This window comes from Pteropus medius, unplaced genomic scaffold (genome assembly GCF_902729225.1).
Source record: "Pteropus medius unplaced genomic scaffold, Ma_sr-lr_union100, whole genome shotgun sequence".
Classification (NCBI taxonomy): domain Eukaryota; kingdom Metazoa; phylum Chordata; class Mammalia; order Chiroptera; family Pteropodidae; genus Pteropus; species Pteropus medius.
The window spans coordinates 4114698-4258876 of record NW_024354886.1 but is presented as its reverse complement, the minus strand read 5'-3'; the positions used below and the strand labels follow the sequence as shown (position 1 = coordinate 4258876).

The following is a 144179-nucleotide window of genomic DNA, read 5'->3' as shown; positions in this document are numbered from 1 at the left end:
GATGGGACAGGTGAGGTGGGGCAGACATCGTTCTGGCCGAGGCCCTGTTTATTTTTCTTATCCTTCCTGGGTTCACCTCCCAGTGTGGCCAAAGTTGCCCAAAGTGCCCCAATTCGATAGCCTTGGTTGGACTGGCCTGCCCAGCAGGAAAGAACAATCTCTTAGAGGCCCTAAGGAAAGATGGACTCAGTCTCAGTCTCTGAAAACTGAAAGAGACACATGGAAGGGGAGTGGGAACAAGAATTCACTTCAACTCCTCCAACAGTGTCCTACAAAACAGATACCTTCCCCATGGGAGGTCCTGCCCTAGGATGGAAAGGTCACAAAATGAGGGAAGATCCGTCTGTTCTGTGGAGATCTAGGTAACAACATTCAACGGATCCCCAAAGACTGTGGGGCCTCAGGGGACAGCATTTGAATTAGGTCATAAACGATTGGGAGAATGTCAGAAAAAGGAACTGGGAGGTAAGGGGGCATTCCAGAGAGCAGAAACAGTCTGAGCAAAGGCACCCAGGCAGTAAAATGCTGGGTACACTGGAGAAAGAGCTAAAGGAACTTTTAAAGCTCTTCTTTAAGGAGGCAGCCTTCCTCATATACATGGAAGAAAAACTGAGGGGCAGAGAGAGAAAGTGCTTCTAAAACCTAGAAGCAGAAATGAAGTCCCCTGACATCCAGGTCAGTGCTCTCTCGGCTACTCCAGAAAGTCTGTGAGGCAGAAGGCCAAGCTGTCAGGCTATTGATTTTGCTTCCTGTGCTTTCTTATCTCCAGCTAGGGAGGGCTGAGTCAAGGGTCCCTGTTCTTTGCCTCTGTCTGCCTGCAGCTAGCTATGTGATACTGAACAAGTCACTTTACCTCTCTGAAATCCTCATCTAGATTGTGAAGGGGGTATAACCTCACCTGAGAATGCTACCTTTGACTTTCTAGAGAGCTAAACTTTGTTTTAGTCATCTTCCTATACCTCACACCTAACAGGAGATACAGAACAGTGTGGGTGCTCAAATAAATGTTTTAAATGAAGAAAAGAAGAAATGATGGGCTCCATGACTCTTTTACCACCCTACTTTGAGAGCCTCTGCCTCTCCCCTCCCCAGACCTCACAAGGTGAAGGAGGCCCAGAATCATGAAGACCTTGAAAGGGAAGGCGGGAAAGATAAATAACCTAATTGTGCAGAGGCTCCAACCTCTCCCTTTCTCTGGGCAGATGCCCTTGAGAATGTCCTTCCGTGCATCCTTGGCCTTGCTGAAAACTGCCAAGGTGAGGGGGTTGGAGGAGGGGCATGGGCCTCTAGCAGAACATGAGGGTAGCTGGACCCAGGAGGAGCCCTGGCAGGCCTCTCCTTTTCACTCACTGCTTCTTTGCTCTAAGAATGTTCCAACCCGTCCTGTCCCAATCCTGAGGGGTCAGGTGGGCGCTGGAACCTCCTGTTTCTCAAGCCAATGATTCCTTAGTTTTTTTTTTTTTTTTAATTTGAATGACCTCCTTTTTTGAGGCCCCCTTGTCATGTGAAAAATGTTATTGCCCACTTCCCTCTTCCATGACAGAAGCTGTATTTCTTTTAACTTTGTAACACGCATGAATCTAATCTATGGTGATAGAAATCAGATCGTGGTAACTTTTGGGGTGGGGACTGACTTGGGGGAGGGGGCACGAGGGAACTTAGGGGTGCTGAAAATGTTCAAAATCTTGATTTAGGTGATTGTTATGTGGGTATACACCCGTGTAAAACTGCAGCAAGCTATACACTTAAGGTTTGCCCGTGTGTAAATTATACCTCCATGAAGTACTGCTAGCATCTGAAAGACACACATACAGAGAAATACACAGACCAGACCTGCTTAGCCTGCGTAAATAAACCCAGAATGCCTGGTGCCCCAGAGTCCACAGTGTTGGCTGTAACCAAGCAGCTCCCCTTGGACCCCAATACCACAGACCGGGTATCCTGGATACCGGGCAGACTCCAGACACCATGCTCCTCTTGCTCCCCGGATTTATGGGGATACAGAGACCAGGGATGGGGTGGAGCCCATGGAACCTAGATTTCCCATCAGTGCTTGACTGCAACTCCTGTTCTGGTGAGTTGAAGGAACAGAAAACACACCCGTTTCCCCTTTCTGGGAGGGGGGTTTCCGTACTGGCCTCTCCAGGCCAAGTCTTGGCTGGGGGGTGGGGGATGTCCCCAGTGAAAGTCCAGGAGTAATGTGCCTTCCCTGCATCCCTGCTAAAAATAACCCTAGGCAGAGCTGCTGCCACTGAACAGCAGGAAGGACAGAATGGTGTTTTGCTTTAAACCTAGAAGCAGCTCAGCAGTTGGGGGCGAGGGAGGGGTGGGAGAGGGAGGCTAGGGATCTGAGAACCCTGGCAGGACTCTCCCCACCCCCACACCCCAGCTGCAGCTGGTCCTCTCAGGGATGCCTGGGAGGGGTGAGTAAGTGTGTGTGTGGTGACAGGGCGTCAGCAGGAAGCTGGGAAGGTTGGGGATGGGTGGGGAGGGGTCTCTGTTCTGCTAGCTGGAGTGTACAGGCTGGAAGGGCAGGAGTCACGTACTCCACGGGGTCCACACCTCCTCTGAGAAGTGCTCTGTCCCAGCAGCCCACGCCAGGCTCCCTCTGCGGTCCCTGCCCTCCTGCAGTATGGCCGCCTGCCCTTGGGGGCTCCTGGCACACACAATGCTGAGGATTGTCACCTCACAGCTCTGTCGATCTGGCTTCTGCTCTGCCCAAAGATGGGGGCGGGGGCGGTCCAGCGGTGAGGAATTTCCCTGGAAATGGGAAGTACAAGATGTGTCAGTGTGAGATCCCAGCACCAGGAGTGAATGGTTGAGTGAAGGGAAGAGGCCCTCCTAGCCGCCCTCTCCTGTTCTCTCTCCTCCCACAGCTCCCCTCCCTGTCTCATGCATCAGAGGCCTCACATGGGGGCAGGATCATTCAGCAGTGGCCCTCAGCTTTCTGAAGTAACAATAAAGAACTACCATGAATTGAATGTGTGCCATGTTCCAGGCACCCTACTGACCCTTACGTGGATTACCTCACTTAATCCTCTCAGCAAGCTCATGATATTGGGATTATTACTCTTCTTATTTACAGATGACAAAACTGAGGCTTATAGTGATGAAGTGTTCATCCTAGGATCCCACTGGTAGTACATGACAGAGACAGGGTTTGGCATGATTTGGAACAAAGAGAATGTCCAGGATGACTGTCCAGAGAACAATGAGGCTGAATTTGGGAAACTGGACTTTCTTTAATAGTTTAGGATACATGGTTGCTATACTTGATACTTTGGTAGAAAAAGGGGCAGTGGCTTTAGAGCTCACATTTGTAATATTAGCTATAATTTTGGCCAAGGAACTTAAACCATCCTGAGCCTCGGTTTCCATCTCTTCAAAATGGGTACAATAATCCTTGCATAGCATTGCTGGGGATTAATGAATTTGAACCCAACATTTTCCCTAAACTTAGAAAACACTAAGCTCCTTCCTGCATCAGAGCCTTTTCACGTGCAGTTTCCTGTGCCTGAAACCCTAAGCCCCCACATATTCACATACTGATTTGTTCTTGTCATCTAGGTTTCAGCTCAAACATAACTTTCCTTAGAGCAGGCTCTCCTGAGCACCCAGCCCACCCCATTACTCTCATTGCATCACTCTGTTTTATTTTCTTCGCACTTAGCACCATCTGAATTTATCCTGCTAATTTATTTGTTTTGTTTCTTTGTTTATAACCTATCCTTCCTCCCCAGCTGCCAAGGATGCAAGTTTCTTGAGAGCCAGGACCTCTGTGGGTTTCAATGACCCACTCCTGGTGCTCACAGCAGCACCTGGCAAACAACATCAGAGCTTGCCAACAATTAAGAATGAATGAATGATTGTATCTTGGAAACAACATTATATTTAAGTGTCTGACTCTCCCACGGTCCTCACTGAGCCCAAGGGCGGTAAATACAGCAGGTTAATCGGGGCTTGAGAAAGAGCTTTGGGCCTGGCCTAAGCCCAGCCCTGAAGCTCCAGGCTGTAGGGAGCCATGAGGCCCTTTTGGCTTCTGGCTGCTCCAGGATAAAGGTCAACCCTTTTGCTGGAACATGAGGTTCTGCACCATCTGGGCCTTCCCGCTTCTGGCCTCATCTCCCTGGACTCCTCAACCTGTAGGCTATGTCCAGGCCAGACCAAACAACTCACGAAGTGCCCACTGGAGAACATGGGATGGCTTCATGCCTGTGTGCCTTTATACACACTGTTCCTTCTACCTGGAATGCCCTGCACCCTTGCTCTGCCTGGCTAGCTCCTTAGTCAGAGCTGAAGGCTGGCTTCTTCAGAGAAGCCTTCCCTGACCCCTCTAGCCACACCCAGTCCCCAACTTCCCAGGACATTATAATGATCTGTTTTTGTGCATCTTCCCGAGTAATTTAGCAATCTCTTGAAGGCAACGACCAGCTTTTGTACTCCCAGTTTGAAGCACAATGCCTAATGCACACAGTAGGCGCTTAATAGATGCTCCAGCACAGCGTTTGGACTTTGGGTTCCCAGGCATTAACACAATTCCTGGAGCACACAGTAGATGCTCATTAAGTGCCCACTGAACGCATGAACCTTAGCAAGCTGACTTTGGCAGAAGCCGGAGGTGAACTGAGGAGTGGGGGTGGGGTATGAATGGAAGATGCTTCTTGGGAAACAAGACAATGTCAGAGGGAAGAAGGCAGAAGGGACCTTAAGAAATGTCCCAGGAGATATACAAAAAGCCAAAATAAAAAGCAAACACGGATGGAAGCATATAAACAGGGCTCTCATTGAGCAAGGAGAGAGAGAGAAGGAAGAATAAAAGAGGAAGCGAGAACTGGGCTCAGAGAGGACAAAATGTGCCCATGAGAGTCACAGAGGACAGGAAGCCAGAGACTAGGACAGACCAACTACCTACAGGATGTCTGGTGCCCTTGTTTCAGCCCCTGAGGGTAGATAAGGGTGGCATGGGCAGTGTAGTGCTATGGTCCCTTCCTAGATTGATAAGGCTGGGTGAAAGGCCACATGTCACCGGGTTTTGGGACATCTTGGGAAACTCTTCCTCTCTTAGGTCAGGAGAGGCCCTGTGTTATGAAATAAAGCGCCCCAGATATCAGTCACAAACCTAGTTTCTTGCCTTTGAGTGAATAACTTAGCTGCTCTTGCCTCAATTTCCCCATCAGGAAAGTGGGTAATATTCTCCTTCCTTTAGAGAAACATCAAAATCATACTGAGGTAGGACATGTAAGTGAAATGTACACAGCCCAATACAAACGCCAGGGGTTGACATGTGATGATTTCTCCCAAAGCCCTGCTATGAATGGGTCTTAAGAGAGGCCATGCCACCATGTCACTGGTGCCACAGACAGATCTGAGTTCAGAGGCCAGGAACCCAGGCTCAGCCCCTGGTTTTTAGATCCCAGTGCCAGATCAATACAATGAGGCAAAGTTTATTCCCCAGTGATGGGGTGAGTGGCAGCAGGCATGCCAGCTGGCCAAGAGATAACTGAAGCTATCCATAGCCAGCAGACCTGACTATCTAACTCCACTACTGAGTGTCCTTTGGAGCCTCCTCATTTCAGCCCATTAAAAAGGGCCGAAAACACTTTTCTGGCTAATCACACTTCAAGGTATGCATGGGCTCCAAGGAGGAGACAGAGTTCCTGGAATCATCTTGGAAAAGGAAATGAGACTCCAAGGCTTGAGAAATGGAAGATTTACAATTTAGGTACATGATCTAAGCAAGCTACCGATTATTTAGAACTGCCGGCTTAGATATTAGACTTAAATGCGAACTCCAGCTCTGCCGCTTCACTGAGACTCAGTTTCCTTAACTGTCGAAGGGGGATAACAATAGTACCCAATTCCCAGGGTTCTTACGATGCATAAATGAGCTCATTTATATAAAACCCTCAGCTCAATGCTTGGATCCTAGTAGGTGATCAATATTAGCTATTATGTGAATAATATCACACGCTCCTGGGGAGGAAGGCCAGACCTCTGACTATCTAAGCCACTCTGAGGAGATTAAACTTGTCACGACTCATTAAGTTACCAAATGTCAAATTCCATTTTGCAGTATCTATCAGGAACGTGTGAATCCTGGGCTGGGGGGATGGTATCCCCCCATCGCCCACCTCTGCTGTGTTCTCTGTGACTGATGGGGGGAAGATCATGGATTAGCAGGTCTGCCAAACTTGGGGGGGGCAATTTAAATAGATCCTTGAGCTTGCTAGTCTATCTGGACTCAAGAATATTGCTGAAGTGCTCTGGTAGCAAGGAGTGGGGGATCAACCTCAAAGGCTCAGAGAAACTTCAGACCAACTTGGAGAGTCCAAGATATTGGAGGCAGTTTTCAGGGCTGGGTGCTGGGAGAGAGAAAGAGGACCAAAGGCTGCACCCTTTCAGGTCCAACTTCTCTCCTCCAGGGCTCTCTCTACACCCCACCTGCACCTCCTATAAGAGTTTCGAACCCCAACACGACCCATGGTGGGTGGGAGGGGGGCAGGTGAGAGGTGAGCAGACAAGAGCAGGGGTGACTGAGAGCAGGATGCCACAGCTGAAGAAGTAAGTATAAATATAAAGCAGCCAGTGTAGGACTGGACAGAGGCCATATGAAACACACGGTACATTCCAGACCCAGCAACAAACTGTACCAGCCTTTTGGAGAGCTGGGAGTGCTGAGGAGGGGAGGGAAGAGAGCAGAGGTTCCTTCGAGGTTGGCCCTGCCTCCTCCTCCCCCAGTTCTCCCAGAGCTCGGGCACCACCGGGAAAGTCCCAATGTTCCTTTTGCAACCACAGGAAACCTACTATCCCTGCTCACATTCTGTACCCAGTGTTCTCAGCAGCTCCCGACTGGGAGGGAGCGATGAGCGTGTGTGTGGGGGAGGGGATGGCGGGGCAGGCAGCCACAGCAGCCCAGGTAACATCAGGGGAGGTGGCAAGCATCACTGGAACACTGACTTATAAAGTCACAGCCTGTAAGTGCTGCAATAGAGGTACAGATGACAGCAAGGTGTAGGTAAGGAAGTGCCTTGCCCAAGGTCACACAGCCAGTTGTTCAGCAGGGCGGGACCAGAGTGCATCCAGAACTGGGCAGTGCTGGGCAGCCCTATTGGGTGTAGTGGATTAGGAGTGGCAAGCCAGGGAACAGGAAGTGCCCGGGGAATGAGGGTGAGGAGACCAGACTAAGGCTGCCTCTATGCTCTGGTTGGCTCTGGGAAGGTCTGGCTTAGGCACGGTCCCCTCTACTCCTCCCAAACCTCGCCCCCCCAACCCCGCTCCTTAAATATTAGAGATCATGAATGTAAAGCGCCAAGCACCGAGGCTGGTTTGTCAGCCAGCATGAGTCACCTCAACGCCCCCACCCTCCTCCTCCACACACAGATCAAGGCCTAGAACCCCTTGGGATCTTTTCCCCACATCACCACCTCCTTTCTACTGAGTCCCTATAGCTCTTACACATATTTGGTACTTACCACCTGCTGGCTTGGGTTATTATTTAACCTCAACGCTATGTGTTTGTCTCTTTGACTTGCCTGCAAACTGACCAAGGGCAGGAAATTATTTCAATACACCCAACATTTATTGTACATCAACTCTAGGGCCAAGCTTAGCCTGCGGAGGATGAGCTGGAGGGATGGGGGAGGCCTCAAAGAAGCACTTTGTTTTTGCCTCAAGGGCTTTTTAATCTGGTTAGAACAGGATTAGTAAGCAGATCACTAGAGTATGAGACAGGCCACACGCTGTGCCGTGAGAAAGGTACAAACTCAGTGTGTGGGGCGTTCAGAGGCGAGAGGAATCAGGTTTGGCTGGCACTGTTGCAAGCAGGCTTTATGAGCTGGAGCTTGAAAGATGGGTAGATATGGAGTACCGGCTCTCTCGGCATGGCAAATGGCACAACCAACTGTGGAAGTGGGAAGGAGGGAGCAGAAAGGGCTTTAGGAATTGTGCATTTAACAATTTTAATTTAATTTAATTTAATTTTTTTTTAAATTTAAATTTTAATGGCAACCTTAGCAGGACCCAACAGAGCCTTCCATACAGTGGTAGGCGCTCAGTCTAAGTCCTTTGTCCCCTCCTTGGTTTGGAGACTGAAGAACCTTCAGGACCAGCACTCAGCAATATCTTTCTGCAGAAGGATGGGTAAGAAGAAAACGTGGCTCTGAATAAATCCTTCGGGCTGGACAAAGGGAGGGGCCAGGTTCCAGTTTGGGGTCGTCTTCCTCCACCCCGCTATCCGCTCCCACCCGTTAGTGTCCGGGCTCTTCCTACTCCTGACGTCCTGCCAGGGGGTTCCCAAGCGATCCAAAAGGGCTGGACTTGGTTTGCCAGCCCCTGGAAGTCCCTGGAGTCTCCGGGCTGGTGTGAAGAAAGGATCAGGGAAGAGAGACGAGGAGCCGGGAGGCTCCTCCGGGGATCGCTTGAATTGGCCCCCTCTACCCGGCTTCCGTTGTCACGTGACTGAATCCCAGGTCTCCCAAGTCAGGGACTGGCGCGCTCCCAGCTATCCTCCTCCAGACTCCTGGGCCGAGCTCTGGTGGGGCTTCGGCGGCAGGCTGGGCGGCTCCTCTCTCTCGTGGAGCTACACCGCCTGCCCCCATACCCCGCCAACTGTGCTACTCCAGGTCCCACACACTCCTGGGGTTCCACGCAAGGGCTCAGGTCGGGGATCGACAGGTCTGGGTGCTGTAAGGCCCGGGCACGCGCCCTCGAAGTTGCACAGGCGACCCCGGAGGTCCCTGGGGCCGCCTGGTCGGGGACCCAGCGCGCACACTCGCAGGCGGCTGCGGCGGCAGCGGCGGTGGTGGGGAAGCTGCGCGCCGAGCGCAAGCCGCGAGCACAAACAGGGCGAGGAGGCTGGTGTGAGCGCCTGGGCCCGGTGCCAGCGCGCCGGGGCTGGAACACAATGTCCCGAGCGGGCGGGCGAGCGGGGAACGAGAACAGCCTGACTCAGCAGCTGGGTAAGTGGGTGTGCTCGCTCACCAGATTAACCGCTCTTGCAGCCTGCGGTCAGCTACGACCGACTCTCGGAGGCTCCCTCGAGCGGGAGGGGCGAGCTCACTGCCGGCTCCTGGGCTCCCGCCCCTGCCTGCGGCTGGCTCAGGACCTCCACGTGGCCGGTTGGCGTATCCCTCTGCCTTCTCGCCCTTTCACTAAAGCGTCTCACAGCCCCCAGCCTGAGCAGAGTGGTCTCTACCCACTTAGGAGGTGCATTCTTTTCACCCAACCCGGCAGGTGTGGCGGGGCATACGGCTGCTGGATACATGTCACATTTCCTCCAAACCCCACCACTCTGGAAGGCCTCTGGAGGATATAATTCTTCGTTCCTGACGGAGGTAGAATTTTGTTCTAGGGTGGTGGGCAGCAGAGGAAGAGGATGCTGGGAGAAATGGGATATAGGGCAAGATCTCCCCTATCTCTGTCCTCAGCTGACCCAGAGTTCAGAGACTCTTCCTGTCCCCTCCCCTCAAAACCACTAGGCCCCTGAAGGTTTCCTCAGAGGGAGAGAGAAGCAGGTGGGGAGGTGCTTTGAAGCCTGAGACCCTGCTTTTCTGCCTTACCCACCCTCCTACCCAAAGCCACAACAAAGACTCATAAATTCTGCCACCCAGCCACAAAGCTTCTCCTTCCTCCTCTGTGTCTGCTGTCCCCTGTAGTCTGGTGGGGCCAGTGTGAGGCTGAAAGCTCCAGAGCGGGGAGCTCAGATGGCAGCCCAGAGCAGGACTCTTCCTGGTGGGTGGGGACCTATCTCATGCCCTAGGCAACTTGGGTGTCTGCAAGGTACCCCAGGGGACATGCTGTGCCTGGAGTGTGCCAGGGCAGGCAGGGAGGGGCTCCATCCCCTGCCGAGTTCCAGGAAGGGCCCTGGCAGTCAGCACAGGCCTGGGCTCCAGGGCCTTCCAGGGTGGGGCTAGGGGAGGGACCCCAGGCTGCTAAAGTGCCTCACCTGGGCCTCACATCCCAGGGCCCAGCTGATGGCATCTCTGGCACCTTCTGTGTGAGGAGATGGATGCCAACACAGGCCTGGGCCATGGACCACCTTCCCACACATATAGGCGTGCTGCCCACAAGTGTTTACCCAGCCAACACTCACAGACTCTGTCAGCAAGCACCTTCACTGCCATCAATTCCAAACTTCTACCTGATGTATGAAATCTGTCCATGATATCCCAGGTCAGTGACTGTTCTGAAACTGTTTGCACACCTGTAGTGACAGGGACACTCTCTCACAATGCAGCCCACTGTCCTTCTGGACTTACCTATCTCCAAGCCTAGTTACCTACAGGACACCTGGACTCACATGGCCTGAAAGTGACTGAACTTATCCTCATGTCCTTCACACCAGCTCTTCCCCATTGCCCACTGTGACCCTCCCATCCCCCAAACTCACCATGATGGTGGATTTTTAACTATCTTTTTCCTTCACCATTCTATATCTGACCTATTACCAAATTCTTACCTTTGTTGTTTTCATTACAAGATGCGTTGTTTATTTTTCTCATTCACCCCTTCCTCTCCAACCCCACAGATTCCACCTTTGGCCCAAATTCCCACTGCAGCTGCTACACTGTCCTTTCTAGCCCAGCATTTTCCTTCCTCCTATACACCCTGCTAGAATAATCTTTATCAAATACTGTTTATTGTGTGTGTTATCAACTTCAGAGTTTTCAACCAAGCCCACTGGGTACACCAGCTGCTAACCTGTGTGTTCCATATGAAGGGATCTGGATTCATTCATGGCGTGCCCAGACCACAGAGTCCAGCACAGGGCTGGTGCAGAGCAGGAGGGCCGCAAAGTGACTGATCCATTTGGTGGCTCCTTTCTCATCCAGTTCTCTCTTCTGACTTGGTCTCCCCATTCCCATCAAGCCTGTTGGCTTCATTATGCTGACTCGGGCCCTTTTGTTTGGAGGAGCCACTACTTTTCGTTTTCCAGAATCTTCAGAGAGGGGTGGGGAAGGGAGAAGCTGACATCCAAGTTAACGTCAGTTGGAGCCAAATATCAACTGCATAAACCTTGACTGCAGAGTGGAATGAGTGCAGCAGCCTGCTGGAGGTCTCTGCTCCAGTAAGAAACAATACTACTGGGGAGGGTGGAAGGTAGAGAGTGCATACCCAATCAATGGCTTTGGGGTGTTCATAGGGATCTTCTCACCATTGGAGATTCCAACCTGCCTAGCTCTGGGTCCCTAGTCTGATGCCCTTGGTTTCTTTCTTGGCACCACATCATACACACACAGGCACATGCACACATACACGCACCCATATACACCCCAATCACAACCTCATAACCCAGCTCAAAATCTGCCTCCTGCAGGAAGGCTCTGATAATCTCCACCTTACTGATTATTTTGTCATCGACTTCACTCTGAGCCTTATGAGCTGCCCTTAATCTTTTCAAAATTAATGGTTTAGTTATTACCAGTAGTTTTTTCAACTCTATTAATTATAAGCTCCTTCATGGCAGGGACAGTGTCTTTTATTTAATATCATCTATTTATTTTAAGAAGGAAGCAAAGATAGGGCACTCAGAGGCCACATAGACCTGAGTCTGGATTCTGGTTCCAACACTTAAGCTGGTTGGCTTTGGGCAAATCTGAGCCAGTTTCTTCATCTTTAAAGGTAGTGATACTTACCTTTGCAGAATGAGGGGCAACGACAGAGAAGACAAAGTGCCAAGAAAGTGCCTGTTGAGTGCACAGTGAGTAGACAATAGCTTGTCTTCTCTGCAGGGTCGGAGGCTTTCATGGATTGGAGGACAAGGTTCCTTAACTACGCCTCATATTGAGATACTTTTAAGCTTGAAAAGGGACATTATTAATAATTACATCGATTCTACAGACAACCCCAGGACATATAGCCACCCTGCCCTAACTCAGTCACAAGTGAGAGCAGGGTTCGGATCGAGCGCCGCGGTCACCCAGTGTCTAAGCACAGCGCGAAGCATAGTTCAAGCTCAATGAACGTCTGTTGAACGAACCAGCGAACAGAAACTGTCCTCTCAGTTTCTTGGCGCACCAGCGAGTCAAGAAAAGATCGAAAAGCCCGCCCCCACCGCCTCCCCACCCCCACCCGGATCCCAAAGCCTCCCGCAGCCTTCTTTCTCGAAGGTCTCCCCTTCCCCAGCGCGCTTCCGCCGTCCCCGGTTGCCTTGGCAACAGTGACGTGCCGTGAGGGGCGTCACCTCCATCCTCTGCTTGAACCCGGGGCCCCTTCTCATCCCAACTATGGAGAGAATGAGGTTAAGGTCTCTACCTTCCTGCCCCACTGTAGGGCCTGGAGCTAACTGCACCTACCTGGCCGGCCCCCCCTTGTGCGCGTGGCTCGGTCTAGTGCGGGTACCCATCCCCAGCCCCTTCCGCAGCGCTGACCTGGCAGGGACTGAGAAGATGCTGGCCTCAGGCCGGGGGCTCTCCCTCCATCCCTTCGCCCCGGATGAGCCAGTGAATCCCGAGAACCCTGGCCCAGCGCTCAACCCAGGCCCGCCCCTCCGCGGGCAGCCCTCGGGCTCCCGGGGGGCGGGAAGGATGGGACTCTTGGGGGCAGCAGGGCGCCGCAGGCGCGGAGAAAAGGATTTAAGCTAGAGGCCGGCCCCGAGCGAGGGGGTGGGAGGGGGAAGGCAGGGAGCATGAGGGGGCGATTAATAACGGGAGCGAAAGAACATCCTGTGCCCGCCGCCGGATGCGCGCTGGGGGGAGGTAGACCGGGAAGGGAGGGCAAGACAGGGGAGGCCCGGGGCGGGGAAAGGCGCGGCCTCCACCCCCTGCCTCCCCTCCTTCTCTGGGGGCGCCGCCTCTCCGCTCCCAGTTGCGTTCGCCGCGTTTATCCTTGTCCCCACGCCTTCGCAGAAGTAACGAGCTACCGAGAGGCCCTTGAATCTGGTTCCTGGGCGGGGGTGAGCGCTAGCTGGGGAGGGGACGGTCTCGGAGAGTGGGATCCGCAGCAGGGCACGGGCAGCCCCCATCCCTCTGCCTTTCATCACTACACTTCTGGCTTTCTGCGAGGGAAGCTCGCACGTGTCGAACGTCTTCTGTGCACCGAGAGTCATAACACTCTCATTTCTGACAGCAGCACTTCCCGGTAGTAGGTAGGTATTAATAGATCCGTGTTCCGGAGGAGGAAATTGAGACTCAGATTATGGAATTTGCCCAAACCCAAGGCGGTCGGGCTCCGACAGGCTTTTCGTTAGATATAGAGTAAGCTAATTTTCCTTTAGCTTCTCCTGTGCATTCAAGCTCTGGGATGCTTCGAGTCACCCTCCTTAATGGTCTTGCACAGTAGGTTTCTCAAATTTTTCTAATTCGAAATTATTCAAGGTAGTTAAGTGGGTTACAGGAATTGAGAGTGATTAGCCTGAAGACCAGGGTAGGACGGGTAGAGGGTGAGTGGAAGAGGCTGAATGATGTATCTTTTAGGCCTCATTGAGGCCCACCGCTTGTATGCTCACTGCCTTCTAACGTTTTTTTCCAGGCGGAACCTCCTTATGATAGTAATTACTTCAGTCAACATCTAGTGACCTCTGTTCTGGGCACTGTTTCAAGTAGTTAATCCCCAAAACCCCATGAGGTCGGTATTATTATTCCCATTTTACAGGTAGAGAAAATGAGGCAAGAAGAAATCTCAAAGCTAAGTCAGTGACTGAACTGCTTTTGAACCTAGCAGTCTCGCTAGAGCTCATACTCTCAACTAAACTTCATCTAACATGATGGAAACATCACCCTCGAAGGTAGAAAGCTGGTGCGGATGGCAGAGAGAAGTATGTGCTAGGACAGCCCACTTCCTTTTGCCTTGGTGAGGGTAGGTAAGAAACTTGGGGCTGGCTGTGTGTATATGACTCTCTAGCCAATGTTTCCAGATTTCTGGATTTGACAGCAAACAAAAACCAAAACAAGAAAACAAAAGCCAAATTCCCACGAAGAGTTGCAGCTTTAATTTGTGCTCTCTAAGAACATTAAAAAACACATCTACCGCCTATTATCACCATCATTTCATAAAAGTATATTTTAATTCTCTTCAAACTGACATCATCTGAATCAAAAGCAGTCATTCCCAAGAAAGAACAGTCATTGATTTTACACCAACAAATAAGACATTTCTCTCTTTATTTTTTTGTCGTGCTGTAGACTGATGAAAATATACTGGGAATGCCTCTGCCTCTAATCCATTTGAGGGTAGAACCAAATGAAACGGGCTTTCGGTGTAGCAGGAAGGAGTTAGGTTAGAGCCAAGAAAGCTCTCCTTTGGAGGTCTTTAAAGAACATGTGAGCACTGTGTTTGCTTAGGATGTGAGGGTTGCAGAGTCAACTCCTTGGATTGGCGAGACCAGTAACTCTGGGTCACACCCCAGAGAAGGGCAGGAACCTTGTTCTGAGGATCTATGCTCAGATCCACCAGGGGAGCCTTGGAACCCCAAATGGTCCTCATCAGGCAACTGTTTTCATCCTGGAGTTCAGGGGTGGTGATTGGTGGTCCCATGGTAGAGAGGAGGCCTCTGGGGGTCTCTACTCACAACATGCAGGGAGTCCATGTAGTTACGCAGTTTGGGGCTGGGTAGAGTGCTAGGACTGACCCTTGAGGACCAAGGATGGAAAAAAGGAAAGGAAAAGAATGGCCACTTAGGAATGTTGCCTGCAGCCCCAGTGTGGTGGGTGAAGCCTCCTTTAAGCCCAAGTGCAGTCCAGGACCCAGAACCTTCCAACAGGAGCTAACAGGCAGGTAGGGCCCTGTTCTGGTACAACCGTGCTCAGTGCTGGCTTTGGGTCTGAGCCTGGCTTGGGGCTTGTTACCTCCTTGTTCTGTACCAGAAGGTGATACCAGCAGTATGGGGATACTGGGGGGTGGGGAAAGGGAAAGGAGGGGGAAGGGTCTAGACGGTCTCACCTGCTCCATTCTGGTGGTGAAGATCAAGGCCTCCAAAGTTGAGCTTTTGTTCTCCAGGGTAGTGGCATCTTCTGACTACAGAGGCCTCAAGCCTCTTTCTGTCCTCTGTGTGTGTATGTGTGTGCACGTGCGCGCGTGTGTGTGTGTGTGGTGGTGGGGAGACTGGGGTGTGGTACTCACAGATTTAGATCCCCATGGTTTAAAGGCACAGACCTACCCAAATTTTAATCTTCAAGTTTTAGAATGGTAAATCTGGATCTCCTTAGGTTACAAACGCAGAAACTGAGACCCAGGCAAGGGCAGCCCCTCCTCTAGGGTCACACTGGTTAAATGGGCCTGGAGCCCCGGTATCCAGATTCTATATCACTGTTCTGCCCTCAAGTCCTCAAAGAATGGTAGAAGTCATGGCTTAAACACCTGTTAAGTGCAGGACTCTGTGGTGAATGTTGCAGATGCAGACAAGTGCCCTCAAGCGCTTTTGGTCACACAAGTAAAAATATACACTACAGTAGACATGCAGATGCTGGAAGATGATAAATATACCTCAAAACTGTAAAACTTTATAAGGTGCTCCCCTCTCCTCAGGGGGGCTGTACTTGCAGAAGCACCTGAGGCCCAGCAGTAGATCTATGGGGAAGTGAGGGGAAACAGGGCTGCTAGTGGCCACACCCCAAATATCCCTCCCAGAAACATCCAATGGCGGTTGCCGGGAAATTGGGTCTCTGCTGTCCACTAACGGAGGAAATGTAGCCTCTGGCGCCGCCTGCTGGGGCCCCACCAACCTGACTCCCCTAAAGAAAAGGAGACCTGAAGGACCTTTCTGTCCCAGACTTTATTCCTATAGAGTCTGGACCCTCGTTTCCTACAGCCTCTGAACTAAACTACTCCTTCCAAGCACCCCTGGCTGCCCCCGGTTTCCTTTGTTGCCCAGGTTCTGATTCTAGTACCCTGGGTTCCTGGCCCTGCCAGAGTTCTGGTTCCAGAAGGTCCTTGCTGGGTGCCTCGGGCCTAGCTCCCACCTGGGTGCAAGAAGACATGGGCAAGAGTGTCCCCCAGGACCTGGGACAGCTAGACATCCGCAAAAGTGTAGTGGGCCTGGCCATGGGCGCTGGGGCCATCTACCTGCTCTACAAGGCCATCAAGACCGGCATAAAATGCCAACCACCCCTCTGCAGCACCTCACCCATCTGTATCGCCCGTGAGTGTCCGGGCCCTGGGGAGAGGGCTCTGTCCCAGGAGGCACCTGCTTTCGAGGCCTCCAGTGTGGGAGGGCCCAAAGGTGACTCTTTTAAGTTCCTTTTCTTCCTCTTTCTTTTCTGCATCTTCCTCAAACCTGTCCTAGAGATGCTACCTCAGGGTCCCTAGGTAGTGGATGGCACTGTAGGGGATCCTGAGGACTCATCTGGCAGATCTTTAAATTCTCATTCACCCTAGCTTCCAGGATGCCACCGAGTGGAAATTTGGCATCAGCAGTTCTCCCCAAGGGAAAATTGGGGGCCTGCATGCCCAGAGCCTCCACTAGTTCATATGATGACTTCGCGCATATGCCAGGAAATGGTTACGGTAAACATTAAAAACTGTGATGTTTACAGTATGAATAATACAGCATTAGATATGTGCCCTTGTGCAGTACACATCCTATTCAACTGTACGTGGGGGTCCTACATATAGCAAGAAAGATTCTCTTCAGAAAAAGCAAGGCAGCTTTGTCCCCAGGTCTTTCTCCCTCACCCCAACCCCATTCTTTCATTACTTCTGAGTCCACAGCCTAAACTGGGTTGGGGTGGCTGTCTAGGCCTGGCAATCGAGCGAGAGCGGCATGGGAGGGACTCAGGTGAACTCCGGAGGCTTCTCAACTCTTTGGAGTGCAAACAGGATGAATACACCAAGAGCATGATCCTGCACAGTATCACGCGCTGTGTGTACTTGCTGGAGGCTGAGGTGAGGGAAGGGAAGCAGGAGGTTCCTCCCAGTCAGCCTGGCCCCTGGAGGCTACAGCAGATCCTTTCCCCCTCGACTGGTCAGACTGTCCTGGGACCTGTCTCTCCATCTGATGGTGGGAGGGGTTGTGCTGAGGGGTCTTGGTGATATGGCGGGGCTGCGGGGGAACCGTGGGCCCAGGACACCCGCTTCTCCTGCCTCTTCTGTCTCTCCTGGCACACACTAGGCCTCCGCTTGTACTACTGATGACATCATGTTGGTGGGCTCCATGCTGGATGACAAGGACAACAGTGTTAAAATCCAAGCTCTGAACACACTTAAAGCTTTCTCTGGCATCAGAAAATTCCGGCTCAAAATCCAGGTGAGCCCAGGGCAAGTGGTAGGGCAGAGCGCACAGTATATCCCTAGTCTGTGGGTCCTTTAATGGGCAGGATAAATGGTCATGTTCCAGAAGTTTGTTTAGGTCTGAGTTTATAATCTAGAAATGTGTTTTTCCTTGGAAATATGTGGGGAAATGGTGGTCAGCTTCCCAGCAGAGTCAAAAGCCTTTGACTCTCAGGATGAAACTGAACTAGGGCACTGGGCGTATCTCTGAACCCCGGACAGCAGAACCGGCCCCCCCTGAAGTTCTCTCTGACACCAACCGGTGTTTTACAATTCAGTTCAATCTGACACTACCTGGAGTTAGCACAGACTCCACAGGTTAAGGGCTTAGTCCGATAAGACTGACTACCCCCCCCTTCAGCTGCTAGTCACAAGTCCCAGTACTTCTTACTGACTGAGCTATAAATTTGGAGGTTCCCACGACTCTCCTTTCGGGTTTGATAATTCAGTAGAACAGCTCTCACAACTCAGGAAAACTACTTATGTTTCCCAGTTTGTTATAAAAGGTGCAACTGAGGAGACAGCCCAATGAAAGAAATGCATACGGCAAAGCATGGGAGAAGGTGAGGTGCAGATCTTCCATGACTTCTCTTAGCACACGATCCTCCCAGCACTTCGATGTGTTCACCAACTTAGAAGTTCTCTGAACCCTGTCATTTGGAAGTATTTATGGAGGTTTCATTATGTAGGCATGATTGATTAATCATTGGCCATTGGTGTTTGAACTAAATCTCTACTCCCTTTTTTCTCCCCAGAGGTCAGGATAGGGCTAAAAGTCTCAACCTTCTAATCATGGCTTGGTCTTTCTGGCCACCATCTCCTATCTAGAAGCTATCCAGGGGTAAGCCATGAGTCACTTCATTAGTATAAACCCAGGAGTGATGGCAAGGGCCTCATTATGACTAACAAAAGACCCTCCAGTCAGGAAAACATTTTAGGAGCTCTGGTCCTGGAACCAGGGACAAAGACCAGATGTATTATCATACCACAACCCCCATACTGTGCTGGTCAGAGGCTGGTAGCTGGGCCACTAATGCCTTCTCTACCGCCTTGTAAAGAAAATATAATCCACCAAAAGTCAGTTCCTCCAGCTTCCTGCTGTCAAGCTCTCAGCCTTACCTCTTTCCACACATCCTTTTCCTGCTTTCCTGCTGATGCCATGAAAAAATGGCTTTCTTCCTGTCTGTGGTCAATGTTAGCCTCTGTCGTGGATCCCATCCTCCTCTTTGAGAGCCTCTCTGATGCGGCCTTTCCTGCTCTTTCCCATTTGTATTCAACAAGCTCTATTCCCTCACACCTTAAAAAGCAAAACTAAAAAAAAGTCCCCCCTTGACCTCTAAACATCTCTGTAGCAAATGGTCCATCCCCCAAATTAAAAGTAAGCAAAGTATTTAAAACTTACAAACATTTTATGTGTGTATGGTAGAAAGAATAACAATAAAAACAAAACACGTATAACCGAAACCCAGGCTGAGAAATAGTACATAACCAATAGATTGGATGCCCACAGATGCCCCGCCCTAATCCTGGCCTCTTCTCCTACTAATGACTAATCATTTTCCTGAATTTTGTTTATCAGTTCCTTGATTTTCTTTGTATTTTACCATGTATGCATGCATCATCTTATATTGTAGCAGAGCAAGGCAGACGATAAATGAATAGGTAACATATAGTTTGGAATGTTTTTAAGCTTCAGGTATCTGGAAGTATGCAGTATGTATTCTGTGGTTCGTCTTTTCCCTCTCAACATTGAAAGATTCATCCATATTGATGTGCATAGCTGTTTCCTTCTTTTCCACTGCTTAGAGTGTTCTACTTCATGAATACCTACAATTTATTTATCCATTTGCCTGCCCATGGGTAGGCATTTGAGTTGTTTGCACATTGTGCTGTGAACATTCTTGTACACATCTCCCTTGCAGACGTGGGAGACTTTCTCCAGGTTATGTATGCAGGAGTCAAATGGCTGGGTGAAAGGGTAGGCTCAACTTTTCAAGGAAGGTTGTATCAATTTACACCCTCCACCAGGCTTGTACAAGTGTTCCTGTGGCATTATTTTCTCTCCAACCTTTGGTATTCTCACACTTAAATTTTTTTTGCATTAAACTTTTTTTGGGGGAGAAAAGTTCTCTAGGTCTTCTGCCTCTGTCTTGCTGCCTCTGCTTCATCCCTTGGCCCTCTCAGTTTCCCAACGGCTGATTCTCAAGGGTATCAGAATTCCCTGGAGGGCTGGTTGAAATGAAGGTCTCGGGGCCCCACACCCAAAAAGCCCAGTGCAATGAGGAAGCTGTGTTTTTCACAAGCTCCCAGGAGATTCTGTTGGAGCTGGCCACTGTTTCTTCTTTCTCTTGAGGTCTGTATCCTGTGAGGACCTGTACTCTGTTCTCTCTCTGCGTGAAAGCAGCCACTCTCTGGCCTCGGTTTCTATATAGATGTGCTGTCCTGGTCTCTGTCCACAGCCTGGGGGCTCCCCTGACTTCCAGACCTGTGACCAGCAGCTCCACTTAACAGCCTAGCAGCCCTTTAACCACACATCCAAAATGGAGCTTGTTCCTATTCTCTAAGTTAGACCACCCTCTCCAGAGGGATCTGATCCCATCCACCTCCTGCTTTGTCTTCCTTAAGGCTCTCAGGATACACTGCACTATCAGCTCCACCCCAATCCCAGCCATTTACATTGTATGTTTCATGCTCTCCCACTCTCTAGGCTTTGACCTGCTGTTCACTGCCTGAAATCCCTTTTTAGACTTGCTAACTCCTGCCTGTCCTTCCGGTCTCAGCAGATAGTAAGGGGTGGGGACAGGGAAGAACTAGGGTCTAATGGGAATACTGTGGCCCTCACTCCAGGATTCTTGCCTCCCTCTTATGTGGCTCACAAAGATACAGCTTGTGAGATAACCTATCTTTGGTAATACTTCTTGGTCCAAGAATCTGGCATTTCAGAAGCCAAGATCCTTTTATTCATTCAATAAATATATATTGAGCACTTACTTTGTACCAAGGCTAGGCATTGGAGATATAGCAATGAACAGAACAGAAAAGATCTCTGATCCAGTGGAAATTCTATTCTAGCAGGGCAAGCCAGGCAGTATACAAATAAGTGAAGTATGTAGTGTGTTTCATGTGACAAATGCCATGGAGAAAATTAAATAAAAGGTTGGTAAGGAAGGCTGATACAGAGATGGTGTTGCAGCTTCAAAGGAGAAAATCTAAAAGATAAAAAAAAAAACAAAAAAGAAAATCTTTGGGACCTAGGGCTTGATGATGAATCTGTAGAAATGACACCAAAAGCATGATTTATGAAAGAAAAAATTGACAAATTGGGCTTAATTAATGAAAAACATTTGCTTTATGAAAGACCCTGTTAAGATGAAGAAAAGATAGGCTGCAGACTAGGAGAAAATATTTGCAAACCACATATCTGACAACTCACATCTAGATTATATAAATAGCTTTCAAAAATGAATATTAAAAAAATCCAATGAGAAAGCGGGCAAAAGGCATGGAGATATTTCATTAGAGAAGATATACAAATTGCAGATAAGTACATGAAAAGATGTTTAACATCAGTAGTCATTAGGGAAATATAAATTAAGACCACAATAAGATATAACCATACACCTATTAGATGATCTAAACTCAAAATTAGTGACAATACCAAATACTGTTGAAGATGTAGAGAAACTGGGTCTCTCATAAGTTGCTGATGGGAATGTAAAATGGTTGTGACAGCCACTCTGGAAAAACAATTTGGCAGTTTCTTGAAAAAAACTATACATTTACCACGCAAACCAACAGTTGCACTCCCAGGCATTTAGAGAAATGAAAACTTAAATTTGCACAAGAACCTGTATACAATTGTTCATAGGAGTTTCATTTATAAAAGTCAAAAATTAAATAACCAAAACATCTCTCAAGAGATAATGGTTAGACAAACTGGTAATCCATATCATGGAACACTACTCAGTAATAAAAGGGAGTGAACTATTGTTACACGTAATAATTTGGATGGAGTTCAAGGGCATTATACTGAATGAAAAAACTCAAGACTATCACAAAGCATGATACCATTTACATAACATTCTCCAAGTGACATAATTATGAGATGAAAAGCAGATTAGTGGTTGCCAGTGGTTAGGGGCAAGTGTGACTATAGGGAATCTCACAAGGGGGATCTTTGTGGTGATGAGACAATTCTGATGGAATAATCTGTTGATTGCTGTGGTGTTTACATGAATCTACACATGTGATAAAATGACACAGAACTACATGCACACATTGTACCAATACCAATTTCCTAGTTTTGATACTGTAATTATGTAAGTTGTAACCATTGAGGGAAACTGGGTGAAGAGCACTCGAGACCTCTCTGTACTATTTTTGGAACTTCCTGTGCATTTATAATGATTTGAAAATAAATTTTTTAAAAGTGTGTTGCATGTGACATGCTATAGAGAAAAATGAAATAAGGGTGGGGTTAAGAAAGGCTAGTATGGAAGTGGTATGGCAGTTTTAAAGAAGGAGGTGGTCAGGGAAGACCTCACTGAGGTGACAATAAAGCAAAGTCTTGAAGGAAGTAAGAGCGAGCTATGAATATCTTGAGGAAGAACATTGTAAGTGGAGGGAATGGAATAGCTTATGCAAATACCCTAAAATAGGTGTGTACCTGGCATGTTCAAGGAATATCTAAGAGGCCATTGTGATGGGGACTGTGGAAGCAACTGTAAGGACTTTAGCATTTGCCCTCCATGAACTAGGGACTCCTGAGCTGAGGAGTGACATGTCTAACATGTCTGCTCTTCCAAAAATAGATTTGGAGGTGGGGGATGGTTGGGTGGAAGCAGGGAGACAGGAGGCTATTGCAGAAATCAGATGAGAGATAATGACTTGGAACAGAGTGCTAGAAAGGGGATGGTGAGAAGGGGCTTGATTGTTGATAGTTTTGAAAGTAAAGCCAATGGGATTTTCTGAAGGACTGGAAAAGGGATAGGAGAGAGAGAAAGTCAAGCCATAGATTTTTGGCTTGAGTATCTGGAAGGAAGACAAAGCCGACAGTTGAGACAGGGAAGGTGGTGGAAGGAGCAAGTTTGTGGGCCAGGAGCATGTTAACTCTGAGAGGTCTATTAAACATTCTGGAAAAGAAGTGGAATTGGCACCTGAATATATGACTCCGGAGTTCAGGGAGAGGTCTGAGGTGGAGACAAACTTGAGGAGGTTGGTCTGAAAAATCAGGAAAGAAGTCTATGAAAGAGAAGCAAAGAGAAGAAAGAATTTTGAGGATGTGGGCGTGGTTAACTAGGTCAAATAATGTTGAGAGTTTACGTTAGAGGGAATTGTCTCTTGAGTTTGGCTCAGGCATCATGGGTAGGGGCAGTGAAGAGTGAAACCAGAGGCTGAGACAGTGTTGGGGATCCTTGAATAAAAGCAGATTCTTCTCTCTCCCCTCCCCCAAAGGAACACTCCATCAAGGTACTAGAACTGATATCCACCATCTGGGACTCCGAGCTGCACATTGCAAGCCTCAGACTCCTCAACAACCTTCCACTACCTGACTTTGCACATCCACAGCTACGAAGGGTGATGCCTGCCTTGATGGAGATTCTTCAGTCAAACTATATCCTGGCACAGGTGCCTCAAGACCATGGCCCAGGCCTTGCCCACCTGACCAGCCCTAGAACAGCATCTAGGGGAAAGAGAAAAGATTTGTGTCTTCTCTGCTCAGGCCTAGACTCACCTGCCTTCTCACACTTTACTATTTCCTTTATTCAGGTGCAAGCCATACGATTGCTGAGCTCCCTGGCACAGAAGAATGATCTTCTCTATGATATTCTCAACTGCCAGGTAAGAAAGGAACTGAAGAGGGGCTGATGGATTCCAGCTCAGATATTGGGGAAGGAAGAATCATGGATTCTCCAGATAGACTTAGACCCAACAAGATTGTCTTGTTCCTCTTCCTGCCTCTGCACTAGATACGTTGAAAACCATTCCCTCTTCTATTATCCCAATAGAGTCAGAATCCATTTTGTTGGGAGGGGAATCTCCTTTGAGTGGTTATCTAAACTCTGAGAAACAGGAACACAGGTGACAAAAGTTAATGTAGGTATTTTGATATTAGGTAAAAATTCTAACCATTTTTAAGAATAGATAAAGTCACTTCATAATAATTAATGGTCCAGAAAGATAAAGCAACTCTAAACTTATATGATCCTAGTAACAATCTCAAAATATATAGAATATACTTGATAGAATATAATTGGAATGCAAGGATTTTTTTTTTCAGTTTTATTGAGGTATAATTGACATAAAATTGTAAGATATTTAAAGTATACATTTTGGTGATTTGATATAATTATATGTTGTGAAGGATTCCCATCACCTAGTTAACACATCCATCACCTCACATCTTTTTTGGGGGGCGGGAGCGGAGAAGATAAGAACATTTATGTCCTAATCTCTTAGCGCATTTCAGTGATATAATACAGTGTCATCAACTATAGTCACCATATGTTACATTAGAGCCTCAGACCTTATTCATCTTATAGCTGAAAGTCTGTACCCTTTTATCAGCCTCTCCCTATTCCCCCCTGCTCCCAGCTCTTGGCAACCAGTTTTCTCTGTTTCTATGAGTTTGACTTTTCTTTTTTTAGATTCCACATAAAAATAAAAGTGATATCATGTAGTATTTTCTCTGTCTGGCTTATCTCACTTAGCATAATGTCCTCAGGGTCCATTCATGTTGTTACAAATGGCAGGATTTCCTTCTTTCTCATGACTGAATAATTATAAAGAAAAATTAACACATCCACCACCACAGTGGAAGATATGAAAAATTTATCTACTCTTTTCAGTAGTTAATAGATAAAAACCTAAAACTAATAAGGGTATACTTGCTGTGAACAACACAAATACGCTTCAGCCATTAGATACACCCAGAACACTCTAATTAGAAGATGCTCATTCCTCTCAAGCACATAAAATATTTATAAAAATTAAACACACATTAAACTTTAAAGTTTGTCATATTTCACAGAATCAGTATTATTATCAGGTCACTCGTGTGTTGTGACCGCAGTGTAATTATGTTAGAGGATGATAACAAAAGGAAAAATTTAAAAATTCTACAGTTGAATCTGAAACTTAGATATATGGGGGAGTCAAGACTATAGGAAGATGGAAGAACGTTAAAACTAGTCTTGGATTCCATTTCCATCCTCTTTGCATCCCATCACAGGTACACTCCAACTTCCTGAACCTGTTCCAAGCCACACAACCGGGGAGTCTGCTGTTTGAGGTGCTGCTGTTTGCCGAGCGGCTGAGTGAGGGCCGGAATACACCCCACTACCGTGCTGTGAAATGGCATTACAATGAAAAGTCTCTGCATGAAGCTCTCTTTGGGGACGAGTCACGACTGGCAGACCGACTGCTTGCCCTGGTCATCCACCCAGAGGAGGAAGTTCAGATCCAGGCCTGCAAGGTCATAGTCAGCCTGCAGTGCCCCCAGGACATGCAAGTGCGGCCCTCCTTCTGCCAAGCCAGTCATTCCTACTTTAATGGGGAATAAAATTAAGGAGAGCCAATAAAAATGAGGATGGGAGAGAAGCTTGAGGGGCAGTGTCTGTCCAGGGCTTTTCAGGGCTGGGTAGAGATTTCATCTAGCATATCCCCTACCCTAGAATATGACAAAGCATGGGCATATCTCGCAAAACACTTCCCCACTTCCTTGTTTAGGGGACAGAGTTCCTTCTTTTGCTGCTTTTCAAATTGGAACGTGGAGCCAGTGCTTTCAGGGAGCTTCAAGGAGAAGGCAGGTTTGGGGACTGAGGCCAAAGATCATCAACAGCAGACAGTATAGCATTGGGTTACTCAGGATGTGCAAGGCTATGCCACAGTAACGAACAACCTCCAAATCTTAGCAGCTTAAAAATGATCAAGGTCATTATTCACACTACATGCCCATCCGGTGGGGGTGGTGATGGAAGGGCAGACGTTTGTTCCACATTGTCTTCTCTCAGGGACCCAGGCTGAGGGTGACACTTCATTGTGTTTCTGTGACTTCTAGAGAAGGAAAAGGAAATGTGACAGTCATCACTGGCTCTTAAAAGTTCCACCAGAAATGACACTCACCACTTCTGCTCACATTTCACTGGCCAAAGGGGCTAGGGGATAACAATTTTACCATGTGTCCAAGGGAGAATCGCAAATATTCGGTGCCAGCATTAATGACAGAGAACCACAGGCATATTGGAATCAGACTCTCTGGTGTAAATCCCACCTCTGTCACTAGCTGTGTGACCTTGAACAACCTATTTACCGGAGGCTCAGTCCCCTCATCTGTAAAAATGAAGTAATAATAGCATTTACCTTATGAGGCTGTTGGGAGGATTCTAAGCGGATTAAATTCTAAGGGGATTAATGAAGGTAAGGCACGATGTTCTGCCAGAAGAGGGTATTCTTTAAAGATTGGCTCTGAGGAGCTAGGAAATCATTGAGAAAATGAAATATTAGCACCGGAAATGTCATTGGAAAGCACTGAGTTCCTCTCATCTCAGGGTTACAGGCACTAGCACCCTGAAATGCCACTAGAACTTAGCTTTAGAAACCAGAGTGACTGTGTAATGTAAAACCATAACTAGAATCTGTGGCAGTTGAGAAAACATCTCAAAGTTTCTGGCTTTTAGTGGCCGGTTTAGGACTGAACTACTTGAGATCTGTCCCTGACCCAGGACCTCATCGCTTGGGTGGGTAGGGGTGGGCTAGGAGGATGGTTATTGATGAGAGACAGCCAGTTCCTAATAAGGGACCGTCCTTGTCATCATCTCCCAAAGTCTGACTTGTCACCTCTGAGTGACAAGTCAGCTCTCATCTCTCTCTTGAGTTCAGGCCTGAAGCTGCTCCTTCCTGCTACTTGTGTACACTGCAGTCACCCCAATGAAAGCTGTCAAAAGCCAACCTCACCCTACCCACCTCTCAACCAGTGCCCTTGTGTTCCGATGTCACCAGCTAGGTATTGGGCAACGCCTTCAACTGTTCCTGCCCACCACCTCCAGCCAGCCATCTGAACGTCTCACTTCTACCCAGTTCTCCAGTTTCTGCTGCTACCTATCCCCTACATCAGAACTTTTGCATAGTCGTTTTCCTACTCTCGTTTCCATCCTTTCCGGCCCTACACACTCCAGAATAATCTTAGTACCATACATCACATCATCCTTGAGAACCTTTAAGGGCTCCTCATTGCCTTAGTGAACTCTTCCTTAGCCCCCAAGCTAAGTCACATGATCTGACAAGTATAAATGTACTTATAGCAAAAGCAGGTTGAGTTTTGTTCTCAGAGATGGTCCCTGGACCCTTTTTGTCATGATTGTGTCAAATGAAGTAGCTTTACATTTAAGGCCATTCACAGTATGGCCATCTTGCCTTCTACTAACCTACCATGTCAAATCTCATCTCCAGCCAAACTGGAGTGAGCCAGTCTTGCCTCTGAGCTTTTGGTACAAACTTTTCCCTACCTACAATGCTCTTCTCTCTCCTTTGCACTGGGCTGTGTCCTATAGTATCATCTATTGCAGCCTGGAGCTTCCTTCAGTTATGCCAGCCTTTGGTGGTTGCTGTGGCACTTCTCAGCTAAACCTCTCACTTGGCATTTGGCAAATAATTAAAACTTGGATCTTATAAGCTTTGTTCTTCCTTTTGCAGTGGGTCATACATATCTGACTGTGTAGAAGCCTTGAAGGAAGAGCCTTCTCTGGGTAGGCGCGGATAACGGTTAGCTGGTGGAAATAGTTGGATGTGGGTAATGAGATGGAGAAAGTTATATACTGGTTATTTGTCACTGTGTAACAAATTATGAAAAACTTAGTATATCAATCTGGGTCCAAGCAAGAGAAACCACACAGTAATTTGAACAGGGAAATTTTGCAACAGGGGATTGGAATATAATGAAATGATTAGTAGGGAGTAAAGAGAACTCTAAAGAATACACAAAAAGCAGACATGGGATCAGCCCCTAACCCCAGGACTGAGGCTGAGGATAGGGCACCCAAGAAAGAGATACTCCACCCCCCAAGGCTGAAATCTAGACTTTGTTGAGGAGAACACAGCCTGTGGCTCACCAAATGGCAGAAAAGTCACCATGGTGTCATGCCAGTGGAACTTACTGGAAATATGCCCTCTAGGATGCCCTCTAGGATGCTCTTTATGGGAGGTGTCATAACAAAGCCACTCTACAATGAAACTCAGTGGGGAAGTGGCTACCAGCTGGGAGCTGCTGGCCTCCATGTACTGCAGGACCCTGGTGCTAAAGAACCTGTGAGTGCTGGAGGAATCTCATGCTGCAGAAGCCACGTGTACAGCAGTTACTGGAAGCTGGAGAAGCGGCAAAAGCTGCAGGAGGTAGAGGCACTTTTCTTACACTACTGCCCAAGGAGGGCAGTGCCAGGAGAAGCAGCTAGCCAGTGGGAGTTACTGGCCACTCCAGGAACTGGACACTGGTGAAGCTGTTTGTACTGCCAGAGCTTACCAATTGAGCACGCTAGAACCAGGAAGCAAAAACCTTTTCGTCTTGCAGTGTCCCTCCAGCTCCCTCCCTCTTAGCCATTTAAAATATCAATAAACATTTGTTATCTCTCACAGGAATTCAGGGGCCTATTGGCTGGGTGGTTCCGATTCAGTCGAGCTGTGGTTGCAGTCAAGTTTTTGGCCAGGACTGCAGTCATCTGAAGGCTTGACTGGGGCTGGAGGATCCATTTCCAAGATGGGTCACTTACACGTGGCTGATAAGTTGGTCCTGGCTGTTGGCAGGAGGCCTCATTTTCTCTGCATATGAACATCTCCATGGGAATGCTTGAGAGTCTTCATGACTTAGCAGCTGGCTTCCCCATGAGTTAATCGTCCAAGAGAGAACAAGGCAAAAGCTGCGATTCCTTTTCTGACCTAACTTTGGAAATTTGGTTACATTATCACTCCACCAAATTCTATTCATTAGAAATGATTCTCCAGAGAAGAGAGGAGAGAGGCAGGGACAGCCTTCCAGGGTAGGAATCCGCTTGACCTTTACCAAAAGAGAAACAGACCAATCAGAGTTTCCCTCTGATGGGATTATGGTAGAAGCTGGGGTGTTGGTAGATGGTATTTTGCCATCCAGACTGCTAATTACTCCTGCAACTGAAGAAGAAAGTGTGAGATGGAGACTCCAAGCACCACCAGACAGCCTCTAAGAGGACCCCGACACACACACACACACACACACACACATAGAGCAGAGACTGCTAGACTGTGGCCCATGCCTGATTTTTATCTGGGCACATGGCTGCCTAAAATAGACAATACATATCCCAGCTTTTCTTGCAGCTAGGTAAGGCCATGAGACTATGGCTGGCCGATGGAATGGAAGAGTCCTTAAATGGAGAAGTCAGGCTCTTTCTTTCCCCATCCTCCATTCCACTGTGTAATATGAACAGGTTGGTAAGCAATCTTGGACTATGCTGATGAAGGCAATACTGATAGATGTCAGAGCAATGAAATTAAAGCAGCCTGGACGGCTGAGGCTGTGGAGCTGCCATTTCCACGCTGCACTGTGTATGCATGGACTGTTAAATGAAAGAGAAATAAACTACCTTATATGAAGCCATTTATTCTGTGGTTTTACTGCAGCCACATCTATTTGTATATCCTACAGCCCTGTCTTGGTAAAAGAGATTCCACTATTAGTAATTCACTTGTTTTATAATTTATTTATCGAAGAAATATTTATTGAGCTTTGAGTACTCATTGTATCCTCTTAAATAGGAGCTGGCAGATAAGCACAGAGCTGGGTACTAGGAAAGGGAGCAAGTTTGGTTCATCAAAAGATACAGAGAGGGGAGGTGAGTTTATCTAACTGCCTTGTCCCTCCCAGGAACATCTCTTGCCTTGGTTTCCACAGAGGGCATTTATCATCTTCTGTCTGTGAAGCAACTGTTTTTAGGGAGGGAGACTATGATTACCATGGAAGTCTAGAAGGGGATGAGCAAGTTCAAGTTACCAGTGACTGAAGGAGGATAGAACTCTGAATCAGCACTTCCTGGTCCCTGGACATTTGTTCAGCAAAGACTGACAATGATACAGAGCAGAGGGAGCATTCTTTCTTGGTTATTGCTAGAAAAAAGTGACAAAAGAGTGGGTAAGTGGAAGCTCACCTTCCAGAGAGTGGGCCAGGGTGGATACATAACTGCAGTGCAGTTGATAAGGGGGAAGGTTGTAGTGGAGATTTCTCCATCAAATTCCCACAGGAGGGGAAAAACCCTGACCACTGGAAATGTGATTTAAAAAACCCCCAAACCCAACATGTTAAATATACATGAAAGAGAAGCATAGAAATAAGAAGTATAGGTTGGCTTTCAAAGTGATCTGCCGCTGTGAAAAAGTTTTCAGACAGGAGATAGAAATTTCTCTTCGCCTCATTCAGATAACCCATGCACTTTCAGACATTTTGTCTCTGTGGTGCCTACTGTAGATGACTTGTTCAGTGTTGGTTCCACCTTCTCCTTGTGTGCCTTCTGTGCAGCAGGGCAGGAAAGCTGAACACTAGACTTTTGCACAGAGGGTTCCAGATGTGGTTTAGGTATTGCTGGTCACACGCGCTGCCTAAGACCTAACATGAATGGAGTTAAGGGGGGCAGAGGCATTTGTGTGGGAGGTTTCTCCCTCCCTCCCTCCTCTCCTCCTCCTCCTCCTTCTCCCTCCCTTTTCCTCCTCCCCCCTCCTCCTCCCTCCCTTCCCTTCCTTCCTTCCTTCCTTCCTTCCTTCTTCCTTCCTTCTCTCTCTCTGTCTCTCTGTCTCTCTGTCTCTCTCTCTCTCCTTTCCCAGGGCAGATATAACAAACACAGGAAATAATTTTGGATGGCAGCTTCTTGATCCCGAGGTCACAGCTAAGGTGTGGTCCTGGAGCCAACAATTGCAATGATGGCCTCCTGACTCCCACCTTCCCAACGGTGGCAGAGGTAGTAGATTCCCTGACAGCTCAGTTCTGCAGTGAGTTTTAGATTTCTTTCCTAGAGGCTCAGTCTGATTCCCATCTCTCCAGCCCTTTGAATGACTTTGTAAGTTCCCAATTATCTGGATTTCATCCCTTTCTGCTTAAAATAGATACAGTGGTGTCTGTTACCTGCAACTGAACCTTGTCGATAAAGTGCCTGATATGGAATAGGTGTCACTAAATGTTTGTTGAATGAATGAATGAATTAATGAATGGGTGGATGGCAAGTGGAGATTGCCGAGATGTCCACAGTGAGTTGGACAGTCATACCAATTGGACTCAATACAGTAGTAAAGCAGCTGACATACTGTAAGCGGGTAGTGAAATCAATTTGGTGGATTCTAACTAACATTTTTAAAAGATGAAATAGAATAGAAAATCTCAGAGTAGATCACATGTAGTAATGTGAGTATTGTTTTGTGAAACTTTAGTTACACACACACACACACACACACACAATTTATAGTGGCAATTATCCAAATACTCAACAACCAGCATGACGTAGATATCAACTGATAGGGATGGATGCCAACATATCTGCTGGTTGTCTGAATATAAAATATATCTTTTGTAATAATAAAAAAAAGTGATTGAAATCCATTGGTCTATGGAACATAGCTCAAGGCTTTTGTGGGGTAAGTGACAGCTAAGGGAACATGTCCATAATTCATTCCTGTCTCTGGAGCATTTCCTGAATCCAGAGCAACTCTCAGTGTGCTGCAACTTGGGATATTCTAGACACCCATGTTTCTGCCTGCTGGTATCTATTCCCATGGGGAACCAGCATTCCCTCATCTCTCTTGCCCCTGAGAGTCTGCTAATACCAGTCCCTGGCCCCCTGGTCACAGTGATTGGCCCAAATTGAGCCAATCAAAGTTTTCTAGGGCTTCACATATGGGTGCTGAAGGGAAGTGCTGGGGCTTTAAACAGCTTTGCCCTCCCCACTTCCACTGTCCACAGGAAGGCAGTCTCCTTTCTGGAGAGGGAGAGAATGAGGCCAGTGCAAAGGCTGAAGCCAAGGAGAAAGACATCTGAGGTCAGCAGGTGTGTCTCTCTGGACCCCTGAAGCCAGCCTCGCACAGCTACTGACCCAGTACTGTTCCTTTGGTTTTTATTTTTAAAATAACTTAGTCCATCTTGGGTTTCTTTCACTTGCAGCTAAAGGAGCGGTGATTACCTCATGGCTCCTTGAAGCAGGCAAGGACTGAGTGACTGAGTACTAATTGCCAAAGTGACTGAGTACTAATGTGGCTCAGAAATTCATTGAGTGAGAGAAGAATGAGATTCTGATCATCTGGTGCCAGTGAGTCTACACATGTACCCTACACTTACGCAGTGTGGGCAGGATGCCAGGAGGGAGCATCCCCTGTCACACTTCAAAGCTGCATGGAGCCCTCTGAAATCTGTCTCTTGCATGAACATCTCACCTGAATATATAGGGTTTGTGGGGAGCCCTCCACGGCCCCTCTGAGGAAGGCCTGGGGAAGCTCGGTCCACTTCCATGGGTGGAGGGCAATGGCCACCAGGTATGATTGCCCACTTCTGTCCTCCAGGTAGGAGCTGCAGAGTCTGATGGCTGGGTAGGTCTGGAAGAGGCTGCTGGTCAGTCAGCTCTGTCTTCTCCCTCTAGGCCTTTCCCTGCAACTGAGCCGATAGCCCCTGGGAAGAAATAAGATGAGAACTGTGTGTTCTGAGCCCTGCCCCTGGGTGTGCAGGTGTGTGTGTGTGGGCGGGGGGGGGCGGGGAGAGACAGACAGACAAAGACAGAGACAGACAGAGAGAGAAATAGAGAAATCCTGAGGTTGGGCAGGTGTCGATCTTCCTCAGGACATGCTGTACCTCTCCCTTTCTCAGAAGTCCCTCCTGTCCTCACAGAGAGAGCAGGGCAGCCTCCCTCATCCTTGTACTCCTGGCTCCCAGGCAAGGTCTGAGTCTCCCAGCCCTGACTCCAGCACTGCCATCGCTAGCCCAAACTGTCCACTGAAGAGCCATTTCAGCTGAGGTTACTTTCATGGTCCCCAAAGTTCCCTGGGGGCACAGACTGCCCTGACTCCACTCTGCATCCTTCCACAAGCGGACAGCCCATCCTCACTGTGCTCTGCCTGCACTACTCATTCTCACCTCTAAATCTTTGTTCACTCTAGATCACTGCCTGGAAGGCTTGCCCAAATCCTAGTCAACCTTCACGCTTTGCAAAAGAGCCCAGGGCTGTCCTGGGCATTCTACATAGGACTTTGGGACCTCTACCTCTTCATCTCCAAACACGTTCCACTGAGGTCTTCTTCTTCAAGAAGCCTTTGCTGCACTGTCTCCACATGTCAAACTCTTTCAGGAGCCTACTTGTTCATCATTCTTCCCAGATTATCTTTCGAGTTCCTTCAGAAATGAAGTGAGTAACAAAGTTTTCACTAGGTCACTTTTCTCCAAAATTTTATTTTGGATATTGCAGACCGTTAAAACTTTCAAAAAATTTTGGAGACCAACAGAATTTGTGTATATATATTTAAAAACATATAAAACAACCAAGGAACAAAACGACCATTGTGTTCTTGCCACTGTTTCATAAAAACACGGAACACCAAAAAAGTAGGAAGGATATGATCTCAAAATAAAAAGTCATTCTTTAAATTACATTTATATTTAACCAAAAAAACCAGACTACTCTTTTTTTTTTTCATTTTGCTGTAGACCAGTGAGAACATTATCATGGAAACCACCAGAAAGATAAAGGAAAGAAAAAGAGACACGGGAGAATGTCAGAGGAGGGAAGGAGAAAGGACAAGGAATGAGGAGGGTGGGCGGACAGAGGTCCACCAGTGAGGGGATGCTCTGCCCTGAGCTGATCCCCCTTCTCCTTATACAAGACTGGGGTGGCCAGACTTGGGTCCTGACCAACAGGCAGAGCTGCGGCCATGCTCATAGGTCAGGCTGCTCAGTGACCACCCCACTGGCCCTAGAGATCCTGGAGATCTGGCTTCCACCCTTTCCCAGTGCAGAGGTGTTCTGGACTTGTGCTCGTGTCCAGTGCCAGCTAGATTTGGGAGACAGGCCATCGGTACAGGACAAAAAGTACAGGACTTGGAATCAGGAGCCTGAGGTATAGGCCTGGCTCTGCTGAGTCATTTTGAAAAGCCCCTTCCTTCTCTGGGCCTCAGTTTCCTCCACTTAAAATGAAGATTCTGAACCAGTCTTGAGTCATTTCTGAGGAAAACTGAAGCCCTCTGTCAAAAATAATTTTTTAAAAGCCCTGAACAAAATATTTTGCATAGAATTTCAGGGGCTCCACTAACTCCTCAAGGCCTTCAATTCCCAAGGGCCTCTGGACCCCAAACCAAGAATCCCAACCTGCCAATCTGGACACATAGCTGCTGGCCTCTTGCCTTCAAATATTCCCCTTTACTGAGCAGTCGGCAATATTTTCCGATCATCACAATGGCAGGGCCAAACACCTCAGGGAAGGTGGTAACTCTATACAAAGAATTATTAGCCCCTGGGGCTCCTTGCCGGTTCACAGTGGAGCTGTGAAACACAATGAACTTCATGGATGGAGACACGGCCTAAAGAGAGTTTCAGATTGTGACTCCTGGAGGGAGAGAACACAGTGATGACAGGAATCCCCTTACTGGGGACAAAGCCTTCTGGACACCTGACAAAGTGTAGGGCAGTGGGAAAAGCTTAGGCTCAGTAGCTAGAATGCCCTGGGGTTAGATCTGGCTCTGCAAATTAATTATGTTATTTGGGCAAGTTATTTTACCTTGAACCTTCTGGTTCTTCATCTGTAAAATGGGGATAAGAATTATGCAGCAGAAATGATATAATACTCTAAATATTTCTGGATTCCTTTAATTTCCCAGCCTCCCTTGCAGAAGGTTGAAGTTATGTGACTAGTTCTGGCTAATGGTCTGTGAATAGAAGAACCATGTGTCACACCTGGTTGAGGCACTGGAGTGTCCATGTGCTTCCTCTATCTCTCTCTTCCATCTTCCATAATGACCCCAGAGGCCAGTCTTGCAGATGGCGTGGCTACAAGGTGGAAGAAAGGTCTCTTGTCCCATATCAGACTTCACATGAGTGGCAAATAAAGTATTATTATGCCACTGAAATTTCGGGAGTTCTTGGTTGTGACAGCTAGTGTTAATTACAGGGAGGGCTAATTGAGATAATAGACACAAAACCCTGAGTACAGCGGGGGCTGTTATTTTTAGAAAAAAATACCTAAGCCCCCCATATTAGTCCGCTCAGCTGTCATAACAAAATACCATAGACTGGTGGCTTAAATGACAGAAGTTTATTTCTCACAGTTCTGGAAGCTAGAAGTCCAAGATCAGGGTGTCAGATTGGTTGGGCTCTTTCTGGTTTGCAGGTGGCTGCCTTCTCATGGTGTCTTCACAGGACAGAGAGAGTGACCGTACCTTCCAAAGGCCCTATCTCCAAATATCATCACACTGGGGGTAGGGCTTCCACATGGATTTGGGAGTACACAATTCAGTCTATGGCACACCCCTCTCAAGACCAGCCTCCTCAGATCTCCCCCGACTCCCCTGCACCAGACCTTTTTTTTTTTTTTTTTTTTAAGAGCACATTTTTAAATGCAGAAGCAGGCAAAAGTGGGGTGAGGTGGGAGTTTCATCCAAGGGAAACCGTGAGGAAGGCCTGCCTCCTCCCATTTCCCCTGATCACTACAGGCACTCTCCTTTCATCCTCTTTTTCCTTTTGAGTCTTCCTCCCTCCTCCCATCCATTTTTCCACACCCTGACTTTCATACAATTCACAGATAACTTCTTAGCCAATTATTCGACTCATTAGGACCGAAAGACTCATCTCGTCTTACCTCTTGATCCTTACAGATGACAAGACCGGGCCTGGAGAGGGTTTGAGAAGCACCAGAGGTCTGGGCTGGTTTATTCAAAAGATAAGAAGTTGCGGGGGGCGGGGCGCAATTTGGTGAAGCAGGGGCAGCGAGTCAGACTATCAAGAAGGGAGCTATTTTCATTTCGGTATACGAGTTTTGCATATTTTTTTCAAAATAAAGTTTTATTTTACAGTTTTAAGTTTTTATTTGGAAGTAATACATATGGAGGACCCCAGGTCCCCATAAATCCATAAAATTCGGCCTGTCCAAGGCTTGAATCAGGGTCTCACGGGAACGCCTTCCCTTACTCCATCCCTTTCCCGAGCGCTAGAAAAGGGCTTCTGCCGCGTTTTTGTCTCCGCTCTGAGACAGCCAGTGACCATTAACTTTCTCACCCTCCTCTTCCAGCCTAGGGCGGGCCCGGGGGAGCCGGGTCACGTGTTAGGGAAGGGGGTTTATCCAGGCGGCCCCTCTGGAGCTCCACCTGACCTCTGCCGCCTAAGCCCATGGCCACAGCCTTCGCGCTCATCGCGGGGGTCCTGCTCCCCGGCTGGGGAGAGTTCTCCCAGTTTAAAAAGGTAAGTTAATGAATGTGAGCCAAAGGGAATTTAGAACTTTCTACGTTGGTAGAGGGTGGTAGCGGAGGCAGCATAGTGTAGCCAGAAGGCTCCGGTTGGGTTTGTAGAGAGATGACTGGTGGGAGTGGGAACCACTCCAAAGTGGGGATTTGTTTCCAGGCTGGAAGCTTGATGTGTTCTCAAATGGACGTCAATGCTCTGTTTCATCCCTCTGGTGGTCTGGAGGTGAAAGAAGGTGGGCTTATGACCAGCAGTACCCCCTTACCCCACCACCCAGCACCCACTCCGACCCTCTTAGTCCCAGGCCCCCCAGGCATACCTGCCTGCTCTGGTTTCTCCTCCTCTCCTCATACCTCCAGGCACAATGACTCTTCCCTTCTCCATCTTCCCCTGCCACTTTCTGCCACACTCCTACTAAAAGTATGATCTGGAAGTATCTGTGCTCCCCCTCCGCCCCCCGCCTCCCCACACCCAGCACAGGTTACCCTTTTGGACTCACAGAATTGAGGGGGGCCTGGTAAAGGAGAGACAGAGGGAAAAACATTAAATCTCCACTCTTCCTCTCCCCTGCTCCTCTGAGTGCTGCTGTGTGGGGTAAAGGGCAAGGGTAGGAGGTGGAGAACGTGGGGTGATATTTCTCTTCTCTGGCAATGTCGAGAACCCTCCCCACCATCCCACAGAGAAGTATTCAGGGCTTGTCCTCAATAGGTGAATAAGGTTCATCGCCTGAGTGCTTCAGTGACTGGGTTTGTTGACTTGGACCAGGGTGGTACCTTCTGTGCCCCTGGGCTGCAGAATACTACGGCATGCTACTCCAGGTGTGATGAGGCAGGCAGCCCTTCTGGCAAGTAGGGTGGGGAAGGTTAAAAAAAAAACCCCACATGACTGCACCTGCTGTTTCACCCTCTGTTTGAGGTACCCTTTCTCCCTTCTCATGGAACACTCCTGTTCGTCCTGCAATACAACTCCAGCCACCCATACATCTGAGAAGCCCCATACATCTCCGTGGAATTCCCACACTCTAGGCTCATACCCTCCACAGAACGTGGATCTCCCTGATTTGCTATGCCTTCTGTCTGCCTCTTCAAGGTCAGGATTGCAGCACATTCATCTTTGAACCCCCTACCCCTCAGCTTAGTGCTCACACATAGTAGGTGCTCAACAAATGTTTGTTGAATGAATGAATAACTACCCTAACAACACTGAGGCAAAGTAGGTGGGAAAAGATCTTCTCCCTAGTAAGCCCCACCTCCCTGCCACAATGGCCTTACTTCTAGAGATGAGCATGGCACTGCAGTGGCTGGACCACAGCTTTAGAGCTGGACCTGAGAGTAAATCCTGTTTTTTCCACCCCTTGTCTTTATGACCTCAGACAGGTCACTTCTCTTCTCTGAGCATTAGTTTCCTCATCTGCAAAGTAGGACTAAAGTACCTACCCCTCCAAGTTGTTGGGAAGAGTATGTGATCCTAGCAATGACAGTGATCAACTGAGCGTGGTTGTTATTAGCTGATGGAGATGCAGGAAGCAGAAAGCACAGTACGTCTGGTTCCTGCTCATCTTCTCTCACCTGGCCCTGTGCCCAAACCTTTCTAGGGAGGATGAGCTCGGCTTTCATGTTCCTTGTCAGGGGAGCTGCCAGTGCCCTTAGGACCTGGCCTGAGCTGAAGTGGCCAGAGGATCTTTTCATTATTAGTATTTAGTCTACTTTATTTCATTTAATCTTCACGATAACCTAGGAGGTGGGTTGCTATTGTTATCCCCATTTGACAGATGAGGAAACTGAGACAAAGAAGCTCGTTAACTTGCCTAAGGTCAGGAAGTTATAAGCTGTAGAGCTGACAGACCCCAGATCTGTCTCTCTCCATTACTTGTGCTTTTGTTCTTGCTCCCCAAGAAATTTAAACCCTCTTCCCTGCACCTTGGTGACCCCCAACTCTCATACTCATTTCTCACAGACCAAAGGAGCCATCAACATCATATGCCCCTGCCAAATGGGCTTGCGTTGCAAATCCAAGGACGTGATCTGTCCCCGCCGGTGCTATTTGTTTTAGAGGAGGATGCAGGATTGTCATTACCATCTTCCTCCCCTTCCTGGAGCCAGAGGCCTTGGGACCCTCCATCTGGCTAAAAATCCAGCTCCTGAAACATTAAAGTCACTTCCTGGCTCTGGTCTCTGTCTGTACTTCCTGGGAGAAGGAACCTAATAGGGATTGTTCCAGTTTGGGGGTGGGTGAAAGGGGAGACTGGAGGCATGAAAGAGCTTCCCATGGGGTTTGGCCCTGCCTAGAGGTCTGGTGGCCTCAGGGCAGAACCGCGGAAGGGAAAGGGGGTAATGGAGTGTGGATGAGAGAATGCTGGGTCCCGGAAGGGCCAAGTCTTGGGATGGAGGGCTGTATTGGAGGGACAGGGTTGAGGAATGTGCCTGAAGAGTGTATGTTGAGGTGCCCACAGATGGGTGTGCAGTAGGAGGGACTGAGAGGGGCCAAGAAAATGCTTTTCAAGAGAGGCAAGAGGGTGGAAGTCATTGAGAGATTATTTATGAGAGTATAAATGTAAAACAAGTATAAATGCAAAAATGCTCATGCCTGTGGTTGGAAAGGGGCACTGATGTCTCCACTCTCTCAGATATTATCAGTTCCATTTTATGGATAAAGAAACAGGCTCGGAGAGCTACATGACTTGTCCAAGGTCATACAGTGGGAATATCAATGAGGACTCTTTCTGTTGTAAGTATCAAACAAACCAACCAACCAAACCAAACAAACAAACCAACCAAACCAAACAACAACAACAACAAATTGATCTAGATAATGAGGGAATTCACTGGTGGTCAGAACTAGAAATCCAGAGGCAGGTGTGGCCGAATCTATGGCCCTCAGGCTGCATTCCTTCCCAGTAGCCACAAAAGTTCCAGGTGCCACCTAATAAAAACAGCTAGGGTTGAGGAATGTGCCTGGAGAATGTATGTTGAGATACTCACAGATGGGTTTTACTGAGCACTTACTATGTCCCATGCACTGTGCAAGGTGCTTTATAATATGTATTAACTCATTGTTATAGCAAGGTTATAGTAGGCACTATAATTGTCTTTATTTTACAAATAAGGAGTTAAAGCTCAAAATGTCCCTCTCAAAGATTCACAGAACGGGGTGGGACTTAGATTTGAACCCAAGCTGTCTTGCTCCAGAGGGCAGGCTCTTAACCACAAATCTATCTCACATATGCATATTGTACCTTCCAGAGAAAAGAAACATCTCTGTCCCAGGATTCTTAGCAAATATCCTAAGACTGATTTTGATTGGATTGACTTAGTCTGCAGACTCACCCCTGAACCAGTCATTGTGGTGTAATTTGCTGACTGGTGATTGGCTTAGGCTGGGTTATATATGGGGGTGGAGTCAGCCTCCCTGGCATGGTTCTGATAGGGGTGGGTGCACAACCATGGCACCCACCTGGCATCCCTGAGGCCAAGAGGGCACAAATGTAGTCTGGACTTGGAACTCTACCCGCTCTCCTGGCCAGATCCTGATGAAGATCCTGGCCTCAGCTCTGATGTCTGGACCCACTCTCCTAGATTAGTCCGGAAACTTGAGACTCTATCCCAGGTTTAGTCTTTCCTAGGGGACATCCTGTCCTGGACCCATTCACAACTCCCCATTTGACATAACCACAGTGCAGCTCAGAGATCCTTTGCTTCACACAGAAATTATGTCTTGATCGTTTCCCCCATGTTACCAAAATGTTTTTAAAAGCACTAATTACTGCTTAATTTTTTGTATATGTGGACCATGTTTTGCTTAACTAATTCCCTCTGGGTAGACAAACCATCTATGTTCTTTAGGATACAAGTTTATAGCTGCAGAAACAGAAACCACTGCTTACCGATGGCTTACAAAGTAGATCTTTCTCTCACTCTGTAGAAGGAGGAGGGTTGAATGGGGGTGGTCCATCCATGGCATTTGTCTCCCTGCCCCCACTTCCTTTTATCTTCTTCTTCCCTGCTCAGCCATCTGCTCTGATTTTTTTTTTTTTCACTTTTTTTTTAACGGCACAGTACACATAGAAACATGGTATCTGTAAATCACCTTAGGGTAAAAATAGAAGGGCTTCGGGGCCCTAAAGTGGCTCTTCTGAGGGCAGACGGGATCGTTACCTGTAGACACACTAGTCGGGAAGCTCTGCCCTAGGACCTTTTGTTCCTTCGCATAGCTGAAGATGGCTCATCACCATATCTGCTTGCTCCACATTCCAGTTAGAAGAAAGGGGAAGAAGGACAGCAAATGCTCATGCTTTCTAAAAGGGCATGGACAAGAGCCAGCATGAACTATTTTCAGTTATATCCCACTAAGTAAAACTTAGTCAGTTGACAGTAGCTAGCTGCAAGGGAGACTGGTAAGTGTGGTTTTCATCTGGGTATCTATGTGTCTAGCTAAAGATTGAGGTTCTAAAGGACAGAGGGAGAACCTACAGTGGCAACAACGTGCCACCACAAAACCCTTTATTATTATTTTACTATGTAAGGGGAGCTTGGATCCCATGACCTAGAACTAATGGTGTACTGCTAGGCAGCTCTTTCTTTAGTTGTGTACGCTGGCTTGACCAGAGCGTGGTAGTGGATGGGGAACACATGACCCTGAACTTCTCAGCAAGCCTTGTGGTAAAGCTCGGTTGAATCATTGTTGGAAACATGGCTGACTCATCGACAGTACTCAGGAGAGTAGCTATCTATATCTACATCTATATCTGTGATCAAGTCATGCTTTCTTTTCTGCAAGAGGTAAACATGGCAAAATTTTTATGATGATTGAAGATCTTTAAAAAAGGAAAAATTTGAGGTTTCTATCACAGAGTAACATATCTTCCTACCCCAAACATTGACATCATGCTATCCCTAGGCTTGAGTTTTGTGGCCGATGTTACTCCTCCTCTCCAAGTCCCCCTACAAGTAAAACACCCTGAAGCCAGACTTGAGCGTTGGGAGAGGGACAGAGTGGCGAAAATACATAAGCACACTGACTCCTCCCGGCCTGGTGTACTTGGAAGGAAGGTGTGCCAAGCATTTGCCCGTTTCCTACCCTCCTGCTCTGTTCTTTATCCCTGGGAACTACATTTCCCAGTCTCTTTTGTCTTCTGGCTTCTAAGACTGGCTGAAGATCAGGGGACAGGAAGGTAGGAGATGGGGTACTTGCCTTCTCCCGCACCCTTTGCCTTCCAGATTCAGGTGATGTCACCAGCAGTCCTCTTGTCTCCTTTAGGATAGCCCCTTTCCTGCAGCCCCCAGGGACTCCAGTCATAAGGCATTATCATATTGTTTCTCCAGCCATAGGAGGCATTGATGTCTTCCTGCTATTGTTAACCTCCCTGTTGCTTTGACATCCTGTTTGATTTCTCTGCTTCTCCATCACGTGTGTGACCATTTCCATATATTAAATTTTCTCTGTTTCAAACACCTGGAGGAATTTCTGTCTTTCTGACTGGACTTTGACTGGTAGAGAAGGAAACCTTCCAAATGGAGGCAAAGCTGATTCTGGAATGCTAGATCCTCCTTAAATGAGTAGAATTCACTCGAAACACAATTGCTTTGGAAAGAGAGCTGAGAACGGTAGTGACTTATGAAAAGTCTTATAAATACTTTTGTTACCGTTGGGGCCGATGGGAGTTTGGTGTGGCCCCAGTGGCAGCAGGGAGGGAGAGGGATAATGGCTTCGCAGACGTGTAGTTAGCATTTTCCCTCGGTTCCTCCTCAATTGACTCAGTGAAGAATCACAGGTCATTGAGATTTAGGAAAGATTTATTAAAAATATATTTTAGAAAGATAAAGAATGCCCCAAGAAGACACATGGAGAAAGACAAAGTATTCCCCAAGGAGGCACATGGTCCCAGTGCTGTAACCAACACAAGGGGTCCCAAAAAAGGCCACAAAAAGAGGAGCCAGAAGTAGGAATGTTATAACCACAAGTCCATTGTCCATGATGGGTGGTTCCAAAGGTGTTCGTAGGTGATTGGCAAGTGAGGTCATTTTGATTGACACCTGGCTGCTATATATCTCCTTGCCTAGTGCACATGTGCTTACTCAGAATTCAATCTGTTATAATTAGGTTCATGAACTTCCAGGCATAAACATAGATTATAATGAAGCTTAAATTGTAGGCAAATTAGGGTAGTGCCTTCTGCACAGGCATCTGTAGCCAGATTAGGCCAGCTAAGACTATGAGTCTCCTGTCCTTTGTCTCTGGGGATACAGGAGGGATTCTCTAACTACCAGTAGGGTGTTCTTTGAGCGGTCTCTGGGCTGGGCCCCTATTCCTTTACTCCTCCTGTTACTCATGTGTGACTAGCTACCTAACACATTTACTTTGAAAAACTTTAAAACCATTAAAGACAATACACTAAATAAAAGTTATGTCAATGACATTTTGTGTTGCTTTAAATTAGGCATAATGGGTGGTTTCTTATAAATTCCCATTTGCCATACCTAAGGAACATGTACTGACTTTACCTGCCAGAGATTCATTATTCCCTTTCGCTTGGTGACTCTGAATTTCCTGGAAGGAAGCCACCCCTTCCATTCTCAGTCCATGAGGTTGAGTGGGGCTTCATCCACATCAGAACACTGAATCCTCTAGACAGAGACTGATTCAATGGGTGGCTGTGAAGCTTGTTCTGTTGCCCTGGCTTTAGGGAAAGGTTTGGAGATGGGCACATGACCCAGTTTGCCGAGGATTTGTATGAGTTAGTAAGATAAAATACTTTCTCTTTCACTGGACATAAGCATGGGAGAGAGTAGGTCTGTGGTTATTGGCAGCCATCTTAGCATTATGTGGACTCAGAATCAAGCCATCACAGAGGAGAGTGGAGCCAGGTTATAATGTCTTCATTTTAGCCCCCGGAACAAGCTGTGCCTTAAACCAGATAGCTCTGCCACTGGACTTTTAAGTTACATAACCCAGTAAATTCACTTTTTTCCTTAATCATTTTGGGTTGGGTTCTGTCGCTTGTAACCAAGTAAGTCCTGACTGATTCTCTGTCCCTTGAAGATGAGGAGCTTTTCAGAATCTCCCTTTCTTGCTATAGTAATAAACACTTGTTTTCGTTTGTTGCATTATGGTAGTTAACACGCCGATTCAGAGGTGCAGTTTTTCTGCATCTGGACATTCAAATGTTAATATGTTCCTCACTTGGAATTTTAGAGAAATAAACGACGCTGAGAAGGCAAAAGCTCCAGGTCACTGGAAAGATTTAACCAAATCTTTCTTTTCCAATTCTAACAGCTCTATCTCTGTCCAAACACAGTCTCAGTCCCTCTCAGAAGCCTTATTGCTAAGGTGAGTTCTCCACTTCTTTAGCTTTCTTTTCTTTTTTTCTAATACAGAGCAGAGACAATGCTATGAATTTATTAAGTTCCACTTTATCCTCTTCTTCCTCAGCACCAGAAAGACTGCCTTCCTGCAGGTAGCTTGGGTTGTGTGAATATTTCTGGCCAGTAAAGTAACAGGTGCAACTTCTGGGCTAAGGCAGAGAAGAGCACGTGTGATATAGTAAAAAGAAAGACTCCATGTTTGATGATTGGCCAATGACGGCTTTCAAGCCCCCACTGCTCCTCTTTTGCCCCATATCTCGGCAAGTCAATAAGAAAAACACACGCTCCTTCCCTTGGCAGTGGTGGGAAGTACAAACCACACAAACCTCAGCCTGCTCACGAGAACTTCACTTTGACCCCATTTCCTAGCCACAGAGAAAGTTAAAGCCATGTACTCCTTCGTTCATGCCACTCACACCTCTTTTTTCTTTTAAATTTATTTTTATTTATTTATTTTTTTATGGTGACATTGGTTAACGAAATCCAATAAGGTTCAGCTGTACATTTTAACAGTAAGGCGTATACATATTTACATTGTGTGTTCACCTCCTATAGTTAGATTTCTTTCTGTCACCACATATTTGACCCCCTTTCCCTGTCTACCTCCTCGCTCCCTCCTATCCTCTGATAACCACGAGTCTATTGTCCATGTCCACGAGTCTCTGTTTGTCCTGTTGATTTTTTTTTAATGCCTATAGCACCTGGTATTCCAAGGTGGTCTCCCATCCAAGTGCTAACAAGGCCCTACTTTGCTTAGCTTCCGAGATCAGATGAGATGGGGCACATTCGGGGTGGCATGGCCATAGACAGTCCTGTCCATTTGTTGTTTTTATGTTTATATCCCACATATAAGTGATATCACATGATTTTCAACTTTTTCTGTCTGACTTATTTTGCTTAGCATGATTATCTCGAGGTCCATCCATGCTGTCGCAAATGACAGTATTTCATCTCTTCTTATGGCTGAGGAATATTCCATTGTATATATGGACCACAGCTTCTTTTTTTAACTTGCATATTTTATTTTGTTTACTTTTTTTAAAAATTAAGTTTATTGGGGTAACTTTGGTTAATACAATTATATAATTTTCAGGTGTACATTATCATTTGACATTTATATATTCTATTGTGTATTTACCACCCAAAGTCCACTTTCCTTCAGCTACCATATTTGACCCCATTTACCCACTTCATCCTCTCCTTAAACCCTATATTTGACCCCCTTTACCCCGTATACCACCCCTCTACTCCCTTACCCTACTAGTAACCAACTAGTCTATAGTCCTCTGGTAACCATTAGCCTACAGTCCATGTCCATGAGTCTCTGTTTGTTCTGCTCATTTGTTGCTTTTAGGTTTATATTCCACATATAAGTGACATCATGTGATTTTCAACTTTTTCTGTCTGGCTTATTTCGCTTAGCATGATTATCTCGAGGTCCATCCATGTTGTCGCAAATGACAGTATTTCATCTCTTCTTATGGCTGAGTAATATTCCATCGTATATATGTACCACAACTTCTTTATCCAATCATCTATCATAAGACACTTCGGTTGCTTCTATGTCCTGGCCACTGTGAATAATGCTGCTATGAACATTGGTGTGCAAATATTTTTTTGGATATGCGTTTTCAAATCTTTGGCGTAAACACCCAGTAGAGAGATTGCCGGATCACATGGTAGATCAACTCTTAGGTTTTTGGGGAACCTCCATTCTGTTTTCAATAGTGGCTGTACCAACTTGCAGTCCTACTAGCAGTGTAAGAGGATTCCTTTTTCTCCACATCCTCTCCAACATTTGTTATTACTTGTCCTGTTGATTATAGCTATTGTAACAGGTGTGAGCTGGTATCTAATTGTTACTCACGTCTTTGGATCTGTCCTGCTATCCCCAGAAAATTCTGTTACTTGAGTAATAAACCTTTTCTTATTGTCTTGGTATGTGTGACATCATCAGCCTGAACATCCAAACCAGTTATGGGTGGGGGTTGATTTCACCTTCAGCATGACACCCAGAAAGCTTGCGAGTTCTACAATTTTCTTTTTTTAAAAAAATTATTATTATTATTATTATTTATGCCTATAGCATTTGGTTTTCTTAGGTGGTCTCCCATACAAGTACTAACAAGGCCCGACCCTGCTTAGCTTCCGAGATCAGACATCAGGCTTGTTGAGGGTGGCATGGCTGTAGACCATGGACTGTGGCTCCACTGGGGCGTGAACCCAGGACCTTCTGCGTGTAAAGCAGATGTGCTAACTACTACACTATAGAACTATGACCTACAATATTCTTTATTTGTCTGGGCGTGAACCCAGGACCTTCTGCGTGTAAAGCAGATGTGTAACCACTACACTATAGAACTATGTCCTACAATATTCTTTCCTTGTCATGGCCAGGTGGTATGGGACAAGAGACACCTAGTTCACTAAGTCACCACATAGAGGACAGCTGCCCTGGAGAGTCCCCTGGCCCACAGCAGACTTTGCATGAGCAAGAAATCCACTTTTGCTGTGTGAAGACTCTGTCACTTCTGGGTAGTTTGTTCCCACAGCAGTACCTGGCCTGTCCTAACAAATGTATATAAACATGTCTCTTGCTGCTCTGCCCTCTGCATTACCACCTATTCCCACTCCTAAGACTCAGTCACTTTGTTCTAATATCTGACATGATAAGCCACTCACGGCTTGTATGTTTTGGGCTTGTAATTCTTGTGCTTTGTAATTCTTGTGCTTTGTAATTCTTGTGCTTGCCAAAAAAGCCTACAGATGTGCATCCAGGCATACTGGGTTTTCTCAAGAAATGCAGTTATTGAAATTCTAATTGAAGGCCTCTAGGGGAAGGGTGTACAAAGATGAAAACTAGAGTCTAATCTGTCACTTGATAGCTTAGTAACTTTGGGGAAGTTTGGCAACCTCTTTGGGCCTTAGTTACCTCATCTGAGAGACAAAATGTTCATAATGCTGTTTGTTAATAATAACATACAATCGGATGAGAGAATCTTTTGAAATCCCTCTAACACTGAGATCTTCTCATTCTAAAGATAATAACAGCTTTGGTTTATCGAATACCTTCTCTATGTGAAGCACAATTCCTGCTTTTTAATTTAAGCATTGCATCATCCCCATGATGTACTATTATTATTCACCATTTTGCAGACGGGAAAACTGAGGTTCAAAGAAGTTATGAAGTCTGCCCAAGATCTCATGGCCAGTAAGCAGCCAAGCTGGAGTTGAACCCAGATCTTGCCAGAGCCTAAGCACACAGACTAGACTATTCTGCTGGCAGCAAGATGAACACAGCAAACGGTCCAGGATGCAGCGGTGGTTCTTGGGGAACTTCCATTTTACTCCCATTGCTGGTTCCTGTATTTCTTTGGTCTGGAAGCCAGTCCAGCAGTGCAAAGCCTCTTCTGTCAATGCTAGGACTAGACAGTCACACTTCATTACCTACCCTCCAGGCCTTTGTCACATGGCAGATGTGGGGTATTTAGCTGGACCTTAGAAATGCCACCACCAGTGACCTCTGAGCCGTGATTTGGAGACTTCTGCTCCCGGTCTTCCTCCTCTCTGTTTCCTTCCTTCTCACCACTGGCTCATTTTTCCATGCACAACAATCTAAAAATTGGCAAAGAAACTAGAGGGTACATACAGTCACCTTCTCTGCCACCATCCTAAGACCTGTACTGTTTGGGGAGTGTGGGTGGGCACAGCGGCTGATGTGGTTAAAAGACAGAAGTGGCGGGCAGCAGGGAGTGTTTGGTGGAAGGTGTCCGGGATGAAAAAGAAACTCATCTTAGTCATGGGAGCTGTGCCGAGGTAGAGCCAGATGCTGCCACCACAGAGGCGAATATGACACTGCTCTCCCTTCTACCTCCAGGCTCACACCTGGTAAGAGAGATATTCATTCATTCATTTACTCATTCATTCATTGAGCACCTATTATATGTAAATTATTTTTCTAGGTGCTAGAGCTGGGACTGTGAGCGAGACACAGTCCTTGCCCTTGTAGGGCCAACATTTCTCTGGAGGAAACAAATAAATAAAATATTAATGCATCCCAGGTGATAAACATCTGAGGACAAAGAAAATAAGGGAGGGGTTTCAGGAGTGGTGATAGGAGGAGAGGTTGCAGTTTTAAACAGGGTGGTCAGGAAAGACCAAGGTAATTGGGTGCATTTAGAGTCCCAGAGGTGGCTTGGCAGAGTGGGGGAGCTGCAGCAAGAAATCTAGTGATAGGTGGCAAGCCCTGGAATGAGTAGCCTTGCAGATCCCATAAAGAGTTCATATTTAAATGCCCTAGGAAGCCCTTGGAGGTTTATCACACCCTTGTAGGGTGTGATGAGATTTACCTTTTGGAGAAGATTCTGCTGGCTGTTCTGGGAAAACCTGATGAAGGGGAGAGGGTCTGGGGGAGGGGAAGGGGAAGGTGAGAGGGCCCGAGGTAGGGGGACTGGGGTGGGTTACTGGCAAGAGTAGAATCAGGGAGACCAGGAAGAGGCTATTACCAATCCAGTCCTTTCTTGCTTTATTTTCTTTATAGCATTTAATCATACATAATAGATGTGATTATATATAATATAAATCATAATTATTAATTAATAACACCTAACATATATATGTTAGGTTAAAATTACATATAGGACAATGCCCAAATCTTGATTTATATTAAAAGCGGTGGATTTTAAACCTATGCAAACACCCTTATAACCATCACTCAGATCAATGTACGGATCATTTCCAGCACCACAGAAGCCTCCCTCACGCTTGCTGCCAATCAACAGTCCCAAGGGTAACACTCTCCTGACCTCTATTGTTGTAGATTAGTGTTGCCTATTTTTGAACTTCATATAATGGAATCGCAGTATTGATCTGGGCCATCATTTACAAAATGTACTTACAGAACTTTTAATTTTTTTTTTTTAAGTATACACAGTTTAGTCTTTTTCTTTTCTCTTTTCTTTGGGGGAAGAGGCCCTAGCCTTCAAATTCAGATAATTACCCTCTGGCTATTGATATGGATCATTGGAACTCAGAGTTCTTCTTGGTCCTTTGTAGGCAGAAATGGCTTTAGGCCAGGCAAGGTCCTTAGAGTCCTAGAGAGTGGGGACCTTTAACTCAAGGTTTTTTTTTTTTTCCTTTAAGAAATATATTAACCAAGCCTGTTTTCCTTTACTCACTTAATAGGCAAATCAATAATAGAGACATAACTAGATATATGATTTAAATAATAAGTATGTATCTTTTTAAATAATAAGTATGTATCTTTTTTTTTCCTTGCCTAGTGGCATTTCGGCGGGATACAAAAGACTCTGTTTTGACTGAGACAGAGAGGGAAAGAGCTCCATGAAACCCCAGTAGGCAGGGACTATGACCCTCCTCAGCAGGAAGCAGATACAGAAGAAGAGATCTCCCTTCCCTCAACATCCATACTAACGAGAAGCGGTTCATAGCTCTTAGAAAAAAGTTTAGGCAGGAAAGTTAGATAGGGGGTTTCGGGTCTGCCTGCAAAATACTGAGGTCATCCTATTCTAGAAAGGGTCCACCCCAGTCTGCCCACAATTAAGCAAGCTAAAAGGCATTTCTGGGCTAAAAGTAACTCATACAAGGAAGCAAGCAAGCAGAAAATTGGATACTAGTTTAAGCCAGTCACTCGCACCTGCACAATGAAGACCCCAATGACCTTTTAGTCACCTGAACCTCATTATACCATCATTATAATATAATGCATAGGCCTGGAAGTTCATTAATAGCATTATAACAGATTGAATTCTGGGAACGAACGTGCGCAGAAAGCAAATGATGAGTCACTGAGTCCTGTCAATCTTAGTTGTCAATCAAGAAAGCCCACTCCTCTAAGAAAAGTAACCAATAGCAAATAGGGATAAAAACCCCGAAGACTTTGTTCCTAGGCCTTTGAGCCACCCTTCTCCTGTTCAGGCCTGCTTCCACGTCTGGAAGTGTACTGTTGCTTTACTTTTCCTTCCAATAAAGCTATTCTTTTCTGCTATAGTTTGGTGTCTTGCTCAAGTCTTTGTTTGAGACATCAAGAGCTTAATGGATGTGTCGAGAGGGGAACCCCACTCTCTGGTAACAGTATTTTTTTAAAAAATAAATCTGGCTTCTTTCGCTTAACATTTTTGTCTGTGGTACCCTATTTACAATTTGTCTTCTCCCTTTGAGCTGCGCTATCCAATAGTGTAGTCACTAGTCAGATGCAGTTTCTTAAGTGAAAATTAATTAAAATGAAACAAAATTTAAAATTCGACTCCTCAGTCACACTCACCATATTTCAATAGCCATATGTGGCTAGTGACTACCAAATTGGACCTTGCAGATGTTCCTCATTGCAGAAAGTTCTATTGGACAGCTACTCTGGAATGTGAGCTCCAGGAGGGCAGGCATTTCTGTTTATTTTGTTCCCAGCTGTGTCTCCCGTGGGAGAATAGTGCCCAGACACAGTGGATGCTCAGCATTTGCTTGTTGAATGACTACTGAAATTATCCAACAGAGAGGCATTGGGTGGCTGTGAGAGAACAAATGCCATAAGCCCCAACATTGGGGGTCATTGATGTGTGTGAGTGTGTGTGTGTGGTGGGGGAGGAGACATTTCAGCTCAAGTGAAAGGGTAAGTAGGAGTTTGCAGGAGATGAGTTTGTGCTGAGGAAGGAACTGCATGAGCCAAGACAGGAAGGTCTGGATAATCTTGGTGTGTGCTAGAGAAGTCACCTATTTTGGGGATACTAAGGAAAAATCTTTGAAAACTGTTTAGCCCCTCCAGGCACAAGTCAGGTCCCGCTAGGGCCCTCTTTCCCTGCTTTCTACCACACAGATGTCCCCCAGTCTCCAGCTAGAGATGACCCAGACTGGTGGCAGTGGGAGTGGTGGTGAGGGTGCTCTGTTGGCGGAGCCAACAGAGAGAAAGCCCCTGGCGGGTAGGCTGTGGGCTGTGGTGGAGCAGGGAGGGCAGTGTCCTCTCCCTACAGGACAATGAGAGATGTGCATCCAGAGCAAGATATGCAAGAGTGGATGCTGCTGTTCAGAGTCCTACAACTGCAAGTCACAGTGAGCCATAAAGGAAATTGAGAGCAGCTTGTGTCACACACAGGTGGGTGTAGGCATGGAGCCCCAGTTTGGGGGTGGTTGAAGGGAGAGGGACACTCAGAAAGGGAGAGACAGGGTGTACCCAGAGCCCAGGGGAAGGAGGGAAGGGTAAGTGGGTGGAAAAGACCCAGAGCTGGGAATTCTCTGCTGCTACTGCATCTCCAGGCCTCCTGGGGCCAGGGGAGACTTGATGACAGACCCAAGGTGGGTCCCCATCCAAAGGGCTTGGAATCCTGGATGAGGTTATGAGGTGCGGCAATGCTTTCCTTTCTAACAAGGTTCCTCTTCTCCACGGGTCATCTCAGCAGACCCCGAAAGTAGCACAGTAAATGGGCACAGCTAGATGGTCTGGCCCTAACCATAGCTCTACTCTGCCTCAGACTTCCCCCTCTCCTCCAGCCCCTGGTTCTGCTGTGGCCCAGGTGTTCCTGGTGGGAAGCGGGCTGAGGCAGCCTCTGAGCTGGGTGTGCAGGAGATGGGGGTTGATTTGCTCAAAAAAGGATTTAGGGGAAGAGATAGGAGGGTACTGACTAAACTTAGGGGTCAGCCTGGAGGAGGCAACCAAAGACACAGGCTCTGACAGTTGGATAAGGGGTTCCTTTGTGCTCTGGCTCCTCTGCTGTGCATAAGCAGATGGGCTCCAGAGCTGGGTTGGGGTGAAAATGAGGGCTGCACCCCAGGGCTGAGGGCAGAGCAGCTGCCAAGGTCAGTGTCAAAGTCCTGGCTTTCCTAGACATTCTTGGCCCTGTATAATTAGTGTCCCTGTCAGCCGGACTTGACTTGTGTGTTTCTGAAGGTTGAGAAATCATTTAAAATTGTCTATGGCCGTTGTAAGAAAATTGAAGAAAAGAGGCCAGCTAAGAGGTTTTTTCTAATGCTCCCTCTTCCTTGCCTCCTGCCCCTCCTCCAGCCACTCCTGGGTCTACCCAGAACTGTGTGGTCCTGCCCCTGACCCCTACCAACAGGGGAGGGGCAGGGAAGAAGGGATGATGTACCACCATTGCAATAAACAGCTTTCAACGTTTGCTGCCTTGGAGCTGAGAGCTGGGTGGACCTTCCTGGGCTGGGCATGGAACAAGTTCCTGGGGCAGTGAGGAGATACTGAGGGGGTGAGGGAGGAAACAGAAAGAGATTCTCTTGGGCTTGGGGTTAGCGACAAAAGTTTGTAGCCACCAATCCACTATCAGCAGGAGTCCTGAATCTGGGGTGTGTAAAAGGAGAAACTTCACTCAGATGAACAGTTTGCAAACTAGGGAGATGCAGCCTCCAGAGGAAACCAAAAGTGTGCTTTGCTGAAATAGAGGGGAGGCCTGCTTTTATGAAGAAAGTTCCCGACCCTGTCCCTGATAGATCTATTTCTATGCAATTAAGAATCCAAATTTGCTATCTTATTGGTCCAAATAATACTGTCCTGATTGGTTGGAATCATGCATTTTGAGTGGTCATTATGGAATTGTTCTGATTGGTCAGTAAAGATGCAAATGAGGATATTGGACAGGGAGGGTTGCAGCCCATTGGTTGAAAGACAATTCCAGGAGCTTCTTTAAAAGGATTGGCTCAGGATTTGGTGTAACCTCAGGCTTATGATGCAAGTGCCCAACAGTTGAGATAGAAGTTGTGGTTGTACTTAGAGTGCTCCCCTGTAAATCGTAGCCAAGTGTAAACTATACCTTGCTAGAATATGTTATCCTGTACTAAATGTATCAGACAGACATACAGTGTTACATATTACATCGGATAGATATATATTGTTGTAGTCCATTGTTACATGAGCTCTCCCCATTTAGAGAAAATCTATTAAACAACCTTAAAAGGAGAGGTTGCAGGCTGGAAACCCAGCCTCCAAGGGTATCCAATATCTTAGAAGTTAGAAGGGGAGCGAGGAAAAAAAATGTTACTGATATGATTAAACTGGTTCTAAGTATTGGGAAGGAAAAACTTTTCCTCTATCCTCTTAGGTTCCATGTTTTGGGATCTTCAAATTAAACTGACAAAAGACAGATTAGCAAAAGAAAAGACAGATTTTTATTCACATATGCAGAAAGTTCACAGAAAAACGTGACTCAATGAGGCAGTTAGAATTTGGGGCTTATATACCATTTAAATTGGGGTAGGGCGAGGGAGAAGGAAATTTTGGAAAAATGACTTCTTAAAAGGGAAAGGGAGGGAGAAATGGGGCATTTATTTGAAAACAATGACTTTTAGGAAAGATAAATGGGCCCTTAGGAGAGTAGATGGGAGATATGATAGTTTTGTGACAATGTCCATTTAAGATTGATGCAAATGTCTTCTCTCCAGTGATGAGTAAATCTTCTCTGGTTATAAGAAATTCCCCAGGAGGGAATTTATGGCAGTTGAGTTCTTTTGGGAGGCTCTGCTTATAGATAAGATACGGGAGTTCAGAAAAAAAGCCTATTCTCACATGTCTTTGGCTCAAAATAATTTTTATGCCACTGTGGCATATTCTGGCCCCTTCACAATCCATGGATATTCAGTTGCCCCTGCGGGAAAAGTGGTCATTGGTAGGTAGAGGCCACTGATGTCAGAATGTAGAGAAATTGTGGGGAGAAAGTACTTTGACGTGTAAGATTATGCTTCTGCTATGGTGAAGAGTCAATTCTCTGGTGCTGAAAAGCAGCAGAAATCAAGCATCTGCAGCAGCACTGTCCGATGAAAATAAAATGTGGTCTATAGATATCATCTTGAATTTTCTAATAGCCATATTAAAAAGTAAAGAGAAACAGATGAAATCAATTTTCATAAGATATTTTATTTATAATCCAATCAAAAATTGTAAAAATTATTTGAGATTTTATTTTTTTATAATAGGTCTTCGAAATCTAGTTTGTATTTTGTACTTTTCTCATTTCAGATGAACCACATGTCAAGTACTGAACATGTGGATAGCTACCATATTAGACCACATAGGTCTCCAGGGGCCAGCATTAGGAATTTGTTATGGATTCAAGGCTGCAAATATTCCTGCTTCTATAGCTGAATATCTAACAGGTCTAGAAAAAAGTTACAGCTAGATGGGGAGTTCTTGAAAGTAGTCTATTAGGGTGGAAAATGTCAATGGAAAGGCTACAGCTTCTAGGACATTTTTATGTGAATTAGAAAATGGTGACTCCTCTGGGCTCAGTGAGAAGAAGTGCATTTAAACAACAGCGACAACAATAAAGTGCTCCCTTCATCCAGCCGTCTTGTATGAGTCAAGTTCAGTGTAGAAAAACAAGTACCACTTCAGTTATTTCAAACGGATAAGATTTAATAAAGGGGAACAGAAGTCTTGGCCACTTGCTTCTGCAGAGCCCAACTCCCTACTCTTGGAAACTAGAGATATGTCCCCCACAGTGTGTAACACAGTGCCGGGCACTGTAGTTATTCAGTGGATGTATAAAGAAGCGAATGAATGCAGAGTTCCCCCAGGGCTGAATCTGGGCACCAAGGAGTATGACTCACCCTTGCCTCAGGGCCTGAGACCCCTAATGGGTTAAGGTGTTGAAAGCTCCTCTGGTTGAGCACTAACCAGGTATAGCAGACACTTACCAGCCATTACCCCCCTTCCTTGCTAACTGAACCCCAATAATGCTTGGGGAGTATGTGCCCAACCCTGGGAGAGGGATCGTAATTAGCCTGAGCCAGTTATGGCAATCCCATTTCCTTTGCCTAATACTTGCTTTCCCAGCCTCCCTTGCAGCTAGAGGTGGTCAGGTGACCTAGTTGTAGCCATAGAGATATGGAGGAGTCTGCCTGAATGCTTTAGGGCAAGAAAAGAAAGTATGCTAGGAGAAAGACTCTGCCCTCACCCTTTATCCCACCCACCCTTTACTTCGAATTTGGTGAGAGGTTATGACATTAGGAGCTGCTATGAAGGCATTTGCTAACCGTGAAGTCAGGAGAATTATCGAGCTGCCAACACACAAAAAAATGCCAGTGCTCCAATCTCTAGACTTGTTATTCCTGAGAAATATATGCCTCTATTTGTTTAAGCCATAATTACGTGGGGTTTTTGTCACAGCTGAATCCAGTTCCAACTCATCAACTTAATAGTTACTCAAAGAAGTATTTGATCCCAGAATTACAGAAACCTGGGGCTGGGAGAGATCTCAGTTTCATTTAGTTCACTCTCCCAGATTCTTTGCGTAAATCTCCTCACCAGCATCTTTACTGAGGGGTCAGTGAACCTCCACTTGCACATCTCAGAGAAGGAGACCTCAGGACCGTCTAAGGCAACCCAGATTTGATGGCTCCAGGAAGCATGAAATTGTTATATTAAGCCAAAACTAAATTCCCTGAAATTCCACCTGATTGTCTTGGTAATGGATAATTGGGAAAGTACAGGGAATTGTAGAAAGCATAGGATGATAGTGATAGATGGTTTAGCGCTAACTTTTTCTAATTATGTGAGATGGGCAAGGTACTTAACCTTTCTGAACCTTAGTTTCCCTTATCTACAAAGTGGAGACAATAAATTCTCTCTCCCAGAATTGTTGTGAGAATTTGCGAGCTCAGTGAGCCACAGCAATGTTAGTGGTCTGATCCTTCAACCTCAGAGTTGGGCCCAGAAAAGAGATGTGAGCCCAGGATGGGGGATGGGTAAGCTCTGATGCAGGGCAATAAATATGGGTCATTATAACTCCTCACCAGAGGCTATGTGCGCACTCACATTTGCCTGAGAACTTGAGGGGCACAGAGAGCACCCCAGAAAGGTGTGATTGCTCCCCAGAAATGGAGAGGTTTCCAGAATGGCTAAGTCTGCTTCACAACCTTGTCTCCAGTCTGTCCAGCCATATCCTACCTGGCACCAGACCCATCCCTTCTTCCTCTGACCTATTTGACACCTGCCCTGTTGGGGCAAAGGCTTAATAGAACATGAAGGAAGACGCACACTCAGCAAGAACATCCAGGAGCTTGGGGAAAGTTTGCAGGAGGGGCTTTAATTACCAAGAACCCAATCAGAAAACGACGGTGCTGGTCAAGGGGGTGGCCAGCCAGGGAGAGGTGGTGGATGAGGCGCATCCTTCTGCGTGCTGGGCTAGGGGCAGGCTGGGTGGGTGGTTTCATTTTCTGGAGCTGCTAGCATCTTGGCAGATGCCAAAGTTGGTGTTGGTGATGAAGCCCATAATAGACTTGTCCGCCTCGCAGGTCAGGCCCCACTCACAGGGACACTTGTAGTAAACCCCATAGATTGTCTGCAGAGACATGGAGCCAGGGGAGTCACAGGCTATGTGGGGCTACTTTGGGTATCAAATGCCGCCTGCCTGACCCCAAGAAACAACAGGCCAGTCTGTCTTTTCAGTTTGTGTTTCTCCGACTGCTTCCCCAGGGGCTGCTGTGGGCCTGAAGGACCCAGGTTCTGATTTCCACTCTGGCTCACATGCTGATATTAACTGGATCTCTCTGGGGCGGAGGGGGGCCTCTATTTACCCATCCATGAAATGGGGATAGCAAATCCTTGCTCCCACCCTTCTCACTAGTTAGTTGTGAGGGTCTAGAGAGACCATTGGATGGAAAAGTGCTTTGAAGCCTGTTGACCTCTGTCTCTTCCTCTCTTCAACATTTGAGGTCCAGGATGACCCTGCTCCCTGATCCCATCCTTAAGCCTCGTGGGCCCTTCTCCTTTGGACTGTCCCTCTCCCCTCCCAGCACCACCACCCCCAGTCCTCCGGCACTCACCTTGGCAGAGCACTCGCTGCTCTCGCTGGCGTTGGGTGCGCAGCGGGCCAGGCTCAGCCCGCTTGTACGGTGGCAGCACCTGCTCTTGCACTGGATGCTGTTCAGGCAGAGCTCGCCGTCATCCTGCCATGGGCAACCAGTCAGCCCAGGACTTCCTCCCCTTGGTCCCTTCTCCACCCAGACCCCTGCCCACTACCACTGACAGTACCTTCCCTGATGGATATGGGTGTGTGTGTGTGTGAAGGAATCCAACTTCAGGGTCCTGGTGGCCTCTCTGCCCACGCTCAGCCCCACTCGCTTGAGAAATGTGCAATTTGGTGCCAGAAAAGCAGCTCTGGGCTGGGGGCAGGACACCTGGGTTCTAGTACCAGCTACACTACCAATAAACATCTTGGGTGACTCTGGGGAAATCTCTGCCCTACCCTCTGTCTCAGAGTTCCCATGCATGGAATGTGCACATTTGGCCCCCAAACAGGATCTCCACACTCCTTGAGAAGCCTGTGAAAATCAAGGACCATCTCCCTGGAAAACTACCTCATCCCCACCTCCAGACTTTTACACACAATCTCAGGGGGATTCTGACCCCCAAGCCTATGCAAGGTCCCGAGTTAACGACCCCTGGATGCTGCAGGTGGCCCCAATGGGCTTTCCCACTTCTGCTCTGTGTGGAGAGGCGGTGTGTGGCAATGGGGAGAGCATGGCTCTGAAGCCTCCGGTCTGGGTTCCATCACCTCTCAATACTTTCCAGCTGTGCGATCTCAGGCAGGTTGCTTAACCTTCCTCTACTGACAGCTTTGCATCTAAAACAAGGTTGATAATAATAGTACCGGTCTCACGTGCTTAGTATGAGGACTAATGAGTAAATATTCTTGAGGCATTTAGAATTATGTCTGGCACACAGGAAGTGTGTGCCCTAGGTCAGAAGCCAGAATCATCTAGGGAAGCTGAACCGTCTGAGCCAGGGTTTCCAGGGCGGATGCCTAGGGCTCTGGCTTTTTAAAAGCTCCCTCAGCCGGGTTGAATCACTGCTCTGAGCATGCGTCATGCTCATCGACCATTCCGGGAACCCTTGTGGAAGAGGTGCAGGAAAGGGCATGGGCAGTAAAGGAAGAGATGCCTCACCTCTCAGCCCCCGGGCTGACCCAGGTGGGGACATCAGAGGTCAAGAACCAAGCTTTAAAAATTCCCACCTGGGGATTCAAGTGACTCCCCTGAAGACCCTCTTACCAGGTTGATAATAATTCCTCGGGGATCAGGAACTGCGTGAGCCACTGCAAGGGTGACGAGCAAAAGGACAAGGATCTTCTCCATGACGAATGGGCACAGCTGGTGCAGGTAGCCGTCAGCAGGCCAGGTGGCAGAAGACAGGGCCAGTTGGGGTGGCGAGGATATAAAAAGGGCCCTGTCCACATGTGACCTACCTTTCCCATCTTGCAGAGCCTGCCTGAGCAGATGCCCAGCCCTAGCCAAGCTGCTGGGGGGTGGGGAGGGTCCTGATAAGGTAAATGGGCGGCAGCTGGGCACCTGGTACTTTGTGTGGGGTGGTGATGTGCATCATGGTTAAGAGTGTGGACTCTGGAACACTTTTACCGGTACAAGTAATTAACTGGGAGAGTTACCTGTTTGGGATCTCAGTCTCCTTATCTGTCAACTGAGGATAATTTCAAGAGTTGTAAGAGTTAACATAATATTGAATTAAGATAATATTGAACCTATTAATAGATAGATCTTAGAACAGGGCTTGGCACATGTAAGCAGTAAGTAAGTGTTAGCTACTATTATTGTTGCTGTTATTCACTTCTAGTGCCCTGAACTCCTTGGCAGGGCTGGAACTAGGCTGAGGCAGGAGAAGCATCTAGGGCGTAAGCACCTCAAGTTTTTACTTTAGGTACCTCTCTTGCCTCACCCAAACCCAGATATCGGACAGCATCAAGCTCAGGTGAGGAGGGTCCCAGCCTCCCCACTCCTCAACTTTCCCAGGCCCCCTTGGGGATTTTAGGACAGGCCCAGGTCCCTGGGGCTGACCAGCTCTGCACCTCCCTGGCCAGAGGATGTGTGTTCCCGCTCTGGGTGTACCTCCTCCCGCTCTCACACCAGGGGGCTGCCTCTAGGAGTGATTTCAGGGGCCTTTAGGAAGTCCTTCTCAAATGATTCTCTCCGGTTTTCTTTCCATTTCACTTAATATCTGCAATTCCAGCACTTAAGACTCACTCTATCCCCTACCCAAGGCCATGTGTGAGTGGGAGGAGGTCTGTGAGTTTCAGATGGCCCAGGGGCTGGAGGCTGGGAAGGGTGCAGCTGCTCGAGTGTGCTCAGGTGTGGGACTAGAGCAGCCTTCCCAGCAGGACTGATCATTGCAGCCAGGGATCCCTCCTCCAGCCCAGAAGGTGGAAGACAGCTCCACTGTGGAGGTACTTGATTGGGTTGCCTCTAGCACAGCTTTGATCCAGACAGACTTGGCTTCAAAACTCGATACTGATTAGCTACATGACCTTAGACAAATCATGTAAATTTGTAAGCTCCCTGAGCCTCAGTTTCCTCATCTACCCAAGGAGGATAAGGGCTCCTTCATTAGGTCAGGATCAAATAAGACAATGTATGTGGAACCCCTGTGGAAGGGCCTGGCATGTAGTACGTGCTCAGCCCGAATAATACTTCCCCATTTCTTTCCCCTTACACCACTGGAGGGTGGAATACAAGGGAGCAGCTGGAGGAACTAGCCAGGAGACCCTCAAAATCAGAAGAACCCATCCTATACCAGAGACATGAAAATACCAATGATTAAAGGAACACTGTCCCTTCTTATGTTTATGGAATTCAGTGTTTAAAACCTCTTTTCTCACATGGCCTCATTCTGGCCCCTCCTGCTCTCTCTGTCCCCTTTCACTCCAATACACCTGTGAGCTGAGCCACAGGTGATTATGGTTTCCTCCTCACAAGTTAAAACTAGGAGTCTGGGGAAGGAAACGAGGAGCTGTTAGTGTGAATCGGTGAAAACACATCAGTCCTGTCTCCAGCTGATCACTGCTGACTTTCCAAAGGAGAAATAATGGAGTTTTTTCCATTACAAATGAAGAGTACAGCAAAGAGAACGTTGGCAATGTTTGTGTTTCCAAAATATAAGCAAGAATTAAGTACTTTTTCTACAAAAACCTCATAAAGTTTAACTACCCCTCTCCAAATCTAAAGAGTGTTTTGTTTTGGGTTTTCCCTCTCAAAAAAGAACTGTGTTCTGGTTCCCACATGCAGTCATATGAGTTATACTCACAGGCATAACGTGGAGTGAGAAAAGCCATAGGACAAAAGAATACAGACTGTGATTCTATTTACATGAAGTTCGAGAAGAGACAAAACTATGGTGACAAAAGTCTGCAGGGTTTCCTCTGGGAGGGACATGGACTGGGAGGGGGCCGGAGGGAGCCTTCTGGAGCACTGGAATTGTTCTAAATCTTGATCTGGTGTGTCGAAAACACAGACGTAAAACTACCTAGCAGTGCACTTAAGATTTGAGTATTTTACTGTGTGTAATGTAGATATCGCACCTCAATTAACAAACAAACAAAACACGAAATCCTCCCTGGTCAAGTTTTACCACCTGGGATTGTAGGGGTTGGAGTGATGTCATGCCTGCTGAGTGGGGTTGGGACACAGTGGCTATAGATCTAGAAATGTAGCCTACTCCTCTGGGGTGTCTCCCAGTCTACTTTCGCCAAGATCTGCCCGAGACACACAAGGGTGGGCCCCTGGCAGCCATGCTAGTAAATGAGCCTGTGTTTGTTCCCCACCACAACAGGCTGGACAAGGGATGGACACCCAAGCCCTTCTCCTGGGATATAGACTTGTGCCCAACAGTTTACTTTCCCGCTGGTCTGAAACATGGAACTGGGGAAGCCCACAAAGGCGGTTTTCTGATGTGTTGATGAAGAAATGGAGAAAGCTGGTCTGCAGAGGGAAGGGAGAATGGATTTCTCATTTAGGAAGAAGCGGTGGCAGTGATGCCCTGACTTCCTGATGGATTTCCAGGTCCTAGTTACACACACACACACACACACACACACACACACACACACACACACACTTCCCATGGTGGCCTTAATTTCTGCCCCTGTGGGGCCTTGTGTCCCTGTAATACATCCCCTTTGTTTAAGCCACAAACAGATATCTCAGTTCTAGGAAGGAGCTCAGAGCTCTGGATCAAAGTCAGATGTACAATAACCCTGGAGTCATAGCAGGGAGCAGACAGGAAAGCCACTCAAGATTCAAATTCCCCATTAAGAGACTCAGGTTGACTTAGCTTGTGTCCTCCAACCCCCTACCCATGATCTGCACTGTGTAGAGGAGTGAGAAGGCTGAGTCTCATGGCAAATGTTTGTTTCAATTTCTAAGAGATATCAAACTGCTTTCCAAAGTGGCTGAATCAATGTGCATTCCCACCAGCAATGTAAAGATTCTAGTGGCTAGACATCCTCGCCAGGACCTGGCATTGTCAGGTGTTTTGTTTTTAATTTAGCCCTTTTTTAGATTAAGTTTATTGGGGTGACATTGGTTAATAAAATTATATAGGTTTCAAGTGTACAATTCTATAATACATCATCTGTATATTGCATTGTGTGTTCACCACCCAGAATCAAATCTTCTTCTATCACCACAAATTTGACCCCCTTTACCCTTATCTATCTCCACCTCCCTGCTTTTCCTCTGGTAACCAATAAACTGTGTCTGTGTCTATGAGTTTTTGTTTGTTGTCTTGTTCATTTGTTGCTTTCAGTTTTTTTATGCCACATATGAGTGAAATCATGTTTCTCAACTTTTTCTGTCTGATTTATTTCACTTAGCATGATAATCTCAAGATCCATCTATGTTGTCTCTAATGGCAGTATTTCATCTTTTCTATGACTGAGTAATGTTCCATTGTATATGTGAACCACATCTTCTTTATCCAGTCATCTATCGAAGGATACTTTGGTTGTTTTCATGTCTTGGCCACCATGAATAATGCTGCAATGAACACAGGTGTGCATATATCTATTTGGTAATTGTTTTTAAGTTTTTTGATAGATACCCAGAAGAAGGATTGCTGGATCATATGATAATTCTATTCTTCATTTTTTGAGGAATCTCAATATTGTTTTCCATAGTGGCTGTGCCAATTTACATTCCCACCAGCAGTATATAAGGGTTCCTTTTTCCCCATAACCTTTCCAACACTTGTTACTTGTTTTGTTGATAACAGCCATTCTAATAGGTGTAAGGTAGTATCTTTTTGTGGTTTTGATTTGTAATTTAACCTTTCTAATAGGTGTGTCATTCTACTGCCTAATGATTATGAATATTTTTAGTGTGCTTAATTACCACCCATATATCTTCTCTGATGAAGTGTTTGCTTGATTTTTTTTTTTTTTTTGCCAGTCAATCTTTAATTGGGTTGTTTTCTTATTATTGGATTTTGAGTTATAGATGATATCCCAGGGGATTTAAGGTTTGTCGAGGTTGTTTGGATCCAGTCGTGACCGGCTGTGTTGGCCTTGATGGAAGATCCATCTACTGTCTCCATCTGTTCCTCCACGGACACCTTGTTATGAGTCTGAGCCAGTGTGCGATCAGCTGCTGAATAAGGAGGCTGGCTAGCATTTGCAGAATGAATTGTCCTGTCTAACTGATGTTAAAAGCCTTTGTAGTGGCAGGCCTCTGGAGAATGTTGTTAGAGGGCTCAAATACTCCCTGGTTTTGCCCCTATTCTGAGGGCTCCATCATCCATCCTTTCCCTAAACTTTTACTTAACCCTTCACTTGCTCTATCCAAGGTGACAATGATCTGGCTGGTCTGTTAGCTGCTGCCCACAATGTGTCCATCTGTACCTGAGGCCCTCTCTCCTTACAAAAGAGGTGGTATATTTCCTGAGGCTACTACAAATTACCATAAAACTTGGTGGCTTGAAACAACAGAATTTTGTTCTCTTGTCATTCTAGAGGCCAGAAGTCGAAGTCAAGGTGTCAGCAGGGCTTCACTCCCTTACAGAGTCTCTGGAGGAGAATCCTTTCATGTCCCTTCAAGCTTCTGGTAGCACCAGCTTCCTTCTATTTGGCCACATCATTCTGGTTTCTGCCTCTGTGGTCATATCACCTTTTCTTCTTTGTCTTCTCCTTTGTATGTCTCTTAGAAGGACAGCTGTCATTGTATTTAGGACACACCCAGATAATCTGGTAGGATCACTTTATCCCAAAATCATTTGCAAAGAACCCTTTTCTAAATAAGGTAATACTTATAGGTTCTGGGGGTTGTGATGTTGGTATCTGGGGGACAGATGGTTATAGCGCTTTCAATTCTACCTTCCACAAAGATGTTCCTTCCTGCTTTCCTCAGGGCTATCCCGAGTGGGAGATGTCACACCACAGAAGTCCACTGTTAATGGGTGCCAGCACATCATCAGAACTCTCTCAAGAGCAGACAGAGGAAGGGGTTTCCACAGGGAGAGAAGGGGCCCACCCTCCCCCCGGGACTCACACAGCAGGGTATCACCCTCACATAGAAAAGTGGTTAGGATGCTGGTCAGCCAAAACCCAAAACAAACAAAAATGTGACAAATGTTCACTAGAGACAGGAGTCACCACCCCTGCATCTTTTGAGTCATTGATAGTGACTAATTTCTAAAGCCTCCCTAGGGACATAATGCTATTTTTTATTTATTATTTGGATAGTGAGAGGGAACACCAGGGGCTTTGGCTTAGCTTTTCCTGGTATATTAACCTTTTAGTTCAATGGTCAGGGGCCAAGGTGAGGATTCCACCAGTTCCTGAGGTGACCCGGTCTAACCATTCAGAACATGGAATGGTTTGAGGCCTTGAAGTTCAGTATTCTAACACTCTCTGAATCTTATTTTAATGGCCCTATGCCCTATAGCAACTAGCCTTAACAGATTCTTTGAGCCATATCACAGGAAGGTCTCAAAGTTGATTTTATTCCTTAAGTCAACAATCTAGATTTGAACAATGCCATTATAAGCAGCCATCTCATTCTGTGTTTATGGTTTCTTCATTCCCTGTAAATCTGTCTATGGCCAGGTCCACTCAGGTCTCCAGAACATGACTCTCATGATCCCTGGTATTTGCAGCTGATAATTTGATTAGCTGTTTCTCTTCTGTGTACCATGGGAAGCTGTTTTCCCAATTCTGAACATAAATAGGAATCTCAGAGCCTTTTGCCTGAAGCCTGGGCCTGAAACCTCCTTTCTGGTGCAATATTTGGATCAGTTAAGGCCCTTTGGTCAAAACTTACTCTGGTTAATGAAAACAAAAGGGAAGGAAATAGAAGGATACCAAGTAGGTCACAGAACTGAAGAAAGAACAGGGCAATCAATCTTAAGTCTGAAGCTCCCAGTAGCAGGAGTTCATGGATGGTTTCTTGAGAATGTTGTCATGACCTGACTATGCAACAACTTTTTTTCCCCATGTCAATCTACCACTAATTGAGAGTCCCCAGCTTGATCTTTATCTAGGGTTTGCATGTCCTATGATTGGCTGTTCCACCAGAATCTCAGGAAGCAGGAGAGGCTACTCTCAGAGGCCAGGGAAGCTAAGCTGAGCAGGCTAAACAAAGGGTGTCCACCAGCCCCTAAGACTTTGGCCCCAGCCTAAGTCCTTTTCCTGATGGGAGGAGATGCAGCCCCTGCTCCAGGAAGCTCTCATTCTGATGGTGGAGACATAGACTGTGCCCTCAATGAATTTCTGGTCTGATAGTGAAGACTTGTCACAAAACCAGAGATTTAAGATAAAGAGGAAACATAAGTAATGGCACAAATATGTTCAAGGCAAGGTTCTTTTAAATAGTGAATAACCAGAAACTGCCAAAACACCCCCAAAAGGGGAAATGATTAATAACCATTATACAAACATCAAAATAGTTTTTTAAAAATAGTTATATGAGAAAATATTAATGATATAATGCTAAGTGAAAAAATTGGATACTAAATTGTGTGTATATTATCATCCAACTGTGTAAAACAGTATGTGCAAAAGGAGTAAAATACACCAATGTGTTAATAGAGATAATAATAATAATAATAATAATAATAATAAAATAAAATTTTTAATCCATTTTTATATCTGAGGCCCTGGGCTTAACAGTTTACATGTTATTTTACCTGACTCTTATGTGATAGGTATTATTATCTCCATTTTGTAAATGAAGAAACTGAGGCTCAGGAAGACTAAACCCATGGGCGGTTATTTAACAAGTGGCTAACTCAAATCTAGATATATCTAAAGCCAAAGTCCATCTTTTTAAAATCATCTTATCTCTTTCTAGCTCTTGATGTTGGGGTTTTGAGTGATTTGTATTCTTTAATGTAACTTTCCTGAATTTCCTAGTTCCCTACACTAACCATGTATTTACCTATAAAATCAAGAGAAATCTATATATTTCAAAAAAAAAAAAGGGGAAAAAGAAATATACAACAAAAATGTGAACAAGAGGAGAGAGACACTGTATTGAACAAAAAGCATATGTTAAGATCTGAGAAGGCTCATAAGGATCATGTGTTTCGTAGTGCTTCTGTTATTACACTATCAGCCTGTATTGCTTATATAAAATTATCTATATATATTTATATATACTATATATAGCATATATAGTATTTACAATGGTGTATTAGAAATATATTTCAAAATATATGGTATGCATATATATATACATGTAAATATCTCACTGTCTTTAAAGGTAGGGGCTTTTTTTTTTTAATTAATCTCTGGTTCTTGCTTGGGGAAGATATCCTCCAACGTAGGGCTTAACACATTGTAGACTCTTAGTAACTGTTGATTGAATGGTAGGGTCTAGAAATCAGTGACCAGAAGATACACTCAGAAAAGGCTTTACTGGTGTACTAAGGAGGTTCAGGGAGGGCGACAAGGGAGCCAGGGATGGGTGGGGTGGGGTGGGGATGGAGCTCAGGAAGCGTTTTTGCGACAGGAATCGAGCGGGAGGAATGTGACAGCCGCCGTTCCATCCTCTCAATTATTGTCCTCACTCAGGAGAGTGAAGAGGGGTCTCGATTTCCTGTGGCGGGGGTGTGCGGTGTGTGCGTTGGGCCGGGAGGCACTCTGTGCCTCCCTGGGCCAGGTTTGCCCCTTCCCTCACTCCCCGCCTCCCCGCCCTTTCCTCCCTCCCCGAGTCCTGGAGCGCTGGCCTCGGTGCTGAAACAGAGCTCTCAGAGGAGGGAGGGAGGAGGGGCCGGGCAAAGGGGGCGGAGCTCTCTGGACCTCTGAGCTGGAAATCAGAGAGGGGCAGGGCGGCGCCCGCCGGCCTGAGACCCTGGAGGACTAGAGAGGAGACAAGAGACCAGAGACAGCCCCGGCTAGGCAGATGCATTCACCTGGACAAGCTTTCCCCGAAGAAACCAAAGTCGTCGTCCTTGTCCTGTTAATCCTCTTTCTTCTTCCTTGGAGAGGCCCTCACCTTGTGACCTGACTGCAGCCTCCTTCCCAAACCAGGCTGGCGAGTGACCTGCTTCTGGGCCTCAATCCACACAGCCACCAACTTCCAGCCCATAGGGCCCCAGCCCAGGCCCCTCGCCCTCACTATGGTGAAGTTGCTCCCTGCCCAGGAAGCAGCCAAGATCTACCATACCAACTATGTGCGGAACTCGCGGGCGGTTGGCGTGATGTGGGGCACGCTCACCATCTGCTTCTCGGTGCTGGTCATGGCCCTTTTCATCCAGCCATATTGGATCGGTGACAGCGTCAACACACCGCAGGCAGGCTACTTCGGCCTTTTCTCCTACTGTGTGGGTAACGTGCTGTCCTCAGAGCTCATCTGCAAGGGTGGCCCACTGGACTTCTCCTCCATACCCTCTAGAGCCTTCAAGACTGCCATGTTCTTTGTGGCCTTGGCCATGTTCCTCATCATTGGCTCCATCATCTGCTTCAGCCTGTTCTTCGTCTGCAACACGGCCACAGTCTACAAGATCTGCGCATGGATGCAGCTGGCTGCGGGTGAGCAGGGATAGTGGGAGGGCAGGCAGGGGCGCACCTCAGGCCACAGGTACAGCTGCACCATTCCATTTTCCGTGGAGGCTCTGGGTCTCCTACTCAGCTGCCTCCTTTCGCCCAGCCCTACTCAAGGCTCTGTAGACTCTTCTGAGTAGTAGGGAATTTTAGAATGGCTGAGACAGAAAGGACCTTAGAGATAAAATTGTTCAACTGCCTCATCTTGCTGATGAGGAACTGAAGCCCAGAGAAGGCAAGTGACTTGCTCAGGAGCACATAGCTAGTTGGTAGAAGAAATCACGTGTCCTGACTCACAGGCCACACCAGAGGTTGTTGCTGCTCTGGGAGAGAGAAAAAAGGAAGTTGCAAGATGTCCCCATCTCCCACGTCTGGGCATTTGTTCTTTCTCCTTTAAAGATTTCCATATCCCTGCCCTCACCCCTTCCCTCCCACCCCAAACTGCTCTCAGTGCAGATTCTAAGGTCAGTCATTAATTTTAAAGCCAGGAAGAGAGGGCCTAAGACTTTATCCTGCAGTGTTTGGTTCCTCCCCAATGCAAGGACAGTACATAGACTGTCCATACTGGGAAAATGTCCAGAAGCAGTGCTGGGAACTGCAGACTAGAGTGAAACCATCTTGACATCATTGGTTAGAATGAGAAGCAGTGTTATCCTTAACAGAGGGGAATGAAACAGGGATCAGAATTGCAGACAAGTAAACATATAGACTCAAGACTGTGAGATTTGGAGGGGACCAAAGAAACCTATAGCCCCCTCTCCCACAACTATAGATGAGAAATCTGGGTCTGATAAGACTTAGCCACGCTATAGTAGATCAACTGTAAGGACCTACGAAAATTAAGACAAGAAACTAGGTGTATTCCAAAGACATTTTTGTTGAGCCACACGTTTATGTAAATATAAAGATTTACAGAGTACTTTTATATAGATTTGTCTGGAGGAACCTCATCATGACATGGTGAGGTGGGTATTCCTTCTACTTTATAGAGAAGGCTCCTAGTGGGTAACTTGTGTTCGAGTACACAGGTAGTGAGGGACAGAATGTTTAATTCCAAATCTTGTACCCAGGTTACTCGCCTGGCTCCAGAGCTGCCTTCCAAATCCTCTCTACCATCTCCCTCTCTTCTGTAGTCTCACTATATAATGAGGGAAAGGTTGGGGCAGGGGTGAGGCAAGTCTTGGTGGGCAGTGGGAAGAAAGAAGGGGAATGAAGATTTAGCAGTTTTTGACAAAGAGGAGTAGAATGGACACTGGCATGCTTGCCAGCTGGTCTTGCATGTCAGAGTTATGGGACCCTGGAAATATAACCATCTCTCTCATTCTCTGCACTGCCCCCCTCCCACAACAGGTATCATTTGCTGAATAGGCAGAACTGGGAAGGCTTTGATGGGGGAAGGGTTAGCAGGCCTTCTGAACCAGGCTCTGTATGGGTCATGGAGTTGGAAAACTGTTAGCAGAGGTAGCCAGGTGCCATCTAGTAAAACATTTATATTGGAGAAGAGCACAGGTGGTGTCATGTTCCAGTCCTCAGTGCTGGGGAAGGGAAGATGACCCAAAGGGAGGTATAAGTAGGTGGTGTGCCCCATAGCCAGCAGCTGGGAGATGTATCCATTTGAAGAGGCCTAAATCAGATAGTTTGACCTTGCCAAGAAAGCCTGGGACCAAGGAAGGAAAAAGGAGAAGGGAAAGAGGACTGATGACAGGGAAGGTGGGGCTATAGCTTAATAATATTAATCGAGCTTCTGGATGCCAAGTGTAGGCTGAATGTGGTCCCAGCTCCTAGAAACACAGGTAGGGCAAGTTGCTTGTCTCTCTGAGTCTTGGTAACCTCATCTGTAGAATGTAGCAACAGTATTCCCTATCACAGTGTTCTTGCGAGGAGGAGATGATATCATGCATGCAAAACACCTTGCACAGTACCTGACACATTATCATGTGCTCAGTAAATGTGAAAAACAAAAACTGCAACTTTATCAGTCAGGATGGTTGAAGTGATACCACAGTACCAAACATTAAGATTTTGAAGTTTCAAAATCTTAATGGCTTAAAACAAATGTTTATTTCTTGCTTGTGGTACATGTTCATTGAGGATCTGCTGGGGGCTCTGCCCTCACTATTCTCTTCTGTAACCCAGGTGGATGGAGCATCGTCTGTCGCTGCAGAGGGAAAGGGAGCCCTGGAAGGTCTCACACCAGCAGTTAAATGTTCTGGCCTAGAAATGCACGCCACACTTCTGCTCACATTTTATTGGCCAAATGAAGTCAAATGGCCTTGCTTAACATCAAGGGAATGGGGCAAGGGAGTATAATCTTACTATGTACCTGGAATATGTGTAAACAGCTCTAATGACATCTATATCCACTGAGGTTGCTTCCATCTGACTTCAGTGACGATCATAAGAGCAACAACTAACATTAGTTGGCCACTTACCATGTACCGGACACTCTAGTAAGCATTTTGTATACCTGATCACACTTAATCCTATGAGTCAGATATTATTATCCCTATTTTACAGACAAGAGAATGGAAATCTGAAAGGGTAAGTAAACTTGCCTAATACTGTGCTAAGACGGTCCAGAGACACCACAAACAGGGTTGACCTCCACAGTGCCCAGGTCCATAGTCACAACCTGTTTCCAAGGCAGAGGCCCTGGGAGATGCTATGGAAGGAGAAAGTGGCCAAGGGGAGGAGTAATGTGGAGAACGGAAGGTTCGGAAGGACAGCTTTTTTTCCACATTTACCTATTCACCTATACACTGAGCATCTGTATATGTATATGTCTTCACCCACCTCCTTCTCTTCTACTGAGCTAGGGGCAATGCCAGGCACCAAAGGCTGGTCTCATATCAAGAGGGCCAAGGTTCTACCAAAGAGCTCTGGGAGGGTTCCTTCTTCCCCAGCCGTTAAGTATCTGCCTGAAACATACTTCAGTTTGTCATTAAGTCTGAAATGTCACCACTAAACACATTCAGCTCTTTGGAGAGATGTCAAAGCCTGGGAGGAAGAGGAATTAACTTTGAAATCAAGAAAGTCAGGAGCCATGAGTTCAGGTCTTGGGTCTGCCATAGCTGGATGATTGGGCAAGTCCCTTGGTTTCTCTGAGACCTTAGTTTTCTAATTGTAAAACAGGATATTAATAAATGGCTTATTTCTCAGAACTGTTGTCAGGATCAAGAGAAAAAATGGCACATGAAGTATTTTGTGATCTATGAAAGAACTATATAAATGAGCTCCTCCTATTAAAAAATCAAAATAGGGTTGACACATTTAGGTAGGAAAGTGGGACTCTGATCTTTTCACCTTACTGTGCATTTGTTTGATCTGTTGACCTTTCTTGCAAGAATAAGCCAAGGTAACTTTGGGTCTTGTAAGGTCCTTCTCTGAGGAGGCCCTGGGTAGGGACAGCCTTGGGACTAAAGAGCCTCTGGCCTGTGCAAGCAGGGCCCGGGGTGGGAAGGTGGCACGGATAAGGGAAGGCACACCCTGCCTGCATGGTGGTTGCACTTGGGGTTATTCTGGTCACATCCCAGGATTATGTCACCTCTTTGTGCAGCTAAGGTGGGATGGTGGTTTGGTGGGAGGGCATAGGAGAAGTAGGGGGAAGGTGGGAAAAATGAAATTTTTAGATTTAAATACTAAGTCAATGAAAGTACAGGGTGGGATAATAGTAGGTAACATTCACGAAGTGCCAAGTATGTGCCAGGCACTGCTCTGAGCACTTTTCCAATATTAACTCCTTTGAACCTCACTGCAATCCAAACAGGTAGATGCTATTATTATCTCAATTTTATAGATGAGAAAACTGCGGAAAAAAAAAAAAAACCCAACAAAAAACGTAAGTAGCTTGCTCTGACTCACATGACTAGTTAGTGAAGAGCTGGGCTTGAAATCCAGTCAGCCTGTTCCAGTCACCCAGCTTTTCCTATTGAGAGAATCACCTTGGAAGAGTGCTTTTAAAAACAGGGATTCCTGAGCCCAACCCTGAGCGTGGAATCAGCATTTTAAGCAGGAGATTAATTCAGGGAATTGTGGCAACTTCACTGTAATGGATCAGGTAAGAGTGAGGAGGCCTGATTGCTTGAGTGGAAGGTTCATGAAGGAAGCAGTAAGAGATGGGGCTGGACTACCTTCTGTATTCACTGAATTTAAGATACCCAGATTGTAGGACACACCACCATCTTTTGTGCAGTACAAAGAAAAAATAATTCTAGTGAAACTATGGCTGATAGCTTTCTTACTGCACTCATGTCAGACCTGTTGAAATGTGAACAAATGTACATCTTAGGTATGATGAGTTCTCTGGTCTGGGACCAGATTTTAGAGGGCTTCAAAGCCAGGGTTGGCAGTGCTTCATCCAGTCCAAAGTGAGGAGCTGGGTGAAGGCCTGGTAGGACTACCTGGCGTGGTAGCAGAACCCTCCCTGGGCCGAGGAGCTCTGCTCACTTGCTCCTCGGATCACTTGCTCTCAGGGGCAAGCTGCTTTAGCTCTTGGAGCCTCAGTTTTCTCCCCTGTGTTCTACAAGGATGGTATAACCTGCCCCTTGTGCCTCTCAAGGCTGTTAACACGAGGAGAAAGGAGGTGACACAATGACAGCAGTGCAAGGCGAGAGGCAGCAGGCTGAGCACCCCCAGCCTGACATATTTGCACCCCCTCCTGCCCCCTCAGCTACAGGCCTGATGATTGGCTGCCTGGTCTACCCAGACGGTTGGGACTCGAGTGAGGTACGGCGCATGTGTGGGGAGCAGACGGGCAAGTACACACTGGGCCACTGCACCATCCGCTGGGCCTTCATGCTAGCCATCCTCAGCATCGGAGATGCCCTCATTCTCTCCTTCCTGGCCTTCGTGCTGGGCTACCGGCAGGACAAGCTGCTCCCTGATGACTATAAGGCCGATGGACAAGGTAACTCGCCATCCCCCAGGGAAGTGGGGCTTCCTCTCAGCCATTCGCCCGGGACTGGACCTGGCCAAGAGGTGGGGGCACCAAGACTAATCAGACACAGACCTTGTCTCAGAGGCCAAAGGCCAGTGGAGGGTAGCAAACTGGCAGGCAATGAGGTGATGACAGACATGTGTGACACAGGCTGTCTGTGATAGATAGAGCAGTGTCCTCCTGCCCCCTTGCACTCTCAGAGTCTACAGGGGAGAGAGTCCTGATCCAGCCTGGGAGCCAGATGTGGCCTCCCATAGAAAGTGGCACTGAGGCTGGGTCTCGAAGTAACACTGGGAGTTGACTAGGAGGGGAGAGAAACAACAGGGGGGCAGAGGGGATGGGATGAGTTGTTGGGGAAGGAGCAGAAGGGCAGGTTGAGGTGCAGAAGTGACAGATCCTGGACTACAGATGGTGAGAGCTGAACACCCTGAGGTTAGGGTAGTCTTGGGGTTCTCTGTATGCCCATTCTGTTTCAGTTCCCTCGTGCGAATCCTACTTCTCAGTCATAAAGTCAGTTGTAGCTGACCCTGGAGGCCCAGGCAGACCCTTCAGGAAGCCTCCTCAGATTGCTTCCCACTGACCTGCCTTCCTCCTAGGGTCCTTCCTGTTCCTGTCTCTCATTAGGCTCTTTCTCTATCTTGAGGGGGTTTTCAGCACAAATATTTCATCTTCTAGTCATAAGGCAAGGCCTGTCTCACACCCTTGTGAATCCCAAAATGCCTACTACCAGCAGGTGGCCACTATGAGGGGCCTGTCACACCTCAGAGCCTCTCCAGTCTCCTTTCCCTATAATTGTCTTTGGACCTGAACAAAAAGAAACAGCCAAACTCCTTTATCCTCTGTGACCAACGGCTCTTCCCAGATGAGGAATTTGAATCCCCGAACGGAGACCATCTAGAGGTGCACAGAAAAGTGGTAGCAAAGAGGAGCCCAGATCAAGTCTCTGGCCGAGCCCACCGCCCCCTTCTCCAGAGGGAAGTAATTGGAAACAGCTCACCCTTGTTTGGAGGTGGAAGAAGAAAAACTCACAAACCTAAGTTATGTGGTTAAAGATGGAAATCAAATTACCAGAATGAGCTAGTCCAAGGAGGAGAGAGAGATATTTCTAATGCAGGAGATTCGGAGAGTTCCTGGGTGCTGGGAATGCTTAGGACCTGGGGCCCGCAAGGGCCCCATAAAGGGAAGGGAAATGGAACTAGTATTTATTGAGCCTCTTCTATGTGCAGGAGTGATATAAGGTTTGTTCACAGGGGCCGTTTTTTATTTAATCCTCCCAGTAATCCTGCAAAAAAAGGTTGGAGGCAGGGATTCCAGTAGCAATCTGCACAACCAGCACTTTCTGCAGTGAGGGAGGTTCTCCCAGGGAGGCTTGAGGAGGTGCGTTGTCTAGCTCCAAGCCCCAAGGCAAGGCCACCCTTAAATCTGTCTGGACACACACACACACACACACACACACAGCATTTTTATATTGCTCATTTGCTTTCTCTTTTTTTCAGAACGGATTCTTTTAGCCCGCAAGAAATTTTATTCACATAATTCCTCTTTAAAGTGTTTTCTTAAAAAGAAATTGTTTTGTTCCTTGGACACTTTCTTTACTAATCAAAATGTCAATGTGCTTTCCTCTCCTCCCTTGTCCCTCTCCTTTCATATCCCGCATACCTCGTCCCCAATCTTTTCAGACTTTTTTCCTCTCCATACTTTAGTCCCCTCACTATCATACAGGATTTAATTTATCCTTTTTGTTTATTACCTGTTAGGAAACACCCACATAACCTTTCCGAATACATCTCACTGCTCAAGGAAGTAGTCATTGCTCCTGTCAAAGCACAAAACTGGGTCAGGAGAGCAGAGTTTGAGTCCCAGGTCTTCCATGTCACTTTATGTCAGTATTCTTTCTAGTAAAAGGGGGGGACACTAACCCCTGCTCTGCCACTTTCGTTATTGTGCGGCATGAATGAAACAAAGCAGAAGTGAAGCCTCACCCAGTATATGGCTGCTAATCTACTCTCTAGGGGTTAAGGAGGCAGAAGAAAATGAGTATGGGCTCTGGAGTCGGAACTGGATTTAAAATTTTGGCCCCATATTAACTAGCTGTGTGACTTTGTAGAGGTTATTTAACTTCTCTGAGTCTCAGTTTTCTCATCTAAGCCTCATTTTCATGGGCTAGGAGGCAGGTTTTTCTCCATTTGTGAAAAAGTACCTACTTCAAAAGATCGTGCTCAGGAACAAGATAAGAATGTCTGCTCTTGTCACTTCTATCACTTCTATCGAAGATTGTACTGAAGCTTATGATCAGGGCAATTAGGCAAGAAAAAGAAATAAAAGAAATGGAGTTTAGAGAGGAAGAAGTAAAACTGTCTTTTTAGTAGATGACATGATTTTGTATATGGAGAATCTTAAATAATCCACTAAAAACTATTTGAGCTAATATACAATTTCAGCAAGATTGTAGGATATAAGAGATACAAAAATCTTTTGGATTTGTATACACTAGCAATGAACAATCTAAAAATGAAATCAAGAAAACAATTTCATTTACAATAGCATCAAAAAATAAAATACGGATAAATTTAACAAAAGAAGTGCAAAACTTATACATGAAAATTTAAGAACATCATTGAAAGAAATTAAAGGCCTAAATAAATAACATCCAAATTCATGGATCAGAAGACCTAATATTGTTAAGATGGTACTACTCCCCAAACTGATCTACAGATTCATTGCAGTCTCTATCAAAATCCCAGCTGGCTTTCTGCAAAAATTGACAATCTGATTCTAAAATTCATATAAAAATGCAAGGGACCCAGAATAGTCAAAACCATTTTGAAGAAAAACAAGGTCAGAGGATGGACACGTCTTGATTTCAAAACTTACTAGAAAGCTAGTAATCAGGATAACGTGACACCGGCATAAGGATAGACATAGAGATCAACGGAATGAAATTGAGAGTCCAGAAATAAACCTAAACATCAATGGCTAAGTGATTTTCAAATGAGGTGCTGAGACCATTCAAAGTGGGAAATAACAGTCTTTTCAATAAATAGTGCTGGAACAATCAGATATACACATGCAAAAAAATTAAGTTGGACCACTTATCTCACATTACATACAAAAATTAACTCAAAATGGATCACAGATGTAAGCGTAAAATATAAAATTGTCAAACTCTAAAGGGAGACATAGGTGTAAATCTTTATGACCTTGAATTAGGCCATGGTTTCTTACATGTGACACCTAATACACAGGCAACTAAGTTACAAAATAGATAATTTGGATTCCATCAAAATTGAAGACTTTTGTGCTTCAAATTACACTATCAAGAAAGTGAATAGACAACCCACATATTGGGAACAAATATTTATAAATCATAATAATAATTCTAGTATCCAGAATACATTAAGAACTCCTACAACTCAACAATAAAAACACAAATAATCCAATTTTAAGAATGGGCAAAGGATTTGAATAGACATTTCTCTAAAGAAGATGTACAAATGGCCAATGAGCACACGCAAAGATACTCAACACCATTAGTCATTAGGAAAATGCAATTCAAAACCACAAGGAGATACCACTCCACACCCACTAGGATGGTTATAATAAAAAAGTTAAACAATAACAAACGTTGTTGAGCATGTGAGAAATTAGAACCCTTGTACACTGCTGGTGCAAATGTAAAATCTTGCAGTGCTTTGGAAAACAGAATGGCAATTTCTCAAATGATTAAACATAGAGTTACAAGGTGACCCAGCAATTCCACTCCTAGGTATAGACACAAGAAAATAGAAAACATGTGTTCATGCAAAAACTTGTCCACAAATGTTCATAGCAGTACAGGAGTCAAAAAGTGGAAACAACCCAAATGCTCATCAATTAATGAATGGATAAACGATATGTATATATTCATTTAATGGAATATTATTCAGCCATGAAAAGGAACAAAATACTAAAAATTGCTACAATGTATGAATCTGAAAACTTTACAAAGAAGCCCGACGTGAAAGACCATATATTGCATGATCTCATTTATATAAAATGTTCAGAACAGGCAAATCCATGGAGACAGAAAGTAGATTTCAGTAGTTGTCTGGGGCTGGGAAGAAGGGGAACCAGGAGTGGTTGCTAATGGGCACAGGGTTTCTTGGTTGTACAACCTAGTGAATACACTTAAGATCACCAAGTTGTACACTTTAAATGAGTAAAACTTATGTTAGTGAATTATATCTCAATAAAAAAAAATGTGCTGAGGATTAAACAGCGTATATAGAACACTAACAATGCCTGCATATTATAGGTGATTAATAAATATCAGTTCTCTCTCCCTTCTGCTTTTCTAGTATCCCCACTTTTTACATCACCTATCGGCACAGCCAATAACAGCTCTTGTGCTCAGTTGCTCATCAACGTCTTTAGGCCTAGGGGGTACTGAGAAGAGAGAAGTCTGAATTGGACTTTACAGTCTAGTAACAGAGACAATCTAGCAATATGGAATGATAAGCTGAAAAACATGATGAATAAAAAGTGCAAGCTTTCTTGAGAGTGAATGAGGAATTTGATCTAGTTTGGAGAGCAAGTAGTGTGCGGGGAATTATCCTGAAAACAAGGCTTGGCTGTAAACAAATACTATTCTTTCTCTTTTTCATTGCAGAGGAAGTCTGAAGCCGCTGAAGGTCAGTAATTCCACTGAAGGGTGGTCTGTGCACCTTTGGAAGGGCTATGGCCTCCGCTTCATTTAATGGAATATTATTCAGCCATGAAAAGGAAGCCTCAGGCAGAATAACTCATGGGGCTGGACAACAGGGGCTGTGATGTGGTGTGGCCTGGGGATCACCCAGGGGGCAGGAGCCAGCTGGCATCTGAGACCTTTGCTGAAGGCAAACAGGAACCCTTTAGTTGTGTCTTGAGAAGTGGAAAATAACAGAGAAAGAAGAAATAATTTAAAACAGGCAGGTGGTTTCATAAACTATCTTTTTGTGGAGACTGGCAAACACAAATGGCTGTTTAGAAGTCATTATTGTAATTTGGACCCTTATTTTCAGAAAGAATTTTAACTGATTTGTAAGAAACATACTAGAAAACCTAATAAAATAGAAAACGAAAGTCATAAGAAGAAAACACATATTACAGAAAGCTAGGCTAATAGAATTACTGTATTGAGTATTAAATTTAGCTCTATGCTTCCTGATAGCTGAGGCAAAAAGAAAAACACAATGTAACCAGTTTTAATATATGGTTGAAAAGGAAGCACGGCATATGAATTTCCTTATTGTCTTTTAAGTTTCCAAAATGTGATTTAACAAGAACATTAAGGAACACATTTAAAAAAAGAAAAAGAAAAAAAACCCCACAACAGTATCACCTTCCTAACAGCTGCCATTTATTAAGGACCCACAGCTGACTGGGCACTTTGTGGGTGGGAGGGAATTTCTCCATTTAAACTTTTAATTTTTGCAAAGTATCTTCTAGTCTGTGACCATATAGATATGTTGGGGTTTTTTTTGAATAATTATACATCAGCATTAGCCCATACGTTAGATGATTTTCAAACTTTGATATGCACCCAATCACCTAGGGATTTGATTCTGATTTTGGGAGTGGCGCCACAGATGCTGTATTTCTAACCAGCTCTCCAGCGATGGGTGCTGGTGTAGGGGTCACACTTTGAGTAACGCGCTACTAGAGTATAGACATTTTCTTATATTTTTGCAATGTTCATTATAAATCTTTTAAAAAGCCTTTGACTCCACAGTACTGGTATACCATTTAATTGCTAAACCAGGCCGTGGTATTAGCCATTTAGGATTGCTGTCATAGATAATAACTTTTTGACAAATTCTGGAGTGGAATTACTGAATCAAAGGTAACTATACCTCTGTGTATGCTGTTTTTTTTTTGTTTGTTTGTTCTACATTTTATTTATATTTTAATGGTCACGAGTTTTTTACTTGAGAGACATTAAATGCAATCTTATACACTAATGAGGAAGTTTGCATATCTGGGTAGGACTAAACCAAATTGTGAGCATACAGGGGGAACGTTTTTTTTTTTTGGCTTTAAAAGTGTCAAATTTTATAATCTTGCAATCTTTGTTGTTTTTTTCTTAATACCACAGGTCATCTACTTCCCTGACAATGGAAAATTAGGGGATAGACTTCTTCAGAGATAAAAACTTGTTCCTGCGTGTCCCTGTCGCTGGCTACTATAGGCTGGAAGCCCTGAAGCCTTTCATTATAGGATTATTAGAACCTGACAGTCTTCTGAGACAGGACCTCCTACTGTCTATAGAAAAATTTCAGGTGAAACAGAACTGCAGTGATCCACATCAAAGATATTCAGAGAAATGGGTAGTATTCTCCTGACAGGGGACCCAAGTTCTCTTTCTGTCCCTTTGTACCCGAAAACCGTTTTATCCTCACGAGGCTTCTCTCCTGTAAATTGAGATGGCGGAATGAGTCCATGTTTAGAGGCTTCCAGGTCTGAGTCTCCGAGAGCCTCATTAACTGAGGGTACCCTTGTCTGAAGGCACACCAGGAACTAACACTGGCTGTAAGGAGTGACTGAAGAAGAGGTGGCTGTGAGCATGCTGGATTGTTTCAGGTTGAGGTTTAGGGGGTCCTTTGCTTCTCTTTTCTCACGTCTTATTTTCTTATTGATGCTCAGAGGTGGGTAAGGAATAGAGAGGCCACCAGATCCTGAATCCTTCTGGAAGTTTAATAAAGATTGGGTGAACATAGGATCTAAAATCTTATGAGACTAAATTCACTTTTTTCTCTTTGGAACCCCAAATCACATTTTTTTCACAGTGCCCCCACTGACTCATCAGAACTGGCTACCAGCTTTGGAAATTTGTTACTTGTGTCCAAGTAAGTTATAGTAATAGATGACATTTCTTGTAAAACATTTTGGATTTGGCATAGTAAATGGCACAATTTTGCCAGTTTCCAGAGGGGAACTCAATTTAGAAAATATCTCATTGTAGCAAATGCCAAAACAATGACAGGTTCTTTAGGCTGTTCCGTGCCTGTGGGATGGGGCATTATAAACAAAGTTTCGTTGGTCATCTGCAGTGAAGTATCCAGAGGAACAGGTGTTTTCTGGTCTTTATTTACTCAGGAAAGAGAAAATGTGGGTTCTGTTCTCTCACAGGGGGAAGAGGGTAAATGCTGAAAAAAAAAACCAAAAACACAAAACTGTATGGATCTTGTTGTTGCTTGATCAAGCAGCAATGACACAGAAAACAGGTTTCTTGTTCCTGGGCTGTAGGGCATGGTTTTTAACCAATATACTCTGACAACCTGCCCAGTCAGTGCAGTGTTTCTTCTCTAGTTCAGATGGGCTAGGAATGAGAACCCTCCCTGCACTGTCCCAGTTGTCGCTGATAGGAATTATTAGAATGGGATTTAAGAACAGCCATATCCATATTTTCTTGAGTCGATAAAATTTCAGAGCCAGACACCTACTTTATGTAAGCTTGACCAATGGCAAAATTTGATAAATTCTGTAGCCTAGTGAGTTTTCTAGCTAAATTTCATTTATTTCTTAACTTTACTTTTTATGAGGCAAAAAATTTCTGAAAGCCTCTCTACCCTCAAAATATTTCTCATTGAAATGGCAACCATGGTGGTTCACATTAGCTTCACAGGATAGGGAGCGCTTAAGGTGCATCTGCCAACAGCCCACACCTCACTCTAACAGAACAGCGAGTTTCAGTGCTGGGGAAGAACTCACAGCCATATGACCCAGTGTTTCACTTTAGGTTTGTCTTCGAGGAAACTCAGAATTTGCCCTCTCCAATAATAGCGATGAATTTGGTTAATACCTAGGAACTACTTGTTCGTTCTTTTCAAGTGGCTTTACCTTTAAATAAATTCTTAAAAGGCACCTCAAATCTCATCGATGAAGGTATATAGAAAATAAAACCAGCATTCCTCTAACCAAGTTGCCTTGTTCCTTCCTCACTTCAGGCTCACCACTGCCTTGGGCTGGGGGGCTAGGGACAGTTGTGACACCCAAGTTTCACCCACAATGACTAGCCTTGAGCAGATCTGGCTGAGAGGGCGGTCTAGTCATTTATACCTGAAATGTGAACTGGATGGCTATCCCAAAGGCTTTATCTTATACCTTTATATTAATTACCTATTGCTGCGTAACAAATTACCCACAACTGAGTGGCTCTAAAACATTTGTTTCTGTGGCTTAGGAATCCGGCAAGTCTTAGCCAATTGCCTCTGCCTCGTTTTCTCACAGGGCTATTAAGGCGTTGGATCTGCTTCCAAGATCAGTGGTTGTCTGCAGGATTCCGTTTCTCCCAGGTTGTTGTACTGAGGGCCCAGGTCTCCCCACAGGTATATTCACACGGCAGCTTGCTTCCCCAGAGCAAAGGTGGGTACACAGAAGCCACAGCCCTTTTGTGACCCCATCTCAGAAATGACATCCAGTCGTCTGTCTTAATCTGATAGAACAATCACGAAGTCCAGTCCACATTCAAGGCAAGGGGATTACACAAGTTGTGTGATTACCAGGTGGGAATCATTGGAGTCGTTTTAAAAGTTCTTTCATAGTTACTCCTAATTGCTGAAATGGGCATTTACCGGAATGCTTTATTGGAATCGATTAGATTGTAGTAACTTTATGTGCTGATGGATATGTTTATTTTGTAATAAAATAAGTTGCTGAAGATGAAGGTCTCTAACCCTCAAAACTCATCTATCTAACCTCGCGGACTTATAGTAAGGTCCATTAATTTCCAACATTGCCATACTTTCCTCTATATTTAGTAAATCCAAAGCTACCCGTGCAATATCTTGGGGAAATAAGTTCTAAGAATATAGCTCAAATAGGTAGCAGATGCACTTCCTTAACACAATCCAGTTCTGTCAATTGTAGGGCAAGGCTTGTTATATTAAAATGGGCAAAAGCTAGACGTGAATTAGGGACGAGAGATTATGATAAAAAGTGAACTTGGGAGGATATCAAATCAAATCAATTACCTATGTTTTAAAAACCCTCCTCCCTTGGTCCCTCTTTTCTCTGTCCCTGTCCCCCTCTGAGTCTGTCTCCGAGAGGAGACTACGCTATGGAGCATTCATTATCCCATGTCTAATAAACTTTCCTTCTGACTTAAAAAAAACCATCCTCCGATTATAAGGAATGGTGCAGTCAGTAACAGAACTAGGTACTAATGTAAACTTGCTTAGTTAAAACTTCTAAACACTTAACATCATATCTCAAATTTTCTGGTTTCTAAACTGGGATATTTCTGGATCACAAGGACTTGGTGTGGATTAATATTTGTGCAAGGACTTAAAAACAAATGCATATCACACATTTAGTTTTTTAATTCCAACTTTTAAAAACAAGACTTCAGTGACAAAAACCAAAATTCTTCAGGTCTCAAGGTCCATATATTACTTTTACATACTGTTTTGAAAGTTTTGAAAGCTGTACGTTAACAATGCCTTGCTAATTCTAAAGCAAACAATGCCTTGCTAATTCTAAACCAAATTGGTGGCAAAACACAAAGGACTACTCAAACTTCTCTGGTGTCATAAGGCCTTATTTTGGGAGCAAATTAAGTTCAGATTCTATCGCCAATAAATCACTTTTCCATGATACAAACAGTCTAAGAGCAAATCACTTTCCTCATAAGGCCAAACTGGAAGACTGCAGGTTTCAAAATAAAGAATGGGCAGTAATAAAATCCATCTGAAACCTGGGCCTGTTCTGGAGTTCCCTGTGGACACTCAGGGCAAATGAAGGGTTAAAGGTGGGGTTGTACCTTTGCCCCAGTGCACTGGTTCTTTTGAGATAGCTGAGCATTCCTACAACAAGCACCGAAGTTTTCCAAAACCCTGGGAGTTCTTGGTACAAACAGTTAACACAAGGCTTAGTGCGACTGCCTAGATGGGTCAGTCTGATGAACATATTGGTTTGATAAATCCCAATTTAATTTTTTTAGGTTGTTTTTTAAGACAGGTTACATTCTGGTCAACACTACAGTATGAAGACACTACAAATTAACTAGAACAGTTTATGTAGTTCAGGAGCAGGGAAGGACTTTCTATGAGTAACACTAAAGAATATCACAAATGAAAATGAAAGGCAAATTAAAACCTGGAAAAGTATGTGATAGCAAAAATACAAAAATCTATTACCTTTAATATATAACAAATCCTTACCAAGTCATCAAATAAGGAAGCACACCAAATGAAAGGTGGGTAATATAGGTAAATGACCAAAAAAATAAAAATGGGCAATAAAACCCATGGAACAAGTTTCTGACTTCACTAGTTACCCAATATGCAAATTAAAATAAGATACTCCCTTTTGGGCAAACTATTAGGAATAAAATAAATGAGATTACAACAGACCCATTCAAGTACTCTTGGTCACAGCCAAACAGTCCAAACTGTTCTCCACATAAGTTAGGCAACATTTATTAAAAACCTTAAAAATGTGCTTACTCTCTGGCCCAGCCATTTGATTTCTAAGAATTTATCCTAAGGAGTGAATGAGACAAGTGTATGAAAACTTGTGCACAAGTATTCATCATACCACAGTGCCTTCGTCAGAGCTCACAAATCTTTGGCATTTTGTACATAATATGATTATAACCTGAGGGGGGAAATCATACCACAAATATTTTGGGGAAAAGGCTATCGGATGTAGGAAATAACAATTTTCTTAGAATTTCCCAAAATGTACTTTGTTAGTCCCACTCCACCCCCAATTTAAAGCAGAAGCAAAGCTACAAAGCTGACAAAGCAGCACGTGTTCAAGTTATAGTTTCACAGCATACTGAAGTTAAAGGGCACACGCACTGACCCATCCTTTCCTCGACTCGGAAGCCTGGGTCAGACCAACTTCGGCAACAAACGAACACAAGTCTTCTAGAAACATGTAGGTTATTAAATTATTTATTGTATTGCAATTACAAAGAAAACAGACAATGCACCCAGTAGAAAGAATAAAAATGTATTCAGGGTTTTATTTTTAACTGACAGCAAATAGAAATCCTTTAGTGAGATCATGGCAATCTGACAGTATTATGATTAAGTTCAGTAAAGGTACATGGGGTACTTGGAAGATCAAATTCTACAGCTGCCTCTTTCCACAGCTTCTAATTCATCTGGCTCCTTAAATGAAAGGGGGAAAAGCCCTTATTTGGTGAGGGAAACATTTCCAAAATGAAATTATAGGTTCTCTCTTACTAAAATTTCATGTCAATTGTTAAAATGGGGCCTTCTTTTGTTTTTTGTTATTTCACCTTAATATCACCACCAGAATTCCTGTAATTCCACAATTGTGATTTTTACAGTGTAGAAAAGAATTCAGTTCTAGTCTGCTATTGCTTTAGATATATGTTATCGCTGAAAACCCAAAGTGGATTAGAATTGCTGAAGGATTTTCCCTGCCGTTGTTTGATACAATCTATTCTCTTTATTCCTGATAGGTGCATAGACAGCCTCACTTAAAATTCTTTCTACAGGAACATGTCTGATTTCAGGACTACCCAATCAAGGATCCGATGAATGGCTGGTCATAGTTACTCAGGGTAATGTTTATGAGTTAAATGGATTGCATAATTGCACCACTTTTTCCTTTGTCATTGTTGATGGATAAATGACAATCTAGATTCCAATTTCCCGTATAGAAAGCTGGCTACCCAATAGTCTCATCGGTAGCTTTGCTAGTAGAGCCTCAAGTTGCACCTCCTTGGCTTTCTGTAAATCAGAGTCCTGTAGCCAATTCTGGAGAATGCTGTAATCCCAAAGGCCCACTTGGTCCATGCTGAAGCAGCGGTGACCTCAATCCTGCCCCTCTTTTGCTTTTCAGTATGATCCGAGGAATATGCAATGTTTAGGGCAAGTCTAGGAGAGGCCCATCCTAAAATAAGATTCACAAAGCCTTTCTCATTAAAAAAAAGAAAGAAAGAAAGAAAAAAGCCTCAAGTACATCTCAATCATCTCAAAATTGCAGTTAAAAAAACTTACATTATACAAGGAAATAGCAGCAGAGAATGGCTAATCTTCAACAACCAACCAACCAAAACAAAAAACAAAAAACAAAAACAACAAAAACCCACCAAGCCCTCAAAATAAACAGTGAAAAAAGTGCCATCCCACCCCTCCCCTTGGTTCTTTTATCTTGGGATTTCACTTAAGACCTGAAGCCTCTGAGAAAATGAGAAAGGCAAGGCCACAGAGGGAAACTTCTTCAAGGCTAAATTTTGGACAAGGTAAAGTAAAAGCTGTAAATAAAAGTTAAGGGACTGTTTGGAAAAGAATCAAGAACTCTAGGATATTTTCTTCTTAGATGGGATATCTGTGAAATCCAGATCACCTTTCTAGAGTCATCTTGAATTCTTTAGTTATGGGGCAATAAACTCAAGTGCAATGAGTAAAGTGCCAGCCAGGGATTAAAAACAAAACAAAACCCCCAAAACACAAACAGCCAATCATAATAATTCTGCTGTTAGGGTAACAGAATACACACAGAAGAGGACTGTTTGCAGAACATCTGTGATTCTGAAGAAATTCCTAGTCAGTGGTTCTGTTTTTGTTTTCATCAAAAATCAGACTGAAGATTCAAGGATCTTAGAGTTATTAAAGGATGAAAAGAATATGACAGTGCTTTGAACAGTGATAAAATGGTACCCAAATTTGGTGTTTATGCAGCTCATTTAAAAAGACAGTAGCTTAAAAGTCGCAGGAGAAAATATGAACATAAACAACAGAAACAATCCAGGAAGGTGATGCAGCCTGGATACAGCAAGTTTAATGTCTCTGCTGTACAGAGAAGTAAAACCCTTCTCCCCCTTCTCACCCTTCTGCTGGCAATAGGATATGCGCTAGAAAATTTGACTCTTAGAGTCAATGAATAAAAGGATGAGCTCATATATCTTCATAGCTCTTTTAAAAAAGGCTGCTTATAATTTAAAGGATGTCCTAATGGAAAGACAAGGGTACAGGGTGAGAGGCTGTTTCACATTTTAGTCCATTAGTCTTTGGCAAAGCCCAATCAAGGCCAAATTCACCTAGGATGCCCAATGGCTGTGGGAGAATCTCCACAGGGTCAAGTAAGCAAACCCAAATGAACATGTTGGATTAAAAAAAAACAAACAAAAAAAACACCTAGAAACCCTTGAAGGAAGAGCTTCATCCTGAAAAGGGAAGAGGGAAGTGCTAGGAGAGGAAGGGTGGAGGGCCTGCGGGTACGCTCTGCTGCGGTGCTGGCTAGACTTAGGAGTTGAGCCAAGGGTGCCGGAGACAATCAGCAGCAGTGGCTCTCTTCTCGGGGACCAGCTCCAGCATGGGAAGCAAGAAATCCGTGAAGCCAGCTGCTTCTTCCTGAGACCACTCGTACTTCTCCACCAGAACCTCAAAAAGGCCCCAGGGCTTCAGCTTTGTGATGTGTTTCAGGTCACCTAGGGTAAAAACAATACAAAAGAAACTGACCAACATCGACAAGTGACAAAATTCTTCCGTGGAAATCCAGGAACTAATCCAGGTACTCTATAAAGAATCAGATTTCGCCATCAGAATCTAATCATCCATTCGAAAAGCACTTCTCTTCTCTAATCCATTCCTTGGAAAGAACTGTCTCCATTTTTTATGAGGGTCTAAAAATTTAAGAAAAGTTGTTTGTTTCACCATTCTGGGATTTTAGTCCCAGTCAAATTGGGTAGGCCTATCAGGAACTAGGTATTCACTAAAATGAATATTAAATGCCTATGTACTCAACGTGGTTTCATATGGTGGTCAGAGACAGCTTATAACCATATACCAAGAACAATTTGCTTATACTTTATTTTTTTGGCTTGACAGTCTAGTAGATGTTACTTCAAAATTGGCAGTAATTTAAAAATAGAAAGCTAAAACCATGTCAAAGATGTATAAAAGCAACAAAACTAAAAGAATAAATTCCATATAGCTTTCAGATACAGCTGTATCACCTCTGAACTATTCTGGAACGTCAATCTATTTTTTGCTTGTGTGATGTATAATTTCTTAAAAAGACAGTCAATTATCAGTGGCTTATTAAGTAAATGCCATAAAAATTCTTCTTATACAACACTTATCTGATGTTTCTTCCGTGGGAAGTGAATATCTATTTAATTGCCTACTTGGTACACACATGCCATTAATCTGACTTTGCACTCAAGGAGGAACTCTTATGGGGCACTTCACACTTTCCTGCCCCAAAGAGGAACATTGAGAAATGTTTCTGAGTATGCTTGCTATCGGTGTTGGGAAAAATGATTTTTCTCAGCACTAATGTACCAGATGTGAAGAAAAAAGGAACCATGCCAAAAAGGGGAAAAATAGCCAGACAGTTTTCTAATCCCTTCTACATCAAGTTTTCACATTTCAACTTTTAAATTTTATTTGCAATGCACAAGAAATACATATTTAAATATGCCAACATATATGAAGTCAAAAATTTGAGGTGAGAGTTTTATCTTTGTTTCCTTTACGAATAAGTGATAACATAAGCTTATGAAACTATAGAGCATAAAGCTAATTCATATGACTATGCTAGGTGTCAATAGGCTATAAGGTGAGTGACATTTAATACTGCCTTTAAGCTTAAAAAAAAAACAACTTGCCCTTTGATAGATGCAGTTCTTAGGCCAAATGCTAGCAAAAATTTGCCCATTTTTCAGAAGTGATGTATAATAGTAATCAACCAACTTTATGCTAGTCTCTATACGAATAGTAACTAATTTAATAGGAAGTAAACATTATCTCAATTTAGAAATCAGCAAACTGAGGCCACATAACTAGTGGAGAGGCTAGGATTTGAACCCAGAGGATCTGGCTTCAGTTTCTGATCTTGACCATACTGTTTCACCCCTCTGCTAAGTAACCTCAGCATTCAAAGTAGGATCATTCTTCTGTAGGTGCCAGGAACATGTACTCAGCTGTACTTACCTCTTAAGTTTTAAACATTTTGTTCCCTTAATGTCTGGGAACAAACACATCTATTTTACCTTTTTTGGTGAAAAATTCCTTGGAATATTTTCCTGCCACAATGAGCTTGCGAGGCACCTTCCCCAGAAGTTCTATGATCAGTGCAATGTGATCTGTATGTTTCAAACATTTCAAAAGGGGGAAAAAAAGACATACATAATAGGAGTAACAAATCCAGTTCTAGACATTAGCAGAAAGAGTAGCATGCACACCTCTTTGTCAAACATTTCAGGCTTGCTTTCTATCCTAAATGGGAAGAAGAGGACTCTATCCATCTAATGGAGAATCCAGAAAACCATAAAAAATCAGGGGCCCACTCCAGTGGGACCTGAGTGATAAGTAAAAACAATCTTGGTGTGAATGCTCTGCTTCCTGAAGTTGTATCCTTGGGGCCTAGATGAAAACTCATGTTAACAATACTACCTCTGCGATTGAAGAAGTCCTGTGAGTATTTCCCACTGAGGGCAAAGCGTCTTGGAATTCTGCCTATCAGCTCTATAATGTGCGCAATGTGGTCTAAAATAGAAGGGTAAGAAGAACAGGATCAAGGATAAGCTGTAAAAGAAGTTTTTCTATGAATAGCTTTTTCAAAGACTAGCTGTTTAAAAGTAACTACAAATAAAACCAAGGATACTTAAGGGGAGACTGGGAAAGCCAAGAATTATTTCAGGTGGTTGTCATCTGACAGTAGCTGGCATGTCCCATACTGGAGTATGGAGCCTTATCTACACCTTTATTTCTATTTTGTCGATATACCTAAGTTCAGGTGGGTTTTTTAGGTAAGGTATCAATATGCTTTAGATAATCCAGAGCTGTTATTTATTTAAATACTACTCTGGGCTTCAATCAGTAAAATATTACTTTATTTAAAAATATTCATGATGATTAAAGCACTAACATGATTATTTGAGTTTTCAAAATCACTCTGTGAAACAGGCCAAAGATTAATATGCCATTTTAAAGATGAGAAAATGGAATCTTAGAGAGAATGGCCTACTTGAAGCTACAGAGCTAAAAAGAGGTAGAATGAGAATGAAAACTCACATCTTATGTCTAGTCAAGAACTGCATTTTTTTTTTTTAAATAAATCACACCTTTAAGTTAAACTTAGCACAAACATTTTCAAGCATACCTATTTGACTATTTGCAGGCCACTGAAAGTCATGTAGTGCCCTGTAACTGTCACAGTATGAACATGGACTGTGAACACTGACAGAAAGGTGTGGAGTCTGTCACCAAGACGTGAGCTTGAGACCAGCCAGTATCCACACTTACAGGCAGCTCTACTACCTTTTTCACTCTGCAGGTGACAGAAACTAAGAATGTGAAGAGGGTTTGAAAGTGATGGCTCCTAGCCACAAGAGCTTTATAAATGAGTTTAGTCCTACAGTTACAGAAATCACCAATGTCAAAAGCAATCATTTAAAACCTCCAATAATGTATCATCTAGGGGAATAATATGCTAGAGACAGCCACATATCTGGGAATTTGTGAAGGTTTCAGATCATATCTGTTTTTCATGTAAAGGACTCTCACTGGTGTCATTTTAAAGGGGTTTTATATTCACCAATTCACTATAACCTCTGGGCAGTTTTGACTGAATTTATGGCTTGGTAACAAATACTTGGCTGCCAACAAACTTCTGCTGATTTTAGGCAGGACCTGCAAATAAATGTCTTTGTATAAGTTAACTGTGAGGCAACAGTTTAACTTATTGTAAACTTCCAAGTGTAATGTATAATACTGGTTCTTTTAATATTTTTCCTATATCGAGGAATTATTTTTCCCTTGAAATTCTTATTTTATATTTAATTCCAACAACCTATTCTGGCTTATCAATTAATTACAGGAGTGATATATTTGGTAGGCAAAATTATCAAGTATTATTTCAAGAGTTAGGGCTGTGGAACGTCAACAGTAACAGAGGACATGGTACTTAGGCCCCTGTCCCTACCATACTTGTAACAAGTTGCATACACTAGTCAGGGGATAAAGGTTTGCTTTTTCTTGCTCTTATGGGCCAAACTGTAGTTTGAGGTTTCATCTAAGAACTGTTAGTATTGATTGGTACAGGAAGGAATAAATTAGGACCTAAATATCTCGGGTAGATGGCTCCCTCTTGTCATATACATTTCAGTTTTCAGGTTTGGTAGCGTAAGATCCTACACAATATAATTCTAGACACTGTATGTGTTCCATACCACAATATATTCATAGGGAGTCTAGGGAAGTAAAGGGAAAAAAAATTAATTACCTTCCCAAACAGATATAGTAGGGCATTTCTAAAATAAAATATGTATCTATAACCCCAAACTTATAACACAGAAAAAAGCAAGAGAGAACAGGGAAAATGACATGTTTATACACAGGTAGTATACAGAATATTCTTACACGGAGCTTATGTACAGAAAACATGTCCAAAATGTACCAATTAAAATAGGCATTTGGTTATGGGAGTTAACATAGCATTTTTCAAATAGTATGTGTTAGGAATATCAGCAGACCCTACTAACACTGCCTATTAATATAACCCAGGGGACCACAGTTTGAGAAATAGAGAATATTCTTGTTTCTAGAGCACAAAACCCGATTTCCCAAAGTACTGAGGACATATTTTAGTAAAGAACATATTTTCTGCATTGGGAGGGTATAGTTACTGCTTTCAAAGTAATCTTTATTACTTCTGAAAACAAAAGCTGTCTAAACTGTATAATAAAGAAGGTAAAACATTTCTTTCACAGCTTTTTTCATTCACATTATTATTTCATCTAGTTATCTAGATGCTACCACAATAGAAAGAAATCCCCCCACACATTCAGTCATGTTTTCACAGCCTGTCAGACAAAGCAGCTGTAAGCTTGGGCTTTTCCCACTGGCTACCACAAAATATAAATCAATAAATTTTGTTTTAAAATGGAATTTTGAATGTGTGATTTAAAAAGAAAAAAACATGGCTTTACTTTTCAGAAATGAGAAAAAAGAATGCTAATTGTAAAATTTATATAGACAAATAGGATGCAGTTTCTGTATTCAAGTAGCGTGTCTGTATTAAAATTATTGACTTCCAAATAAAGTTGGAGGCATAACTGAGCAACAAGTTGATGAACCGATAGATTCAGACTCGGTAAAGACTAATTTATATAGATAGGAAGATAACGAGCTGTTTTAGAAGAATGAAAATTTTAGTTTAATCAATTGTAGCCTTTTCTCTAATCCTTATATAGAGTTCCTTAATATATATTATAAAAGATCTAGAATATCTAATACCTACTATAAAACATCTTATATTTCTATCTTTTTTGGGATTTATATATATTCAGCACAATAAAAAGACTAAGGCTCTTCAAATGACATTAGCCACATGTAAAAAGTATAACTACCATGCACAGACATTCTCATTTAAGGAGACTCACCTTCATCTCGAGTGTACTCTTCCCCCGAATGAGGTTCAAACAAATAGTCACCTGTGGCTAGTTCAAAGGCCTAAGAAAAAGAGGACAGCATATAAAAGCATTTAAAAAAAAAAAAAGAAGAAGTAAAAGAAAAAGAATAAAGAAAAAAGAGAACAGAAAAAAAAGGAGGCCTTTGGGAAGCTTACTATTTGGCTCCATATTATATAATTTTTCTTCTTGGAAAAACCTGCAGATGATTATTAAAAAAAAAATCTAAGATTGTTCCTAAAGATCTTTTCTTCCACATTGTATCTTAATCAAATGGAAGAGGAAAACTATAAAAACTCAAGTTAATATCAACATGTGGATTATTCCATGCCTCCCACCTCAAATCAGTAACACAGCTCTCTTGAGTTTTCCTTTCTGCTCCGATAGGGGCATATCTGTATATTCAGGTGATTCTAAGTTATTAAATTTTCATAAGAAGAGGTCTTATTTTCTTACGTTATAATTTCATATGGCTAGAAATTGAGATTTTGCACCCAAAACTTAAACCAAAAAATTCAGACATTTCTCTACCTATGATGACTCTTTATTGTTTGGCAAAAGCACATTTTAGAATTTTGCTTTGGAAAGCACTCCCTAAACTATTCTGGATAGAGAGTTCCCATTTCCTAGTCCTACAGAAAATGAGAAAAAGATTAAACATAAATGGAGTCAGGAGTCACTCATATTCTATGTGACCATCAGGTTAGCATTTACCAAGCAGGAAGAGAAAGGCACATGTCTCCCACAAGAAACCTCTTATAAACAGTTGTAAGAGTGTCAGAAAAAGTGATTTTCTTTGGAATAAATGTCAAGCAGGATGAAAAGACAAGATCTAAGTCATGAAACTATATTAATTTTTCATTGATTAAAATGGATTAAAAAAACAATAGAATAGTTTTAAAAGGCCTTATTGATATAAAAGTACAGTGACACCAAGTGCTGGTCATGGGTCAGTTTTGATTGAATTGCTGTTACTTGGTAGTCTAGGCAATTGGAAGAACTGTGGGGGTGGATTTATTGGGGCATATTCTCAATTTAGACCCAGGTTGAGGTTTCAGTGGCTTGCCAGTCTCAATTTCTGCAATTTCACATGACATGACAGCCTTTCTCAAACTGTATTATCCAGGACTAGAGCAAAACCACAAAATCAGAAGTTTTAAGATTGCCTCTAAAATGTCAGGGATGCTATGGCTTCCTGCTACGCATAGTTTGTTTTACATTCCAGCAGTTCATTATGAAACTGAACCACACCGGTAAGAGCAGACACTTATTCTACCCTCTAATTATCCTGAGGTTTATAGTCCCAAAGCAGAACAGAAACAAACTGATTCTTATTCATCAAAATTTGTTAACATCTTCTGAAATCAGTACTTTAATTTTTCAAAGTCTCATAGTGGGAGTTCAGTCAGTAAAGATATTGAAATTGAAGTTTTTTTTCAAAAAAAGAAAATTTTCTAAAACTTAAATTTAAGAGCCCATCCTACAATCCAGGGTTCCTGATTCCCACTCCGATCCTTGTCTCACACTGACCACAGAGCCTATTCTATGTCAGTCAGGATCACAGTGACAGACACAGGCAAAATCAGTTATAAAATCCAGTGTGCTGGTACATCTCGACAATGGAATTATTCAGCTAATCAAGTCATAAAAAGACATGGAGGAACTTTAAATGATTATTACAAAGGGAAAGAAGCCACCCTAGAAAGCTACATGCTGTATGATTCCAGCTATGTGACATTCTGGAAAACTATAGAGATAAAAGAAAACAGTGCTAGACAGGAGTTGAAGGGAGGAAGGAATGGATGAATAGGTGAAGCAGAGAAGATTTTTAGGACAGTATAACTTAATATGATACTATAATGGTAGATACATGTCATTATACATTTGTCAAAATCCACAGAATGTTTGGAAATTTATAAAACATCTATTCTTTAATTCTTAAATGTTCTTCACAGAACATTCCCTTTATATACTGCCCTTCTACACTTTGTAATCTCAATCATCAATGGACCAGTCAATCTTACAACTGTCTCTTTACCTCTCAGAAAGGGTCCCAATTTTTCTATCAATTAATTGTACTGGATGCAGGATAATCCATCTCTCCACGCACTTCTGATATTTCAGAATTTATTTTTACTCTCTGAGTACGGCCATTTAAAGCAACATTTCTACATCTATCAGTAAAATGAAAGACTTTTGGGGGGGACAAATGGGGTTCAAGTTCTCGCGATACTGTCTCATATCAAATAAGTACTTTCCCTCCCTTGGTCAAGAAAATTCCTGCATGTGAGCTGGTCCCAAAAGGAGGCAAGGTTAATTCCTCTTTCATCTTTTTTTTGCCTTAACTATGTTAAATAGCAAGCAGAATTTTTGCCCTCAAACAATTAAGCCACTATTAAGAACCACATCATATTAAATAAGATGTCATCTAAATACTAGCTATTTTTTATTGTTGGTTGTATTGTATCACTTATTTTCTCTAGCAAATCAATTCAAATGAAATTCCTCAAAATCAAAGCTTTAAAGTATAACAAAAGGTCATACTCTATTCAAAGTCCTTTCACCTTGTGTGCACAATACCAAATGTGACTTTATTTCAGACAGACCTCCACCTTAAAAACCATTGATATGCCATAACAAAATGATTTATAAAGTCATGCCATATTAACAACATGTTAACTCTATTATCTTTGGAAGACGTTTTTCAGGAATGTTCAGTCAAGAAATCTATGACTAAAACAGTAGAGGTTGCTATAGTCTGTCCTACCTTTTCAAGTGTTCTCCAGAATTGACTGTGAATACTAAATGTTAACTAAAATGATAGTTTAAGATATGTAACTCACTCTTTTGATGGTCCACAAATATTTATTAAGTACTGTTGTATGATAAAGAATTTCTTTGGTCTTTGTTCTTGTATTCTGGGAGGGAGCCTCTAAACTGTAAATTTCCAAGTGATAAAAAGTGCCTTTTGTTATTCAGTGGGCCCTGGGCCACACTTAAATTTGTACTAATAAGGTGACTCATGATGAGCCTGAGTTTTATGAGGCATTCTAGCAAATTACTAAATCTGAAAGGATAGTGGAACCCCTCAATTTGTAGACAGCTGGTCAAATGTGTAGGTGGCCTGTGGACCTAAGAGTTTGTGGCTTATATCTGAATTGAGGGGATCCTTGTGGGAAATCATGCCTTTACCATTAAGTTTGTGATAACTCTAGGTAGTTAGCATCAGAACTATACTGTGAACACCAACTCAAAATGAGCCTGGGCCTGAACCAGACATTTAGCTATACATAATAAACATGATTCCTGCCAGCATAGCACTTACGGCCTAGTGGAAGAGAAATAAGCAAACAACCACAAAATTACAAGTAAAGAGATATACTCCATTTCAGAAAACAATATAACATGATCCAACATGGGGAATCATTTAATATCAACTAACTCTGACCACCTGAGTAGTTGCTGGCCAGGGACAAAGCAGGAACTTATGAATCTACTGATGGTTGAATTTCACATCTTATAAGATATCTGAGTAACTGCCAAACTGAAAAATCTGAAAATAGATCAGAGCCGAAAAAGCAAGGGGTACTTGTAACCTCCTAATCAAAACTAACAATTTGGAGCAGTTGTTTTTAATCCATCTCTCCCCACCCACCTGCCCAAATCTGTAGTAAGAAACATTTGGTTCCTTCATCTAACAGGAATTTGGCAGGAATAAAATGAAATGCTAGATATTTGTAACTAGCTTTTGAATTCGGATCTCTCCAGACACAGGATTTAGAGTGTCAGTGATAAGCCACACAAAAAATTTTTTTGATTGTTAATTTGCTGGTCTATTGAAATTAGCAAACAGGGCAAGGTATGTTACCACCAAATAACAAGTGAAGGTCAAGGGAGAAAAACATTACCATGCATGCCGTGCTCCAAATGTCAGCAGGGGTATTATACCCAGATCCTATCAGAACTTCCAAGGAGCGATACTGCCTTGTTTGAATATCTTCGGTGAAATGTTTGTGCTGAGTAAACGGAGAAGAAAACAGCATTTTAAAATTCATTTATTCTAAAAAGTAACAAGTCATGACTGCTTACTAATGAAGACTAAAATAATTTCTCTGAAGCTTTCTCCAAACCAAAGTTTTAGGTTAGCTAATTTCTTAAATATTATTTTGATGCTGTTAGCTCCAAACAGCACTTTGCTTTACAGTCTACTCCAAATTAGTTTTGCAAACATATGAATTTTAACTTAATATAAATATACAGATTAGAGAATAACTATTTTTTTAAGAGGTAGGTTTCAAGTTTCAAGGACCGTATAAATAGCATTAGCAAAGTGAGATACACCCTTTGACTCCTTCAATCTACAACTAGTGGAACATCTATAACTCAACAGATTGCTCTGATTGACACACTAGGAAGCCTGAGAGATCCACACATCTGTACATCTGAAGGTGGGTGGATGGGAATGCAAGGAATGGTGGAACTGGGGGAACAGCAGGGACGATACTTGGGACCTGGTCTAGAAGTGGCAGCTAAGCTCGAAGCCCCAGTGAACATGGCAGCAGTAAAGGAGAAGGGAAAGGCTCGTGACTCTGGTCCCCACCCCTCAACAAAGAAAAAGGCAAGCAGCAGCACAGGCACGAGCAACTCTGGCTCCTTCCCCTGGCTGTGGTGGAGCCTGAGACTCAAGATGACTCAGGACACACTGGGGCACCCACCATTCTAGTGACTCCAGTGAAATCCAGGACTACATTAACACTGGAAGCAGGAAGGCACCAGTGACCCTGGAGGCAAAAGCAAGGAGGAAGAGAGCACCTGTGACACCTCTGGCAGAAGCTATGCAAAGTGGAAAGTGGAAAGTGCTGGCTCTCAAATATAGCCCGACAGCTCAGGAAAGAGAAAACAAAACCTTGTACTAAAGTGCCACCTACTGGAAAACAACAAAAGGCCTCTAATTACCAACTTGTTGAATTGTTAGAATTAAACCAAACTGTACCTAAATAAGAAAAGTGTTCGCTACTTCAAATGTGCCAGTAGAGGCACAACCCATCAAGCACCATGAATAATCATGGTATCACAAAAATAAAATGACAGTCCTCCAGAAACCAAACTCAACGTCCTGGAAGATTGTGATCTACATGATAGAGAATGCAAAACAGCTGTCTTGAAGAAACTAAAGGAGATACAAGAAAACTCAGAAGCGCAGTTCAATGAACTCAGGAATAAAATAATGAACAGAAGGTGTGCTTTACAAGATACTGAAACTCCAAAAAATAACCAAACAAAAATTCTGGAACTGAAATTTCAATAAATTAGATGAAGAATGAATTAAAAAGCACTGGAAACAGACCAGACCAGATGGAAGAGAGAATGAACGAGCTTGAAGATAGAAATCTAGAAATGATTCAGGTGGAAGAGCAGAGAGAACTAAGATTAAAAAAACCCACAAAACTGTGAGAACTATCCAGCTTCATCAGAAAGCGTAACATAAGAATAAAATTGACAGAAGGAGAAGAGAGGGAGAAGGGAACAGAGAACCTAGTTAAAGAAATAATAGATGAGAGCTTCCCAAACCTGGAGGAGCCGGACATATAAGAAACTAATAGAAATCCTAATTATCTCAATGCAAACAAACAAAAACAAAAAAACCCCAACCCCCCTCATCAAAAACAAACAAACAAACAAACAAAACCCTTCTCTAAAACATATGAAAACTGTCAAAAGTCAATGATAAAGAAAGAATGCTAAAGGCAGCCAAGGAAAAAACCCAGTAACTTACAAAGGAGTCTCTATCAGGCTATCATCAAATTTCTAAGCAGAAACTCAACAGGCTAAGAGAGAGTAGAATGACATATTCAAAATATTAAAGGTAAATAAAGGCTTTCCCAGACAAAGAAAAGTTGAGGCAGTTCACCACAAGACCTGCCTGGCAAGAAATGTTGAAAGGAGCTCTCCTACAGGAAACAAAATGGCAAAAGTATACAAAACATTGAGTAAGATGATAAACAGAATCAGAAAATTGCAACTGTATTGCACAATACAGGGTTAAGCACTTAATTATAACATAAAGGTTAAAGGGGAAAAGTATTAAAAATAACTATAGCTACTTCAATCTTGAAAGGAACACTAACATAAAAAAGAATAATTTGTGACAACAAAAATATAAAAGGAGAGGAGAAAAAGGACAAAACTTACATAGACAAATGAAGATAAGATACTTTCAGAAGAAAAAGGTCTACTTTATCTATGAGACATTTTATATAAACCACATGGTAATCACAAAACAAAAATCTAGAGCAGAAATCCAAAACATAAAAAAAAGAAGAAATGAAGAAAATCGTATAAAACCACCAAACTAAAATAGCAGACAGAAAAACAAAAGGAAAAGAAACAATGGAAATACAGAGCAATCAGAATCTAAACAATAAAATGGCAATAGTAAGTTTTCATGTATCAATAATTGCCCTAACTGTAAATGGACTGAACTAAACAATCGAAAGGTACAGAATAGCTGGATGCAGTAAAAAAGACTCAACTCTATTCTGCCTTCAGGAGACTCATCTCAACTTCAAAGAGAAACAAGGGCTCAAAGCAAAGGGATAAAAGATGATACTCTCAACAAATAGTATCCAAAAGCAAGTGAGTGTAGCTATAATTATATCAGACAAAATAGACCTCAAGCCAAAAAAAGGAAACAAGAGACAAAAATAGGTATTACATAACGATAAAGGAGACAATCCATCAAGACGCAATATATTTTAATATACACGCACTCAACTTGGGAGCATTAAAATATATAAAGCAATTATTAGCAGACCTAAAAGGAGTAACTGACAGAAATGCAATGGTAGTAGTAGACTTTAACACCCCACTTACATCAATAGGTAGATCAATAAGACAGAAAGTCAACAAGGGAACATCAGCCGTAAAGGACACATTAAATTGACTTAACAGATATATACAGAACATCCTATCCAAAAGCAACAAAATATACATTCTTCTCAAGTGCACATGGAACATTCTCAAGGATAGACACAAGTCTTAATTAATTTAAGAACAACATAGCAAGCAGCTTTTCTAACCACAACGGCATAAAAATTATAAATCAACTACAAGAAAGCTAGAAAAAAAAAATCACAACTATGTGGAGATTAAACAACATACTACTGAATAATTGGAGCAACAAAAAAAAAATCAAGAAATACATAGAGGCAAATGATCAATACATGGAGGCATAATCAAGAAATACATGGAGGCAAATGAAAACATAACTACAACATACCAAAATCTATGGAATATGGAGCAAAAGAAGTATTAAAAAGAGAAGTTGATAGCAGTACAGGTATACTTTGGAGATATTGCCGGTTCAGTTTCAGACCACCACAATAAAGTGAGTTGTAACCTTTTTGCTGGTGGAGGGTGTTGCCTTCAATTTGTAAAAAATGCAACATCTGTGAAGCACAAAAAAATGAAGTATAGGCCTACCTCATGAAACAAACAAAAAAAAATCAATCTAACCCTACATCCAAAGGAACTAGAAAAAGAACAAATGAAACCCAAAATCAGTAGAAGGAAGAAAAAAATCAGAACAGAAATAAATGAAAGAAAGACTAAAAAGACAATAGAAAAGATCAATGAAATTATGAGCTGGTTCTCTGAAATGATTAACAAAATGGAGAAAACTTTGGCTAGACTCACTAAAAAAAGAGAAAAGATTCAAATAAATAAAATCAGAAATGAAAGAGAAGTTATAACAGATACCACAGAAATACAAAGGATTGTAAAAGGCTATACATCACCAAATCGGACAACCTAGAAGAAATAGATAAATTCTAAGAATCATAATACCTTCCGAGACTGAATCATGAATAGAAAATCTGAATGGACCAATTACTAGTAAGGAAATTGAAACAGTAATCAAAAACCTTCCAAAAAACCCTCCAAAAAAACAAAAGTCCAAGGCAGCATGGCATCTCTGCTGAATTCTACAAACATTCTAAGATTTAATACCCATCTTCTCAAACTCTTCTTCCAAAAAACTGAAGAGGAGGAAACACTTCTTAACTCATTTTACAAGGCCAACATTACCCTGATATCAAAAACTGATGAGGTCAAAACACAAAAAAGAAATTATAGGCCAATATCTCTGATGAATATAGATCAATAAAATACTAGCAAATCAAACATGCAATACATTAAAAAGACCATACACCATGATCAAGCAGTATTCATTCCAGAGATGCAAGGATGGTTCAACATCTGCAAATCAATCAACCTGATACACCAAATTAACAAAATGAAGAGTAAAAATCATATGATCATCTCAACAGATATACAGAAAAGGCATTTAATAAGATTCAACATCCATTTATGATAAAAAAAAACCCTCAATAAAATGGGTATAAAAAGAAAGTACTTCAACACAATAAAGGCCATATATGATAGTTAACATCACACTCAACAGAAAAAATTGAAAGCTTTTCCTCTAAGAGCAGGAATAAGACAGGAATGCTCACTCTAGCCGCTTTTCTTCAACATAGTATTGGAAGCTCTAGCTACAGCAATAAGGTAAGAAATAAAAAAGGCATCCAAATTGGAAAGGAAGAAATAAAAACTCATTATTTATGGATGACATCATTTTATATATAGAAAACCCTAAAAATTCCACCAAAAAATTATTAGAAATAATAAACAAATACAATAAAGTTGCAGGGTACAAAGTCAATATACAAAATTTGGTTGCATATCTATATACTAACAATGAACTATCGGAAACAGAAATGAAGAAAATAATCCCATTTATAATCACAACAAAAAGAATTGAATACCTAGGAATAAATGTATCGAAGGAAGCGAAAGATCTGTATACTACAAATTACAAGACACTGTTGAAAGAAACTGGAGACATAATTTACAGATTCAATGCAATCTCAATGGCACTTTTCACAGAAATAAAAGAACAAAATCCCAATGGCATTTTTCACAGAAATAAAAGAACAAAAATCCTCAAATTTGTAGGAACCATAAAAGACCCTGAATAGCCAAAGCAACCCTGAGAAAAAAGAACAAAGTTGGAGGTCTCACGTTCCCTGATTTCAAAGTATACTACAAAGCTGTAGTAATCAAAACAGTATAGTACTGGCAGAAAAAAAGACACATAGACTAATTAAATAGAATTGAGAGCCCAGAAATAAACCCACATATATATGGACAACTAATTTACAATAAAGGAGCCATAAATATATAATGGAGAAGTCTCTTCAATAAATGTTGCTGGGAAAGCCATATGCAAAAGAATGAAACCAGATCACTCTCTTACACCATACATAAAAATTAACTCAAAATGGATTAAAGACTTGAATGTAAGACATGAAACCATAAAATACATAGAAAAACACACAGGCACTAAGCTCCTGAACATCAGTCTTAGGGATGTTTTTGTGGATTTGACCCCCGATGGCAAAGGAAACAAAAACAAACAAAAATGAGACTACAGTAAACTAAAAAACTTCTGTTTAGCAAAGAAAACCATCAACGAAACAAAAATATAATCAAACAGAAGTTATTTGTACCCCTACGTTCACTGCAGCATTATTTACAATAGTCAAGATATGGAAACAACCTAAGTGTCCACTGACTGATAAATGGATAAAGATGTGGCGCGCACACACACACACGCGCACGCACGCACACCCAGAATACTACTCAGCCATAAAAACATGAAATATTGTCATCTTTGACAACATAAACAGACTTTTTAGGTATTATGCTAAGTAGAATGAGATGAAAGGACAACAATCATGATTTCATTTATATGTAGAATATAAAACAAACAAAAAGAAACAAGCAAAACAAAAACCAAACTCATAAATATGAACAATAGATTGGTGGGTACCAGAAAAAGGGGCGGGTGGAGGGAGGATGTACTGGGTAAAGGGGGCCAAATGTATGGCGTCGGATGGAAACTAAACTTTAGATGGTGAATGTGCTATAGTGTATACAGACAGAATTATAATGTTGTTCACCTGAAACTTATATAACGTTGTAAGCCAATGTTACTTCAATTAAAAAAAAAAAGAACTCTTGTTCTCATTCTCTTTGTCTCCCTCACTCTTCTCAAAAAAAAAAAAAAAAAAAAAACAAGTATTAACCTTGGGGAAATAGAGACCACGTTAAATAATACAAGGATACAACCAACAAAATGAGTGGAATTTCTTTAACACATAAATTGTATAGGGGGAAAAAAGAGAAAACCTCTATAGTAAAAGCAATTTAAGAGACACAGTACCCAATTTTGCATTCACAGATTTTATTTGAACACTATTTCAAACAAAATTAAAAGAATGTTTATGCAATAACAAAACTGAATGAATATTTGCTATCAGTGAACTATTAACTTTCGGTGTAACAATGGTGTCACGGTTACTTACAAGAATCATCTTTTAGAAAGCCATATTTACAAATGAAAATAAAATGCCTGGGATATACTTCAAAATAATCTGGTGTGGGTGGCAGGGTGGGGATATAGGTGAAAATAGACTAGCAGTGAATTGATAAGTGCTAGGCAACACTAGTATAATGGCATAGGAGTTTGTTATTCTATTCTCTCTAGTTTTGCATAAGTTTAAAGTTTTCCATAATGAAAAATAAATACAGAAAAAGCAAAGAATGAGTCATACACGGGAAACAAAATTCAGATAATACCAAAATATGTACAAGAAAGTGTGGAAGAGGATTCTCTAATCCTACTGAAATTCAAAAACAAGATAGTGGCATTTGTGAAGAGAAGAAATTAAGTAGAGAAAGCTTCAGGTCGAAAACCAGTACTGACGAGAGTTTCACAGGGTCCAAATTAGACTAAGTCTGACCAAAAAATAAAAAAGTACTCCAGGTAGAGGCAACATCACAAATAAAGGCACAAAAATTTGCTAAAGCCAAATAAAGCAAAATGCTACGCTAGAGTTTAGGTTTTATCTGGCAGATAAGAGAGCATCACTGCATATTGTGTGCTATAAGAAGCCTGATATAACACCTGAGAACATCGTTCCAGTAATCCTCTGGATGGTGGCCTGATTTAGGGTTAGTAATGAAAATCAAAGCAATGGTTGTGGAACTAGGAGAGGAGAGTTAAAAACAAGGACATACACAGAAAGAAAAAGCAGAATTTAAAAATTCAATGGCTAGGTCTGGAAGACAGTAGAAAGAGCCAAAAGCAACTCTGTAGCAGAGGCCTGTAGGGTTGGCTGTCTGTTGACAAAAATGGAGATGAAGAGACTTAGAGAGGGAAGTGGTTTTACTGGAAAACAATGGGTTCAGATACTGAGTTCGAAGTGAAAATGTACTGCAGGTAATACATTCAGAAAAATGGATATGTTGTTCAAGGGAGTCATCTTTATTCATTGTGCCTTAAGAAGATGCTAAATGAGGTCAAGAATTAGCAAAAGTACAGAAGGTTGATTGGATACATACACATGTATCTACTCACTCCTGAAACTCCACTTTAGGAGAGAATTCAGTATTAATTTTTAAAGCATATGCTAACAAAGAGAGTGGCAAAAAGTCAGAGCAGTAAAATGTAGAAGTTAGAAAGCAGAGAGATCACTGGTAAATGTCTTAGTGGATCCAAGAAAGCTGAATAAGACACTGGTGAAAGTTGAGAGGCAATGTGATGTATACCACAGCACTCCTCTCCCCAAGGCTCAGGATTTGGTGTTATCAAGTATCACTCGAAGTAGGGGTGAAGGTGGGATTGAACACAGTAATACTGCTTTAAAACGTCTTTTAAAGAAACAGAGCTCCAGAACACAGGGCATGATGCAATCTCACAGCCTGTTCCCTGGCCCACAGAGCACTTAGAGGTTTACTCTGGAGTGGGGAAAACAGGGTCTCTGGAGGATGCTCCACACAGCTAAACAGAGTACCATTCTAAAAACAGAGAAATTCAGTGACTGTATGCACGTGCATGTTGAACTCCCAGTTTTCTTGCTTAACTCCCAAAACACTAGTAGCCATACGTTTACTCTCTGTGTAGGAGATGCGAAGAAGACTATAAGTCTTCTGTGGGAAATATGACCAGTCCAAGAGGAAAGATCCACAGATCCTGACATCTGAGGATGAACTAAAAAGACTGACACAGGCACAGAGCTTCCAACTAGCTTTTTAGCACTCCATTCATATGGTCATACAGTCCTTTGTTAGTGATCCTAAATAGAAAAAAGACAACAGACAGCATATAGAAAGAAGAAAATGTCAATAATGGAGAAAATAATCAATATCATCTGAGAGAAAATCAGAGAACCAAAAAACTCTTGGAAAGTAAATATATAATAGGAGAAACAAGAACAAATACGGCTTATGAGAACAAATTGAGAAATCTGCCAGAAAATAGAACAGAAAGAAAATGATAGAAAAAAAAAGAAAGGTAAGAAAACGAAGAGTACCTGCATAGGTCTAATATTTGAATAGTGAAATTTCAGAGCTAGAGAACAGAGACCAAAGGGAATTAAACAAACAAACAAAGCCAAAACCAAAGAACCAGAGTTTCAATAGTGAGTCATTAGCATAATGATGAAAATAGACCTAATGAGGCATATTGCCATGAAATGATGATCCTACAGACTTCTACAGGGGAAAAATCTTTATACAAAAGATCAAGAATCAGAATGACATTGGTCTTTAGCAGCAAGACGGGAAAGCTAAAAGACAATACAGCAATGATGAATGTTCTGAAGGAAAATGATTCTCAACCTAAAACTTTACACCCAACCGACTATGAAAGCAGAATAAAAGTGTTAACAGACATTTAAGGTTCCCCGCTGTCTGCCCAATCACACACACCCTTTCTACTGCAAGCTGTATGTACTTCAAAAAAAAAAAAAAAACACCAAAAAACCCCAAAAAACAAAAGCAAAAACAAAACAAAAACCAAAACACAAAAACAGGGTGTTGTCCATTGTTTCTGTGCATCTATTAACACATGAGGATAGCATTAGAGTCCTAATAATGTAAATGCGAATGATTGCATAGCCAAAAATCATATTAAATTGGGAAGACTGGGACAGGTGCAGTTATACTTTTCAAGAGAAAGAAATAATACCTAAAATTGAAAAAAAGAATCGAGAACAATATATCCAAGTTATTTATTAGCGACATGAAGGTAAATACTGTTATGTGGAGAGTGAAAAACTGGCAAAGGTGGGGTTTAGATTTTTGAATCAAAATCTACATAACTGTCTCTAAACTATATACATGTATAACTGATAAGCAAAAGTATAGTATATTTTTACATATCAAGCTTTTTGAAAATCACATATGTGAATGGAAAAATAAATAATAAATCTGAGAAGTCCAGTGACCAAAAGTCACTGGACTTCACAGGGTGTTCTGATCATAAATTCCTAACTGGGCAGGTCACGGTAGGTAGTCACACCCCAGGCATATAATTTCTTTAGTAAAAGCTTTATCTTCGCCTTACACAAGCCCTGTCCATTGTTTCTGTGCATCTATTAACACATCTTTGAAATACCTCTTTTTCAGTCCCCTTGGAAGCGTAACCACACTCAAGAGAGCGTATAAGCTTGTTAACTATCCTGTAATCCAATTCCTACCTTGCTTTCTTTTGCCTTCATGTAACCTTCCTTATGTTCCCTCCTTAATTCCCAATGTAGAAAAGAAACTGCAAAACTGTCATTCTGTGGAGCATTTGAGATCTTGCTCCTTGGCAATGTCACTTTGTCTCAAATAAGCTATTATAAAAATTCACTACAGGTCTGGATGTATCTTTTGTCAACACATAAAACTGTACTACTGAATGCTAGATGCTGCGGTGCTAAAGAGACCAACATGTGAGTATGACCAGGATCCAGCAGAGCCAAGACACCTACGTCTAGTTCACCACTGTGTCCTAGTGCTCAGGTCAGACTATGTGCCAATTACGTCGTTGAATGAGTGAATGGATGAAAAGAATGTAAAGTCATTTTGGTGTAAAGACATGTTAAAAAGACATGCATGTTAACGGTTGAAGAGAAAAGAGAAATTCTGTTGTTAGTAAAGGTGACAGGAAAGGTTGTACCAAAATAAAGAAAAGTGTGCCCGGTGGGTAAGGAAAGTATGTTCCGAACATAAAGGCATGAAAGCTTAAAATACGGTATGGGCAGAAAACCACAAACATTTGATGTTTGTACCACGTGATTCTGGTACAGAACCAATGTTTCTCTACAAATTCATTTACTTAAATATTTATTATCTCCTATGTATCATGCACTGTTCTAAATATCATAGAGCAGTGAACAACAATAATAACAAAAAAGCTCTGTTGTGATGAACATATGTTCTAGGGAAAGGAATATTAAGCAAACCATCATTTAGTATCAGATTGTGATAGTGCTGTGGAGAAAAAAATTTGAGGGAGGAGAGGAAGAGAGAAAATACATGAATAAATATAATGTAGGTGTTATATGGGTTTGGAGAGTGGCGGTTTGCTAATTATGTTAGGTGTTCAGAGGACAATCACCCTGATAAGATAACATCTTAGAACAGGACTTGAAATAAGGGATTGAGGTGAACATTTTATTTGGAGGAAAGTTCCAGACAGTAGGAACAGTAAGTATTTTTTGTTTGATAGTGTGCGGGGACATGGTAAGGATTTTGGCATTCATTCTGAAGGAAGCCACTACAAGGATTTGAGAGTATCTGATGTGATTTGTATTTAGAAGGATCACACTGATAGCTCTGTTGACAACAGTCTGTAGGGAACAAGTGTAGGTAGCAGAATGGAGAGGGTAAGAGGCTATTGCAGTCATCCAGGTGAAAACATATGATGGTCTGGACTAGACAATGGCATAGTGAAGTAATTCTAATTGCTTCAAAAGCTTTTCCACCTTGCTATCAGCCAGTGCTAAGATCTGACTTCATTTTTCCTAAAAGGTATAACAATATTCTAGAATCAATATTGGAAGTATGATCCTTCTAGGGTATAAACCATTAGGTACAAAAGTCATAGGGAATAGGGAATTTGAAGTGTTAACATAAGCCATATTAAAGTGGATTTTCAACAGCTCAGTTTTTGTCCCAACCATCTCCAATATTCTTGTTTACAAAGCATATGGTTCTTTGAGCAATGTCATTTAGGTGTAAATTATTATATTGTAGATTTAAAAAGATGTCCATTTAAAATAATGCAACAGCCCCCATGTTAACTAGGTAAACAACAGTATTAATGACACTATAGATCAAAAACTCCTTTACAAAAAGCTCCCAACTTTTGATTTAGCAATTTCATGTCTAGAACATGTTTCTAAGGATGACTTAGATTCATGAGCAAAGATGCTCATTGCAAAGAGCTGTCAAAAATGTGTAAAGATTATAATGTACTAGGGAATACTAAATAACCAACTGAATTTGATAAAAATTTTTGGTGAACTGAGAAAAGTGTCCAAAATACATTAAGTAAATTAAAAGGTTACAACTAATAAATCAGGTGCCAATTTTGGGGGAAAAAAAAAATAGGGGGAACAAAGGCATTCAGAGTATGAAAATGGATGAAGATATAGATAAAATTGGCTAGGAGTTGACATTATTGAATCTGGGTAACAGGTACCTGGAGTGGAAAGGATTATCTCATTATACCATTTGAACTTCTCCATAACAAAGGTTAAAAGACCAAGTGAAAAATATTCACTAAAATGTTAACTGGCAATCTAGGTTTTTTTTTTTAATTAATTAATTAATTAATTAACTTTTTTTTTTTATGGTGACATTGGTTAACAAAATCCAATCTAGGTTTGTAACTGAAGATGTTTTCTTCTTTTAGTACAACTAAGTCCAAATTCTCATTAACTCCTAGTCAAAACAAAGCACCAAGACAAGTTTAACTTACCACCCAACAGGCATTTCCAAGATCAGCAATCTTCACTTGGAGCTTTTCTGCATTTTTTGGCTCAAGGGGATTAACAAGAAAATTTCCAGCAGTGGATTTTCCTATAGACAATAGGCAATCATTAATAAAATTGTTCAACAAACACAGAAATACCCAAAGGTTAATAAAACTCTCTTGAGGTAATGCACCCAAGCCCCCAACTGGCAACCCACGACAACTTTTCTAAGGTAAAAAGAGCACAGCAACACCTTAAGTTTCTAGAATTAAAACCTCTGCCATCATAGTAACAAGTGAAATGCTGTGTACCCAGTATACAACCAATAAAATTCAAAGTTAGCTACAGATTTACACATCGAAGGTAACTTGGACACCTGCTGTAAAGCTAAATTTATTAAAAAATTGGAATTTTGTCTAGAAATTCATATATATGTTATGCAGGGAAGGAGTACTGGGGAAGTAGGTCTGGAGAAGTACCTTTGTTGTCCAGTGGTCCATTATGTTCTTGGTCCTGCTCATCCTCACAGGGTATCTCCGCCCGAATGCTTTCTTGAAGTTGACTGATGTCCTGTTCATTGAATGACTGGGCTACATTTGATGAAGACTGGCACATCATAGTATCTGACATATCAGAGGTTACAGGTGTACAAGAGTCTGTTTCTTGAGATGTGCTGCTGTCTCCATTTTGGGAGCTTAGGAAACTAGTTTCCTGCTTCAAATTTTGGACATCACAGTCATTAGCATTATGTAGATCCTCTTTAAGCCTCAATGTTTCTTTATTACTGTTCTCAGTATAATTAACGATTTCAATTACTCCATTGCAATTAATTTCTGCTTCACCACCCTCTACACCACGTTCCATAAGTGTTTGATCCTGGTTAATGGTACTTGACTCTTCTAAGGAACAAACAGACAAAAAGGATGTATGTGTATGCGTATGAATGAAAAAACAGAAAAATTTCTCAAGATTAAAACATTTTCTAGAACTCATAGACTGTGGCATAAAAACACGACTGAACATATAAAACCTATTTATGGAAGGACAAAGCTCTTCCTTTACCCAATTGCTAAACGAAGGCTATGTTGCATTTCTTGAGAAAAGTTAGAAATTACATTTGAATATCACCTGCCTAATACTTATGACAAGTTCTGTATTCTTACTGGATAAGGACACCCCCAGAGATGTGTTGTGTGCATGAAACCACTATATTATACAACAATGATAATGTTAAAGTTTGCTATAAAGTAATTTTTGTGATGCTCTATTTATACCAAGTTTTTCTTGGGTCATTTTATTAGGTGGGTTCTCTTTCAAGGGTCTTTCAACAGGACTCTCTGATTCTTCTTGCTTGTTTGGTCTTTTTTGCCCAGGGCCCGACTCTTTCTCCATTTCCTCAATTTCCTGCATTCGCTTCTCTAGTAATTCTGCCTGGCGCTTCTGCTTCTTCTTCAATTTCTTCTTCTTATTCTTTGACATTTTGTCAGCCTGGGCGGAGATTACAAACAGATAAAGCCTTCAGGTGGCTAATCCATTACCCCTTGTTGGAGATAACTGTTAACTTTAATTACTTCCTGATTAAATTTCACTCTTTCCCTAACACAGAACTTAAGTTTAATAACGTAAAAGTATATACTCTTAAGAAACCAAATAAAAATAAAATTAACAACAAATCTTGGACCTCTGAGCAGTTTGGTGGGGCTGGTGTACTCTCAGACACATTCAAATTTACAGATGCCTTTACCAGTACAAACTTGTTGAAGATGCATGGGAATTTTTTGGAGAAAATCATAGAAATGCAGGAATATTTTTTTCCTTTGGGTTTTCAAACTCTAAACAAACTGTGATCATCTATAACAGAAGAAACCCTGCCCATTGTCCACAGACCAGAATTAAATATAGAAACACCTTATACTTACTGGTTTAGGCTGGGGCGCAGTACTGACTGAAAAGAAAAAAAAACAAAGTAAGAATCCTGGCACTCAGCAGGCAGTATAAACTAAGGCTCATAGACATCCTATCAGAGTGAAAACTCTTTCTCGTACAGTTTAAATACTGTAGAGACAACTACTTAAGCAACTTTGGTAGAAGCAACATTATTTTTCTTTAAAAAAATTACAAAAGTTGACAACTTTAAAATAAGTTTAAATAAATTCATCTTCAGATAGCATCAATATAAGCAAAACAAAGTCCTCATTTCTGGTTTCCACTATTAATGCTGCTAAAATCTCATCACTAGGTACTCCTTAAAATAAAATGATAGGCAATAACCCCCCGCTTAATTCCCACCTAGGACTCCCATTTTTAAGTGTACAGTTTAGTAGTAGTAAATATAGTCACACTGTTGTGTTATATTTCTAGAACTTTTTCATTTTGCAAAAATGAAACTATGTCATCGAAAACTCCCCATTTCTCACTTCAGTTCTTCTTTTTAAAGGAAGCCTATGATAACTGATACTTCAACTTATGGATCAGGAAAGTTCCTCAAATATAATTAAACTACTAAAATTAAAATGTTTCTCAAATGGAAAAAAGAATCATCATTATCATAGTAGCTAATATTTACTTAGTACATAATACTGTGTGGCACACTACGAACTGATTTAACATGAAATTTAATCCCAATAACTCCTGCATGAGTAAAAATGAAGTCAAGTGATTTGCCCAAGGTCACCCAGCCAACAATGAAGCCAGGATTCCAACTCAGTATGTCTACTCCAGTGCTTAAACTCAATCTCTAAATAGCAATATTATCTTGCCCCCCTGCCAGATCACTGACCTATAAATGAGCATGTATAATTATGGTAAAAGGTAAACACGTCAAAAATGGCCATCAAATCACAAGAAAAAACATTTTAAAACATCGTGAACCGGCTTTTATATATATAGCCGACTCTTGAACAACACAGGTTTGAACCGTGTGGGTCCATTTACTTGAGGATTCTTTTTAATAAATACTATAAATGTACTTTCCTTATGATTTTCTTAATATTTTCTTTTCTCTAGCTTACTTTATTATAAGAATATAGTACACAACACATAACTTACAAAATATATGTTAATCAACTGTTTATGTTATCAGGCTATCTGTGTTTTAAGTTTTTGGGGAGTCAGCAGGCTGAAACCAATAAAGACTGATAACATTCCTGAATGTATGTTGAAACTTTGAACTAACCACCAGAAGGCTATTTTTGAGAGAATAGCTGAATAGCTGACCACCAGGCACCATCACATCTTGCTTATACATGATTTTCCTGTACTGTTGCCCACGACCAATTCTATAAAGCAAACATTTCTTTCTTATGGACTATGCACCTATGCCAGAACTAGCCCCACTTCCTCTTCTCTTATCCCCTTTTTCCATAGCCAATGTAAATTCTTTGAAAACAACTTTCATCTTTCCTCTGTAAACTGCATCAAAAAGCCTTGTCAATCCCAGGACGGTGGACATGTGTCTTCTCCATCTAGTCCTGCTGATGATGGTTTAGAGTGAATACCCCAGGACCTGGTCCTTTTTCTGGCTAACATGTGGCTCAATAAACCCTTCCTTTTAGAAAAGCTTTCAGCCATGAAAATTTTTGGTTAACAAAGTGAATTTTTGAATGTGTGGGAAGGGGCGGGGGAGGGGAAGCAGTCAGTAAGCCTAACCCCTGCATTGTTCATGATCAACCATACAACATATCTGCACCTAAAAGACATAATCTTTAGTCTTCTCCTTCCAATTTGGAACCAAGACTGAACCAATACTTTTGAAGGCTGGGACTATTTCTTATACATAAGTACTTACTGTATCTTATTGTTAAATGAATGAGTGGTGTTTTATTGAACTATCTGGTAGTAGAATAAAATAGAAACTTCTCTTAACTTCTAATGCCAGCAAAGTTCCCAAAGAAAATAGACCTGCAGATCCGGAAGGTGGAGGAGCTCCAGATCGCTGCCATTCTGTTGCTTCTGCAGCCAGCCTCCGGATGTACTGCTCGTTCACTGACAACAAGATGTTTTCTGGTTTAATATCAGTGTGGATGATGCGGCACTTGCTGTGTAAATAATCCAGGCCCTGTAACACCTGAATGGGAATAGAGTAGTAGACTCGCAAACACAGAATAGAAGTCTTTCTGGAGAAGGAAGAAATGGTTAACATGCCCTTTAAGTGCTGAAATGTAGGTAAGAGATTTAGATATCTTTTAATTTAAATTTCCTTGTTGCTAAAGAAGTGAGTCGCTTGCTTCCCAGTTTGGAGCTCTTTTCATCAAAACACATATCCAAACAAATTATTTGCCCTTATTAATACTAAAATATTAATATTTTCCTGATGGTAAACTTCTTTATTGAACACTGAAAGCTATTTAGAATATCAGAAAATGGCCATGAATAACGTTATGTATAAAGATGATGGTAATTTGACACAGCAATTCTCTATTAATATAGGATCGATATTCGCAACCAGAACTTCAGGATAGGGCTCCAAATTTCCAAAATCAGGCACTGCACACAGCTTCCCCATTAATAATTATTATAGGAGATGAACCTGGGGAAAAATGATTATGCTAAAACATTTAAAAACAGAATAAACACAATAAATTGTAGGGGCCAAATAAAACAATTTTAGCAATTAAAAAACCCTAGTTTTAAAAATAAAGGTTCTATGAGAAGTAGGAAAACTCCTGACACTTAAAGAATATTTAAAAAATCAACATATAGAAAGTACTAAGATACATACTTGCTGAATAATTTTTTTGACACAAGGCAGTGGAAGCCCCTGATAATTAGACTTGATGATCCACTTAAGCAGATGATGCCCCAAAACTTCAAACACCATGCAGATATCTAGAAGTGTGTTAAGGAGTTAAAGGGAGACAAGATGTGTTCCATCCCAATAAAATTGCTATTGTCTTATTTTTTCAGTATATAAAGTTATAGAGCTTGTCTAGAAATATATCTAGCTGTCAACATTCTGTAATTCCAAAGGTTAATTCTTTAGTCACTGAAAACACCCAAGAAATGGAAAATTCTGGAGTGCTGGTTTGTTAATAAAACATTTAGTGGTAAAAAAAAAAAAACAACAAGAGAAACATGTACATGAATTAGTGAAAGCACTAGGATTAAGTTGTTTATTAGACTCTCCCCTGATATCAAAACTAATGTCCAGCGTAACAACTCCTACTCCCAGTCTCAAAGCAAGGAAAATTTATTATGCTCTGATTAGAGAAGACGATGTACCAGTACTCAAACCTAAAAATGTAAATGCTAACATTTTTAAAAAACAGGAAGCTGACCTGCTCTATGGTCTGTAGTTCACAAAACTAATTTTGATTCTGGTGCTACCACATGTTCTCTTTATGTGTACACATCCCAATCACACCACACAGCAGGAATATTCTGAGCCTAGTTGTAAGCGGGGCACTGCAGGAATTTTAGAAGCAAGACACTGGTATCTTGAATCTCTAGAAGCTTCTACATAAATTAGACATACATATATAATAATGACCTAGTGCCCAGACTTTTAAGATTCTCCACTGAAGAAAAACCCGGGCTCCTTGAAGAAATGGCCAAATCCAGAGCAAATCTGGAAAACCTTGCTGTGCCAATAGTCAAGGAACATGTCAAGAAATGGGAACCAGTTTGAGAGGATGTCACTAGCCCAAGTTGAGAACATTTAAAGAGTGACGTTATGAATTAACTTATAAATTAAAAATACAATGAATCCAAAGAGATACTAAAATAAGTGTGTGCTGGGGGGATGGAAATTTCTGTTAGAGGAAAAAGTCAAGTAATAAATATACAAAGTATGACAGAAATAGAAAACCATCACTTTACAATTACTATAGTAATAGCTGATTTAGGTAAATATCAATGAATTCTAAGACTATTAAATGAAAGACTGCTGGGAAGAATTGTCACAGTGTGACAATATCACCCCATATATTACTTATTAATTACAAAAGGAAAAAAGTACTTTTAAACAGTAAAATCTGAAAGATACTGCTTTAACCAACTGATCAAACTTATCAGCACCAATGATAAGCACAAATTCACATCATGTGCCCTCTGATATTACACAATGAGAACAAAATATCATCCACGTAGTATACTTGACAAAAATGATTAATCTGAATTTAACCATGAGGAAACAATCAGATAAATTCAAATGAAGGGACAAAACAACTGGACTAGAGAGGGAAAAAAATGGCATAGATAACAGAGGCTCTGTTCATACCTCTGGCGACCAAATCAAAGTTGTGATGAAAATAAGGAGCAGCAGCAAGGAAAAATCGCCTGGGATCTTGATGAACAAGCCATACAACTAAGGAGAAATCCAAGAAATCACCCCGCAATGGCAGAAAGGAGAACGCAGTGAGGACTGGGGCTGCCTGGTCGTGAGCAGCTGAGTGAGATGAAGGCTGCAGCAGCAGCAGCAGACGCCTCTTAAAGGGGCGGCGTCCACCAGCGAATTTTTGTGGTGATGGACCTGCTCGCTCTGAGCACCAGTGCCAATTTGGCTGCGCACAGGGGGCACCACGGACTTACAGGGAGACATTGTCAGAGTGAGGGCTGAAGCGAGACTTGCTCTGTTCAGAAGTGCTGGCAGTCTCCATTGTTTCCTGTTGAGCCCTCCCCGCTCCCAGTGTGTGGACACAGCACCGCCAAAGCTATGAGGCCATCAGACTGGATAACAGAAGTCGCTCCACCCAGAGGATTCCCTGAAACCCCGCCTCCCCCAACTCATGGCCCCACCCAAGCCACATCCAGCTGTATCCTCAGTGAGTCAGGTGCTCCTTGCTGAGCAGCACCTAGACTCACACTGGAGCCAGCTGGCTCCTGGTGTGGCCTTTTGAGGCAACTATAAGCACAGCACCTGTGGATTGCTTGCTGAATCTTAACAGGTGGCCCCAGAGGGGTAGAGGCTTGGGCTAAGTTTCTGGGTATTTATCTGAAGGAAATAAAAACACTATGTCAAAGAGATATCTGCACCCCATATTGCTGCAGTGTTATTTACAATGTCAAGACACAGAAATAACCTAAATGGCCATCAAAGGATGAATGAATAAGGAGGTGGTACATAAACACAATGGAATATTACTCAGCCATAAAAAAAGAAACCCTGTCATTTGCAACAACATGGATAAAACTTAAGGGAATTATGCTAAGTGAAATAAGTAAGAGAAAGACAAATACTGGATGATATCACTTATATATGGAATCTAAAGAAAAACCAAAAACCCAGACCTATAGATACAGAGAGCAGATTGGTAGTTGCCAGAAGTTTGGGGAAGGGTGGAAGAAATAGATGAAGGTGATCAAAAGGTACAAACTTCCAGTTAGAAGATAAGTCCTGGGGATATAATGTATGGCACGGTGACTATAGTTAACAATACTGTATTGTATATTATCATTATGTTGCACATCCAAAACCAATAAAGTGTTATATGTCAATTATATCTCAAATGAAAAAAAAAGACTAGAAAAATTCATTGTCACTGGGCATTGGATAAATTATTCAGGAAGGTACTGCCTCAGTCGAGGGAATGTTTAGCCCTAGACTAAACACTGCTCTGGATCCACCTAACACATCATAAAAGTAAAATCTGAACAGGATCAGACTGTTTCCAAGAAACATAACTGCTTCCCAGAACAAAGCTCAAGAAGATTTATGGGGATAAAAAAATATCCAGCAGCTAACAGGTAAAAATCACAATGTCTCAAAGATTACCGGGCAGCAAAGATTTAAGAAGACATATCTGAAAATTAGAATAATGATCATTTGAAACTAATCCAAAACTGTCAAAGATGTTAGAATTAGTAGACAAGAAAATTAAAGGTATGGTTGTATTTCATATATTGAAAAGTAGAGATATAGAAGATATAGTGACCCAAACTGAATTTCTGAGATGAAAAGCACAATGTGAGATGAAAAATACACTGGATGGGATAAATGGCAGATTAGGCAATACAGAATAAAAAGATTAGTGAACTTGAAGGCATAGCAGTAGAAACTATCCAAAATGAAAAACCAGAGAAAAAAAATTATCCAAACAAATCTACCCACCTGCAAAAGTAATCTGTGGGGGCAACTTCAAGTGATCTAAAAAAAGGGTGAAGAGGGAATGGAGGTATTACTCTTCACGACAGATTAACAAACAAATCATAAAAATGACAACGATCAACCCAATAGCAAAGTGTACTCCTAGTGCTTTGATTCTGTGTGCCATTTCTAACTAAAAAGGAGTTAGGGCTTCTTGAAGAAATGGATGTTTCCAGGTTTGAACAGGAAATGTATAAGATGATGTGCCAAACATCTTGATGTGCCAAAAAATAAAGAAACTTTCAATGACCTTATGTAAATGCTGACTCAAATAAGAATAAAAAAACTAAGAATAAAAAGTATGAGACATCTGGAGAGACTGAAACACTGACTAGATACCAAATAGCTAAGAAGTTGGTACCAATATTTTTAGGTATAATAATTGCATTCACATTACATCTTAAAAGAGTCCCTATCTTTTGGAGATACATTCTAGAATAATTATGGATGAAACAGTACATCTAAGATTGGCCACAAAATTATCAGGCAGAATAGACAAAACAATACTGGCTATGAGTTCATAATACTTGAAATGGGTAATGGATCTGTGGGGATTCATTAAACTATTCTACTTTTGTATATATAAAATATACCAAAACAGAATTTTAAAAACATAGATTGCTTTAACAAAATTTTAAGTTATTTTTATTTATTTACTCACTTATTTACTTATTTTTTACGCCTATAGCAGCTGGTCTTCCGAGGTGGTCTCCCATCCAAGTACTAACCAGGCCCGACCCTGCTTAGCTTCTGAGATCAGATGGGATCGGGCTTGTTCAGGGTAGCATGGCCATAGTTATTTTCTTAATGTTGCCACCTTCAATGTAAACTTTTATTTGTTGAGGGAAACACTGTAATTTGGCAACAATGTTGTCTTAATTTGTATGCAGTGATACTGAAATGACCAAACATTTAGTAGCTTAAAAAAACAAAAATTGAATAAAATATCAAAAGGATATATAAAAAACATGTTTCGGGGAGATGGTATAAAAAAACAAAAGGCTGAAAACTAATTAAAAGCCAAATTCAGGGTGCATTCTGAATAAGAGGAGTTCGCAAAAGATGCAAAATACATACTAGGAAAAAAAAAGGATCCTAACACATGGTAGGTAACATAGGTAGCCAATAATGACAATCGCTGGCCAACGTCAATATTATATATAGACCAGCTGTCCCTTCTTAACTACTCCTCTCCCCTCACCACCCATGGATGACTTCAATTTATATTGAAGTCTGTATAACTAACTTTCTAGTTCAAGGTCCTTCATATTTTAATATAAGAAAGGATAGTGCTCCGAGAAAAACCAATATACAAAAAAACAAAACAAAACAAAACAGATCTATGGCTCCATGTAGGCATGTCTGTGTCGTGAAAAGAGATGAGGGGCAGAAGACTAACATAACCTATTAACCCTGAAGACTAACATAATCCATTAACCCTAGCGCTACTGGTTTTATTCTTTTCAATCTCTAGCAGCATAAAATGCAGTAGCCAAGAGAGCTGAGACAAGTAGGAGGAAGGGCGGAGAGAAATGGCTAAGCAAAAAGGGAGAAATGAATAAAATAGGGACTCAGTGGGTAAAAAGTAGAGAAACTACCTGGTAATGTTTGGAATATCCTGGAACTTGAATTGAAAGCTACTAAGATATTTAAATAATTTTTTAAAAAGCCTTCTTGCTTTGGGTCAAATAAAGTCACTAAGCATTACTAAGGAGACTGTTTAGAATATTTGCACAGTTTTATCTGTAAACTTCCCAAATTAGTAGAAAAATTTGACAAATGACAAACATTATAAGATCAAATTATAGAGAAACAGAATTTGATGGCCATCATTAGATCCTGTGTATGTTATTTCTTGGTTATTCTTAATAATTTGAACACATATACACACAGAGTCATCAAAAAAGTGACCGCAATAGGACAAAAGATACTGTTTTAAAATAGGATGATTCTTGAAGCAGTTTTTGACATATTGGGGGATATGTGATTTTTACTTCTACTTCTTCGAAGAAATAACTCATAACTAACTTCAGAATGATAAATCTTTTCACATTATTACCTGTTCTCTCATCCTCTTTTCTAGTGTCTCTTTTCAAATCTCTTACCACAGTCCATATGATACTACTTCTTAAAAAAAGTGTATCACTTGCAATTAAGAACGTGTGTTAAAAGAAGTTTAACATGCAGGGAAATAGAATGATATATGAAATGTCTTCCCTTTACATTTGTAAATAGTTTATGAACTGGTAGTTTTAGACTCTCCAATCTGAGAGAGACTCTCTTTTATTCTGAAAAATCTGATAGGCTTTTATAAGCATTGCTGTTAAAAAAACATTTTGATTATCTCATTCAATGTTGCTCTGACATTAACTTGTAAAGGATATCAGCTAAGGTTCCTTCCAACTCTAAAATTCTAAGAATCCAGATAAAAACATGAAACAAGTCAGTTTTTTCATTATGATAGAATGTGAACAATCACACCTGTTTAGATTCTAAGCATTAACCTACACGCATAGCTTCTTCAATGTTGAGGTCTGATAAATAATAAAATGTGTTAAATTCTTGTTTATCCAATATTTATCATGAAAAATTACTTCCACTAAAATCTACGTGCTAATTAATAAAAATCAAAAAAACCTTTAATTAAGGCTATTTTCTAAAAAAGCTCTTTTGATTTTGGTTTAATTTGGCTGAAAAGGAGAAAAACCTAAAGCAATATCCCCCCAAAATCACAACATACAAAGACAGATATGATTCACATCTGGGTTCAGAAATTTAAAACAAAAGAAAGTAATTTGATTACAGTTTGCCTTGAGAAGAGAGACCAATGCTGTCTTATAGAAATCTGGTTCCTTTCTTTGGGATAGAGTTAATTCATGATTTATTTTCAAAGGTTTTTTAAAAGGATACGCGTTCCATTAACTCCTGATATTTTAAAGTCATCTAGTAGTTGAACAACCATTTCTCTGTTTGGATCATTAGGGTCTGAATTGCGAACCTATAAGTGAGGAAGAAACAGTATTTAGTAAAAAGGAAAGCATGGAAATAAACCAAATGGTGGAGGAAGGACTACCTGCAGCAAATATTACAAAAGATTAATTACTCCAAGAGAAACTTTTACAAATCTACAAGAAAAATATAGTAAAATTTTAAAAGCTCAAATAGGCAAGGAACTTAAACGGTTCACAAAAGGAAATACAACTGAAAAAGACTACTGTTCTAAAATGACATTTTGTTACTCAGTGTGACTCCTAAATTAACTGCTGGCAACCAGGCCATGAGGAATTAAGGAACTTTTGCAGGAGGCAAATCAACTACAGCACTAACCACACTGTTTATTCAGCTGATGTATTTTTTTTTTTCATAGAAAAACTTTCCCAATGAAGGAAGCAGTACATTAATTTACTTTTGGGCACAAACTCCTTTTTCTTGTCACAAACTCCTTTTCTTGTCACAAACTAGCACTTTGAAAAGTATTCCTTAGAGCTCTCCTGGTCTAACATTGTCACTTTACAAATGAAAAATTTAAGGCTCAAAAGAAATAAAATAATGAATTGGAGGATATATTGGGATAGAGCTGATTGATCCTAAAACCCAGGTTTTCTAACTCTTGAGTTTAAGCTCCTTTTATTTCACTGACATCTTCCTGGTTTACGACAAAACTTAAAATAAGTTTCTGATAAATTTACCTGTTTCCAGGTATACGGGAATAAATACTATGTTTATTTTTATAACATTTTAAAACAAAACATATTATATATTGGTTTGCATAATTTTCCTTTTAACCATAGTAGGAAAGAAAAACATTCTTTGTGCTATCTGACACATAAAACATGCTCAATAAACATTTTTGTTTATTTGAAAACTTTTTTGGTGTGTATGTAGGAAGAATTCTTATGACAGCATATTCCACCAATTCCCTACCACATGCTCAGAATGTGTAAATATTGTTGTTTTCCTCTACTTCTTTAAAGATATTGGAACTTTATACTAAAAATTAGCCATGCTAAAGAATTTACACTTGGTATATCTTAATTGAATAAAATTTGTTTAATGCGTTGCAGTCACACATACGATCTAATACTCACCGATTTCAGCAACCGAATTTCATCTAGTGCTGTTTCCGTATAATGTTCAGCACTTTTAACTACTTTCATGGCCACAAACTTCTTCCCCCTAAGAAATAAACACAAACAATTAAGACTAAATGTCCTACCCTTACTTTAGGAAGCTAAAATTTAGCTATAACTGGGACACAGTGACAAAAGTACCAATATTGATTTCACAATGCCCTATACTCAAACACAGGCTACTTCTGTGGGACTACTTGTACCTGTTAATTGACTAGCCAGATTTAATTTACAGGAAGAAGATGTTTTGAGGTAATGTCGGTCACCAAACATTTCTCTAAGTTAAAATCTACCTTCTTAATGTTTCTCTGAATCCAACTAAAACCATGAAATGGGGATAAATAAGAGAGCAAACCGCACCAAATAAAAAGTATCCAGTATATTTGGTAAAAGCCAAAATGTTAAAAGCCATAATACTTTCCTATAAGAAGTCAAAAGAAATACTTGGGTGAAAACAAATTGATAAAATAATAACGTGCATAGATAGCAAATGTGGTCTCATCAAAGACAGATGGTATACTTTTAGGTAAACATCCAATGTGAACTGCCTGTGATTTTTATGTAGAGAGTAGCTTTAGACTATATGGCCAAGCAAATCTGTTACCAAAACAAAATATAAGAAAATAATTTCACATAGGTTGGTCTAAGACATCACCCAGAAATTTAACTCTATTCCAGTGGGAAAAACTATGAATATACATACCATACTTTCTTAAGTTGGTAATGCTTTGATTTGGGGAGTGCTAAGTGCCTTGCTGATATTAATTTAATTAATCATTTGTCTCTAGGGTCTTCTTCACCAAAGGAAAGTTATTTGCCCAAGAACATAAAGATCACACCTAACTAATTCTTTTGCAGGACCACAAAAACTTACTGAATATCCCACGATAACCACACTGTTGAAAAATGTCCCCAGCCCAACTTTCGGATCACATGGTATCTTCCATTGAATAGATCCCCAATTTTCACCAGATGATAACCTCCTGGAAGAAACAATAGGAGGGAAACAGTCACTTAAATAGTTTGAAAAAGTATCTCACATCCCATTTTCCAACTTCTATATATACACCTTTTATCAAATAAAAATGGTTTCTTATATACAATCAATTCAATAGAAGAAAAATTTAAGTCATGTCAGCCACACAGTATTATTAAGCTTATGTTACCCTCCCTACCCCCAAAAAACCCAAAACTTTACAGTAAGATTAATGACTTAGAGTGAGCAAGAGATGCTTTGTGGAACAAAGCTACTTAAAATAAGTCATCCTCAAGAAAAAATAAGGTTATGTATCACAATATTCTTGCCCCTTGGTAATCCACTAGATTTATCTAAACATATAAATCGATTTACAGTTGCAGTCTCAGGATGTTTTTTAGGAGACAGATCAATGAATTCCATTTATTTAACTTAAAAAGAAAACAGAGAATTTGCTTCTCTAAAACACAACAAAACAAGGCTGCCAACAGTGGCATGAATCAAAGTATTTCAACATCTATCTTATGCCAGCTGAGAATAAAAAGAACCAGGCTCTCCTATATGGTAAGATACATTCTGTTATAAGTTCTTATCCAAGAATACTAGAGAGTCTCATAAAGAAACAGAAGTATCAGGCAACTTTGTGACACAGTATAAGTATCTATAATTCCAGTTTAACTTATATTAGCAATCATCTCTATGAGGAAAAAGTAATTAAAAGGTGTTCTGCAAAAGTCTACATACCAAATCTTATCACACTTACCTCTGAGTGATAGCATTAAAGATGGCTTTTATTTTCTTTTCGTTTAATATATTTCTGAAAATTCCTAAGGTAAATATGCACTATTACTTTTAAAGAGAAAAAAGGGTAAAAACAGATTTAATATAAAACTAAGTTTTAATAAATTAAGTCAAACTAAGAAGAAATACCGTTTCCTAGCTCAACAGAAAAAAGAGCAATAAGCAGAAAGCATCAAAACTGTTTACACTGATAGATCAAACATTCAAATGAAAAACTGCATATACGTGAATCATGACTTACTTAGTAGCTCCTATAGAAAGCCTTACCTTTACAATAATCATTGGGATCTTCCTGCTCATCATCATCAGATCCCAGAATCTCCTCTTCCTGTTCTGGTAGATCACTCTCAGAGTGGGGAGCAGAGCCTCGGTGCTGAGTTTCAGATCTAAGAAATAATACAAACGTGTTCAATCCAAATGGACAGAAGAAAACAGGATTTTAAGAAAATATCATTATCAAAACGTCCCCCAACTGAACAGATAATATAAACAGAATATTATCTAGTGGAGGGCTATGAAAGCATTAATTATCTCTTTACCCCATGTTAGGAAAATACTACTTTTTAAAAAATCAGTACATGATTAAAGAAAATCTGGGGAAAAAAAAAGTACAAAGGGAAAAATTACTTGAATCACAATATCCAAACATAATCGCTGGTAAAACTATTACATTTTCTTCCAGTTATTTCGCTGTATTTTTATAAAAAACATTTATAATTCAATATTACATAAAAAAATTATATCCTGCTTTTCCTACTATATTGTAAACATTCCCTCTCATTCCTATTCAATCTCTTAAATCTTAGAAGTATCATAACTTACTTTGGCACATTCTGCTCCGCTGGATGTTCAATGTGTTTCTAATTTTTCACTACTGAAAATAAAGCTGTTGAATATTTTTGGATAATCTTTATTCTATATTCAGAATTATTTCCCTAAAGTTAAATTAGCATATAAGGATAGAAACACTCTCCCTATTTATACAGATCTAAGGACACATGCAGACTGAGAATGAAGGGATGAAAAAGGTAATTCATTCTATGCAAAAGGAAACCAAAAGAAAGCTGGAGTAGCTATGCTTATATCAGACAAAACTGACTTTAAAAGAAAGACTGTAATAAGAGACAAAGATGGGTGTTACATAATGATAGAGGAGTCAATCAAACAAGAGGATATAACATTTGTCAATATTTATGTACCCAACACAGGAACACCTAAATGTATTAACAGAACTAAAGGGAGAAATAGACAATGATACAATAATAGTAGGGGATTTTATACCCCACTTAGATCAATGGATAGATAATCCAGACAGAAAATGAATAAGGAAACATCAACTTTAACGTGTCAGACTAGACAGATTTAATAGATATATACAGAACATTCCATCCCAAACCAACAGAATACACATTCTTTTCAGGATTACATGAAATATTCTCCAGATCATATGCGAGGCCACAAAAGTCTTCATTAGTTTAAGAGGATTGAAATGATATCAAGCATCTTTTCTGACAACAATGTTATGAAATTAGAAATTAATCACACAAAGAAAACTGGAAAATTCACAAGTATGTAGAGATTAAACAATATGCTACTGAACAACCAATGAGTCAAAGAAGAAATCAAAAGAGAAAAAAAACACCTTGAAAAAGGTATTCATTCTATGCAAACGAAAACAGAAATATAACATACCAAAACTTATGGGATGGCAGAAAAGCAGTTCTAAGAGGGAATTTCATAGCAATAAATGTCTACCTCAAGAAACAAGAAAAGTCTCAAACAACCTATCTTTATACCTCAAGAAATAAGGAAAAAATAAAACAATGAAGCCCCAACTCAGTAAAAGAAGGAAAAAAAAAGAAATAAAGATTAGGGCAGAAATAAGTGAAATAGAGACCAAAGACAAAAGAGAACATCAATGAAACTAAGAGCTGGTTCCTTAAAAAGATAAAACTGACAAGCTTTTATATAGACTCAACAAGAAAAAAAGTAAAAGGACTCAAATATATAAAATCAGAAAGAGATGTTCCAACTGATTACAGAAATACAAAGGATCATAATAGACTGATGAACACAATTATACACTACCAAATTGAACAACCTAGAATAATGGATAAATTTCCAGAAACATACAATCTACCAAGAATGAAACATGATGAAGCAGAATATTTGAACAGACCATTTACTAATAAGGAGATTCCATTAGTAATCAAAAACATTACAAGAAATACATATTTAGGACCAGATGGCTTCACTCGTAACTTTTACTGAACATTTAATGCAAACGCATTTCATGAAGCCAGCATTACCAAAATCAGACAAGGATGTTACAAGAAGAGAAAATTACTGGCCCATATCCCTGATGAATGTTGATGCAAAAGTATTCAACAAAATATTAGCAAAACAAATTTAACAACACATTAAAAGCATAATACACCCTGATCGAGTGGGATTTATTCCAGGGAATGCAAGGATGGTTCAATACCCCCAAATCAATGTGATATACCATAATAACAAAATTAAAGGATAAAAATCATATGATCACCTCAATAGATGTAGAAAAGCATCTGACAAAATTTAACATCCATTTATGATAAAAATTCTTGATAACATGGGTATAAAGGGAACGTACCTCAACATAATAAAGGCCATATATGACAAGCCCACAGCTAAAATCAGACTCAGTGGTGAAAAGTTGAAAGCCTTTCCTCTAAGATCAGGACAAGACAAAAATGCTTACTCTCACCACTTCTATTCAATATAGTATTGGAAGTCCTAGCCAAAGCAATTTGGTAAGAAAAAGAAAGAAAAGGTATCCAAATTGGAAAGGGAGAAGTAAATTGATTATTACATGCAGATGGCATATGATACATAGAAAACCCTAAAACTTGTTTTGTACTGGTCTCAGCCTATGAATAACCAACGTCGTGGCTGGACCAGCCCTTATGGTTCTTATGATTTCAAGATCTTCGGTAATAACCATCAGGAAACTCTGAAAAGATACAGGTTTATTACTCATAGGACCTGGAAATTACAGAACATACCTGGGGCCACGCATTGAGGTTGTGGGGGTAGGGGAAGAGGAAGAGGGAGAATAGAAGGGAGAGGAAACATGTACACACACAGGCTTTGGGTACTGCTTTTATTGGGTTTGAGGGAGGGTGCCTAGGGTTTTAGGGGCCCACTATTAGTGAACTTAAAAGTATGGGAAGAGAAAACAAGTAGCCCAAATGGTCAGTTACTGAAGTCAACTGAGATCTCTAAAACAAAGGAACCTCAGTGGGGAGAGGCAGCCTGGCTCTCTATCGAGCTGTGTGCCTGGCAATATGTTTATTCAAGATAGCGTTTTTGACGTGGATGCCTTTTTGAGATAAATGCCTTGACAATCAAAGTTTAAGTCATGCATTTGCAGTATAAAAAAGAAAAATAACCAATGTCAGGGCTTACACTAAAGGTTGAGGTAAAGTCATGAAGTAATCAATAGTGGATCTATATAGTGAGGATGTAGAGAAACTGGAACCCTCATACATTGCTGGTAGAAATGTGAAATGGTGCAAGCATTTTGCAAAATAGTTTGTCAGTTCCTCAAAATATTACACATTAGAATTACCATATAATCTAGTAATTCTACTTCTAGGTATATATTCGAGACAAATGAAAACAACATCTGCCCACACAACAAATTGTACATGAATGTTCACAACAGTATTATTCATAATAGCCCCCAAATAGAGACAACCCAGATATCCATAAACTGATGAACGGATAAACAAAAGGTGGTATATCCATACAATGAAATATTCAGCCATAAAAAAGAATAAAATAGTGACATATCCTACAGCATGGATGAACCTTGAAAATATACTAAGTGAAAGAAGTCAGTCTCAAAAGACCACATGTACTATTCCATTTACACGAAATGTCCAGAACACGCAAATTCATAGACACAGAAAGTACATAACTGGTTGTGAGAATCTGGGGAAAGATGTAAGGGTGAGTGACTGCTAATGGGTTTGGATTTTTTAGAGGGCAGTGTATGGGTGATGAAAATGTTCTAAATTTAGATTGTGATGCAACTGCACATTTCTGTGAATATACTACAACCACCGAACTCTATACGATAGATGGGTGAATTTTTGAATTATAGATGTGGCTCGTATCTCAAAAAAGTTGTTAAAAAACTGGATCTAAACATAGTGCTTTATTGGGAGAAAGAGTGGAGGTAGAATAAATGAATTAAATCTCCTTTAATCATAGCATGAATTGATGGTAATAGCTGAAGCTGATGAATCAAGAAATAGCAATAAGTATGCTGGAGATGTGCATCTAAACAAAAGAACACAAAAGTAATAATGTTATATGTCAATTATAGCTCAATAAAAAAATAAACAAAAGAAACCACAAAGAAATAGGTAAAAGTATTTACCTGAGGAAGTAGGCCTATGACTGGGGAAAGGGTAGAACAGAGGACTGAAGCTTTTAATTACAAGGTTTCCACTCTCTTTTTTTAATATCAAGAGACATAATCTCTTTCTTTGAACAACCTGGAAACCTAAACATCTAGCAAGAGAGGGCTGAGTAAATGTATTGGCTGTATGAATCACCTTCATTTGTTTATGTAAAAACTGATTACCAATTTGTTCATTTGAGGTAAAAATTGTAAATTGCTAAAAGGGTCACCTCCTTGTATCCCTTAATCAATATGTTCCATTTTGAATTCTTACTGTATTTGAAAATGTTTCTATACAATGAACTTCTAGAGTATCCATTACTATCTTTTTAAAAAATGTATCATATTGCTAGGTTCTTCCACTGTCTCAAGCATACCTTTCTGTCTGTGTGTTTTCCCCAAGACCTGCTTCTGAGAGCCCTCTGATTTTCAGATTTTCCAAAACAAAACAAAAATGATAACAAAGACATTGTACACCAAACATCTGCAGAAGAAAAGGAGTCAGGATTATCCCTTCATCTTCATAGTCTCAGTTTGATTAAGTTACCTATACCAGGGAATTCATGGCAATTGAGGTTAAATAGAAAAAGAAAATGGATTTTTCTCTATACAAATTGACAAATACCAAAAAATCTCAAAGACACAGATGTGCCCTTTTGTCTCTCCTCTTCCAGAACCTCAATGCCAATCATATACTATCTAACCTGAAAGATATTATAACATAGAGGGTAAGAGCCTAGACTCTAGGATAACTTGCTTATGGTCAAATCCTGGCTTTAATACTTACTTCCTGTGTGATCTTAAGCAAGTAACTTAACCTCTCTGAGTCTATTTCCTTACCTATAAAGTCATAAAAATAAAAGCACCAAGTTTGTATGGTTGCTGTAACATTAAATGAGTTAGTTCCCATTAAAGGCTAAGAACTGTGTCTGGCAACAGGTGCTATTATTATTACTATTATTATTATTATTATTTTCACATAGAAAAATATGGATAGTCTCTTTGGACTGGAGTTCTTGACTATAGCTTTTCTTCAATAGTTGGCAGCTAATCTGAGGAATGCAATTTAAAAATTTTGGGAGAAAGTTACCAATAGTACCTGCATTTAACACAATTACAATTAATTTCAAGATATACTATCTGAGATTAAAATATTCTGGACTTAGGAAATACTTGTTAGATGGAGCAATTTTATTTTCCTTTTTAGAGTGGCGCTTTTTGTCATGGTTGAATCATCACTGCCTCTAGAATCCTCTCATATTTAGCAGAAACGTCACTTATTAGTATATGAACACGACAACACACTAATTCTATCCCTATTCTTGTCAATAAGATATCTTATTCTGTTGCTTGCTTTTTTAAAAAGATTATTTACATCATTTCAGTAAAGCTTCTTGTGTGATACTGTACATGAAAGTACTCTGACATTAAAGGAGAGGTGGTTTTTTTTTCCTGTTACTATAAAGTAGCTTCATTGTGTTCATCTAGTCATGCCCGATGCTTCTCATACAACATTCTGTTGCTTCTCTCAAGGAAGGGTGGTTGTTCACTAAACGTAGAGGGGGTGGAAACAGAAAGAAAAAAAGTCTGGACTTTATTATTATGTAACTTCCCCTCTTTGTTATTTCATTTGGAAATATTCAACTCATTCATGACCATGCAATTATTTCAAAGTACAATTACCTAAAATAACCCTTGACTTCAAAGTACTACATTTTGCCTAAAACCTTACAGAAAAGACAGCGACAACTCTGATATAGGATAATTTTTGCACTCCAAAAGAATATAGTTTAGAAATTCCAATTCATAAACATGTTGTATCTCCCCTCCCCAAAGATGGATCAAATTTAAAAGCAGCAATATGTTTTAAACAACAAAAACATCAACTATAAAAATGGTATGGAACATCTAAATACCTTTCACATTAGTGATACCAAAAAGACCAAATTTCCTTGTTTTAGGCTAATTCAAAGCCACAAAGATACTGAAGTCCACCACTGCTTTTTGTAATGAGTACATAACTGAGGAAAAGTTATTTTGAGTATTTTACCGAAGTATACAGAACAATATTGTATAGCTGATCCCAGAAATAAAGCCATTACTTCCTGTCTAGTTCTTCATGTGCTACTGAGAATAGCAAGTCCAGGAAGAGAAAGTATGCAATAAAAGCAAAACTTGTTCTCCCATTCGGGACAAAAAAGCCTTCAGGTTCAATCAATATATGCACAAAGGCTAATGTTTTCTAATTTAATCTAAGGGGGTTATGCACTGTAATAGAATAACAGAAAGTTTTACTTTAAAAACTATTCAAAAACTAGATTCCAATAACCATATGATCAAACTTCCCACTAAAAATACAATATGCGACAACATGGATGGACCTAGAGGGTATCATGCTAAGTGAAATAAGTCAGGAAAAGACAAATACTATATGACTTCATTTATATGTAGAATCTAAAGAACAAAATAAACAAACAAAACAAATAGACTCATGGATACAGAGAACAAACTGATGATTGACTGCCAGGCAGGAGAGGGATTGGGGGCTAGGTGAAAAAGGTGAAGAAGGGATGAAGAAGTACAAATTGGTAGTTACAAAATAGTTATGGGGATGTGAAGTACAGCATAGGGAATAGTCAATAACATTGTAAAAACTGTATAGTGCCAGGTGGGTACCAGATGAGGACCACTTTGTAAATTATATAAATGTCTAACCACTATATGCTATGCACCTGAAATATAAAATAATGTCAACTCTAACTGAAAACTAAAATTAAAAAAGTATGATACTGTATGAAGTACAGAGCATTATCTTGAATATTCTCATCAAAATGTTTAACTGAAACCCAATTAATCTTTTAACCTAGCTTCCAGTTTAAAGGACATAAAAGAGATAAAGGAACATGGTGAAGAATACCGTGAAGATATAGATAAATCCAGAGTGTGGGACAGTTTGATATTTTACAAGACGACTGGCCTGATATCTTGAAAAAGTCAATGATATAAGGGGGCGTTGGGCAGAGGGCAGAGGGGCTGTTTTAGATGAAAAGAGATAAAGAAACAAATACAGCCAAATATAATATGAAAACTTGAACTGAACCATGACTTTTAAACCATAACATTTATAAGGCATTGACAAAATAGGAATATAAACTGGCTGTAAGTAATTATTGTTAATCGTAATACCATTATCACAGCTAAGAAAAATATGTAAAAGAATATCTGTATAGGGTGTCTGCTATCTGCAACTTACTTTCAAATAGTTCAGTCAAAAAAAAAAAAGTTTTTATATACACATATGTAACTTGAACACAAGCACCACAATACCACAAGAGTCCATCTGACAACTGAGATGGCTACTAAGTGATTAACAGGTGGGAAACACTGGATAAAGGGATGATTCATGGGCTGAATGGAAAGGAATAGTGTGAGATTTCATTATGCTACTGAGAACCCAATTTAAAACTTATGAATCGTTTATTTCTGAAATTTTCCATTTACTATTTTCAGACAATGGTTGATTGCAGGTAACTGAAACCACAGAAAGTGAAACTGCAGATAAGTAGGACTACTGCATTTTTTTCCTTCTGTTTTTCATAGAAATTAAAGCTATCCTTGAATTAATCCAAAGTCAAGGAATTAAGATTCTTCTTGCTTATTGAGAGTTCTTGACAGCTGGCCAATGGCAGCAAACTAATTGCTCTTCATAAGGAAAGGTCTTAGAAAGGAGCATGTAATACTGACATGAGAGGAAGTAACAGCAGCAATCTGGAGAAAACCTATTGTCTATTTTGATAATTATATTGTAGTTATATAAGTGAATGTCCTTATTCTAAGGGAATACTGAAGTATTTATGGGTAAAGGGGTACAATGTATGTAACTTACTCTCAAATAGTTCATAAAGGTTTCTTCAGGCATCCACATTTTCCATTTATATGACTGAGTTGGCAACCCAAACTTCTGTAGAGCTTGCTCATTTTCCAGAAGGCTCACGCACATTTATGATAAACAGCCACTAGATGGCACTCTGTGCTTTCCTAATCCCAGCAGCCTAGATTTCCACAGGAAGCAATTTAGACTCAATTATACTTAAAACAAAAACAAAACAAAAACTGGTGATCTTCAATAAAGCACCCATATTAGGTGTTATCCTTGCCTACAACAAGACCCTACATGATCTGACTTTTCATTGTCCCCCCCCAAACTCATCTCTCTGACTTTACCTCTTTTGATCCATTAGTGGTGTTTTTTCAGAGAACTTCCCTGACCCTGCCATATAAAATAGCAGCGGGCTGCCTGCTCTCCCCTACCCTCTGCCCACACTCCCAGAATGTAAATTTCAGGACAGACTTTATTTTGCTCACTGCAGGATCCCAAAAGCCTAGAAAAGGGATACACACTATGCATGTATCCTCTCTTTCATCTTTAGCTATTACTCATCATTCTTCAATTGAAATATATTACATCTCCCTCTCCCCAACCAGTACCTAACAGAACTAGAAGGTGAAGAGATTTAAATGTTAAGCATTTAAGTATTTTAAGTGGAAGAAAGTCATCAAGAGACTTAAGCAGCAGAATCACCCTACAAAAGCAGTGCTCTAGAAAAATTCTTTTGTCAAGGAGATGGTAAAATGTACGACTGGAAAGCAGAGATGCAGGAGACACTGCAGAGATAGTTACTGTCAATGTCTCTGGTGTCAGGAGACTTAGGTTTAATCATGGCTCCATAGTTTACCTCTCTGTGACTTTAAATAAACTGTTAATTCAAGAAGTTCTTTGTGTCTCAGTTGCCCAGTGTGTAAAATGAAAGCAGGAAAAAATTTCTACCTCACAGGGATCATAAAGGTTATGTTTATCCTATGCTTAGTACAGTGCCTGACATAAATTTTAGCATTGCATGTAGGAAATAAGGGAAAAGGAACAGGCAAATATTTGTTCATTTTTTCAACTTATTTTTATTGAGTGCCCTATAGGTACTGTCAGGTACTTTTCTCTAGGCATTGGAAATATAACTGCAAACAAAAAGAGTCCCTGGTCATCATCACCTTGACATTCTAGCATGAAGTGACAAAAACAGTCCTAATTTATCTGAATCTATCTGGTTCTTGAGTTTCCACTGATGAATAGCTAAAGTTGGGACAGCAAAGTTCCATCAAAGTCCTTCCTCTGTGTCTTTCAGAGATACATGTTCTATAACGTCAGGCTATGAAAAAGGCTATAAAGAAAAATTAAGTAGGGTAAAGGAACAAAGTGAGCTGACCTTATTTTAAAGAGGGTTGTGACATTTGAGTGAAGATGTGAGAGATGCTGGAATAATTCAAAATAAAACTGAAATGCGGGAGGAAGAAATGATTTGAAGACATTGTGTTTTGGGGTAGAAATGATTTAGCTCTGGCTTCAAAAGACAAACTAAAGGCTGACTGGAAATAGCACCTTAGAAATGAGTTTACTTACATGTAAGTAAACTTACTTACTTACTTAGTCTTACTTACTTAGTCTTTCATTCCTTTCTGCCTTGAGGAATGAAGAATTGTAGGATCTTCTAATGCAGAGAACTGTCTTCTAGGGACTGTGTTATGGGTTAAATTGTGTTCTCTCCACCCCGAAAAGATATAATGGAGTCCTAGCCTCCAGTACCTCAGAAGGTGGCTTTATTTGAAGACAGAATTTAAAGACAAAATCAAGTTAAGATGAGGTCATTAGGGTTACCCCTAATCAATATGACTAGTGTCCATATGAAAGCGAAAATTTGGACACAGATTGAGACACAGACAGAGGGAAGATGCTGCACAGTAACAGGGAGAAGACAGCCATCGCCAAGCCAAGGAGAGAGACCTCAAACAGGTCCTTCCCTCACAGTCTTCAGAAGGAACCAACCTTGCTGATACTTTCATTTAAGACTTACAGCCTCTAGAACTGTGAGACAATACATGTTTGTTGTTTAAGCTGCCCAGTTTGCAGCACTTTGTTACAGTAACCCTAGCAAAAGAATTCAAACTGGAAGATCATATCTGTATACTTATCTCCTTGAAAGCAATCATAAGCCCCTCAAGAGGAAGAACTTTTTAAAGTCATCTTTGTATCCCTTCTACAGTACCTGATCTCATGCAAAAATTTAGTAAGATACTATATTACGTTTCAACAACTACAAACAGTGGACTTCAATAAATGCTAAATTTTTCTCGCTACCTTTTTCATATATATTTTTCCTGACAGATAATTTCTCTTTTGCAAAATGAAATGAACTTCTGATACATATTCAAGTAGTAATCTCAACTCAGTAATCCTGAACTGGAGCTAGTTTGGCAACATCAAAATTAAAATTTAAGTGCCTAAGGTTATCAGGTGTTACGTACAAATAATTAAATATAAACTATCCCTGATCTTTAGGCAACTATATTCTAAAATAGACCTGGATATATAGGAAATACCAAGAGATGAGTTAAAACTGTTAGTTTGATACATGAATAGTAGTAAGAAATTTCACATAAAAGTCAAATGTAAGTAAGAAAGCATGAGAAAGGGAGGCAGTCGTCACCAAAGCACTTTACTCCAGCTCAGCACTGGGCTAGGTACTGACATACACAATTTCATCCACAGAAACTCGCCATCTACAGATAGGAAACTCAGACTCAAGGAAGTCGCATGACATTGTCCAAGTTCACCCAATAATGGTGTTAGAGGAAAACTGGAACCTGGGACTGTGTAATTCAAAAAGCAAACCCTTTTTGGTAAACAACATACGAGCATATACCTACAATATATTATCCTTCCACCTAGAAACATGAACATGAGTTACCTTATTTATCTCATTATAGTCTTAATTCTGGCAAAGAAAAATGCAAAATACAATTCTTGTTAAATAGGTTCTCAAAGGCGTAGGTAGCTACAGAACAGAAAAAAGTATAAGAGTATCAAGGGAGCAAGCTCATGTGTAGACAGAACCTGACATCTTTGATCAAACTGCTTGGTTGAGAGGCCATTTAAGAACATTTACAGGCTGAACATTTACAGAGCAGCAACATGATTAAGAACAAAGTAAATGCAAAGATATAGCTGCCTATAAATTACATTTATAATCAGTTACAAAATAAGCCTACTCTACTACTTCAGGAAACAAAAGTTCACAAAACCACACCCAAAAGACTGGTAAACCTTTTAAAAAATGTCTAGTTACTCAAAACAATTTAAAATGAATAAATTAAATATATAACAGGGGTCCGCACCCCCTGGGCCACTGACCGGTGTTAGGAACCCAGTCGCACAGCAGGAGGTGAGTGGTAGGTGAGTGAGCAAAGTTTCATCTGTATTTACGGCTGCTCCCCAGTGCTAGCATCACCGCCTCAGCTCTACCTCAGATCATCAAACATTAAACTCTCACAGGGGCGCTAACCCTATTATGAACTGTGCATGCGAGGGATCTAGATTGTGTGCTCCGTATGAGAAGCTAATGCCTGATGATCTGAGGTGAAGCTGAGGCGGTGATGCTAGCACTGGTGAGCAGCTGCAAATACAGATTAACGTTAGCCTCAGTGAGGTTTGACTGCACAGAGACCATAATAAACCAATTGCTTGCAGACTCATATCAAAACCCTGTTGGTGAGTGGCAAGTGACAATTAAGCTGCATCTGCTGGCAAGCTTTATAGTGGCAAGTGAGTTGATGTACTTCAATTGTACAGCTGCATCTGGTGGCAGGCTTTAAGCCAGAATGCGACATTTATTCCAGTCTGTGCCATGGCCTGCCCATTATTTTATTTACCACTTCTATCCGCACCTCTTTCCCATACTGCGCACTTGTCTCAGTCATGGTTTTGGTAGGCCCACAAGCTAACCTTTGCCAAAATGAGTAAAAAAAAAGTCGCTGAAGGGCTTCTTTGAAAAGGGGGAAAGACCCAATGATAAGACAGCAGAAGATGCTAAGACTGCCAATAAAAAGCAAGCTGCATTTAAAAGAAAATACCAAGAGTCCTTCTTAAATTACGGGTACATTCCAATAGGTGATTCAGATTCTTCAAGCCTGCTCTGCATAATATGTGGCAACCAGCTATCCAATGAAGCCATGAAATCTTAAAATCTACTTCACCACATGGAGATCAAGCATCCTGCATTAAAAGACAAGCCTTTGGAGTTTTTCAAAAGACAAAAATGTGAACACAAAGAACAGAAGCAATTATTGAAGGCTACCACTTCATCAAATGTGTCTGCACTGAGAGCGTCATTCTTAGTGGCTAACCGCATTGCTAAAGCTAAGAAGCCCTTAACTATTGGTGAAGAGTTGATCCTGCCTGCTGCTAAGGATGTCTGTTGTGAACTTTTAGGAGAGGCTACTGTTCAAAAGGTGGCACGTGTTCCTTTTTCGGCTAGTATCATAACTAGATGAATTGATGAAATAGCAGAGGACATTGAGGCACAACTATTTGGATTAATGAGTCACTGTGATACGCAATCCAGGCTGACGAGTCTACTAATGTTGACAACAATGCAACAATGCTTGTTTTTGTACGATATATTTTTCAGGAGGATGTGCATGACGATATGTTTTGTGCACTTTTGTTGCCAATCAACACCACAGCTGCAGAACTATTCAAGTCTTTGAATTATGTATCGGGAAAACTGAATTGGTCATTTTGTGTCAGTATATGCATGGACAGAGTGGCTGCCATGACCAGATAGCTTCCTGGTTTCACTACTCAGATCAAGGAGGTCACTTCTGAATGTGGGTCTACACACTGTGTCATCCATAGAGAAATTCTGGCTAGCTGAAAAATGTCACCTGAACTTAACATTTAACAGGATGTGATTAAAATTCTCAATCACATTAAAGTACATGCCCTTAACTCACATCTGTTCACACAGCTGTGAGATGGACACAGAGCACACACGTCTCCTCTTATACACAGAAGTGAGATGGCTTTCCAAAGGTACATCACACTGGCCAGAGTTTCTGATTTATGAGAGCCGCTTAAGATTGTTTAGGAGAACAGTCACCACTGGCAGCACATTTCAGTGACACAGAATAGGTTGCAAAACTTGTTTACTCGTGTGACCTATTCAACCTGCTTAATCAACTCAATCTGTCACTTCAGGGAGAATGACAACTCTGTTCAAGTGGGCAGATAAAATGGCTGTATTTAAAGCCAAACTGGAATTATGGGAGCGATGAGTGAACATTGGGATTTTTGACGTGTTTCAAACATTAGCAGAGATTTTGAAAGAGACTGAGCCAGGACCTTCTTTCTTCCAGGTGGTGCATGATCACCTATCTCAGCTTTCAAAAGAGTTTGAGCATTACTTCCCAATCACAAAAGACCCCTGGAACTAGGAAGGAATGGATCTGTGATCCATTTGTGAATAAGCCAGGTGAATAGTGCTAGAAAGGATCAACTGCTTGAGATCGCAAATGACGGTGGCCCTAAAAGTATGTTTGAGACAACTTCACATCTCCACACGTTCTGGATTAAAGCCAGGGCAGAATATCCTGAGATTTCCACGAAAGCACTGAAAAGCCTGTGTCCATTTCCAACATCCTATCTTTGTGAAGCAGGGTTTTCTGCAGTGACAGCAACCAAAACAAGATTTCAGAGTAGACTGGACATAAGCAACACGCTTTGGATGTCACTATCTCCCATCACCCCCAGATGGGACCATCTAGTTGCAGGAAAACAAGCTCAGGGCTCCCATTGATTCTGCATCTTGGTGAGTTGCGTAATTATTTCATTATATGTTACAATGTAATAATAATAGAAATAAAGTGCACAATAAATGTATTGTGCTTGAATCATTCAGAAACCATCTCCAGCCCACCCCGGTCTGTGGAAAAATTGTATTCCATGAAACTGGTCTCTGGTGCCAAAAAGACCGCCGACATATAAAGATCACCAACATGACTCATGGTACCATCTCCAAACTTTATGGCATTGATGTTTGTTCACTATTGGTGACAATTCTTATACAGTAGTTAAAATACTCAAACTTCTTAATACATTATTCTAAAATACCTATCAGTAATGCTCAAGGCATTTATACCACCTAAAATTTTATTACCCAATAGCAATGAATGATATTTGGCCTTAATCTTCATCTGCACAACTAAAGGCATGTCATGGTACAAAATGAACATGATTTTTATTTATCTAGCTCCTGAAACTTGACTTTTGTATTCAGTGTTACTCTGTGTCTCTGAAAATGAACAAAGTATATTTAAACTTATTTTGTGGTTTCTGATAACTTTCTGAAATCATTTGTCAAAGCAGTCGAAAAACTGGATTCTCTGGTCTTCATAGCTGATCTCTCATGGTCTTTTTTAAATTCCCAAAGTTAATCCTTCTGTAGGAGGCACAAGGACCACAGGGTTCTTCCTCAACTGTGCTTACTGTGACTTTACGAGAGGGTGCTTGAGACAGTATTAAGCCTATTAATGCCTAATCCTCACCGTGAAGACTCTATAGCAGAAATTACAGATTGCAGGCTGTAATGCCAGATCTCGCCCCTAACTTTTGTTTACAATGGATTAAAAAAAAATTTTAAGTAGTTGTGAACGCTAAACAATCTGGAGAATCTCTCAAAAAATCTGAAGACCTGGTAGCACTGGACTCATCTTCTCACTGGACAACCAGCAAGAGCTAGAAGTCTTTTTTTTTTTAGATATAAAGGAGTCCCACTCCACGCATTCTAATAATCACCATTCTCTTTTGGTTTACTTATATTATGCTTCATAAGCCATATTCTAAAAATAAATCAACACGATCACAAATTACAGACATTTTCCTTTGAAACTAAGAACACAGATGACCCAAATTCTGCAAGGTTAGGAATCTTTTCTAGAAGGCCAAAGATGATATAAAATGAAAGCGAAATGAAACAAATGAATCTCTGTAACCAGGTGGTAACATAATCACACAGCAAGGAACAAGGCCATGTACCTTTCTCAGTAATTTGACTCTATAACTACAGTGAAATATACTCTAAGAACAACAATAAAAAGCCATTAACTTTTTCAGTAATCATATTGGTGGTAGTGCTGGCATCATCACTGAGGCTATTTTGTATTTATATAATGTGAGGGTAAAAAATGAGTAATCATGTTGGTTTTCAGTGTGGGAGAAAGGAGATAAAGATATAACATCAAAGAAGAAAGGTCTTTGGGTTATTTAATTTGATTTTTAAGTATAACATGAACTCATGATTTTTTTTTTTTTGAAAAGAAAAAACTTATTTCCTAGCTCTAATCACAGAAAAGCCCTAGTAACAATGACTAACTCAGTAGGAATAAGCAATTTAAGTGCCCAGATTGTGATCTCAAATGCCTTTTCTCACTTAAAGGCTTCTTAGAGAAAGGGCTATTTCCTGGTCTGGGGCAAAAATATACAAGATATGTTTGGACAAACTGTCATACCAAATGTAAAAAACTATCAAAGATGCCTCAAATCGAGTCAAATGGACTTAGGGGCCATCATTAAGGTACTCCGACTGGCCAAAGATGAGACAATAAAAATAACAATTATACATGCTACAAAATGCATGGATATTGAAAACATTATGCAAAGTAACAGAAGTGAGTCAAAAAAGACCACATTTTGTATGATTCCATTTATATGAAATACTCAGACTAGGCAAACCTATAGAGTAGATTAGTGGTTGCCTAGGGTTGAAGGTAGGGTAGCGTTAAGGGGAATGAATGACTGCTAATGGGTACAGGGTTTCTTTTCGGGGTGACGGAAATGTTTCAAACTTATTAGATCTTGTTAATGGTTGCACAACTCTGTGAACATATTACAAATCACTAAACTGTACACTTTAAACAGCTGAATTCTATGGTATGTAAATTATAACTCCATAAAGCTGTATGCCAAAAACCAACCACACTGGACTGAACCACAAATATGTTCAAATCAATCTCTACTGGTCATTTTGGAGGATGGTAGGAATCCAACTCATTGTTTTGAAAACTGGAAAGTATCAAGTATTTATCTTGTCTTTCATATATATTAGCTCTCTAGGTAACCAAAGAGATGAGGTGAAATTTCTCTTTATGGAAGTATTACAATTATTAAAGAAAAGATTACCATTTTGCAATCCTAAATAAAATAATGGATCTAGTCAACCAGACATTAGGTACTTTCTGAAGAAGTGTACACCACCACCTACGAAGTAGTCTAACAAAAACAAAACCACGGAGAACTTATAGATAAAAAAGACTAGAGAGATTTTTCCAACAATGGCAATGTAAGAACCTTATGAATCCTGATTCAAACAAACTAATTAATGGGAAAAATTGAACAGATTGGTATTCGCTATTAAGGATTTGTTTTTAAAAATTTTAGGTGTGTGATGATACTGTAGCTATGTTTTTAAAAATTAAGAGTATTTATAAAATGATATGTCTGAGATTTGCTCTAAAATAGGAAGAATGGGAAAAGATATAGGTAAAACATTAGTCACAGCTAATAATTGTTGAAGTTGAGATGAATACATGAAAGTCTATTTTGCCATTTTCTCTCATTTTACATATATTTGAAATCTTCACCAATAAAACTTTAAAAAGGACAATAGTTTTACTAATTCTATACATTATCGGAATTATTGCATTTCACAAATTCAAACATGATTATGTCTCTCACCATTTTACGTCCCTGAAATCAAGACACATCTTATAGGGAATGGTGTATCAGTTTAATTGATAGTATTTTTTCTCAGTGATACATAAAATGATGTCTTTGAAAATGAATAGCATCTTAAATTCAATTAAAAAACTAAGTTTACAAATACATCTAGAAATCTATTTCTCCTTAGCTAACCATTATTTGCTTTGTACCTGGAAAGGAAAATTAAAAACCCAACTCTTGGCGATCTGAATTTTCTTACTTGCTTGGAATTAATTATTACAATGAAAGAAGTATTAAAATAATACTTTAGCCAATATAAAAATGAACTTAGTCCCCAAACTAGCATTAGAAAGGACTTGGGAAGTATGGGGCAAAAGTCTACCTAAACGGGGTGGGGAACTGCTGTAGTTATTCCACCAAGGCTAAAAAATATAGTGAAAATGAATTCTAGTTGACGAGACTATCTTTCCTTCATTTTAAAAAAAGGGAGTTCCTAAGCACCCACCATTTCAGCTTGTCAACAAGTTACTCACTTCAAAGTTGCAAAATGCAATTTTGCAAGTCTGTACTTTAATGGAATCACACAAAATTAAAAATGCAAGTTTTTTAAAGATACGACAGTTTAACTGAAGATTTCAAAGGTAAAGGAAATTCCTAAAAAGCAAAGTAAAAGAAAGATTAGCTACATTTAGAAAAAGTCAATTTATATCAAAAACACTATAAATGAAACTTGAAAGGCTAACAAGCTGAGAAATACAAATGTGCCATATGAAAAAATGTATATTCTAAATAGCTCTTAAGATCAAGAAAATGATCAATAATCTAATATAAAAAATGGGCAAAAAATAGGTGCAGGTCAAAGAAAATATATATATATTTATATAACCCCAAATGGTCAATCTTGTTGATAATAAACTAAATTAAAACAAGGTAACTTATAAATCACTGGATTTAGGAAGCTTTTTAAAATAATAATGCCTAGTTCTGCCGGTGAAGCAAGAGATGAAAGAGTATTCCTACCCCCAATACTGGAGCAATTCTTTATTAATCTCCTTCAAGTGTCACCTTCTCAATGTGGCCTCACTCACCTTATTTAAAACCGTATCCTCAGCCCCCAAATTCTTAACATCCCCTTACCTTACTCTCTTTTCTACCTTATCACCCACCATATCATGTAATTAACTTATTGTGTCTATTCCTTATTCTCTGTCTCGCCCCATTACAATCAAGTTCCCAAGGATAGGAATATATATTTTTTCACTGATGTGTCACAAGGATGGAAAACTACCTGGGACATGGTAGATGTTCAAAAACTATTTGTTTAATGAATGGAGTTAAACTGGTTAACTCTTTCTTAAGAAAAACTTTGATAACATGAATTAAAAATATTTAAAATGCACACACCAGCAATATCACTTCCAAGAACTTATCCTAAGGAAATAATCACTGTTGTGAGTGAGCACTGTTTATACAAAAGATTACTCATCGTTAACTGTGAATTGTGAAAAACTGGGAACAGCCTACAATGGAACACTTAAAACAATGTGTAATATTTAATACTATGAAAAATATTCATGATGTTAACTGGGAAAAGTGTACCCAATGATTCAATTTTTGTCCTAAGAAGTATACTTGCTTATTAATAGGAACTCAAATAAATTATGATACATTCATTTAATGGAATAGTAGATGAAGCTACTCTCTTTGTCCTAATATGGAACCATTTCTAAGACTTAGTGAAGAAAACAGAACTTAAAAAAAATAGTAAGGCTCCACTATATGGAACTGACAAAGAACCAAGATATATCGTTACTGTAAAAAATATCCAATACCATTTAATTTTTAAAATTGTTTCAAATTTATGTACTCTCTACTGGATAAAAATGTTGGAAATTTTAAAGTATTTTCTTTTCTAAATATTCAACGTAACAATCACACTTTTGGAAATTTGAGAAATAAAACCATCTTCCTTTTGACTCCATAGATCAGTGTGTACTAGAATGAGCAAAAGCACTTCTCCAGCTTAAATAATTTTACTGCGAAATTTATACTAACCCCATACAGTTCATTTAACTGCAAATAAAGTGAAAAATTTCTGTCCAAATTAACTTCCTAAGCTAAGTAATAAAATTATTAGACATGAAATTTATTCCGGAATTATGTTCCATAGAAACAATTTCAAAAGCAGACATATAATATGTTAAATTATAAAAGCTTATGACAAACAGATAAAGGCATGGCTATAGGTATACACATGTTGAAAAATGCTCAAAGGGAGATAGAGCATTGTGCCCTTTTAGATACAGAGCCAGTGGGCCACGAAAGGGTACCTAAACACCCAGGCATCCTGAGGTTCCTTATTCAGAAGCCTCAGTTCACTCAGCTTGTACCTTATTTGTTCTCAGACACATCAGAAGGAATTATCACTTGGAGACAGCAGTGGTTAGTACCCAGGGCTTTGGGGTATGTCAGACCTCAGTTGGAATCCCAACTTTACAATTTTATAGGGGGGCAATGTGACAAATCTCAATTTCCTTCTCTGTAAAGTAAAATACAGATTATCACCAACAAATTAAGGTTACTAAGAATACAGTGTCTGAAGAAGTGAAAAGGGGAAAGAATTCAAATAAGACAACTAAAAATCCCTAAAGTAAAATCTTTCAACAGTGAAAGGACCCAAAGGAAACATCCTAAAGAGCACTGAGCTGGAAGACAGGAGCCCTGGATTCCAGTTTTGACCCTGCTACAACCAGCTCCAGCTCCATTGGCATATTATTTCATGTTTGTAGGTTCTAGTTTTAAGATCTACAAAATCAGGGGATTGAAAATCCTTTCTACCTGGTACCACACCATGACTACCGCACCAGAATGCTAACTACTGTTCTACTTTCAAAAGTTTCTAAAATTTTTCATTTAAATGCTTGGTTTTTGTAACTTCAGGTCCTGATCAGTTTTCATTATGACTGTGCTACCAGACATAAGAACATATTAGACTGTTTCCTTAACTAAGTTATCCAAGGTTAGACTGCTAAAAAGTGACAAAATTAAAATTCAAACCTAATTCTCACCAAACTCTATGGCATGCTTCTTCTGCTGCTGCCTGACTAATCTGGTAATTAACAGCTCACCTTTGCAAAATGACTGAAGTCAGAAGTCATGGAACTTGACTCAGGTGGGGCCTGAACTTGTGACACAATACTCTAACTAAGTTAATTAATTAGACATTTCAGATACTTAAGAGGAGGGTGGAGAAACAAAAGAAAAGGTAAAATTATCAAGAAAATTGATGTTAACTGAAGACAAAACAAGTAAATGGGGTTGGTTCATTCACATATATTTGCAGGAGTTAAAGCTGCCCAAGGTGAAATATTCAGCAAAATAAGCGCTAGATTATCTGGACTATTCACTTGCTTTTGTGCAAGAATGCAATAATTAAGAACACAATTCTAGGTTATTTACAGTAGTGAATGGAGAAGTAACAGATAATGCAAAGTACATATATTCAGCTTTAGAAATAAGCATATGGTCTAAATAGATAATCCAAAGTAATGAATATCTGTGTTTAAAGTATATGATCACCTATATTATACCCGCCTCCAAATCAGAGGTCAATTCTGGCTGATATCAATTTCCATGTGGAGACACCAAGACAAATGACTTCTAAATAATAAAATCACCACCTCCTTACATCGGCAAAAACCATTTTATAACATATTCACATCAGCTCCATAGGGAACAACAAAACTAACGCACAAAAAGAAAATGAGTAACATTTAAATTCGCACTGCATACTAAAACCAGGTTAGCTCCTTGCTGTTTCCATTAAACCAATCTGGGATTAAAAACTGGTTTTCAAATAATCTATACATGGATAATCAAGAAGCAACCCCCCCCCACACACACAACATATATTAAACTCACAATTAAATGTTACCAAGCACTTTACAAAATAAAAAATTTCATAAGACAGCTGATAGAAATGGAGCAAGAGGTTAGGTCAACCTACCACTTTTTTAGCTCTATGGACAGAAGTCATTATGTGCTCTCCCCAAACATTAAGGAGGCACAAAAACACCATACATCCCTATCTAGTATTGTCATTCAGAAAGGTAACCTAGGAAAGCCTCTGAAACGCATTTCATCAGCTCACAAATTAGATGATATACGACTCTACATAACATCAAATAAATGGAAAAGTGTCAAGAAAATAATGCACTTCTGAACACAAATTGTCTAAAAGACAATTTTCAAGTCCCTTTGCAATTAAACAGTCCAAGATAAAAATTCTTTAGAGTAAGATTCACTTGCAGAAGCCCTCTACTGGGCGTTTCTATTAAGCCGTGTCCAACTTTTGTGTTTCCCACAATAGCGCTAAACCATGGTTATGCATCCTGCTGGTAAAACCGGACATGCGGCACTCAATATATCAAACCAGAAAAACCAACACTGTCGGCTAAAGAACTTTCCCGTCACTATTGTGATGCCCACTCCAGAAGGTATCTGCTTTCAGTGTGAGGACTTGAGATTTAAAAAGCGAAGCAGTAAGAGAAACAGGCTCTGTATACAGTGCTCTGAATGCACACTGCAGGCTCCGCAGGAAGTTGACCTACCCTGCGTATAGCTAGCTCCATGCCCTCCTCTAAAAAAAGGGAGCATGTAGCTGGCAGACCAAAATACGGCAAATTCATTCAAGAATTCCCTAAAGGCCTACCGTGCAGACAGACGTAGGAGATAAGACGCTGGGAAGGAGGTATGAAAAAGAGACCAGAGTTCATGGGGAGGCTGATAATGATCCACCAGCTCCGTTGGGAGGCCCAAACTAGGGGAGCTTGTGCCTCCTCTCTGGAGTTGGGGAGGTAATGACCGGAGGGCCTCTGGTCCTCCTCCAATAGTCCTTTACAGCAGACCTGCGGCTTAAACCCAGGCCTGGCCTTCAGCAACAGACGCTGCCTTCCACATGGTTCATGGAGAGCGACCCTCCAAGGCCACCGAGAAGCCATGTGGCTGGGGCCGCAGGGTGCCCAAACCCGGTGCACGTTCAAGACGTGAAACCAGAGAAGAGGTGCGGGAGGAAATCCAAAGAATAGGATGTTGGGGTTCAAGACTCACTTCCTTTGGGCTTTGTCCTTCTTGGCCTTGGTCCTTTTCTTTCGGGCCTGGAGCGCAAGCACTGCAGGAGAGAGGGATGGATGAAGGGCGAATGTGGAGGAAAGGAGGCGACCAAGGTGAGGGTGGAGACCTAGCAGGGACGCGAGGCCCGGGTGCCGGGCCTGCCTGAGACGCAGCTCCGAGGTGAGCGCCGAGGCTTCGGCAAGGCTGCCGGCCAGGGGTCTGGCGGCCCACGGGGCACAGAGCAGTGCCCAGGCGGGGTGCGACGGAGGGGGCTGGGGTCGGGTCGGGGGGCCGGCGGGCGGTCTGCCTCGCCCACCGAGGGCGGAGCCCTGTAGTGGCCCCAAAGCGCTGGACGGCCTGGCGGGGAACAAGGGGTGATGACTGCCAGCGCGGAAGGACGCCCGGGCTGAGGGGCGCGGACCAGCAGCCCAGAGGCGGGGGTTGAGGGGCGGCGCCACCTCAGTGCAGAGGCGCCGCACGCCCGGGGACCGGACTGCGGCGGTTCGGCGAAGCTCCGGGCAATGACCCGGGCCTCGCCCCGGCGGCCGTTGCCCCTCGTGGCGAAGGCCGCTCCACCGCTCACCTTTCCGCTCCATGGCGAGACCGGTAACCGCCAGGCGCCTGCGCACTCGAGTGGCGGTGACTCCCGCTCCCGCCGCGGCCCAAAACCAAGCCCGCGCACACCCCGCCCCCCAGTTCCCGCCCCGCCCCGCCCCGCCCCCGCCCCACGACGGCGTGCGCCTGCGCGTTGAGCGCGGAGCCTACCACCTGCTCCCGAGAAGGGGAGGGCGGTAAAGAATGGGTGCCAAAGGGGCAGGGAAGAACGCCGAATGTGAATGCTAGAGAGGTGTTTGAGAACCTGGCTTGGAAGACTGACAGGGTCAGGTTTGTTCTATTTGCCGAGCGGTTGCCCCTTGGGAAAGGCGAAGAGCGCAGCTGAGGGTTCCCTGCTTGCGGAGTCAGAGCTCTGCCGCAAACTGGTATTGGCCTTAGTTTCCTGATCTGTAAAATGGATTAATCAGGCGTGTCCCAGTTTCTATGCTACGTTAGCGAGAGGGCCAATTGAGATACCATGTAAAGAAAATGAGGGGAGAAATTACGAGAAAGAAAAGGAAGTGGGAGCAACACAGAAGAAAGACTGAAAGGAGGAAACCTGTGACCCCGTCGTTACTGAAGAAGTGGAAACTTTAAAAGTGAATTTTCTCTTAAAATTTCAAGTTTAAGTGCAGACTATAAAGGAAGGCAGGGGGAGAATAAAAACTTTCTCATTTTACCACTTTATCATCTTTTCAGTACATGATAAACAGTTGTCTTTATAGGATGCTTTTATACTTTCCTAAGTGTATTATCCCGTTTGATGTTTATGGCACCTTAAAGGCAAGATAGTTCTTATCCGCTGTACGAAGAAATGGAAACTTGGAGGGGATATGTACTCAGAATCTTGGTGTCCCAACCCAGTGATTCAATCATGAAACCCTTGTTGTAAAGCAGGGGGGTAGCAAAGTTTGTCTGGGGCTTGTGGGCCACAACATCTCTTTTTCAACTACTCAACTCTGCCGCTGGAGCTCAAAAGCAGTCATGGAAAGTGGAGACTGTCTGTAATCCAACAAAGCTTTATTTATGGCCCCTGAAATTTGAATTGTATGTAATTTTAACAAAGTGTTATTCTGTTGATCTTTTTTCAATTATTTCAACCTTTCTTGGCTCAGGCCTTAGTTTGCCTTTTACAACAGAACATTGTAAAAGCTCTGTTGCCGGACAGGGTGGAAGCTCTGAAGACTCGTACCCTAAAAAATGTTAGACTCTAGTGGGGAACATGGACAAGTAATTTATTGACTGAGAAAGGAAGATGAAGGTACAATAGTACTGCACAAGTCAAGCATGGAGATTTGGGAGGGACTATTGAGCAAAGTAAGTAACTAGGGCCAGTCAGGGAGGAGGCAGCTTTTGAGCTGGGTCTTGGGAAACATGTAAGACTTCTATAGGTGGAGAAGGAGATGTCAGGCATTCTTGAATGAGAAAATTGATTGAGCAAAAAGACACAGACTTGGAAATTTATGGACAGGGCCTGGAACTGGCGATGACTGAAGGGATGAAGTGGAATGTGAGGCTGGAAATGTAAGTTCGCCAAATTTGAAATTTAGATATCTGTTACATGGAACCCGAATGATAACATGCTGGGCATATTCAAAAAGAGGACAGCGCCTGTTGGCCAAGGAAAATTGCAACCAATTTTCTTCCTACTCTCTACTTGAGAACAATAGAAGAGTTGCGGCACACACTGAAGCCCTGGAGTCTGAGGATTCTGCAAGCTCAGGAAAACCACATGTGGTTTAGGAAAGACGGGAGAGAGCTAGCTGATGGCTGACAAAAAGTCCCAGGTTAGGGAAATTACTTTCCACTAGAAAGTAAACTCTATAAGGGTAAGACCCTGTTTGGGTTTCCCTTGATGTATCCCCTGCGTCTTCCACAGTGTCCAACATTTAGTAAATGCTCAAATATTTGCCTAATCAAGGAATAAATGAGGTGCAGTTTATGGGAAATGTCTGGACAAGAGAGAAAACACTGAAAGGAACAGAGAGCTGTGCTAAAATGGGCTACGGCAGAATCATCAAAAAGGAAATAAGTTTAGCTTAGCATGAATCATTCATACCTATTCTGACTCTGAGTGATTATGGCTTCTCTAAGAGCTTACTAACCATCTGTTTAAGAACTCATCAGAATTTTTCCAGAATTGATGTCAAGCTCACTGGACAAAGTTCCCAGAATTGACTATTTCTCCCCTTTTTCATCTGTTTTCCCTCATTCTCCTAGCGTGCTTCAGTTCTCCACACTTTTAATAAAAATCTCTATAATTGTTTATATAAGCTGGTTTGTATTTGCTCCCTATTCTAAAGCCTATACCTTTGCGTGTGTGTGTGCTTCTGGCTTTACACATAACCTCAGAAACCAATTTCTCTCCCACTCCTTCAATTTCACAGAGTTTGTTCTATTCTGGACTTTACCTTCCCAGAAGTTAT

At 41.7% G+C, this 144179-nt stretch overlaps 5 protein-coding genes, 1 long non-coding RNA gene and 2 pseudogenes across 10 annotated transcripts in view; 3 read left to right on the top strand and 5 right to left on the bottom strand.

The window, feature by feature from the left end:
• Positions 1-2760, bottom strand: part of LOC120597559 (uncharacterized) — an 8201-nt gene extending 5441 nt beyond the window's left edge. Inside the window, exon 1 of the long non-coding RNA XR_005651415.1 lies at positions 2547-2760. This is a non-coding gene — a long non-coding RNA (uncharacterized LOC120597559). The remainder of the gene's footprint in view (positions 1-2546) is intronic.
• Positions 2761-12694: 9934 nt separating this feature from the next.
• On the top strand, positions 12695-24801 carry ARMC12 (armadillo repeat containing 12). The gene is made up of 7 exons (XM_039856098.1): positions 12695-13753; positions 15847-16156; positions 16673-16818; positions 17045-17179; positions 22657-22830; positions 22972-23043; positions 24434-24801. Exons 1-7 carry the CDS (start codon positions 13700-13702, stop codon positions 24761-24763), a joined length of 1221 nt encoding a protein of 406 aa, XP_039712032.1. The 5' UTR covers positions 12695-13699; the 3' UTR covers positions 24764-24801.
• Positions 24802-35572: 10771 nt separating this feature from the next.
• Positions 35573-37773, top strand: CLPSL2 (colipase like 2). Its single transcript, XM_039856150.1, has 3 exons — positions 35573-35644; positions 36670-36790; positions 37601-37773. Exons 1-3 carry the CDS (start codon positions 35573-35575, stop codon positions 37771-37773), a joined length of 366 nt encoding a protein of 121 aa, XP_039712084.1.
• A 5921-nt stretch (positions 37774-43694) lies between these two features.
• LOC120597717 (uncharacterized) lies at positions 43695-43813 on the bottom strand (annotated as a pseudogene).
• An 11356-nt stretch (positions 43814-55169) lies between these two features.
• On the bottom strand, positions 55170-57096 carry CLPS (colipase). 2 transcript variants are annotated; one of them, XM_039856168.1, is made up of 3 exons: positions 57013-57096; positions 55786-55908; positions 55170-55301 (listed from the first exon to the last, which is right to left on the bottom strand). In XM_039856168.1, the coding sequence occupies exons 1-3, from the start codon at positions 57094-57096 to the stop codon at positions 55170-55172; spliced, it is 339 nt and encodes a 112-aa protein (XP_039712102.1). The 2 variants fall into 2 exon arrangements, with proteins under 2 accessions (XP_039712102.1, XP_039712103.1); XM_039856169.1 differs by lacking the exon at positions 55786-55908.
• Positions 57097-64960: 7864 nt separating this feature from the next.
• On the top strand, positions 64961-70880 carry LHFPL5 (LHFPL tetraspan subfamily member 5). The gene is made up of 2 exons (XM_039856149.1): positions 64961-65771; positions 70453-70880. Exons 1-2 carry the CDS (start codon positions 65360-65362, stop codon positions 70878-70880), a joined length of 840 nt encoding a protein of 279 aa, XP_039712083.1. The 5' UTR covers positions 64961-65359.
• A 10797-nt stretch (positions 70881-81677) lies between these two features.
• On the bottom strand, positions 81678-141847 carry SRPK1 (SRSF protein kinase 1). 4 transcript variants are annotated; one of them, XM_039856341.1, is made up of 17 exons: positions 141743-141847; positions 141157-141217; positions 119258-119376; positions 118088-118196; positions 117172-117259; positions 115994-116081; positions 109721-109827; positions 108901-109066; positions 106920-106945; positions 106275-106488; positions 105480-105899; positions 105006-105106; positions 93040-93147; positions 89105-89174; positions 86115-86207; positions 85712-85804; positions 81678-84145 (listed from the first exon to the last, which is right to left on the bottom strand). In XM_039856341.1, the coding sequence occupies exons 1-17, from the start codon at positions 141753-141755 to the stop codon at positions 83961-83963; spliced, it is 2061 nt and encodes a 686-aa protein (XP_039712275.1). In that variant the 5' UTR covers positions 141756-141847; the 3' UTR covers positions 81678-83960. The 4 variants fall into 4 exon arrangements, with proteins under 4 accessions (XP_039712275.1, XP_039712277.1, XP_039712276.1 ...); XM_039856343.1 differs by lacking the exon at positions 85712-85804; XM_039856342.1 differs by lacking the exon at positions 86115-86207.
• Positions 113763-113881, bottom strand: LOC120597746 (uncharacterized; annotated as a pseudogene).
• Positions 141848-144179: the final 2332 nt, after the last annotated feature.

Bases quoted from the DNA above. Each gene is read 5' to 3' on its own strand.
- ARMC12 (XM_039856098.1), top strand. From the start codon at position 13,700: ATGATGGAAACATCACCCTCGAAGGTAGAAAGCTGGTGCGGATGGCAG. The intron at 16,157-16,672 runs GTGACTCTTTTA...GTGGCTGTCTAG, and splicing joins CAGTGTGGGAGGGCCCAAAG to GCCTGGCAATCGAGCGAGAG. The intron at 17,180-22,656 runs GTGAGCCCAGGG...CCTCCCCCAAAG, and splicing joins AATTCCGGCTCAAAATCCAG to GAACACTCCATCAAGGTACT.
- CLPSL2 (XM_039856150.1), top strand. From the start codon at position 35,573: ATGGCCACAGCCTTCGCGCTCATCGCGGGGGTCCTGCTCCCCGGCTGG. The intron at 35,645-36,669 runs GTAAGTTAATGA...CCCACACTCTAG, and splicing joins AGTTCTCCCAGTTTAAAAAG to GCTCATACCCTCCACAGAAC. The intron at 36,791-37,600 runs CATAGTAGGTGC...CATTTCTCACAG, and splicing joins CCCTCAGCTTAGTGCTCACA to ACCAAAGGAGCCATCAACAT.
- LHFPL5 (XM_039856149.1), top strand. From the start codon at position 65,360: ATGGTGAAGTTGCTCCCTGCCCAGGAAGCAGCCAAGATCTACCATACC. The intron at 65,772-70,452 runs GTGAGCAGGGAT...CTGCCCCCTCAG, and splicing joins ATGGATGCAGCTGGCTGCGG to CTACAGGCCTGATGATTGGC.
- CLPS (XM_039856168.1), bottom strand. From the start codon at position 57,096: ATGGAGAAGATCCTTGTCCTTTTGCTCGTCACCCTTGCAGTGGCTCAC. The intron at 55,909-57,012 runs GTAAGAGGGTCT...TGCCCATGGCAG, and splicing joins GAGGAATTATTATCAACCTG to GATGACGGCGAGCTCTGCCT. The intron at 55,302-55,785 runs GTGAGTGCCGGA...ATGTCTCTGCAG, and splicing joins GCAGCGAGTGCTCTGCCAAG to ACAATCTATGGGGTTTACTA.
- SRPK1 (XM_039856340.1), bottom strand. From the start codon at position 141,755: ATGGAGCGGAAAGGTGAGCGGTGGAGCGGCCTTCGCCACGAGGGGCAA. The intron at 118,197-119,257 runs GTAAGGCTTTCT...TGTTTCTTCCAG, and splicing joins TCCCAATGATTATTGTAAAG to GAGGTTATCATCTGGTGAAA. The intron at 109,067-109,720 runs GTATGTATCTTA...ATTCCCATTCAG, and splicing joins TCAAAAAAATTATTCAGCAA to GTGTTACAGGGCCTGGATTA.